At 37.3% G+C, this 143,518-nt stretch overlaps 14 protein-coding genes, 2 long non-coding RNA genes and 2 other non-coding genes across 22 annotated transcripts; 12 read left to right on the top strand and 6 right to left on the bottom strand.

The window, feature by feature from the left end:
• Positions 1–883: 883 nt before the first annotated feature.
• On the top strand, positions 884–2,941 carry LOC149619082 (uncharacterized). The gene is made up of 2 exons (XM_089854559.1): positions 884–1,831; positions 1,895–2,941. Exons 1-2 carry the CDS (start codon positions 884–886, stop codon positions 2,939–2,941), a joined length of 1,995 nt encoding a protein of 664 aa, XP_089710685.1.
• Positions 2,942–4,219: 1,278 nt separating this feature from the next.
• On the bottom strand, positions 4,220–9,444 carry LOC149619083 (uncharacterized). 3 transcript variants are annotated; one of them, XM_089854075.1, is made up of 3 exons: positions 8,729–9,444; positions 8,336–8,403; positions 4,220–8,248 (listed from the first exon to the last, which is right to left on the bottom strand). In XM_089854075.1, the coding sequence occupies exon 3, from the start codon at positions 6,946–6,948 to the stop codon at positions 4,978–4,980; it is 1,971 nt and encodes a 656-aa protein (XP_089710201.1). In that variant the 5' UTR covers positions 6,949–8,248; positions 8,336–8,403; positions 8,729–9,444; the 3' UTR covers positions 4,220–4,977. The 3 variants fall into 3 exon arrangements, with proteins under 3 accessions (XP_089710201.1, XP_089710200.1, XP_089710199.1); XM_089854074.1 differs by having other exon boundaries at positions 8,336–8,472; XM_089854073.1 differs by having other exon boundaries at positions 8,336–9,444.
• A 4,473-nt stretch (positions 9,445–13,917) lies between these two features.
• LOC149619084 (uncharacterized) lies at positions 13,918–24,140 on the top strand. Its single transcript, XM_089854560.1, has 6 exons — positions 13,918–14,001; positions 14,147–14,235; positions 15,259–15,361; positions 21,639–21,771; positions 23,822–24,039; positions 24,096–24,140. The coding sequence occupies exons 1-6, from the start codon at positions 13,972–13,974 to the stop codon at positions 24,138–24,140; spliced, it is 618 nt and encodes a 205-aa protein (XP_089710686.1). The 5' UTR covers positions 13,918–13,971.
• Positions 24,141–24,231: 91 nt separating this feature from the next.
• On the bottom strand, positions 24,232–45,401 carry LOC149619085 (uncharacterized). Its single transcript, XR_016375401.1, has 3 exons — positions 45,038–45,401; positions 42,397–42,610; positions 24,232–24,797 (listed from the first exon to the last, which is right to left on the bottom strand). It is a non-coding gene; the product is annotated as an uncharacterized LOC149619085 (long non-coding RNA).
• On the top strand, positions 27,492–29,127 carry LOC149619086 (uncharacterized). Its single transcript, XM_089855602.1, has 2 exons — positions 27,492–27,872; positions 28,538–29,127. Coding segments are annotated over exons 1-2 (510 nt in total). The 5' UTR covers positions 27,492–27,870; the 3' UTR covers positions 29,046–29,127.
• On the top strand, positions 33,564–34,419 carry LOC149619087 (uncharacterized). The gene is made up of 2 exons (XR_016375514.1): positions 33,564–34,047; positions 34,134–34,419. It is a non-coding gene; the product is annotated as an uncharacterized LOC149619087 (long non-coding RNA).
• LOC149619088 (uncharacterized) lies at positions 34,570–39,730 on the bottom strand. Of its 2 annotated transcripts, XM_089855604.1 has the most exons (5): positions 38,681–39,719; positions 37,710–37,900; positions 35,830–37,526; positions 35,471–35,760; positions 34,570–35,383 (listed from the first exon to the last, which is right to left on the bottom strand). In XM_089855604.1, exons 1-5 carry the CDS (start codon positions 39,465–39,467, stop codon positions 34,920–34,922), a joined length of 3,429 nt encoding a protein of 1,142 aa, XP_089711730.1. In that variant the 5' UTR covers positions 39,468–39,719; the 3' UTR covers positions 34,570–34,919. The 2 variants fall into 2 exon arrangements, with proteins under 2 accessions (XP_089711730.1, XP_089711729.1); XM_089855603.1 differs by having other exon boundaries at positions 37,710–39,730.
• On the bottom strand, positions 39,955–41,667 carry LOC149619089 (uncharacterized). The gene is made up of 2 exons (XM_089855120.1): positions 41,280–41,667; positions 39,955–41,190 (listed from the first exon to the last, which is right to left on the bottom strand). Coding segments are annotated over exons 1-2 (681 nt in total). The 5' UTR covers positions 41,282–41,667; the 3' UTR covers positions 39,955–40,511.
• Positions 45,402–47,177: 1,776 nt separating the features above from the next.
• On the top strand, positions 47,178–51,355 carry LOC149619090 (uncharacterized). 2 transcript variants are annotated; one of them, XM_089854872.1, is made up of 3 exons: positions 47,178–47,516; positions 49,447–49,671; positions 49,746–51,355. In XM_089854872.1, exons 1-3 carry the CDS (start codon positions 47,272–47,274, stop codon positions 49,759–49,761), a joined length of 486 nt encoding a protein of 161 aa, XP_089710998.1. In that variant the 5' UTR covers positions 47,178–47,271; the 3' UTR covers positions 49,762–51,355. The 2 variants fall into 2 exon arrangements, with proteins under 2 accessions (XP_089710998.1, XP_089710997.1); XM_089854871.1 differs by having other exon boundaries at positions 49,447–51,355.
• Positions 51,356–54,291: 2,936 nt separating this feature from the next.
• Positions 54,292–58,701, top strand: LOC149619091 (uncharacterized). Its single transcript, XM_089854561.1, has one exon. It carries the CDS (start codon positions 54,292–54,294, stop codon positions 58,699–58,701), a length of 4,410 nt encoding a protein of 1,469 aa, XP_089710687.1.
• Positions 58,702–58,751: 50 nt separating this feature from the next.
• LOC149619092 (uncharacterized) lies at positions 58,752–59,522 on the top strand. The gene has a single exon (XM_089854562.1). The coding sequence runs from the start codon at positions 58,752–58,754 to the stop codon at positions 59,520–59,522; it is 771 nt and encodes a 256-aa protein (XP_089710688.1).
• A 2,260-nt stretch (positions 59,523–61,782) lies between these two features.
• Positions 61,783–67,434, bottom strand: LOC149619093 (Fanconi anemia group D2 protein-like). The gene is made up of 8 exons (XM_089854392.1): positions 67,311–67,434; positions 67,151–67,247; positions 66,837–66,895; positions 63,462–63,537; positions 63,282–63,398; positions 63,096–63,227; positions 62,792–63,030; positions 61,783–62,155 (listed from the first exon to the last, which is right to left on the bottom strand). The coding sequence occupies exons 2-8, from the start codon at positions 67,187–67,189 to the stop codon at positions 61,798–61,800; spliced, it is 1,020 nt and encodes a 339-aa protein (XP_089710518.1). The 5' UTR covers positions 67,190–67,247; positions 67,311–67,434; the 3' UTR covers positions 61,783–61,797.
• Positions 67,435–67,436: 2 nt separating this feature from the next.
• On the bottom strand, positions 67,437–68,789 carry LOC149619094 (Fanconi anemia group D2 protein homolog). The gene is made up of 5 exons (XM_089854563.1): positions 68,751–68,789; positions 68,590–68,684; positions 67,968–68,180; positions 67,667–67,895; positions 67,437–67,610 (listed from the first exon to the last, which is right to left on the bottom strand). The coding sequence occupies exons 1-5, from the start codon at positions 68,787–68,789 to the stop codon at positions 67,437–67,439; spliced, it is 750 nt and encodes a 249-aa protein (XP_089710689.1).
• A 5,089-nt stretch (positions 68,790–73,878) lies between these two features.
• On the top strand, positions 73,879–73,951 carry TRNAV-CAC (transfer RNA valine (anticodon CAC)). Its single transcript has one exon. It is a non-coding gene; the product is annotated as a tRNA-Val (tRNA).
• A 65-nt stretch (positions 73,952–74,016) lies between these two features.
• TRNAV-CAC (transfer RNA valine (anticodon CAC)) lies at positions 74,017–74,089 on the top strand. Its single transcript has one exon. It is a non-coding gene; the product is annotated as a tRNA-Val (tRNA).
• Positions 74,090–111,582: 37,493 nt separating this feature from the next.
• LOC149619097 (uncharacterized) lies at positions 111,583–113,720 on the top strand. The gene has a single exon (XM_089855170.1). The coding sequence runs from the start codon at positions 113,007–113,009 to the stop codon at positions 113,718–113,720; it is 714 nt and encodes a 237-aa protein (XP_089711296.1). The 5' UTR covers positions 111,583–113,006.
• A 10,535-nt stretch (positions 113,721–124,255) lies between these two features.
• On the top strand, positions 124,256–125,635 carry LOC149619098 (uncharacterized). The gene is made up of 3 exons (XM_089854564.1): positions 124,256–124,856; positions 124,911–125,237; positions 125,343–125,635. Exons 1-3 carry the CDS (start codon positions 124,256–124,258, stop codon positions 125,633–125,635), a joined length of 1,221 nt encoding a protein of 406 aa, XP_089710690.1.
• A 934-nt stretch (positions 125,636–126,569) lies between these two features.
• Positions 126,570–127,556, top strand: LOC149619099 (uncharacterized). Its single transcript, XM_089854565.1, has one exon. The coding sequence runs from the start codon at positions 126,570–126,572 to the stop codon at positions 127,554–127,556; it is 987 nt and encodes a 328-aa protein (XP_089710691.1).
• The last annotated feature ends 15,962 nt before the right edge of the window (positions 127,557–143,518 follow it).

Below are 143,518 nucleotides of genomic sequence, written 5' to 3' on the forward strand. Positions count from 1 at the left end.
TAACCGTACTTATGCTGTAATTCTAATATTCCGGCGAATCGAAGAACAGATAGTTTTTAGTGATAATCCCCTCGATGAGTTTACAACATAGACTTATGCCGATTCACACTTATCGCATCTTATAAATTTCTAACAAGGACTTATGCCCAGAAACATTTGAAAGAGAAAGTTTAGTTATAGTGATTACGCATTTTAGTGATTATCCCCTCGAATTACCTTTAGCAATGCTAAAATGATCAAACGCATAACGCTCATTTAACACTATGTTAGCTTTATCTAAACCCACATTTGAATTAACCGCCAAAACGTTCCAGTCAAACATAACATAGATGACGATAGCTACCGAACGAGAACGAAACACATAAATAAAAAGAAAATAAATATAAAAACCCCAAACATACAAATTCATAAGTATCCGACCCCACAGATAAAAATTCAAAAGTATCCGACCCCACAGATTAAGACGTACCCCACCCCACATCACCCCGACATTTTAGAGATAAAAATAAATAATAAAAAACTCGAGGTTTCTATCAAGTCTCTGTGGCTTAGTTGTAAAATGTTTGTCTTCTACGCCAGGGACCCGGGTTCGATTCCCGGGTCTGACCTGAAAAAATTTTAATTAAAATTAAATCTCTAACCAAGCCCAGATACCCCTATGGGTGGGTTGTGGTAATATAAAGTTCCTTTTAAGCTAAAATCTGACGATAACAAGCGACAACCCCGGCCACTACTACTACGGCTCGGGTCAAACTAAAGGCTCGTTTTCATAGAAGCTAGAAAATTCGAAAACGCTCACGCTTCACGAGCTTGAATACGCGCGGTAATGTATTTTTTTCGAACGTTTCCGCTTTCGCTCGATATTTTCACGCAACTCGCGCCTATGAAAACGAGCCTTAAGAGCCTATCGTATACTACGATATGGCTAAAAAACAAATTGTTTCACTATTTAAAAGAAGATGTTAATTATTTTATTAAATGTTCCGAATCTCGTACAACGTTATTCAACCTCCTATTAAGTCGGGAAGATGTGTGCAATTATTTGGAAAGACTTTTTGTTATGTTTAAAAAGCTGAAGTTTGAATGTAAGCCTGTTGAGCCAAAGGTTAAAAAGCGTCTTGTGATTAAAAACATTAAAGAAATACAAAAAGAACATGATGTGGAAGAGCAAGTTGAAGAGGAACTTGGTAGAGAACATAAAGAAGTTAAAGAAAAAGCGACAGTACGAACGAACAAGTGCATGGCAACGTTAACTGTTAAGTTTTTTGAAGAAGCTAAAACGCTTAAATCAGCTCTAATGCAAGAATTGAGTCAAATTAATATGATGGACATATTTCCTATATTGACATTAATCACATCAAAAGCATTCACTTTTTTTAAAGTAATTGAAAAACACCCGGGACGATTCAGTGAAAACTTAATGGAAGGAACATCACACTCGATAACACCTTACTATGAAATTGATGAGCCTCAATATATGTTGAATTGGGGGAATGAACCAGATATCGGCCTATATTTGTTGGGTGGTGGTACAATGGGGGAAATTTATGGTAGAACTCTGAGAAAGGGAAAGAAAAAATGGAAAAGATCTGCAAATATCAGTTCTAAACAAAAAATAGCTGATCACAAGCTATTAAAATGTGTAGTTTTTTTGAGGATGAATGAAGATGAAAAAGAAAGGGATTTGCCTTTAGAACTAAAAAACCGTGATAATGGGAAATTATGCTTTCCTAAGAAATTCTTTTTGCCGTTTATAAGGCAGCTAGTAAAGTCTGTCTGTAAATTCGCCAATCAAAATATGCTTTTAAAATATGGTACCAAAATGATTAAGGTAAGAGTAATTGTAACAAATTAATTTATTTATTTTACTAAGGATGTTTCTACCTTTTTATAGAAATGTGCCGATGAAACTTTCAAGTTCCTTCAAACAGAAGATCAAAGAAAATTATTTTTTGACGTTCTTCCAAAAACGACGTTCTTCAACGAATATGGCATAGAAAATTTCTATAACGAGTGGACGCGTAAAATGGTGCACGCCCGAATTCAAGAATTTTCTTCAAGTCATAAGAAGAGTGGTAAAGGAGGACACACGCTACGAGACCAGCTATATTCCCTAAAAAGTAAGAAAAACGACAAGATAAAGAAACAAGAAAATAAATCTGCGACTGAAGCTGAGAAATTGGCGAAAACAGCTAAAACAAAACTAGAAAGAAGAGCTCAAGCAACTTATCAAGAAGTACTAACTAATACCACGGGTGTTAATACTCAAAGAAGTGAAGTTGAAGTTGAAAAGAAACGAAAAAGAAAACAAGTTTTGAGAAAAGACAGTCCCTCCTCAGAAAAGTCCCTACTTAAGCCAAAGAAAGAATCAAAGATCAGAATTCAAAAAAGTACAGAAAGCAACGCAGTACTGACTTCCCCCGTATCAGTCAAAAGAGCCCTTAAGAAACGGCAAATATTTTCAAGTCAGAGATCTCAAAATCCTAATCACCAAAGCACTAGTGAAGTTCAAACATTTACCATGAAAAATCCAAAAATTATCACCAACAAGAATTTTACAGAAAACGAAAGCCATAATAGTCCAAGTATATCGCCTAATCTAGTGATTTGTGATAAAGAAAGTCATAACAATCCATGTGGATCTTCTACTAATGGTATTTGCGATACTCCAAGTGGCTGCTACACCAAAACTATTTGTGATAACAACCCAAGTGGGACTACTAATTTTTTTTGTGATAACATCCCAAGTGGGACTACTCAAGTATTTTGTGATAACATCCCAAGTGGGACTACTCAAGTATTTTGTGATAATAACCCAAGTGAGTTCTCCGCAATCATGAATAAATGTGACATTGTAGAACCTAGCATTGCTGATGATAGCAAAGTCAAAAGAAGTACCCGCAAAAGAAAAGCTAAACAATTCCTAGACTTTGTGTGTTAAACTATGTCATTAATTTTGTTCCTAATTTACAACATTGATTGAGAAAAATCTCTTATTTCAAAGTAATTGTTAAATTTTAATAACAAATGTTACAATTTCATAATTTTTTTTTTTTGATTAATAAAGTTGCTCTATTCTCTTAACAGCTAAAAAATTATTTTTAAGACTATTTTTCCAAATAAATTTAGAGATCACATTCTCTTACATAGAGCATTTGATCGCGGTAATTTTTATTCCCACGGTGGCTACCATGAACATTCCGACGAGTTAAAGTCGCTTTAAGTCCAGATACATAGTTCAAAGAAGTAATTTTACCTCCCGTCGCATATTTAATCTGGGAAAAAAGGCTTTCTATTGAGCTGCCATTTATTCGGTATCGTTCCTTTCAACCGAATTCCCAATGGACCGAAATCCCATTCGACCGAATATCCCGCAATGATTTTAGATTTCCAGCCCAATGGCTATATTCCCGATGAACCGAAATCCCAATCGTCCGAATATGCCCCTAAAAAATACATGAATATAACTTGAAACACTGTAGCCGTCAGCGGTTCGGTGGTGTAGTGGATACGATGTTGGACTGCGAAGCGATAGGTTGTTGGTTCGAATCTCCGAAAGGTATGTTAATAATATTAAAAGTAAATGTTTCGTGATACTAATTAAAACGCTCACTTTCATTCCTTTCAAGGCAAGAGATATATAGAATTAATAAACCAATTGTGCTTAAAATGTAGTACAGTCTTAATGGTAGTTCCATCAATGTCTTTAAATTTTAAATTAAAATTTTAATATTTTGGTTTCGGGTGGGTTAGGTTAGGTTAGGTTAGGTTAGGTTAGGTTAGGTTAAGTTAGGTTAGGTTAGGTTAGGTTAGGTTAAGTTAGGTTAACTTAGGTTAGGTTAGCTTAGGTTAGGTTAGCTTAGCTTAGGTTAGCTTAGCTTAGGTTAGGTTAGGTTAGTTTAGGTTAGGTTAGGTTTGGTTTGGTTTGGTTCCAATAATTCGTTGACACCTTTTCCAAATATGCTCCTTTTAATTAGCTACCACCTTTTCCAAAATATTCTCCCTTTAAATAGCTACCACCTTTTCCAAAACATTCTCCTATTAATTAGCTGCCACCTTTTCCAAAAGATTTTCCTATTAATTAGCTACCACATTTTCCAAAATATTCTCCTTTTAACTAGCTACCACCTTTTCCAAAATATTCTCCTTTTAATTAACTACCACCTTTTCCAAAACATTCTCCCTTTAAATAGCTACCACCTTTTTCAAAATATTCTCCTATTAATTAGCTGCAACCTTTTGCAAAACATTCTCTTACTAATTAGCTACCACATTTTCCAAAATATTCTCCTTTTAACTAGCTACCACCTTTTCCAAAATATTCTCCTTTTAATTAACTACCACCTTTTCCAAAACATTCTCCTATTAATTGGCTGCCACCTTTTCCAAAATATTCTCCTATTAATTAGCTGCAACCTTTTCCAAAACATTCTCCTACTAATTAGCTGCCACATTTTCCAAAATATTCTCCTTTTAATTAGCTACCACCTTTTTTAAAATATTCTCCTATTAATTAGCTGCCACCTTTTCTAAAAGATTTTCCTATTAATTAGCTGCCACCTTTTCCAAAATATTCTCCTATTAATTAGCTGCCACCTTTTCCAAAATATTCTCCAATTTATTATCTGACATCTTTTCCAAAATATTTCTATTATTGCTAATAAATTGTTCGTGGTAAGAGGCGGGCTTTTAATACTCATATAAATAATCTTTTTACCTCCAAACAAGGTTGGGTTGTGTTAGGTTAGGTTAGGTTACGTTTGGTTAGGTTAGGTTAGGTTAGGCTAGGGTAGGTGAGGTTCGCCGTAATTAAAACGTAGTTAAAATAAGTGCAGTAATACATTTTCAACTCCATTTATTTTAACAATAATAAGTTGTGAAATTAAAAATATATTTAATGCAAAACCACACAGTATGTTTTCTTCCAGTTCAATAGAATTTCGGTCCAATGGGACTATAATAAAATCGCACCTTTGGCTACGTTCGGTCGAATGAGACCCCAAAAAAAACCCCCTTCTGTCGAATGGGAATTCGGTTCAATGGGACCAAAGCATTTATTCTAACAGGTGATAAAAAATATCCAGGAAGACGTTCAAAAAAATCTTTCACCAAATTTTTAAATCCAAAAACAACCACTCTTAGTAAATCCCAAGTTTGCCAAGAAATAAATTTTTCTTGCCTGGGACTATTGAAATTATAAATTGGATCTTCATGCAAAATTTCTAAAATCCAGTCTTCAAAATATTTGTAGCCTTGAGATATGGATTCCATAACTGGGGAGTCAACACAGTCTACACGTTTTCCAGTCAAAAAACCGTCTTCAAAAAGCTGATTGCATGCCCGCAAGAATTTGTACGTTTCCATTGAGCTCTGCCTACTTTTTACTGTTCCTTTATCACCTATTGCGTGTTCAAACAATTCGCTTAAAACATCTTCCTGTTGCATAACTTTAGATGGCTCCACATTTAGCTTGGTCCAAGCGTCTCTTTCTAGGTAACTATCAATCAAACGACGAGCTCGTCGTAATTGTCCAGCTTTAGTTCGCTCCTTGTCTCTCTCTCTTACATTTTCTAATTGGCGCCACCCAAAGTGAATATTATTACGAGAAAAGTCTTTAGGCCCATCAGCTCTCGACGCAAACAACTGACCAATGACATTTTTCAACTTATGGGAAGGGCAAATAATCCAGTGAATTTTTCTAGGCTCCTCGGAAAATGGATTTTCAAAGCTTGGATCAATTTCGAAGTTATATTTTCCATCTTTGAGTTCAAATCCGAAGGCTCCATGAACACCCATCGTTAGCTTCATTAAAGCCAAGTTTTCACTGGCTCCATCGCATATGATAGCCATTGTCTTGAATCCGTAGATGTGAAACGCTTGTATGGTTTGATATAAACAAGTGACTAATGTTTTTTGTTGAAACGGGTACGCTGAAGTAAAATAGGGGCCTATTATGTCGTATCCGGAGGTTAAGTCACGGCACAAAAACTGAAGAACATACTGGGTAGGTGAAGGGGTTACTGGAGATACTGCTTTATATATATCAGTGAGGTCGCTGAAGTCGTCTTCATTCATTGCGAAACCCACAAACTCGTGACTTTTCGAGTTCCACATTACTTTGTTAATTACTTTCACTTCATCCATCACCAAAATACCTTCAGACATTGCTACTGGTTCACCCCTTTTCATTTTTTCGTCTTTGAAATGAGAATATTTCTCTTGTTCCTCGGCTAAAAAGTGTTCTTGAACTCCAGGTTTATGGTTTAGTTTTTTAGTTTTTTCTTTGAGAGTTGACTCACAAGGAAGACTCAAAATCTGAAAACCCCGCAAAGCCTTGTAAGCTGCCGGACTACGGCAATACACCGCAAGCGCAATTCTTAATGTAATGGCACTCCATTTCTTTTTTTTCCTTGTACTTAAAGAATTGGCCTGATCCAATATAAAGTTCTTCTGGTCCGACAGATGTTTCAAAGAAGAATCACGTTCCCATGATTCTTTTAAAAGGCGTTTAGTAAACCCATCCGTTGAATCTAGGGTCTTGTCCAAATCTTCTTTGAATTCCTGGTTTATTTTTTCAACAATCTGTGACATTTCTTGAGAATGTGTACCAGACAATTCTAATTGTCGAATTTTCAATTCCTTGTTGAGACTAGATATCTTTCGTTTCAGTTGAAATCTTCCTTTTCCAATTCTTGCAAGCCGATGTGCTTTGCTCGTAGGTGTTAAGAACTTAATGGGATAATTACTGCTAATTCTTTGCCGTTTGTACTTTCGAGTTGGAGTTTCACTGGCCTTCCGTTTTCGAGCCCCAAAAATCTGATTTGTAACTGTAGCACAAAATTGGCACTGCTTGCTTTTAGGGCGCTTGGGAATTGTTTTCAAGTAGTACTGGTAAAAAACTTGACACCTATTTGACTGGTATCTAATGAAAGGGTAATTGAAGGCCATTAAGCTTTTGGGTTTTGTAAAACTTTCATCGCGAACTTTCTCTTCGTTAACCCCAGGGCAAAATGCATGGCCTAATCGACCTGATATAGTGTCGAGTAAATTTTGTAATTTTTCAGTGTCTAATTCCTGGTTCTCCGATTTGAGGTCGAATTTCTGTACCGTTTTAAATAGGATATAAAGATAACATTGTCCTGCTTCTGAAATCACCAATTCCACTGGTTCTATTTTATTTTCCCGATTAATCAAAAATAAATAGGGGAAAGTGTCGGACTCTCTCCTTCGTCTGTGACATGCATTTGGAGGGGTGAATGCATACTCGCGAAATCTGTTTCATCCCCCTCGCCCATTCACCACGTACCTAAGACAATTTGTGATATTGCGCGTGAAGAAATAGTGCGGTTTTATTTTACATTAGCTGCTTTTGACATAGGCTAACCGTGGCCACTGCAGTTTATCGCCACAATTTAATTTGATGATGTACATGATTGTATTAATTTAGTTTGTTAATATAGATGTTATTTACCAATTCGGGGTAGGATCGCCAGCTGAAAAAGCCAGCTCCTAATCCCTTAGACTAAGCCAGGGTACCGAGAACGAAATGCTCTTGCCCCTAGCGAAGTCTCCTCCGTACGGGAGCTCTCCGCGTACCGTCGCGTTCACGGGTCGAACATCTCCGTCCGTCCAAGGCTTAGTTTCCTACGGCCTATTGTCATTGTATATTTTCCGCTTATCGTTAATAAAATTGTAAAATTAAAGTTAGAAACTCCGTCTCGGTACTAATTCCTACGTAACAATATTGATGTTATTTACTAATAGAAAAACGTTTTAGCTTATAATGACAACCCAGGGCCCAAGTTTAAACGAAATTCTAAAGGATTTTAACGATGAGTATTTTTGAATTAAATGATGATTCAAGAACATCTGGGGCATTTTTAATTTAATTTCGGCGTGCTAGCGATTTAAACAAACTTTAACCTCGTTCAAACGCGAAAAAATCACTAAAGAAAATAGAACAGAGCGCGCAGGTTGTGACTCTTCCTTGAGATACGCCTATGCCAAATTCTCCCGTTTGGTGGCGTACGAGCGTTATTTTCGGGAAGAATGACATCATCAACTACAAATCTGATTGGTTGATACCATTTCGCGCGCTCGAGCGTCTCGAAATGCATGTCAAGCTAAGGTAAAGGCAGGACAATTTGGAAGTCCGACACTTTCCCCTATTTATTTTTGGATTAATCAATCCAATTGCATCTTTTCTCGTGACTCTTAAACTTGGTTGGGACCGGTTGTCACATTTAACCTAAAATACCAATCATAAGAATTTGTAACATAACCAGAAAGACTTTAATTAGTGGCAAACCCCAAAAACAAAGAACAATTAACTTACTTCGTAGTTTAACTCTTCATGATAATTAAAATTGATGAGCTTGGAAATATCCAAAAGCAATGTCCCAACTAACAATGATCCTGTGTCAGTGGATACATCCTTGCAGATTTTTTTGTCAACATTAGTAGATTTGTCAGCTGTTGATGTAGGTTTCAGTTTAATATCCGATTTCTTTGGCGGTATAACCACGGGATTTACTAAAGTTAAGCACTGTGTTGAAACCGATTTAAAAATTGGCAAAGGCTTAGGTTTTTCTTCCACTTTCTCGTTATTTTTTGTTGGTTTTTTATCAATGTTGCAAGCTACAGCCTTATTTCTCATATTTTGTTTCATCAGTAAATAGAAATTACATTGAGTAGATGCATCTTTATCGCATTTTAAACTGTTAGTTACCGTAATTGGTCGTGAAGAAGTTTCTGCGTTTATATCAGCTGCCATTTTGCTTGTGTTTCTCTTATCAACCACCAGGTAGAGACCTCAATCTTACTCAGTTGAAAGGGGGTCGGAAAATGTTAACCCACCCAGTCTTTCCTCTCTCTCTTTCGTAAATGAAATGCTCCCACAGTAAGGTCTATGGCTCATTCGTAACTTCCCCTAATCCACCCCTGATAATAGTAGAAATTCTAGTACTTTTCCTAGACTTAAGAGCTAAACCGATGACGTTAAAAACACTATAGTAGCTACATTTTGACCACTCATGAGGCATAACTCAATTATCGAGTATGGTATTCCTGTTTAATCAAATTTTGATTATCCGCCATTCCGCAGTATTATTAGCAATCAATGCTATATTCATAGCAGGGTTCCATCTTGAGAGAACTTCATCACCTATAGGGAGGAAAGTTCTCACATGCAGAACTATACCTCTTTAAGCGAGGGTTGTTGCATATAAAGTCATTTAAACGGGTTTATAAACTTCTGAAAAAGGCAGAAAGTTTTCAATTCGTACAATTGCATAGGGTATTAAATTAGTTTTGGAGGCTATAATATTCAAGCAGTAGATATAGACGTTCTTGTTAAATTTAATAATCTCTTTTCACTAAGAGTTTTTCGAGCACCAGAAACGCGTTTAATCTAATTTGCACTACAGATTTTACAAAAAAAAATCCATTTAGTACTCTAATTTTTCTCAAATTAATGATAAAACATGTCACAAAAGCAAGTGCCCCACTTTGGCCAGTACTGTGAGGCCAGTACCTAACCTAGTCTCGTTTTTTAAGAGTATCGCGTAACACCTGTAAGAGTGTCGCCTAACACGTTTAGCATAGTTTTATGAAGGTACAACACCGCCAGATTACCAATTTCTTTGTTAATTTTATTTAAAGGATAAACTGTTTTCTTTCATGAATATCATCTTTAAAACAAGTTGGGAAAACCAAAATATTACCTCTCCGAGTGAAGAGGTCTACTACTACAAAGTTATTTACCTAGATATGGAATTATTTCTCTTTTTTGAAGTAAAAATTTACGAAATATTGAAGCAGTATTCCAAGCATAGCGAATATACCGTAAAGCAGACGACATTTTACATCCAATAAGGATAAATCTTGGACACATGGAAATCAGTTAATGGCAAAAAGAACAGGAAATGAAGTCTACGCTTCAGCTGTTTACCCTATATTCTGATAGCTACATTCACAACTGGTTAGCAGTGTAAACACTATCGTCTCGTCTCACCTCAACAATATTCTTAGTTTGCCAACATGAGTGTTAACGTTAAATAATACAAAAGCTAAATTGTAGCTAGACGCACTGATAGTCAATGCGCACCATAAAGAGAATAAAAACTCTGTAGCTTAGCCCTACTAATCTAATTGCCACCATGATCTTTTCTTCTATTATAAAATCTTAACCCGATTATTTAAGAGTGTATTTAACATTCGGCTCACTCTGAACCGTTGATGTCTCTTCATTTCAGACACGAAAATCAAAACCCAAAGTTTACTTCACCTCAGGCCTCAATTATTTACTCTATATTTCATAAGCTTATTGCAAGTAATACTAGATATACCCGCCGGAATCTAGATCTTAGCTTTCTTCATGAAATTACTAAACCAAGGATTATTCTATATACAGATGTAGTATAGCTTAAGTAATATATAAACAGCCATTTCAAATAATAATATTAAAAAGAATATTTGGAATATCAAAATGAAACAGAGCTTTAAAGCTACAAAAGCACTAAATGCATCATAATTACGAAAAATATTTCATCATATTCACTTTATATTAAGGATAAAGGGAATATTATGGTTCTGTAGGATTTCTTTACACATCAAAACAAAACGAACTTCTAACGCAGCGCACTGCGGCACTAGTGTAATAACGGACGGACACACACAGACAATAACATAGACTGCTTTTTAACTCTTTCCGTATTAATTTTGAATTGAGAAACAAGTTTATCTTAAATATTAAAATAAATATAATTAATATTTAATATTTTCTTCGTTAGTTATTCGCCTTATTGAACGTTACATCGTTTTAAAAAAGAACAATTAAACATTCTTGAGAGACTTGACTAATATTGGCGTTTGAAATGAAGCATACGCCGGTTGCTTCGCCTTAATCAAATAGGTAGTATATAAGGGTTTCGAATCGCAGTTATGGATAAGAACAGCGCAATTGCGTGAACCTTTGGTGGAAGCCCCACCTTAGGGAGGCCGGACGTTTCTCGTAACCCTGGTCGATCGCCGCGTATGTCTTAACCTTAAGGATGATGATGGAGTAGAAGCCAGGTGTGCAGACTGGTGTCCATGTGGGATGGACAAAAACAATGACCAGAAGATGGTAGTGTGTAGAAACCAGTGTGTACAGACTGGTGTCCATGTGGGATGGACAAAGACCAGAAGATGGTGTTGTGTAGAAGCCAGTGTGTACAGACTGGTGTCCAAGTGTAATGGACAAAGACCAGAAAATGGTGGTGTGTAGAAGCCAGTGTGTACAGACTGGAGTCCATGTGGCATGGAAAAAGATCCAAAATGATGGTGGACTATAGAAGCCAGTGGGTAAAGACTGGTGTCCATATGAGATGGACAAATGGCCAGAGGATGGTGCTGTTAGACAGGTAATGGATAATAGCTATGGTAAGTGGAATCCAAATTTCCGGGAACTGTAAATGCGGTCCGGAATTTGGGTAAACGTTTGCTCCGATTTGAAAACTGCGAACGCGGTCCCCTGGGGTGTAAGTCAATAACAACAGACAGACACACACACAGACACACAGACAGACAGACACACAGACAGACACACAGACAGACAGACACGTTGAAATTAGAACCTCTCCGTGACATACGTCACTCGGAGAGGTAAAAAGGTTTAACAAGTACGTTTTTCAATAATTTTTTACTGTTTGTATTGACTTTAATATTAAAACATTAATGAAAAATAAATGAAAGACCTTATTCAAGAAACCAGCAGTATTATAATTTTTCATGTTCAATTTCGAACGGTGTTTTAATAGTGTTATTTTACACCGAATTTACACTTTAAATTGGCCTCTAAAAACTCAAGGTAATAAAACACTCTTATGGGTGTTTTTACGGTGTTTATACCGTTTAAACACATTTTTTAACACTTCCATTTCTTAGAGTGTAACCAAAATCTAACCCCGAAAAAAACCCCGACTACATTTTACATGTTAGGTACCGGGGTCGGGGTCGGAGGAAAAAGTCAGGGATCCCCGGTTTTCGGGGTCGGGGTCGGGGTCCCCGTACGAACACTAATAAAAACCTGTGTCAAGGGGAAAACCAAGTAATATTAGAGAGTTTAAGCATCCCCTAAACGCGTACGTGTAGCTACCTTCCACAGTGCATTAGACCAATGCATTGTCAAAGGTGGCTACACGTACGCGTATAGGGGATGCTTAAACTCTCTATTTTATGGATTATCTAATTCTAAGACGTTCGTGCACATTGAACTCTCCGAGAATTATTTCCCAATGATTTAAAAATCAAAATAAGTTTGAATTCCTTCAAATATTTGGGATAAGGTAGTCCGAAGAAATGCAAACTAATTTTGATTTATAAAATCAATGGGATATTTTTAAGATGTTTCACTATGCAGGTAGAATTAGTAGATGATTTCCCTCTTCACGCTTCACCCTGTAAGCTCATATAGAAAAACCTTTCACTTAGAAAACAAGGCGACCCAAGGGCTCGTAATAGTAGCCACATCGTACGAGTGAATAGCCCCTCTATACCTACCCTAATGAGTGGATAACCCCTCTATACCTTACCTAACCTACTGTGATTGTTCAATCCTTTACTCCTCAATTCGAACTAGGAAACGATAAAAATGTACTGCGCACACACGACAATTTAAACGAACGTCAACAACAACAAAAAATTATTAATTATAATAAGAAATTACTAAATAATTGTTAAAAGAAGTTAAAAAAATATTCCGCGATATCTTAGCACCAAAAAAATAAACGTCTCTTCGTTTTGAAGCTTTTACAAGAATGAAAGGAAAGGAATGCTGCCCCAAGCTAGTACCTTCTTTTAAAACTCTTCTCGATTTATGGAGAAACGACGTAACTTCTAGTAATAAACACCACCTTTCCAAATATAACGTCGGTATATAGTTCCTTTTGCTTTTTAAAAATCCCCCTCGATTTCTTTGAATTTTGAAATCGGGGGGTGAGATGAAAAGCGTGAAACCCTTATTGTTGACGGGTGACAGGAATTTTAAAGGGAGTATTAAACCTTCCATTTAAATTAAGCCAATACTAAATTCCTCTCTCTCTCTCTCTCTCTCTCTCTCTCTCTCTCTCTCTCTCTCTCTCTCTCTCTCTCTCTCTAGCTTTAAATATATGGAGCAAACGTAAACCACATTTCACAAAGCTTAACCTTACCTGTACAATTAAATGTATGCTTGCACTTACTATTATAATCCCCATCCTTTTAAAATACACGAACGAAAAATATCACCTCACCACAATTCTCTCACATTCACTCTCCCTTCAATGTCGAACGAAACGTTTTATACTGCCAAAGCAATAAAATAACCATTTCTTCGGTTAGCTCTGACTAACTATTTCTTTGGGTAACTCTGACCACATTCCAAATCGCGAAAAACTACTACGACCACCACACCCACAGGCTCGCGGGACAAGCTAATAGCCTCATCGTATATATACGATGTGGCTAAAAAACCCATATCAGCTAAAAAATAGTGTTAAGTAAAGCCCAAAGGTGTTTATCCGCACCATTGAAACTGTTTTATATTAAAAACACTATTTCCGCATAAAAACATTTCAATAAGAGCCAATTGAGGGCTACCGCTCTCTTAGAATAGCGACTTTTCGGTCAACAGATAATCTTAGCAAACATCTCCATTACAGAAACTCGAAATCATCTTATAGTCCATCACAGATAGGCTAAAAGAATAAAAATTTGAGCGTAAAGATGAAAATCGGCACTCGGGTAATTTTTGAGTCAAAAACGTTCTTAAAATACCCTTCACCTCAAGCTTTTATTTCATCCCCTTGCTTGGTAAAACTTCGGATCCGTATTGAATTAGATTAATGTAAAATCAAATATTGATTTACTTGTAATACTTGACATTTTTTTATAGAAACACAGAGAACTGAATTTTGTGCTAAAGAATCGGCTGTTTTAAAATTATATCGAAAAATGACGGGATTACGAATAGGACACACAGGGGTATGAATTGTTTCCTAACTCTTGTTTGTTAATGTACACTTTATATTGTTGGCTAACTAGGCTATATTTCTATTTGATAGCCTTCATACTCAATAATCATTCATATTACATTCACTCCTTATTAATTTTCCATTTTTTTAATTAGGTTCCATTTTACTTAACGGAGAGCGATTACAAATTTCAAGGACACGCTGGTGATATAGTATCTCGGGTGATCACTTCACTAAATATAACGTACGTACAGTTTTTAAAATATACCTTTGATATTCGTGGTCATGGCTTTTAGAGCCAGTGTAAAACTTTAATAGTGAATTTCTTCGAAGATGTTGTTGTAAAAAAGATTTCATGTTGAACAGTTCGATTTACACTCCCTTTTTTGAAATATTCGTCTAATCAATCCTCATATACTTCCCTGGTTACTGAAAAACAAATCATTTGTAGATAGGCCTAAAGCCTGAATTTTTTTATTATTATTAACCCTTATAAGTTTATCGTCTACCTGCCAATTTCGGATTAAATTTTTATAGAAACTAGGTCTGAGTGAGTACCCGATACCCGAAAATTACGGCTTAGGACAATCGGGTATTGTTGGAATTCGTAGGGGCGTACCTCGGAGGCTAGGAGGTTGCCTCTAAAACACACATATTTAGCGACCGTGTTTTGCGCCATATTGATATCCTATATTTTTTCTTCAAAAATAAAAATATTTTGACCCGATAAGGGTTTTGCTACCAAAAAACCACCCCGATTACTGATAGTTTCGCTAGGCCTAATTATTCAAGTATATACCAGTCAAAAATCCGAAATTTGGAGTTCATAGAGGGTTCTCCAAGATTATGCCGAATGGATAAATGTTAATATTAGCAAACACAACCAATAGTCGAAATGTAATCAGTTCGACCTGCCTGTGCATCGAATACGCAGAGTAATCAGTCTCTCGCGGATTGAAAAATCTCTAAATTGTGGAAGAATAACCTTATACTTTTAGAAACAGTTCATCAGACACTGTTTCTCGCGCTATTTTGAAGTGTACAGTCAAATGGTGTTTCTGATTATAGTTGTCTAACTATGGTTCTGTTGTGTGCTGAGGTTCGAATTTTAGCTGCACAAGTATATTCTTGAAATATCAACTATAGATATATGATTATGTTAGTACAAAATAATCATCATATACAGAAGTGAAGTTTTAAGTTAGTTTCAACCCGTCTGGTTTCTCAGTATGTACTGACATTATAATAGGAACGCTAATGGTTTCAGGCTGTCTGAAAGCACCTTCATAAGAACTGAGGAGGATCTGGATTTCGGCGCGGTTACAGGAAAAAACCAAGGAACAGGACTAATTGGAATTCTTGTTCAAAATGTAACGTATTAAATAAAAATGTCTGGATATACAGAACCGGCGCGGAATTACAAAAACCAATCAATACCGTTCGAAACGTTATTTTTTTTTGTTTAAAATCCGTGACATGACCATCTGTCAACTTGGCCATGATGATGTATTGTCATTTGACCGACAACTATGGTCTTGTACGTTGTTTCAAACTAAATGCATATATGACTTAAAAATCCTATGTTATTTACCAAAGTGAAATTCATTTAAGATAATACAATATTTTGAGAAAGCATGATCAAACCATGATGACAATTTCAAAACCAGTTCATTCCAATATATATTGTAAGTAGCGGTGGTGCCTAATGTAGTGAAACTATTTCCGGAACTTAATACTGCAAAAATGTTCAAGGTCTCCGTGAAAAAAATATTACATGATTCATTTAAAAACGGAATAGTTTTTTAGACAAAACCAATGCATGATAAAGTGGATAAAAACTAAGACCTTTGAACGCATTTGGACAGGAATGGAGATACGGCGCGTTGTTCCTTCTGGGCATCGCCTCAATAGCGCCATGCAGCTGTCAATATTAAAAATTTTCGACTCAAACCAAAGCCATAACATGATCTATGAGTCGTATAGTTTCGGGACTCTCTCGCTAGGAGCAGCAACAGGCGATTCCAATAGAAGAACGGGGGTTTTAGCTTATCAGTACATCGGCGTATAACGGTCTTAGATAAAACAGTTCCAAAAAAATTCAGCTCAAAATAGATGATTTTCCAAACTAATCGTTCACTTTCAAGCTTGGTAGTGGTACGTCCTAGATTGATTACAGGAAAAGCCCGACTCAGTTCTGAACAAGCTGGCATTAAAACGACACTGGTGCAGAATTTACTCAAGCAATTTAAATATGTAGTCGATTCGTACAAGTAAGCCTTAGAGGCTTGTTTAGCAGTCTTACAAATAAGTTCCAGAGGATTTAGAAATATGGGATTTAATCTTTATGTATGTGTAAAACAAAACAAACAAGATGGTCCCGGCGCAACATAACATTTTTGCACACCTAATATATAGGATATTTGTCCAGTGAGGCAGTGACCCCTATAGGTGTCTCAAAGTTATTTTACTTCCGTCCCTGATTAGAAGATAACCGATATAATAACTCACAGCAGTAAAGGTTGAAAAGGGGTGGAAATAAGCCAAATACTTCCAACCTACAGAAAATTCCCGAGAACGGAAATAAGCAAAAGACTTCCAAGGTATCCAGGAACAATATTCTCTTAAAGTTTAAATAGCTTGGACCCCAAATCCAAATCTAAACATAAGGGCTGGTTACATATTCTCTTACTTTTCTAATCCAAATCGACATTTGAATTTCATGCCAAATGTACGTCACTTACTTATTGCGTAATTTATTTCAACATAAATTACACTAAATCAATATCTTAATTATCTACGATAAATTAATTAGCTTATATATTTAAAATTTGAATTTAACTCAATTCAAAACTAAGCTTTTCCTATAGGTTTTGAACCGTTTAATTGAAATTATTAGTGATGGTCAATTGGCCGATTTCAAAAACTATTTTTTTTTAAATCAATGAAACTAAAATATCAATATCAAACATTTATCTACTGGAAAAGATATCAAGCTATTTATTTTAAATTTCTCATGTTAAGTTTTAAAAGGAGATGCATTTCATTATTTTCTGACACAAAAATTGGCAGCTTCTTTGCTTAATTCCCGAAGTGGCTCAGTAAACGTGGGGTAAAGACTTCATACAGTATCGCTTTAATTTTAAATAAATTTTTGAAAATGTTAAATTTCATATTGAGACTGGCATTCTGCACTCAATATTGCAGTAAACGTAAACAAATTGAAAAACTCGTGACGGTACTGTAACTATGAAATATTAAAGACCTACTGAAATATTTCATTTCTGAAAGATAATAGAAAAAAATATTTTGAAAGAGGGGTCAAATTCTTGGTGGAAGAAACAAAATGTGAGCAAAATATTTAGGAAAGGTGTCGTTTATTGCTTAAAGTAACGATATGTAAGCAACAATATTTTGGGAAAAGGTGTCAAACTATCTTATTTTTGCTAACATATCGTTACTTAAACCAATAATTTGACACCTTTTCCAAAATACTTTTTCTTACATTTCGTTTGGAAAAGGTGTCAAATGTTTGGTTTAAATAACGATATGTAAGTAAAAATAAGTTAGGTTAGGTTGACACCTTTTCCAAAATATTGTTGCATGCATATCGTTACTTAAAGCAATAAATGACACCTTAATTATTGCTTATATTTTGTTACTTCACCCAAGAGTTTGACCCCTTTTTCAAAATATCTTTTCAATTGAAGTAGGTCCTTAATATTTCACAGTTATACTACCGTCGCGAGTCCTTCAATTAGTTGACGTCCCCACTACTTAATTGCAATATTGATTGCAGACTGCCTTTAGTCTCAATAGTGATAAGTACACGAAATTTAAAATGTTCAAAAAATTTTCAAAAATACTTGCGACGTGCTAGGAATTTTTAAGTATTTTTTATGAACTCCCCGTGATCTTATTAGTGAGAAACAATTGTTAGTTGATGGTATATGACAAAGTGAAATCCTACCGTACAGGTTATATTTGGTGAATTTCCTGGATTTCATTGCAAATATGGTTTCCATCATTTGTACTGTATATCGAGCTTGAAATAGGGGATTCACCATCATGGCTCAATCCTTTTTCAGGTTTAGGTGGAAAGAATCTGGTCAAGACTAATTGGGTTTTACAACTATTAAGACTAATGTCTAAAATTGACGGCTATCCACGCAGCTATTCAATTTGACCGCAATATCCAGCCGCACGATATTTATTCACCAGCTTTTAAATGAAACTACCTTGGCTCAACTGGCCACAGCTCCAGTTTTAAAAAAAATGCTTCTTTCTCAGCCTGATATAGCTGCTTTTCACACATGTATGATTCATACCATTCACACAAGGAAGAAAAGCTGCCTGGAGGTCAAAGAGCAGATTTATTTGTGCCCTCCTCCCACCATGTAAATAGTCCCAGGAGTTCACAATAACCCCCCTTCGGGGGGGGGGAAGTATGAAACTGGCCATAGAGCTAATGGTAAAAATCGCGAACAACAAGATTCTGTCGTTGCGCATAGAATGGATTAGCCTGTTTATGGACATACAACCTTACAGTATATCGTAGTGGTATCTATGCTCCTTGGTTTTCGTTCCAAAACTTCCGTTGGCTGGGACCTCCGTCGAAAAGAAAAATGGCGATATGGTGGACGTAGAAACACGTTGCAATTCTTATATTAAAGATACTGGGAATAAATTTGTCCAAACCGTTTTAATTTAACAACGGAATTCTCACTCACACATATCACAACAAAACATAATTGACGATCGTTTAAATGTTTTGTAGAAAACTAGAAACCCCGACTAAAAGCCAACTTCTTAGCCAAGGCTTAATTTACACCGTTCCGACAGAAGCAAACGTGAGCCATTTTCGCTCCAAAATCACAAGATAAAAATAGTGCTAAACCGGAAGTGTGTAAGTTAATGCGCGTGGGCGCTAGAAAATGGGATAACTATTTCTTTGGGAGTTAAGCGGTGTATGAATCCGCTGAGCTTTACGGCGAAACTTTGTTGTTACGGGCTTTTTAACCAGTTTCGTACTTCGGGTTATTATGAACTCCTGATAGCCCATTCTAAGCATCTACAGCAGAATAGCAATTATTTTTAAAAAAATTCCAAGACGTCACATCAGTCACATCACAATTAACATTGTATCGCAGAAATTAGTTGTTCTGTCTTCTACCAAAAGAATATTTAGAGCCAACTATTCCATATTGTTTCCCCCATGAATTTTATAGGGAGGGCCAAACCAACTGCAGAGTGGGCCGGGCCCACCTGGACTCCCCTCTGGTGACGGCCATGTGCATTGTACTCTTGTGTTTATTTTTTGTTTTGTCGTTAAAAGGCTAAAGGTTTTTTTTCACGTGAGAGATGTGTCATAAGTACTATCCTATATCCAAGGCACTATGATTTTTGCGACATGCTAAGGATAAAAATTATGATGAATCTCTAAAATGATGTTTTTTTGTAAAGGAATCGGAATTGGCAACTTTTCCCGTTGCTCTAGACGAAAGTTACCATGAATACGTGGATTACGTTGCAATCTCTTGGCCAGGAAATTTCAAAATAATATCGTGTCAGTGTGAAATTTTAACTAGTCACGTGTTCGACACAATCTTTATCTTTGCCATAGAGGTAAGATTCTCCTACATTCTTCGGGCAAACTTGTTTGGGGATTGGATGCCAGCAAAGAGTCGGTAACCGCAACCCGGAGGTCTACGCTAGTGGGGTAGAAAGCTGAAATAAAATGTTAAAGAACTTAAAGGGATGTACAATCCGTTATGTATGGGCGTGTCTATAAGACTCAAGAAGTATATTTTTTAGTAGTAGTGTTACTATTTCCTGGAGTAGTGATTAGGCTGTCGTCTGCTTGAACGTCTGTTTCTACGGTAGATGATGCACTGATAATGCTACGAACTTCACGCATGCTCAGTAGAGCTATATTTGATGGAAGATAAGTTTGATATAGGCCCCGCCCATACATAACGGATTGTACATCCCTTTAAAGAAACTTTTTATAAGAACAAAAACATCGACGGGGTAACCATTTGCGTTTTCAAAGTACACCATACTAAATATTACTCGGTACTGCGAATATATTATGAAATTCTTGGTACTACAAATAATACACGGTACTACGAATATACTTCCAGATATGACACGGTAATTCCTCATACTACATATACTTCTAAATATTACGCCATATTTCCAAATATTAGGTGATACTTCCAAATAACACACTTTATGGAATATTCTCCCAACTTTAAATATTACACTATACTACGAATATACTTTTCAACCAATTCTTTCCATTATTACTAGGGATGAACCGGTACCGATACCATATCGGTATCGGCACTAAACCGATACTCGTTTAAAATGCGTTATATGGCGCTGCATGACATTTTTAGGTCTTTTAGTAACGTAATGATGGTGATAATATCTCATTGCTATGATTTTTAATCGTGATGAGTTCTCATTTATATAAAAAGTACCTGAATTCAGTTTATCTAACAACTAATAAGCGAAAATCTTTCTTAGTACGCGCCTACTACTCAAGAGATGAACCTATACCATATCGGTATCGGTTGAAGTATCGGGTTTTGGATCATAGTGAGTAAATATCGGTATCGATCGGTATCGGTTCATGTTTGTACCGGTATCGATCGGTATCGGTTCATGTTTGTACCGGTATCGATCGGTATCGGGTTAAGCCTGGTATAGGCCATCTCTAATTATTGCACCAGCTCTGAATGTACTCAAAAACGTAATTCAACGCGTTATAGTTCTCTAGATAATTCTGAACCACGCGTTTTATTACAATTTACTTTAAAAGTTCAAATAACTGATGCCATATTCATTACACTTAATAGTTGCAATATTTCTATATTATAGCACTTCTATCTAGCGTACGTACTATCTTGTAAAACCTTTTTATGGTATTGTAGAATAACAGTTGCTAGCTTTTTTTGGGTTTCTTAGAAAAACTGATGGTTCGTCGATCGTGTTTTCATTGAAATGTTGGCTTTTCTTCTAGGGCTCTCATGGGCTCATAATTAAAATCATAAGTTTATAACTTATCTACGATAATTTATAAACTTATGTTATAGCCAAGTTATAATTAAGAGTTATGTGAGTTGAATCGCCATTTAATAAAACCTAGTTATCAACTATCATTCATCTGATCGGAGCCTCCGAAATGAACTAGGCCCATACACGTCAAATTTTATGTGGGGATATATCCAGTTTGATAAAGAAAATATTTTCACCATATATGTGTACGAGATGGCGCTTATATTACCGTTATGACTGGGGTTTTCCTTAAATTATCGTTGATATTTTAGGGGTCAGTCATAAAATATTTATGACAGAGAAAAGTTTCATCCTAAAATTAAGCTCTCTCTAAAGGTTTTGTACAATTGCAATGAGACATACTATGTATGGAACCTTTGTGAAAAATATTGAATAAAAACAAACACTTCCATAACCAAATAATTGAAGAAATATTCCTCCGCGCAACGAATAAATAATACGAACCGTTACCAACCTTCTGGAAATTTTTATGAAAAAAACTGACCAAATGTGCAACTGGTATCCTGTTGTTATTTGGATTCAAAATATTTTTTACCATTAAATATAACTCTCATTCTCTAATTTTAGGTTTGGCTTGGCATCATATTCTCTTTACTGCTATTTCCTCTGGTTATTAGTGTACTACGAAATATTCATCCTCGTCCCAAGAAATCTTCATACTCTACATTCTACGAGTCTTTTTCCGTTCTGATGAGTCAAGGTAATACTTTTTGCAGCACTGATTACTACATTATTATAAAATGTAATTGTGTGCCTATGAAGGATATTTTTAGTACTGAAATATCAGTTTTGACTAATGGTTGAAATCCAGGCAGACGGTGTAACAACTAGGATGACTGTTTAACAACTAGGATGACTGTTTATAATGAGAAACTAATCTTTCTTATAAAAGTACATAAGCGAAGGTTCTTGCTGGCGTTGCCCGTGTATAGGCACATAAAAACTTGTTAAAACATTATCTTGTCAGAAGGTTTTGTTTACTTTTGGGGGTCACCATCATCCAAGATGAACGAAGATTGCAAGCGAATATACTATTAACCACTATGCTAATAACAGGTGGTGGCGTAGCGGTTATCGCTTTCGCCTCGCAGCAAGAGGATCCAGTGTTCGATCCCGGACTGTGGCACCGGGTGAGAATCTGGGAACAAATCCTTCTGCGTAGAGTTTGCAAGTTCTCTCCCCACTTGTTAAAAGGAGTTTTCCTACGCGGTCTAACCCGGTTTCTCCTTTACATCAAAACTTGCAGAGGTTAACGGTAATCGTTAGTATAGGGCGCTGTAGGTTAGCTGTGGCATAAGGGCTAGCCACCACCCCTCTATGCATTGTAAAGGGACCCACCTGTAAATAAGCCACAGGCTTAGTGTGGAAATCCCTTCGTAGACAAAGCTTAGATTATTATTAACATTGAAACCGGAAGTATTGGATAAAGCCGGGAAAATGTACAGAACTTATACCTGTCGGGATGCTTCGGTTTCTATAAATATGACTGCATATTTGATACCTAAAACATAACGCGTATCTTTTAAACCAGTCAAATCGGTTGAAATGAACGGAACAAGCCTACTTATTCATTTAGTGACGCCATGTTTCAAGATGATAGCTAACAAGAAATACCTTTCATAATCACTAACTACTATGACCATCTCCAAACTGAGTGGTTTCAGTTGGAAAGAAAAAAATTATCTTAATTTTTTTATAAAACAAAAATGAAGTTTGCTATAAGAGTGGTTTCAGTTTCCGAAAAATAACGACATATTTTCGTGAAACTCGTTCTTCGATAAAAAATAGGTGCTGAATTAATTTTCTAGCCATTTTCGTTCACGAAGCAAAGTTACATAAACGTTTTGCCGGGACTGTGGTGCACTTAAGTACGCCAAGCTTCTGGACGATAATGTTTGAGAGAATACGACTCTATTCGGATGTCGCGCCGACATTCCCGTGTCCACCAGCGGTGACTTTACCCCCACACATTTTCCGTCACCACCCAAGTAAACCTCATTCCTTTGGTGATTATTCAAATCACTCCGCATCCAAAATAATCACATCCAGGCCAAGGCATCTCGCGCTCTTCGACTTGAAACCTTACAATAAGAAATAAGTACGTTGTAGCCATGGGGGCATGTTTAAACCAAAATCATAAATAATTACTAAAACTTAAAGATACAGGTAAGATACAGGTTGAATCGAAGAGAAGTTATTTGGGAAAGAATATTTCTGGCCGTTTTTTCTAAAAAAAAAAATATTTCTGTGAGATTCAGCAAGATTCCTGAAAATTTTACGAGTGCAAGTCAGTTGTTGGGAGAGGAGCAGGTTGTTGGAAAACGTTTCTTGTACGTAGAAAAGTGGTTATGAAGAAGCTCGCAATCAAGGGTTATGACATGATTTTAATTTAGAAATATTTGCGTGCTTTAACAACCGTGTCTTGAGATATTAAACTTAATCTCACGTGCTTTGTCAGCTAGAACAATATTTCGTACAACTTTGGTTGAAATTTTAAGTTCCGTGTACTAAATGCACACTGCCATGTCTCAACACGCCCTTATAATAAAAAAATCCACGTTTATGTTATTGGGTGAAGCATAAGTGTGTAAATTGTGCATTTTATGCGTGTTCCCGTCAAAACAACTGGAAAGACAATATCTGCTTCGAAAATCAATATAATTTCGACCAATCAACGTTCTTATCCTGAATGCCCATTAAATAATGGGTAATTAATAACGATAACTAATATAAAATAATTAATTTCACAGGTACAAGTGTTGTGTTCAATACTGCATTCGAGAATATTCTTTTCACGTTTTGGGCCATTGCTTGTTTCTACATAAGTGAATCGTGCAAAGGAATCTTGCTGTCAAAAATATCCATTCCTGAAAAGCCACTCTATATAGAGAGGGTTGAAGACATTTTTGCCCACGAGAAAGCTTTAGTCCAGATTGTTAAAAGAATCGGTCAAGATAAGGTTTTTAAAGTAAGTGCACATTTTATACTAAAATTATAGTGCTGTTTTTCTAAATTTATCTTAAGGGAACAATTGGAGATTGGAAATATTTACATTTTCAAGCATTGTAAAATTCATAATTCATTAGGGTGTTACCAAAGATATAAGATGTGGCCACTTAGACCAAACACTACATTTTATGTAATTTAACATTATAGCCAAAAAAATGAAACTTTAACGGAGAGCCAAATGTCAGGGAAAAAGTTTAGAAATTGAAGTTTTATAAAATAGTGATGCCATTTCCTATCTTTTCGTCTTGTTTGATATCGCCTTCTTGGAATGTCTCTAGGACATTGGGAGCGGCACCGAACATTTGGTAATCGGAGGCAAGTGGCTGGATTATCCATGAATCCTGGAACATTCTTCATACATATCTCATGATTCAGATTCCCATACAAGTACGCGTTCTTTACATCCATGTGGCAATCTAGCCAACCAAAGGTAACGACGTAAACGGTGAGAAACAATCGAATTAGAGATAAACTGATGACTGGCGAGAAAGTCTGGTCATAGTCGATTCCCTCCACCTGGTTAAACCCTCTGCTTTAACTAATCTTGCTTTATAACGAATTATTGAAGGCATAAACCCATCCACAGCGGATGATCTTCTTGTTGGAAAGAAATGATGACTTCCTCCATGACTTGTCGATCCCGTAATGTAGCCATTTCGTCTTCCATTGCTGCTTGCCACCGGTCTTTCTGGGGTGATGTTATTGCGTCGTTCTACACTGTTAAAAAAAAAGGTATTTTGAAGGCACTATAAATTACCTCCGGGACTTTTTTAGTACCCATGAACGTATTCTATTAGTTGTCTCACAGTGCGGGTATTAAATGATTTCGAAAAAGGTTTTTTGGGAAAATAAGGTATGTAATGAAACCTTTTAGAGTTTCAGCGCTTCTAGCGGTATTTTATCGTACCCTGGATGTAGAAAAGGACTTAACAGATCCCTTTAGAGGGATTTTTTAGCTCCGGCCTGCTGATTATTTCTAACAGTACTAGAGTAAAGTAAAATACATGATATAATGCTTCTAGCCCAAATTCTCTAACACTGCTCACTTCACCATTAGCACTAGTAATGACAGCGCAGAAGGAATCTCTGTTGGAATATTATATATAAGCATAAAGAAAAGTTTCGGTTAGGTTTATTTTTATGTTTTCCACTTAATAGGGTAGTGGTTTTCTACCCGATATTTAAATTTCAATCGCAATCATCCTAGCTAGTGGTTTTTCTTAAATATTTAAATAGATATAATTAATATTAATTATTTTCTTCTACAGTTATGTACATAAGCATACGTTACATCATTTAAATGTGGTACAATTATGATATAAGGTATACATAATTAATATAAAAGTTTGAATCCGAGCGTACGCCTTGAGTCCCCATTCAGAAAATATCCATGAATATGTGACCCTCAATTACTATTATAATGTAACAGTGACACACCTTCCTTAACAAGGGGTAAGCAAAACTTGGGGAAATCTATAGCGGTTGATCCCTTGCTTACTTTTATGACCCTGCAAGCCTACAGCACAGACACTAAAAGGCGAGATGGATGGCAAAATTTTACACTCGTACTGCGAGCCTACAGCGTAAAAGACGAGATGGAAGGCAAAATTTACCCTCGCGTCTTTCCGTCTCAGTAACATCGAAGTTGTCTATTGCTTACCTTGTCTGAGAATGATTCAAGCCCGTGGTAATTAAGGAAAAGCTTACCGGTTTCAAATGTGCCGCCAATATTTGATGGCGCGAAAATATAATTTAGACCTGTTCGTGGGTTTTACTTGACACCTAATTCGGTAGCTCAAAATACCTTTAAAAGTATATTTTCGAACCTTTTTGAGTATTAACAGGTACCCTTTTCGGTAATAAGGAGTACCTTTCAAAATTTTAAAGTATTATTCTGACCTTTGTTGCCTTGTTCGGGTTTAAATGATACCTATTTCGGTATCACAAAATACCTTGTAGTCCTCAAAAATACCTTGATAAAGAGGTATTTTAGAGTACCTTTACACAACGGTATTTTGTAGTACCTTTATAGGTACGTCTGGGGATGCATCGAAAAATACCTTTAAAGGTACTAGACAGTACGGTTATTTTTTACAGTGTAGGATCGAGGTATTAGTACTTCAGCACAATTTTCCATAGGCAATGCATAATTTTCCTCCTTTATATCTGATTTTTCATCACTTTTTTCTTGCCTGAGCTTGATTTACTTGGAACAACTTCCCTGATCCATCCATTGACCAACCCATTCGTAGATATTTTTCTCTTTTCCGTACATGCCTGGGGAACATCCTTTGTTCAATGTTCTCTTCTTTCTCCACCCCAGTATTGGTTGCGTGTCTGGGACCTCTGGGTTTATTACGGAATCTGGATTTGAGTGGTTCCACGAAAAAAAAAGCCTAATTAAAAATCTGATCTTCATCGACATTAGTTAGATTTTGAACTCCCATTATAGTTTCGTTGAGTTTTACATGTTTTGATTCCACAGCTTTTCGTTCCTTTTTTATCCAAACGCGATAGACTCTTGTATGAAACGCGTATCCAACTAAAACTCCCATTTGAGCAGGTTTGTCAAATTTGTTCCGTCTGTGTTGTTTCGGAGTATGTACGTATGCCAGACACACAATCTGTTTTAGATGTTTTAAGCTTGGTTTTCTGCCCATCCATAACACCAAAGGGACGCCATCGCTGAGTTTTGTCCGGTTCTTCAGGTATGCCGCTATACACTGTAAAAAATAACCGTACTGTCTAGTACCTTTAAAGGTATTTTTCGATGCATCCCCAGACGTACCTATAAAGGTACTACAAAATACCGTTGTGTAAAGGTACTCTAAAATACCTCTTTATCAAGGTATTTTTGAGGACTACAAGGTATTTTGTGATACCGAAATAGGTATCATTTAAACCCGAACAAGGCAACAAAGGTCAGAATAATACTTTAAAATTTTGAAAGGTACTCCTTATTACCGAAAAGGGTACCTGTTAATACTCAAAAAGGTTCGAAAATATACTTTTAAAGGTATTTTGAGCTACCGAATTAGGTGTCAAGTAAAACCCACGAACAGGTCTAAATTATATTTTCGCGCCATCAAATATTGGCGGCACATTTGAAACCGGTAAGCTTTTCCTTAATTACCACGGGCTTGAATCATTCTCAGACAAGGTAAGCAATAGACAACTTCGATGTTACTGAGACGGAAAGACGCGAGGGTAAATTTTGCCTTCCATCTCGTCTTTTACGCTGTAGGCTCGCAGTACGAGTGTAAAATTTTGCCATCCATCTCGCCTTTTAGTGTCTGTGCTGTAGGCTTGCAGGGTCATAAAAGTAAGCAAGGGATCAACCGCTATAGATTTCCCCAAGTTTTGCTTACCCCTTGTTAGTAGATAGAAAGTGTTGCTTTGGGGTCATGGCGTCAGCCAGTGCCAGATGGCACATGATCTGGCACCAATAAATATGGCGTCAATGGACGCCCACGGAATTTTTCTTCTTATGGCGCCAGTGAATCAAAAATTTTTCACCCAATCTTGTTGTGACGTCAGTGAAACGTACATGACGTGTCGTCCTATGGCGTCAGCCCATGGCGTCAATGTTAGGCTTAAGCGTCATATTCGACAACGTGGTAAATAACCTTTGTCATACACGTGGTTTAACTATAAGAACGTGATTGGTCTAAAAAGAGCGCCATGTTTACATGGTCAGAAAGTCACGTGACATTAAAGTATAAAAGACGAGGACGGTTTAAAGATAAGGCATTCTACATCCTTCCTTGAAGTACCGATCCAGATCCGAAAAATGTAAGTATAAATTTCTTTAAATATAAGTTTACGATAGTTAATTCCTCCCGCATTTATCGATATGGATTTAAGTATGCAACACCCCTTTACCGGACTAGTGGCTGGAGTCACCGGCTGTGGGAAAAGTGTTTTCGTAGGGGAATTAATTAAGCATAAGGACATATGTATTTCGCCCACCCCCGAAAGAATAATTTGGTGTTATACGGAGTATCAGTCGAATCTATACGGTGCTATACTATCCCATACTCCGAGTGTAGAATTTCACGAGGGTTTATTAGATGTTAGCACCCTAGATGCTAGTGTGAGGAACTTCGTTATATTAGACGACTTACTATGTGAAATAGCGAATAATAAGGACGTGACGAATCTTTTCATTAGGGGTTCGCACCATAGGAATACCTCAGTTTTAATTTTAATGCAGAATCTTTATTATCCCGGGAAGGAAATTCGTACCTTAAACTTAAATGCCCATTACTTGGTTATATTTAAAACACCACGTGATCAGTCGGCCATTATCCATCTTGCGAAACAAATTTCGCCGGGAAATAGTAAATACGTGGTAGACTCTTTTAGACAGGCGACTTTGGAACCTTACGGATATCTATTTGTAGACCTTAAGGCTAACACCCTAGATAACCACCGTCTAAGAACAGGTATACTTCCAGGTCAACAAGCAGCACTGTTCATACCGAAATGACGGCCATCCTTGAAGCGAATTTTTTCCGGATTAAGGGACGATGGGTAATCAAGGAGCTGACGATGTACGTGAAGGAGACCGACGTCCACGAAGTCTGGATCTTCCAATCCCCATGCAAGTTCTCAGAGTTATCCGTCAAGGATAAAAGGCAATGCAGGTGGCTCTCAAGGAACACTTGCGATCTGGCATTCGAGGAGGGAGACTACCCATACGAGACGACGCAGGAGGCCGCCGACTATATTCGAGCTAGAGCATCGTCATACGTGACGAAAGGAGCGGAGAAGGCCGAAACCCTATCAAGGTTCTTAGGGTGCGAAGTTATCAACGCCGAAGACTACGGTTGCCCGAGATTATCAAGTATCGAGTGCGATACCCCCAGGGCTTGCACTTTTCATAGGGACAGCAACAACTGTACCTTGGTGAAGGCGTCCAAACTAGCGGAATGGCTCCGTCAAAACGAGTCCACGATAATTTAAATTTTTTAAAATATATTGCAAATTGTAACTCATGTCAAAGAAATGCCGCAATTAAATTTGCCAATAAAGAAGCGATTAAATCTATTGTCGAGTGTTGTATAAATATCCTACGGGGCAATGTCCCTCTTTCAGTGGAGGAGAAGGAGCGGTTGAAGAAACATCGACACGTTATAAGAAAGGTTACGTCCAACATACTCCCTTCAAAGAAAAGGAAACTATTAATTCAAAACGGAGGTTTCATCCCTTTACTTCTCGGACCGTTACTATCTATCATTAGTTCAGTAGCAGGTGCGGCTATAAGTCGAGCTATAAAGTAAAAATGGCGCGAAAATGTTATTAATTTCCGAAGAAACGTATAATAGGTTAAATTCAAATAGCGGTTTAAAAGTCGACACTTCAATGGAGTTGGATAAGGAGGATAAGTTGAAATCCATCATAAACGATACTAAATTAAACGATACTGATAAACTATTAAGATATAACCACGTACTTTCGAGGGAAATTAGTAAAACGGTGAAAAGGGCGAAAGTAAAACCAGCAAAAAACCGGAATTGGGGTCCTGAAATCGTCTCTTCGGTTCCTTCCTATAGCGCAGCTGATTGTTTGAACTTGTACAAATGGATTGACCGTATATCAAAAATAAGATGGACACACGCCGGAGAGTTAATATATGAGAACCGTAAAATCATCGGTTCAAATATAATTGATTTATTAGCTTATACCGCGAAGAGTTCTAAAAAACAGTCGTCCGTCATTGGTGCCCCACAGTTTTACCAACTTTTGTATACGGTTAATGTACCAAGAACATTAATTAAAATTAGAAAAACAGACCCACCCCCGCCTGAAAAAAGTGAAGCGAAGAAAGAAAAAGTGGAGAAAGAAGAAGTGAAGGAGGATTATTATTTGCCCGCTCAGACTGGTGAGGGTTTCGGAAATTGGATAAACTTGTAGCACTTGTTTTAAATAAAATACGATTCATTTACATTCCACGTTTCATTCATTTTAAGTATTCCGATATGGAAGGTTGCGATAATCAGGTGGGTACTTTTGTGGTGTTAGCCAACCTAGTAGACACATTTTTTAAATCTCCTAAAATTTTAACTGTGGTTTTAGTAATTGCCATATTCCTAATTATAGAGGTTAGCGATTTTCTCTTCAGGCATTATCATAGTGTAACCAACTGCACCCTTAATGGATAGACTAAAAGAGATTTATTCTAATGTTTCTGACCCGGGTTCATATGGAAGTGTTCTCGGGCTATACCGAGCGGCTAAAGAGGCTGGGTTAAAGGTTACGGTAAAAGACGTGGAGACATTTTTAAAAACACAAGATACGTATACATTACACAGGAATGCTAGAAAAAACTTTAAGAGAAATAGGACAATAGTTTATGGGATCGATGAGCAGTGGCAGATTGATTTAGCTGATTTGAAGAACCTAACTCGTCACAATAAGGGGTTCAGATACCTCCTGTGCTGCATTGACGTTTTCAGTAAATACGCCTTTGTGGTGGCTACCAAGGACAAGAAAGGACCAACCATCCTTAGGGCTTTTAAGGCTATTCTCGAGTCCGGTCGCTCACCGAAGCGAGTGCAAAGTGACCACGGTAATGAGTTCATATGCAGGGATGTTCAGAGAGAGTTGAAAAGAAGGGGGATTGAGTTCTTTGCCCCGGATTCCGAACAGAAGGCTACGATAGTTGAAAGGTTCAACAGAACTCTAAAAAGTCGCATGTATCGGTATTTCACGGAAAACAATACCTATAAGTACATTGACGCTCTTAAAGACATGGTTCAAGCTTATAATAACAATTATCACCGATCCATAAAGTGTAAACCCGTTGAAGTCACACCCGAAACATCGAGACGGGTATGGGAAAACCTTTACGGCGATATAGACTTCTCCCCACCATTAAAGTATCCTTACGATATTGGTGACGTAGTCCGGATAAGCAAACATAAGAATATTTTCGAGAAGGGTTACTTGCCCACGTGGTCGGAAGAACTTTTCAAAGTGGTGGGGAGATTACCTCGTAGTCCACCGGTGTATAGGATCCAGGATTTGAATTCGGAACCGATTACTGGTATTTTTTACAAGGAACAATTACAGAAAGTGGGTAAAGACCTAAATTCTAGCGTGTTTAAAATAGAAAAGATATTGAGGAAACGTCGCAGACCCGACGGGACGCTAGAGAAGCTAGTACGTTGGAAAGGATACTCTCCGTCTTTTGACAGTTGGGTTCAGGAAATAGATATAGTATGAGCTTTTACATCACTTTACCTTCCGACTCGTCGATGAGGTATTTCCCCGACAATACGAGAAGTAAATTCCGGACGTACCTCCCCGAACCCGTAAAATTACAGGGATTTTACGAAGTAGGCTTAGCGGAAATTAGCTACCCGCACACTTGGGATAATTTGAGTAGGACATGCTCGCTTATACTCGTGAGTAATGGTAGAGTAGTATATTCTACAATCATAGAGTTACCCGCCGGATATTATGGTAATATCCAGGACCTTATCGAGCAACTTAACTACGTCGAGGATGACGTGGCGGGCGTTATTACGCGTGAACCTTCAATTCCCGCCCAGCTCAAGTATTCCTTTAGTTACATAAAGCGCATACGAAGAGTACAACTTTCTCTCAAAGAGGATTATTTGTTAACTATACCGGGGGAGTTAGCTGTTATTCTCGGATTTTCGAAAGATTCCACGGAATCAACGACTTTTTCCCAGTCTACCATAGCCACGTACCCCTTTGACCTCGACGCGGGACTTCATTCACTCTTTGTTTATAGCGACGTGGTCGAGTCTAGACCCGTGGGAGATGTGCACATACCTCTACTAAGAATCGTTAGCGTGCAGGGTAATGACGGAGAAACGGTAGACAAAGATTTCCCTAGACCGCACTACCTCCCCCTCGCCTGCAATACTTTCCAGTCAATTGAAATTAACATAATGAGTGAGCTTGGTACCCCCATAGATTTCGTGAGAGGAAGAGTTCACGTTACTCTACACTTTAGACCCCGTAGAATGTGGTCACCATTATAAATTAGAAGGTAAAACAGGTCCTCGTGTCATTTACACTTGAAGATTTAGATGAAGAACGTCGTCAAATCGAATATGTCCTTTAACCAATCGGACTACGATCAACACTTTCTAAACCAGATCGGACATGGTGGAAAATTTGATTATTATAAACACTTTCATTCCCAAATTGGTAATTCTTTAGCGGTATACAGGGGACTTCCGGTGCAACACGGGTACGGATTGGGAAACTTCATTTCATCGGCCTTTCGCCGGGCAATACCTCTACTCAAACGGGGTGCCAGTTACCTCGGTAAAAAGTTTTTGAACACAGGTGCGAAGGTCGTGACAGACGTAGCTAGCGGGATTCCCTTAAAAGCATCTGTAAAATCTCATGGAAAAGCCGCGGCTAAAGACGTCGCCCTTAGTGCGGCGGAAGAAATTCGAAAAATGACGGGGAATGGTAATAAAAGGAAACGCAGGTCTAGATCACTCGTCAGTTCAGCCTCGGCAAGAAAGAGGAAAGCAACGTCCTTTAATCATCCAGATATTTTTACCTGAAAAATATAATGACACATGTCCATCCCGGTTCGCATGGGTCAATCAGTAGCGAAGTCGAACTTTTCGACGTACCTCTTACCAATACCAGTATTCTGAGTGGAGAATGGGTGGAATACAGCCCCATCTCTAACATTAACGAAAATTCGACAATCACGTTTACCGTGGCTGGTAGTTCCGACGCGTATTTGGACTTGTCCAAGACTTTACTACATCTCCAAGTCAGGATTGTCAACCCGGCCGATGGAAAAACAATCCCAGCAGCTGCTGATAAAGTTGGACCGGTAAATAATTTCCTGCATAGTCTTTTCAGCGAAGTACACCTTTCAGCTCAAGAGAGATCGGTCACACCATCGCCGCAAAACTACCCTTACAAGGCCATGTTTCAAACGGCGGTGACATTCGGAGGACCCGCCAAAACTAGTTTTCTTACTAGTTCCATGTTTTACAAAGACACGGCCGGAAAATTTGACGTTTTGGACGATAACGAAGGGTTTAAAACACGAGCGGCCTTTGCTAGAAAAGGAACAATAGATATGGTAGGAACTGTACACTTGGATCTTTGTCAACAACCTCGATACTTCCCAAATTTAACGGATCTCAAATTCAAGTTTGTTAAAAGTCCAAACGAATTTTGCGTGCATGCAGACGGTGCAGTTAAATGGAAAGTGGTTTACGAGTTAGCATCCCTGTACGTTCGTAAAGTAAAATTACCATCGGAAGTGTTAATCGCCCACGCTAAATGTTTGGAACTGGCAACCATGAAATACCCGATTATTCGCACGGAATGTAACTCATTCTCAATTAACAGTGGTACAAAAATATGTGTTAGAGATAATTTATTCATGGGTCAACTACCCAAAAAAGTTCTTTTCGCTCTTGTAGATCAAAATGCATATTTGGGTGATTACGGAAAGTCACCATTCAATTTTCAACCTTATGATTTAAATCATATCGCCTTGTACCTTGACGGAGCTAGCGTTCCACATAAACCTCTTACCCCAAACTTTTCTGGTGGTCAATATATGAGATCTTATACTAATCTTTTTACTCAAACCTCTCAATGGTTATTGGACGAGGGAAACTACATTTCACGGGAGGAATTCCCCAATGGGAATTGCATATTTGCTTTTGATTTAAGTGCCGACCTCAGTAGTTCAACTTCTCAATTTCAATTGATAAGGAATGGTAACTTGCGATTGGAATTAAAATTCGCCAAGGACTTGCCCAAGACTATCACAGTTTTATATTACTCTGAGTTTCAGAATTTGGTTGAGATTGATAAGAATAGAACTGTCATATACGATTACAACTAAAAGATTATGAACACTACACAATTAACTAAAATTATGCAAAGGGATAAATTCACCAAAGATCTGTTTCGAGGTGTTTTTGCAGCTGACCTGCTACCCGAGAAAGTAAAGTTTTTCCCTTCACTGTATATTGTAAATACTGGCTCTTCAGAAACTGAAGGTCAGCATTGGACTGTTATTTACTTTTCTAGTAACAAAAATACCGAGTTCTTCGATAGTTTCGGAAACCCGCCGGACATGTTTCAATTCAACGATTTTGTAGAAAGAAACAGCGTTACCGTAACTTTTAATTCTAAACAACTTCAAGGAAATTCCAGTCAGACATGTGGCGGATTTTGCGTATATTTTTCTCTGCATAGATGTAGAGGTATTAAAATGTATGATATTTGCTTAAAATTTGTAAAAGATAAGAATTTGAACGATAAAATGATATCGGAATTTATGTATAAGAGATTTTTAATAAAGTTTTTTGATTGAATTTATGTGTTTTTCTTTAAATCGCGCGCGAACTTATTCCTACACGCGGGAAATTCAAACACGCGCACGCGGCTGGCCCACGCGGTCGAGCCCCTCCCCTTAACCTGAAAAAAATGTTTGCCTAAGTTGTATGAAATAAGAGGGAGAAAATTTGTATTTAAAAAATTTTATTTTGAATGAGAAACCGTAGAATCACGGAGTAAAACTCATTCGAGAAAAAAACAACTTAAAACTATACAATTAAACATTGAAAATATATACATTAAATTAAACTTATAAACTATACATTAAACTATGAAATTTAAAAGGAAAAGGGTTGGGCGTGGACCGATTCGGCCACTTCGCACCAAAAGGGTATGGGAGAGGAAATTGGGCGTGGACCGATTCGGCCACTGCGCACCAAAAGGGTATGGGAGGAGGGCGTGGACCGGTTCGGCCACTTCGCCCCCAGGAGGGAATGGGAGGGGATAGGGTTACAGAAAGTAATTATACACTTGGAATTATTCCTTAATTTTAAAATGACCATGAGCGTATGTAGACACCCCATCGATGATGAATCTCTTATCATCGCAGGGGTTAAGAGCGAGTTTCTTCTGAGTGATGGAAAATAGTTCGTGTTTAACACTGACTATCCTCTTCATCTCCTCAGTCGTGAGTTTACGTTGAAGCAGGCATTCCTTGTATTGAGCGTGACGTATCTTCTTTTTGACTACGCGACGACAGATTCCCTTCGCCGTCTTCTTTTCACCTTTTGCCGACAGGATGCTGTACATTTTCGGTCGCAAGCCGCAGAACTCTTGAATCTGGACGCTGTTGAGTTCGTCCTTGAACTTTCCGAGGGCCTTCTTGTTTTCCTCGCTGAAGAGAGGATGTTCCTTGGGGTAAGCGGAAAAGTCGAACATCTCCTTCATCTGGGCAAAGTCCCGGGGCAAATCGTCGGTGAAAATCTGATAGGTCAGGCTGTCTGCAATTATACGTAAAACATTTAATTAGTTAAAATTGAAAGTAGAAAAAAGGATTTAAATCTAGTAAACGTTTTTAAAAATCATACCTGTGTCGGTAAAAAGAAGTTTGAGGTCGTCGCCATATTTTGCCTTCATAGTGTTGTAATGGAAGTCGTACATGACCAACTTTGAGAGGTCCAAGATGGCGAAACCGGTGTAAATGGGTCGGTCCAACTTGAGGGATTTCTTCAGACGATGGATCCCGACCAGCTCGTTCCTGAAGATGGTGAACCTCTGGAATGTCGGTGAACTGGCCTTCTTGATTGCCATCTCCCGGGTCTGGACAAGATCAAAGTTGATCCTGTTGCGGAGGTTTTCCATCGTCTTCCCGAAAACACTGTTAATAGATGAAAATTTTGATTAATTTACGTGTGAAATAATAACTTAGCGTAGCGTAGATGCGTACCTATTGTTGGCCAACTTGAAAAAATCCTTCTCAAAGTCGTTCACTGCCTGCTTCCTCTTCTCCGTGTTGAACTCGATAAATGGTTTTAACCACGCACCCTGCTCGAATGTGAGTATTCGATGGATTTTCCCCAATTTCATCCCCTTAGCGATGTAAAACTTGAGGTTCCGGTAGTGGAGAACATATTTTTCCCTATTGTAGAGCGAGGGAACTAACTTTGGGAGGCTATCCTGTACGTTAATTTTCAGTTTGTTCAACTGTTCAATCGAATACGGTGAAAGCTCATCCGCGTTAATAACTCTACGTTCGGGTGCTAAGGGTAGACAGTTATGTTCTTCGTGCAAACTTTCCGGGTACTCAAGATCAACCTCCAAGATAAAACCCTGGGGATCATCGTCTGGGTGATTCAAGATAATTTCACGGGTGAAATCTTGACATGGTTGAATCCATCGAAATCCTCTCATCGGCAGGTGGTGACACATTACGGTGCCGTAAAGGTTATTACAGTCTAGGTAGGTAATGTAAGAGCTACGTTCTGCCGGGTTGAATGTTTCGGGGAGATCCTTATTATTGGCTATGGCTAGTCTATGCGTAATTAGAGAAACACCCCCTCTTATACCCTTCTCAATAAAGAGATGCATATCTGGATCCTGGAGTAGTTCCAATTTCACTTGGGTCATGTGAAGTGCGCTTTGCCAAGCGAAACCAGGACCTGTATATGCATGCGCGCAATCTAACTTGTAATATTCTAGACACATAGCCCTGAAACTTTCAAAAACATCCGCTAGGAGCAGAACGTCGGTCTTAACGTATAAATCATGGTACTCACCGAGGTTAGTGAGTTGGAATTTTTCCCAAACCTTTTGAGCTTGAGAATAATCTTCCTCACTAACCTCTTCGTCAGTTAAGGAATTGAAGAAGGCATCTTTGGGTGGCAACTCGGTCTCGTCGAATTTAGTCTCGCAGTCGAAGTAGTCATAGGGGTAAACCTGCTTCCTCAGCAGATGCGGAACTTCGTCAGCGCTGAAGGCAGAGTTTAAACACTTGAACTTATCGGCTCCTCCTCGAGCCAAATTCGATACGAGTGTCTCTAGCGATGCCGGCATGAACCTAATTGAGTCTAAGAATCGTAAATTACCCAGAGAAAACGAAATGTACGTTTCGGAATTCGTGGGGATACACGTAATCTTGTGATCTTTGACCAATCCAATTTTGTCCATGATAAGATGTGCATCGTAACGGGATAAGTTATGCATGAAGACCGGAACGAAATTCCGGGTCCTCAGTTTCAAGTTGCACGAATTATGGGCAGCTCCCCTGTAGGTTCCGTTAGTGTGGTCGTGGTCACGAACTTTACAGTCAGTTACAGTGAAAGGCTCGTTACATAAGTAACAAGATTGGGCCGAGGCGAATTGCGCCTTTTCTAAGTTTGATAAAATCATGGGGGCGTTATCTTTAATCTTACGCTGAATAATCGCGTCTTCACGCAAAAGGTTTTCTAAAAACTTTTCCGTGGCATCTATCCCTCGATAAGTAACTGGTTTTGAGACTGTACCGTCGTGACTAACAATGACATAACTAAACCCACAGGAGATATGCTGCGAAGTTTTCGTGGTTGAGGAGAGGTCGACATCGGGATCGCATCGGTGAACTTTACGGAGAATAGACTCGAAATCGGCATAGATAACGTATTTAACCTGTGAGAAATAGAAATAAAACTATATTAGATAAAATGTAAACAAAACATTCTCTCTCTCTCCCATGCATCTTATCGTCTGCTTTATTTATCTTGCTATGGGCGCCGTCTGTCGTTAGTCTCAGTAAACTATTTTGGCGCGCTATTCAAAATACCCTGATAAATAACAAAAGTTTTAGTTTACCTTCTGTTGCCACGCGACGTTTTTGAATTCCAGAATAGGTTCCTTTACCGGCATCTCGATCTTCTGGGGTCCGTGTATACTACACTCCTTGATGTGTTTCCTGTAGTTTTCCTCCGAGTTTACACCGGAGAATCGATGCAGGCAATAACGACAATAATGGTCCATGTTTGTGTGTGCGGTGAATGACTTTGCTAGAAGTCGACTCATGCTTCGGATTAAGCAGAAATGCTTCTTCTCACCCTCGGTTAATAGCAATAAATCTACTTGACGCGGTTCCTCAACTCTGTTGGAACTCACGTAAAGGGGGAAGACCTCTTTCTCGTATCCGAAAACATTAATCGAAAGGTTATTCACCCGTTCGAAATTCTCAAATTTACCGGTATTTACTTCCACGGGGAACGTAATACCGGCCATATCCAATTCATTACTATACTCTAGGTACTTTTCTACACGATTGGGGTTGTTCCCATGGTTAACAGGGTGTAAATGTGCCAAAATTGACCATAAGAAACACTTATTGTCTGTATTTCGCACATTTAATAGGGCCCTCTTAGCTATAAGATTTTTAGGGGTTTCAAAGTACGTACCCCCGTGAAGCGGGAGGTACGCTATGATATTAATTTGCAGGAAGAGAATTTTATCTAGAACCCACCCGCTACCTTGCGCTTCGTACTCCTCCATTAAACGTTTCAGAGTCGTAATACTAAAATCTATCTGTCCGGGGATAACGTCGGGGTTCAAAATAGCAAGGTTTCGGGTTCTGTGATAAATTAAATTTTCTACTTCCTCGTCAGTGTCGGCTAACTGACGGGTGTAGCGAGCCCTGACAGTTAAATACCACTTAATCCCCCTATCCCTAGCCAGTTTATTGCGCAAGTAATTTTCAATCGCTACCCTATGTCTACCCACGTACAGCTCTACGTCTGTCTCAGTCGCTACGGGTGTGAAACGTGCACAAAAAATAGCCCTACCGAGTACTTCCAGTTCCTCTAGCTCGTCGTGAAGAGGAACTTCCGGTGACGCAACGATGGGTTCCTCCTCCTGCTCTTGGCCACCACCACCCTCCTGCTGATCCATAAAGCGATGGATGTCGCGGTTCTCCTGGCTGGAAAGGGCTGGGAAGTCATCCTCCTGGTCCATGAACTCGTTCAGGGCACGATTTCCATCGTCGGACAGCTCATCCAGATTTTCGCAAACGGCGGGAGGAGGAGTTCCCGGTAGAGATCCATTGATGACACCCTCTTCTCGGTCCATGAACTCGCTCAAGGCACGATTCCCATCGTCGGACAGTTCATCTAGATTTTCAGGAGAAAGGTCCGACGACACCCTACGAGTGACGCCGGAAAGGGGGCCGAAAACAGGGGAAGGAATAGGGGTGGACGTGGACCGTTTCGGCCGCTTCGTCTCAGGAGTGGATGGGTCGGACGTGGACCGTTTCGGCCTCTGCGTCCCAGGAGGGATAAAGGTAGAGGTTGAGGGACCCGAGAATGGGATAACAGGAGGAACAAAGGTAGAGGTTGATGGACCCAAGAATGGGACAAAGGTAGAAGTTGATGGACCCGCATTGTTCATGAGGGGGTGTGGAACCTTAAAGTTAGAGTGTCGGGCAGCCGCGTGTAACTTTAAATTCGCAAGTCTGGTATAAACGGCGGGACATTGCGAGCATGGGTATTTAACACCCTCGTGTTTCTCCCTTTTATGTCTCAAAAGTTCCCTGTTCCCTTGGTATGAACACTCACAAATATTACACTTAAACATTCTCAATGAATGATAAGGACAATCTCAGAAAAATCGCAAGTACTTGTAAAAAATCGCAAGTACTTGTAAAAATCGCAAGTAATTTCGGTACTAGCCCGTAAATATTTTCTTACCCTCTGCAAAATAACTTCCAACGGCAAATGTTACCAAGTATTGAAAAATACTATAAAGCAACTAAGGAGCAGGCTGGAACTCGTCTGAAGTCAGGAACAAAAGTGACTGAGTTTGGACACGTGCCGGGCTTTTATACTATTGGCGTCGTGCATTTAATCTTTGCCCGAACTATCATATGGGTTTTTCCATTGGCGTCAAGTCGAAAATTCGCGCCATGTTTCGAAATTAACGCCAAGTTTCAATCTAGTTTGTTTATTTACAAGTTTCCTAGCATAAACAAACATTGCAACCCCAACTATCACCCCATGTTGACACTAACCGCTTTCATACAAGCGCTTATCATGATTTCTAATTATTGACATAGACCGTTTATTTACCATCCGAGTTTTTCTATTCACGTTCATCGACCTCGTTATTTACATTTCTTATCCTTGGAAATGTGAAATAGGCCCGAAAACCGCGCCATGTTTCGAAACTCACGCCAAGTTTCAATCTAGTTTGTTTATTTACAAGTATCCTGGCATAAACAAACATTGCAACCTCAACTATCATCCCATGTCGACACTCGGTGCCAGAGTTTCCTACAAGCGCTTATCATGATTTCTAATTATTGACATAGACCGTTTATTTACCATCCGAGTTTCTCTATTCACGTTCATCGACCTCGTTATTTACATTACCTATCCATGAAAATAGGCCTATCAATAAAGAGAAATTGATTTAAGTTGAAATAATTTCTAAAGTTTATATTTAGAAGTATTAAATTCAGATATTAAGTTGAAATAACTCCTAAAATTTGGAATATACCTATATATTTAGTTATATAGTATTAAATTTGAATGTAAATAACTCCTAAAATTTGAAGTAGGCTTATATTTAGGTAAATGAAAAAGTATTAAATTTGAATATTTATTATTTAAATTCAATGTATTACAAGAATTTTTTAGAGTTACATACACTTAGAGAAACCATTTGCTTACAGAATTGAAAACTTAAGAAAGTGGAATTATTAAAAATATTAACTATCATCTCGATATTTAAATTAGACACGGCATTAGAATAATGTTCATCTACACGTTCGCTCCATTCCATCATTATGCAGTCATGCTGTAATTGTGAAGGATGGTCGATAATGCAGCCGTTGCACGAATTCTTTATTCCCTCAGTTAGTTGTTGTATTACTATTCCCTTAATCGCACTCTCCACACGTTTCGCTTCGGTAATGAATGTCGTCACCTGAATGTGTTTTTCCAATAACTTCCCCCATAGGAATGGTCCTATGGCAAATCCATTCTTAGTCGGGTATTGGATTCCGTAGTTCGCTCCTTGTCCCTGGATCACTTGGCGGATATTTAACATCTTCCTATCCTGATAAGTTACAAGTTGAATTCGCTTGTCCATCGATCCCTCGAAAAAGCATGTGGTGGGTTGAGCGTCGTCCTTCTCGAAAAATCTGTTTATGGAGTCCTTCATCCTGTAAAGTTGCATATATTCCTCCTCGCTTAATACGATCCCAGTTGAGCCATCGGTCATTCCTAGTCTAATCCTACAGTCCGCCGTTACGCTGATTGATTTAGTTGAAGAAATCTCGAACACGTTGGAGTTGTCCCTAAATATTCGCATTAAATATGGTAATCGCATTAAATGTGATGCGGGCCAAGATTATAACACTAAAATTTTATGAGAAATTATACTTACATTTTTCGGGTCTGGATCGGTACTTCAAGGAAGGAATGCCTTATCTTTAAACCGTCCTCGTCTTTTATACTTTAATGTCACGAGACCTTCTGACCATGTAAACATGGCGCACTTTTTAGACCAATCACGATCTTATAGTTAAACCACGTGTATGACAAGGGTTATTTACCACGTTGTCGAATATGACGCTTAAGCCTAACATTGACGCCATGGGCTGACGCCATAGGACGACACGTCATGTACGCCGCAACAATATTGGGGGAAAAATGTTTGATTCACTGGCGCTATAAGAAGAAAAATTCCGTGGGCGTCCATTGACGCCATATTTATTGGTGCCAGATCATGTGCCATCTGGCACTGGCTGACGCCATGACCCCAAAGCAACACTTTCTATCTACTCTTGTTAAGGAAGGTGTGTCACTGTTACATTATAATAGTAATTGAGGGTCACATATTCATGGATATTTTCTGAATGGGGACTCAAGGCGTACGCTCGGATTCAAACTTTTATATTAATTATGTATACCTTATATCATAATTGTACCACATTTAAATGATGTAACGTATGCTTATGTACATAACTGTAGAAGAAAATAATTAATATTAATTATATCTATTTAAATATTTAAGAAAAACCACTAGCTAGGATGATTGCGATTGAAATTTAAATATCGGGTAGAAAACCACTACCCTATTAAGTGGAAAACATAAAAATAAACCTAACCGAAACTTTTCTTTATGCTTATATATAATATTCCAACAGAGATTCCTTCTGCGCTGTCATTACTAGTGCTAATGGTGAAGTGAGCAGTGTTAGAGAATTTGGGCTAGAAGCATTATATCATGTATTTTACTTTACTCTAGTACTGTTAGAAATAATCAGCAGGCCGGAGCTAAAAAATCCCTCTAAAGGGATCTGTTAAGTCCTTTTCTACATCCAGGGTACGATAAAATACCGCTAGAAGCGCTGAAACTCTAAAAGGTTTCATTACATACCTTATTTTCCCAAAAAACCTTTTTCGAAATCATTTAATACCCGCACTGTGAGACAACTAATAGAATACGTTCATGGGTACTAAAAAAGTCCCGGAGGTAATTTATAGTGCCTTCAAAATACCTTTTTTTTTAACAGTGTAGTGACCAATTCAGCCCAAAGATAGGTTGAAAGTTTCGCTTCGACGATGAAAGTGCGTACCAAATCCAGCAATGTCCGATATTTCTGACACGCCATTCATTGCAGGCGAATAGGCGTTACTAATTTACTGTTTGATTCCAAGGCGTTCACTGGTCTCCTTAAATTCCTTGGCGCAATATTCCATGCCGTTATCACACTGTAAAAAATAAGCGTGCTTTTGGCATTCAAAAATGATAGTGACCGTTCAATTTTGAACAAGCCTCTATTGACGCGTTCACATTTAACCAGAGACATTCAATTTTGAACAAGGAGTGTTTTAGGCGTTCAAAACCAACCATGAGCATTTATTTTTGAACAAACCACCGTCATATCGATCAAAACCTAACTCTAGTATTCATTTTTGAACAGCTTAGATGAATACTTATCCCATTCAATTCTGAATAATCGCCTTGCGCTAATGAAGCGTTCAGATATGTTCGTTTTGGCGTTCTAATATGATTGTATTAGTATTAGTATTAAAACAAGAGTGTTTTAGGTGTTCAAATAAGAATTTTTTGGCTTTCAAACGAGATTGCTTTTGACGTTGAAATAAGAACGTTTTTGACTTTCAAATGAGATTGTTTTTGACTTTCAAATGAGATTGTTTTTGACTTTCAAATGAGATTGTTTTTGACGTTCAAACGAGATTGTTTTTGACGTTCAAACGAGTTTGATATGGGCGTTCACACGAGAGCGTTATTGACATTGAAATGAAAGTGGTTTTGGCTTTAAAACAGCACTCTAAGAAAAAAAGCGTTTAATGGGCATTCAAACGTGAGCGCAATTGTTCTATCGCTAAAGGTGTACAAAACAAAATTAATTCTGCCCTAAAATTACCCGATTCCGCTGCAGTAAATATCTACTACAAACAAAACTTTCATTAAAAATACAAAAACATCTCAATAATTTACTATAACTTGCTTATTTACCGTGAACTAAATATATACTTGTCTGTATAAATATCATTATACAATAATATCAAAGGAAATGTTACGGATTATTGCGTATTTCACCTTTCCCTTATATTTACATAGGCCTTCAAATTGTTTCTTAATGTAATTTATTGCAGAGCTGTGCTAATTAGCTGACAACTAATTGAATTAGAATTAGCAATTAGGGAAATATTTATGAACTAATTAATTAGTAAATTAGCAATTAGAGAAATATTTATGAACTAATTAATTAGCAAATTAGCAATTAGACATAGAAACTAATTCAATTCAATTAGAAATTAGACATTTATTTATCAAACTAATTAATTAGAATTACTATTTTCTAATTAAGGTAAAAAAGAAACCATAAGTAAACATAAAAGTTTAGAAGTGCTCATGGGTTTAGTACTTTGGTGATGTTTTAATGCCATTAAAAAACGGGTACGGAAGCCATGAATTATTCTCGAAAAATGAGACAAGCCTCGAGCCTTCCGTCATTTTAAAATTTTTCTCATTTCTTCATTTTCTTGCCACAGTTCCTATAATGGACTCCTGAGTAGTAAATACATGCGCACTGCTATTAATTCGAGTAGGTAAAACAGTCGAAATTTCGAAATGGGGCAGTTGCGAACTACGAAATTTTCTACTAGTACTAGTATTCTCTCATATTTGAGGAGCTGAAAAATTTAGAGTAGCACTAAGGTTTCCTCATCGATATAATAAGTCTTTTTCATATTCAAATAGATGAATCAAGAGTTAATTCCTCGATTTTTTACATTAAATTGGCGTAAAAGATTAATTGAAAATCCAATTGGCTAATTAGTTAATCCTAAATCTAATTAAATTTTAATTAGATAATTACCTTTCCGATTCATACTAATTAATTAGAATTACTTCTCAATTAGCACAAGGTAATTAAAATTCAATTACCATTTTCAATTAGTAAATGTTGCTAATTAATTAGAAATTCAATTAGCTAACTAATTAATTAGCACAGCTCTGATTTATTGCAACAACGCTATAATCGGAATGAACTTGATAATGAACACTTTCCTTAAGTGCTGACTCTGTTCATATAACTGAATTGTTATTAAACACATCGATTATAGTTTATGTGTTTCAAATTCACAAGACGTCAGATGATGCACAAGCTTTAAACACATAAGATTTCTTCCTTATCAGTGCGTATATTTAATATATAGTGTGCCCTACCATAAGGCATTAAGCGATGAAATTTGAAATCAAATTTTTCCATTCAAAACTCAACGTCAAATTTCAATGCTTCATCAAACGCTTTATCACCATGTATCATTAAATAGTGAACTGCTCAATTTTCAACGTAAGCAATTGAATATGAACGCTTGATCAAACTCTCCGATGTTGCTCAATAATGAATGCATAAAGATACAATATTAAATGTTTAATTTTCCAATGATATTTGAGCGGTTTCGTGCTTAAATTTACACGATATACTAACCTCTTACGCAACGTTCAAATATGAATGCGTGAGCGGTTAATTTTGAACAATAGTGTTCTGTTCAAATTTGAACGTTAAAGCGTACCACCACAGTGTCGGGACTAGGCACGCCTAAGCATTCAAAGATGAACCTTACTTTTTTACAGTGCAGATCGTGTGGATTTGATTTTCTTACCCGTCTGTCGTTCCACTATGGCCTTGAACTTTTCAAAACAAGAAAATACATCGCTCTTCTTGGCTATAGTGTACACAGTGATGTAGTGACTAAAGTCATTAATTAAGGTTACAAAATACTTCGCTCCACCTAGGGACATGACCGGTGACGGTCCTCACACGTCTGTATGGATCAGTTGCATAACTTAGGTGCTTTAGATGCCAGTTGTTGATTGATGAGGCTGTTTGGTACTCTTGCCATGCTCGCAACGCACACAAGGTTCTTCATTTCCCGTGAGTGACCCCATTTCTTCCAGCATCTTGGTTTTTCCATAGATACTTCATGTCGTTGGCAATGATGTGACCCAATCTTCGGTGCCATAGATTAATTCTCTCAACACCACGATCTGATTGTGTAAATGATCTCACCTGTGCTTCTCGTTCTTCACTTTGGACATCATTTGCTGGACAAGGCCGTAAACCGTATAAAAACTATCCTTCAGGGGAGTTTCAAACAGAAAAGTTCCATCAGTATCGAATACTCGGAAATTCGAATTCTGCAACATTCCTTGAAAGCCCGCTTTGCCAATTAACCTTGCGGACAAAAGACTATGGCGCATATCTGGGGTATATATATAACATCCTTAAGTAGGAGTACTACATTCATCATCTTGATAGTGACATTGGCAGAACCCTTAGCCTTCGTTTCCCCTTCTCCGAATCCCACATCAACCTCATATGTGGTAAACGTTACAAACCAGTCCTTTTGGTTACGAAAATGGTGGGTTGCTGCTTAGTCAACAACCCGTTTACGCATGCGACTGCAAGACAGAAGTCCGTTAAATTAGCCTAGGAAGTAACCAAAATGGGGCTCTCTTGTGCAGCAGTACTGGAGAAGCGCGACGCATTCGCCAAATCGCAATTACTTTTTTCACGACCTTCGGTTTAGGTGCGAATATTACGCCAAAATTTTCCCTGTTGGGAGAGAGCCAGATATTGGCTGAGGAAGTGACGCCCCGCTCGCGTGAAGAAAAATTTCCAAAAAGGAACTCGAGAATTCAATTAGGCTTAGGAAGGGGGGGAAACGAATACCCATCCGTGGAGGTTAAAGCCTAAAAAGAGTTCTTTCCCCACCAGAGACGGACGCTATTGTAATTGTTTGCTTCCTTGGCTAATGTAACGGGCTTCTGTCTAAACTGAGATAGTCCTTAGAAAAACTTTCATTACTAGATCTTTATTTATTACAGAGCTGTGCTAATTAATTAGTTAGCTAATTGAATTTCTAATTAATTAGCAACATTTACTAATTGAAAATGGTAATTGAATTTTAATTACCTTGTGCTAATTGAGAAGTAATTCTAATTAATTAGTATGAATCGGAAAGGTAATTATCTAATTAAAATTTAATTAGATTTAGGATTAACTAATTAGCCAATTGGATTTTCAATTAATCTTTTACGCCAATTTAATGTAAAAAATCGAGGAATTAACTCTTGATTCATCTATTTGAATATGAAAAAGACCTATTATATCGATGAGGAAACCTTAGTGCTACTCTAAATTTTTCAGCTCCTCAAATATGAGAGAATACTAGTACTAGTAGAAAATTTCGTAGTTCGCAACTGCCCCATTTCGAAATTTCGACTGTTTTACCTACTCGAATTAATAGCAGTGCGCATGTATTTACTACTCAGGAGTCCATTATAGGAACTGTGGCAAGAAAATGAAGAAATGAGAAAAATTTTAAAATGACGGAAGGCTCGAGGCTTGTCTCATTTTTCGAGAATAATTCATGGCTTCCGTACCCGTTTTTTAATGGCATTAAAACATCACCAAAGTACTAAACCCATGAGCACTTTTATGCTTACTTATGGTTTCTTTTTTACCTTAATTAGATAATAGTAATTCTAATTAATTAGTTTGATAAATAAATGTCTAATTTCTAATTGAATTGAATTAGTTTCTATGTCTAATTGCTAATTTGCTAATTAATTAGTTCATAAATATTTCTCTAATTGCTAATTTACTAATTAATTAGTTCATAAATATTTCCCTAATTGCTAATTCTAATTCAATTAGTTGTCAGCTAATTAGCACAGCTCTGATTTATTAAAATGATCTAATTAAAACTTCTTTTTTTCTATCATTTGGTAATTTATTAATTGTCCCCCAAAAGCGCTCCTCCTTTCGTATAAAACTGACCACTTTAAATTCTTTAAGGAGTCACCCAGCTCTGTGCTTCAAAATGTTTGGAAAATGTCCATAAAAACTGGTGGCTACAATGAAGAAGATGATATATTAGCAATACTGGAAAAAATTATTTCTACTAAATCCGTTTCGTTTATACAAGAAATTATATTTTTGGGTCTGGTGGATTTGCTCAACATTTGTGAAAGCCCAACTTACATTCATGTTAGCAAGGAGTCGGCTTATACTGAATATTTATTTTGGGCGATAAAAAGAGGGGTTTCGGAGAACATCAGATCCAAGTATCTTGACATGTAAGTACTATTTATTAAAAGCATAGCGCGGCTCCAGTGGATCCCTACAAGGGGACTTTCCGCTTGAACTCCGGGTTTGGCTTGGCAAAGGCTAGTGGGCGGGATTTATACATGCACTTATAAATCCCGCCCACAAATGCCTCTAGCTTCGCCAAGTCAAAACTGGAGTTCGTAAGGAAAGTCAACTTGTAGGGGATCCACTGGAGCCGCGCTATGCTTTAAAGTCAACGATGTTTTGCTTTTAATCTACTTAGTGATTATGAAAATCGTGAACAACTTTTCTTGCACATAAGTACGGTGATGTTAAGACCTACCTCTTAATCGAGCCAAAATTACTCGTACCAAGAGAAAATAGAAGTGATTACAATACATAGATCAAAATTTAACTTTATCAGTTTATCACTGATATCTACCTCATTTGAGGATCTCCAGTTTTTTACCCCGCTAAAACTAAGTAGGTAATCAGCAGGCTAGAAGTTACATATGTTTTTGGATAGTCGCTCTCTATAATGGGATTCTACAATAGTGAGCCGCTCGTCGTTCGCCGCGTCTAAGCCCGTAATCCACTTTGCAGAAACTATTTTTCTCTCTCCAAAAGCTGTGAGGAGCCTATCCTTAGAGGTGGAGTCACGACGATAGAGCAGTAGAAATCTAACCCCTAAACAAGACGCAGCAGGCGGAGCCAGAAGTATTATATTCTCTTCCATTTTTATTTCTCGTACTTCCACTCTTTAAGCATAACCTAACTGCTTTTATTGGCTATTCTCCTCGTTCCTTTATGCTGCGATCAGCATACAAATCTATGTAAAAAAAAGCAAAAATATCATTTTTCTTTCATACTAATTATCTGCAACATAATATCTTAACATCTACGAGATATGATTATTACATGCGTGTCCCTTGAATTAACGGTTTGAGAGCCCCAAGTTTGTGTAGTGTAATGATAAAATGTCTCAGGAAGGGTCCCTTTGCCCGCAGGCAGCCTCTAGAAGGTCTTAAATTTCAACTTAAAATTAAACAAAACGTTTTTAAATATAGTTCTATTTGTGATAAACCAATTATTTTGGTTATCTTGGAGAAAAGAGAACCATATGTTTATATAATCAAAAATTGAAGAAAACGTTAATTTTTAAGCAAATATATAAGATTTTATTTAACGTCCAATTTTTTTTTACGGACACCCTATTGTGTACAAGCCAGGGAGATTATTTTCAGTGGAATTCGGGCTTGTGATAGCAATGTGGGGATTTCTCGATTCTGAAACGAGGCTGAGTTAATTATTTTTCCATATCTCAGAAGCTAATATTTCTAGCAGGAGCGCGAAACCTCGAGATAAAAATTGCTTGTTTACTTTTTAAGCTTTCTTGATATCTTCTAGGGTAAGATGAAATATTCTGAATTTTTGTTCTTCAACTTTGAAACCGAATTGTAAAGTTGTAGAGAACAGTGTGATAATAGCTTTTTTTCGACACCAAGTAAGTCAAGTGATTGTCGTGATATCTAAATAAAAAATTTTAATTTGGAATATTATAGCCAAAACAAGCTTCTTATGGCTTTGATAAACTGTATATCATGTTACGTGCTTCAGTGTTTGTTATCGTCAATTTCAATGTTTGAAATTTAATGGATCATTAAAAGTGATATCTTGGTGATATTATACATCATACGCACAAAAACTAGCGTAAATTTTAATGTACTTGAAATATAGAATTGCAACAAAACATCATAATACGTTCTTAGATGAAATAGCAGATGTGATGATTTTACCATAAAAGAATTGTTTGGATCTTAATTGGATCCGGGTTTCTTCTCATCCAATACTATATAGTCATAAAAAAGTTGTTTTAGATTTAATCCCCGAGTAAAGTAAAGTCTAACACCATATATCATCAGAATTATTAAACTGTTATATTTTTTATTTTAATTCCAGTGTCCTTCGTTATTTTGAGTCTAATGCTATGTCTCATATAACCGACATTAACACACTCCCTGCATTAACGTGTCTCCTACGCAAAAAGGCCATTAATGATGAAGTTGAGCTAATGGTTCTAAATTGGAAAAGCCTGATTGTGCCACTCTGTTGTCTCGTGTGTGGTCTCTTTCTATCGATTTTGGCTTTGATTCGTTCTCACTCAACACAGAAGAAGAAGAAGAGGTTTAACAAAAACCGTCAAGCTTCATCATTTCGTAGGTTTCTTTAATTGGAATATGTCTCAAACTTTCGTGCAGAATTCGTCACTGTTAAGCCAGTGGACCTTGCTTGGACTATACAAAAACTGACTGAATGGTTCCTAGAACTGCCTTTAACAAACTGAAACGAATCCATTGAGCTCCTGCATTTCTTTATGCGGACTTGATTCATGGTGCGCCTTCATGAACGCTGTATTAGATGATATATATATATATTATAAACATAAAAAAATGCACTATTACCGTTGAGGAATCTAACAGGGTCTTTGTACATTATCAGATAGGTTTTCATAGTGCAGAGTCTCGTTTGAAACAATGTCCAATACTAAGACTCAAATACTTTTTTAGACTATGAAAAAGGGGGTCTGGGATTTTACTGGATAAATGCTCCATTTATTCGTTGCCTACGTTAATCAAGGCCTGTGCGCGGCGCCGATTTTTATTTTTCGTTCGGCAATTTAAGTTGCAAAATTCTCTCACCTGAGGCGCTATTAGCTGGACTTAAATAATTTGAAATTTTAATTTTCTCGCGCTTGGAATTTGAAATGTTCATTTTCGCGCACTTGGAATTTTAAATACTCATTTTCGCGCTCGTTTCAGTCCAGCTATCAATGAAATCTCGCGGTAAAATAGGGAGAAAATAAGAAGTCTCGTTTCTTAAAAGTCGCCTCATTCGAAACTTGATAAACGTAGGCAACGATTTAGGTAATTGGTTTATTCCGATCCTAACGATTATATCGCTAGACGGAGAGAAGAAGGGTTGTAAGCGATTTCAATATTCTTTTCCAAAATATTTCTTCTTTAAGTCGTGAATGCCCAACGATTTTCATTATTTTATTTTGTATTTAAACTACAAATTAAAAGTAATTTTTTAAAAGTAAGTCTGCCACATGTATACGTTAACTGAAATTTCTGCTGTTTGGATAACAAATGTGTTGGGCAATATATACTTACAAAAGCAACATATTTATACCTTTCACATGATTCGCTGATAAGCGGAGACTTTTTTAAAGGTTGTTGCTTTTACCTTCTAGAAATGGTAAGATTTTAGTCGTATTGTTGTCATATTTCTGCTTAAATAAACATAATCAATGAAAACGATAACCTTGTCAAACCTGAAAAAGTTTCATTTAACATTCACGTGTTCCTCCCAACTCAAATTCTTGTAATTAGGAAAAATTTTGGAAATGCTATTTTCGGTAAATTCTCTACTTTTGGATCTAACGTAAGAAGATCAATATATAACTAAAATAATATAATCGACAAGCTTAGTGGCTCCCAGCCCATCCCTATTTGAATCAAAATTTAGGGTCATCTAACGTAATTGTGCTTGTAGAGGTACACGCACATGGGATAGCAACTCATTTTTTTCCTAATGTACAAAATTCCTCTATCGGTTTTAAAAATTATTCTTCAGTAAAGGTGTAATGCCAATTTTAATTTTTTAGGGAAATTATTGGTTTTAATTAGAAGTACTGAATAACATAGAATATTTTTTTATCAAGGCTTATATATTTGTTTGTCAAGGTTTATTTATTTGTTAACCTAGCATATATATTTTTAATCAAGGTTTATATATTTGTTTAACAAGGATTATATATTTGTTTATCAAGGATTACATATTTGTTTACAGTAGCGTACCCTTTTACCCCCCCCCCTAAAATTTTACTAGGGCGCCTAAATAGATCAGAAAGGGCGCCAAGTTTATAATCAAAGGGCGCCAAGTTTATAATCAAAGGGCGCCAAAATGATACTGAATTAAAAAGAGGTGAATAGACCATTTCGGTATTATAGGCGCAGCGCCGTTTTCCGTTGTAGAGCACAAGCCCGTCTTTGGTAAGGCATAAAAAGGTAGAGCTTAATCAGCTTATCAAAGACAGCTTCGCAAATTTGGGGCGCTGAAGACCGTTCGTGCCTGCGCAGAGATGAATACCGAAATGATCTATTGTGAAAATAAAGCGGACACTGAGAAAACCTTTTTAAAGGCAATGGCAGCAAGAAAGTATGCAGGACGAAACTTAAGTCTTTTGCATCTTAATCGTCTGCTTCTTGTAGTGCCTGCCACTTACGCTTCAGCACCCAGAGATCCTATAATTCGAATAAAATCCTATATTTTAGAATTTATCCTAAAATTTCACAAATCGTTCTTTAAAGTCCTATATTTTTGGGATTTTGAAGTAATTATTTATAATCCCAGTTGCATGACGTTTTAAACGTAGAATTAGCGAGATCTCATTTGGTCACATAAAAAAATGGCGGAGCTCGCTTCGCTGGCTCAGGAGACTTTTCCCTTCAATGTTTCCATAATTGAATTTAAATAATTTTTAAAGTATATCAATTACTTTGCATTCTGAGCTGCGTTCCAATTGAACTTTGCCTAAAACCTTTCATCTAAAATGTCTAAGTTCACAGATTAAGCTCAATTAGAGCACAGACTTTTAAATTATCTTTAATTATAAAAAGAATTTTGAAAATTAGTTTTCCCTGGAAAACATCTTTTCCTACCTGTCCCTTTTATATAGCTTGATTTGGTAATTTTCAGTCACTTTTAAGTCTCTTTTTGCTTATTGTTTTTTTTTAATCATTAGTCACTTTTAAAAGTAAATCTGAATGTGTCTTCTATGTGAGCCCTTGAGTATTTGATTAGATCAAGATGTGATATAACGCACTTAAAGGAATCTTACATTCTCATTAAATAAAATTATCCGCACTATGGGTCTTATCATTTAAGAGTCCTATATAACCCTTTAGTTTTATGAATGAGGTAGTATAAAATCCGATATTTTGAGAAGGAAATCCTATTTTTCGTATTAAAAAATTCTCTAAAAGAGTTGGTGCCCTGAATTACGGGAAAAAATTACTCAAAAAGAATAAACCATTTAGTGATTATCTAAACATATCCAGAGAGGATTGATAAAAATTTCTTGTGCCGAACATTATCCACATCCAACAACTATCGGCCACCAGTTTTTGGAAAATCATAGTAATTCACCATTTCACATTTCACTGTAACCGGAGCCTCCGAGATGCTGTAACTAAAGTACCTTAATTGATAAATGTATTTTTCGACATTTTTCTTTTCTTGGGGGGGGGGGCACCCAAATCCAAATTTAGATTGTACCCCCCTAAATTCGAAACGTTCCTACGCGCCTGTTTGTTTATCAAGGATTGTATATTTGTTTATCAAGGATTATATATTTGTTTATCAAGGATTATATATTTGTTTATCAAGGATTATATATTTGTTTATCAAGGATTATATATTTGTTTACCAAGGATTGTATATTTGTTTATCAAGGAATATATATAATTTTATTCTAAAATCTTAAATACTATAAAATTTAAAAAGCTCATATCTTCAATAATTATAAATCTCAAAATTGGATCTCCAATGGATTCTACTGAAATATCATATTTATGTACACATCATTAGGATAAATTATGTAATCACTAAACTTTGAGCAGTGTATTATGAATCGTATGGAAATTTAGCACAAATTAACGTTATAAGCCCTAGTATATCTGCAGTAAATAATTAATTTATTTCTACATTAATGAAATATGCAACTTATTAAATGTTAAGCCTAAGTCGAAATTACCTTGTACTCCTCATATGAGATCGCACGAGATTAAAGGTAGAAGGCGTAATTTGAAATATTTTAATATAGTCTAATCTAAAAACATTAGTACGACGGCAACGCATTTGTAAAAAAAATATTTATATATACTGGAATTAAAAGGTTTATTGGAATTATTGTGCACATGTAAAAATACTATATTAATACAAGCTTCTTTGTAATATTTGTGAAAAAATAACAATAGATCTTTAATGGAATTTTTGTAAAAATGTTACAATAATATAAAAATTAAAGCTTAAATGAGATATAAAAAATAGTATTACAATAATGAAATCTTTATTGGCTATTTTCGAACACGCAATAGTAGAAGTCTTATTGCTGTATTTCTGAAAGCATCTAATAATAAAGGTATTTTTGGTATATACAGATTGGTCTCGTTAGTGTTGCGAATATCTTCTATGTGATATTATTATTTAAAACTGTAATTTGGCCACGTTTATATACACGTTGCAGGGCTTGTCGCAACTTGACGTCACGAACTCTAAAAAACTAGATACTATCTTTTTGTAACCTTTTTATAACTTGTATATAACAAACGGTGTAAAACGGCGAAGTGCAGAGTTGCTTGAGCAGTTAACGGATAGAGTTCTTTGATTGTAAATTAATCTCGATTTTATAACGCGCAGTATGAAAAATGGACTGTTAGTTTAATTTTTAATGATCTCAATAAAACTCTGTTATTACTGAAGTTGAGTTTGGTTTGGTTTTCGCGTGTAAGGCTTATTAGTTCGCTACATTTTGGTGCCGAAACCCGGGAGTGAGAACTTTGAGAACGAGAAATTAGTGGACTAGTAATACGAGAGTTCATGAGCCGCCGAATCTGAGGAATTCATCGGAAGAACTATTATACTTGAGGATCTTACATGCCTAACCTACCTATGGAGACCATTAAAAAATCAAGAAAAGTTATTCGCCAGCGAACGACAGTACCATTGAATAAGATCGAGATGTGTCTGCGAGATGAGAATCCGGACCGAGAAGCCTTGGGAGAATTACTGGAGCAATTAAAAGGCAAGAACATCAGTCTTAACCAGCTAAATACACAAATACAGTCGATGACGGACGAGACAGACATCGAAGCCGAGGTGGATTCAGCGGAAGACTATGCCGAGAAGATCATTGTTTGGACGGCACGAGCAACAAAGGCCATAACCGCTGCAGTGGTAGAAAGACCATCAGAAGTCATCCTGCACGAGACTCGCACCCAAGAGAGAAATAGCAACAGGTCGGCAACCGTAAAATTACCAAGATTAACCATTCCTAAGTACAATGGAGATCTAGCCGAGTGGCAGAATTTCTGGGGTCAATTCGAGGCTTCAATTCACGAGAATCCTACGCTAGCGGCGGTGGATAAATTCACCTATCTTAAATCCTTCCTTGAGGGCCCAGCGTTGTCAGCAATAGGAGGATATACTTTATCAGAAGAAAATTACGAAGCCGTGATAGAGAAGTTGACCGACCGTTTTGGCAAAAGGTCGGATGCAATTAACACACACATGGTGAAGCTTTTACATCTTCAGCCGGTTAAAAGAGCGTCGGATGTAACATCGTTAAGACATCTTTATGACACCTGCGAAATTCAAGTGAAGAGTCTAGAGGCTTTGGGAACGTCCGTAAAAACGTATGGCACCTTTCTCTATCCTATCTTAACGCAAGTTTTGCCGCATGAGATTCTACTGGAGTACAATAGGCGGTATGACGATGAAGAGCAGAGCGGGCGAACATTGCTAGAGTATCTTAAGCGGGAAGTGGAAAGCAGAGAACGAGCCACATCTCTTCGTAAAGACGAGGACGAGAAATATACAGCATTCAATAGCCGATGGACTAGCAACAGTGCCAAGAACGAGTCCAGCCATTCCAAACATTACCGTAATCTTAGGAACAAGCCTTCTACAACAGCAGTACTCAAAACAGCATTGAGCAAGTCCTGCATGTACTGTGGTGATTCACAACATCCTACGAGAGAATGTCGAGCATTATCGATAGACCAGAAGACGGAACTCATCAAGAGCCAAAATCGATGTTTCGTTTGTCTAGCCCAAGGTCACATGGCGCGTCGCTGTCCATCAGGAGTCAGATGTGGACATTGTCAAAGGAAACACCATGAGTCAATTTGCCGTAAACAGTTCGAAGATCAATCTGAGCCTAAAAGTATCAGTTCAGAGTCGGAAGACAGCTCGCAACCAGAGAAACGTACCATGGCGATGAGTACCATTATGCCACAATGTGAGAGAGACTTATCCCAACGACTACTACTTCAGACAGTGGTCGCATACGCAGAGGGTGAAAACTCCAGAGTACCGGTCAGATGCCTGTTCGATGGAGCCAGCGAAGGAACGTTTATTCAAGGGAATTTGCGACGCCGTCTAAACCTTCCAGACGTAAAGGAGGAAGTTGTCGATGTTTTCCCATTCGGGAAAGAGAAACCTGAACGAGTTACCAGAAAAAGGGTAAAACTGACATTGAGAAGTACTACGAATCCTGAGGCGTTTGCGGATATTGAAGCCTTAGAAGTACCAGTAATTAGCGGAGCGATGGTCACGGTACCTGGAAATGGAATTCGGAGGTACATGGAAGACAGAAATCTACCCCTGAGCGACATAACCGAGGTCAATGGGATACCAGTTTCACAAGAGGTCCTGGTATTGATCGGAGTCGATTACTTTTGGGCGTTAAATACCGGAGAGAATAAGCGCATGGACGGATCTTTGGTAGCGGTGAAAAGCATCTTTGGCTGGTCGGTTCATGGGGCACAAAGTACGTCGTTATCTGTTAATTCTATCCAAGTCATGAAAGTCAGCGTTCAAGAGACCGAGATAGCAGCATCATTAAAAGCCTTTTGGGAGATTGAGTCTCTTGGAATAACAGAGGAATCCGTATCATCGAAGTCTGAAGACGAAGTATTGGTTAACCACGAGAAGACTCTCACCTTCGGCGCCGGAAGATATACAGTTCGACTACCATGGAAGAACAGTCAAGATAAAATTGGCAGCAATATGGCCCTATCCAAAAGGAGGCTCGAAGGCTTAGTCAAGAAGCTAAAACAAGATCCTGTCCTCTATATGAGATATCAAGGCGCTGTATCCGAGATGTTGGACCAAGGCTTCGCAGAATACGTTCCTGAGCAAAACATAGACCAAAAGGAAGGGCTACACTACTTGCCTCATTTCCCTGTCATCCGAGATGACAAGTCCACCACGAAATTGAGAATAGTCCACGACGCCTCGGCACATGAGAAGGGATTCCCTTCGCTCAACTCTTGCCTGCATGTTGGGCCCAGCCTGGTTCCAGACTTACTAACCATTCTGATCCAGTTTAGACAGTACCGAATAGCCCTGATGAGTGATGTCGAGAAAGCCTTCCTCCAGATATATCTCGACCCTGTTGACAGAGATTATGTCCGTTTCCTATGGATAAAGACTATGCCCAAGTCAGATGAGCCTTTGGAAATCATCCACTTACGAATGACTAGGGTTCTATTTGGGGTCGCCTCCAGTCCGTTCCTATTAGCAGCCACTATAAGATGTCATTTCAAGAAATATGAGTACCAGTATCCTGAAATCAGCGACATGTTGGCGAAACGACTCTACGTCGACGATTTAGTCACGGGGGGAGAGACCGTTGACGAGGCCAAGGAAGTATATCGCGTGTCAAAGGAGATATTCAGTCACGCTGGCATGAATCTGAGGAAATGGGTGACCAACTGCCGAGAACTAACCGATTTATGGAGTGAAGATAGTACACCCGTAAAACTACTGGGGAAGGTATCAAGCTCTAACCTGCTCAAAGTCCTTGGCATGTCCTGGGATCATGAAGAAGACCTACTTACATTCGACATATCCTCATTGCTCGACCTACTGAAAGACAAAGAAGATACAAAGCGAGGTGTCCTGAAGGCAGCGGCGAGAGTTTTCGACCCTATTGGTCTGCTATCACCATTCTTGATCAGAGTAAAATGCCTTTTCCAGACGTTATGGGTGAAGGGAGTCGGATGGGACGAAAAATTACCAGTGGAGGTGCAAGAGACATGGGATGATTGGATCATGGAGCTGAGATTGGTCGACAGGGTTAAAGTACCGAGATGGTATTACGCTGGTTTCAACGCCAAGGTCGTATATCAAGAATTCCATCTTTTCTGCGACGCTAGCGAATTAGCTTATGGAGCTGTCCTGTATTTACGCCACGAGACTGAAGATGGAGACATTGGAGTATCATTGGTCTCTTTGAAAACTAGAGTTGCACCCATAAAGGCCCTTACCATTCCAAGATTAGAACTCATGGCAGCTGTTATAGGAGCCCGACTTCTAAACCACACGATGCAAGTCTTCGAAGGCACTGTATCCAGCTATAGTTGTTGGACAGATTCGGAAATAGTTTTGCATTGGATTCGAGGTCTATCCAAGCAATGGAAACCGTTCGTCACCAATCGAGTCGCATCTATCCAGCAACATACCGAGCCAAGTCGATGGTCACATGTAGCCGGCAAGCTTAATCCAGCCGATATTGCATCAAGAGGTTGTCATATCCGGAACTTAGCAGAAAACTCCCTTTGGTGGAAGGGACCACCATGGCTGACGGAACAGAAAGATTTATGGCCCAGTTCCTCGAAAGCAGCTACATGTCCTGACGAAGAAATCATGCTGGACGAACGAAGGAAGATCGTTACGCTCTTCTGCAATTTGAATCCTGAACCCCTCTTGGATGTCAAAAGATACAGTCGAATAAATCGAATCTACAGAATTACCGCTTGGATTCAACGTTTCATTCAAAATCTAAAGACCAACGAATCTTCAAGACAGAGAGGTCCTTTGTCCGCTACAGAGCTCCTAAGCGCCAAACACTATTGGATATGTGAGATCCAGCGCCAAGCATACGCAGAAGAGTACCAAAGCTTATCTGAGAAGAAACCATTATCCAAGACCTCGAAGTTACTTCAGTTTCAACCGTTCCTTGAGGATAAAGTCATAAGAGTTGGGGGACGTCTTCAGTTAGCCACCATAAGTTATGGGCTCAAGCACCCGTACCTGTTACCGGCCGATCATTACTTAACAGAGTTAATAGCAAGGAATTCGCATGAGATGGTCAAGCACGGTGGGCTCGATAGCACCCTTGTCCAGTTACGAGACGAATTCTGGATTCCAAAAGGACGACAGATTGTAAAGAAAATCGTCCATCATTGCGGGAGATGCAGAAGATTCCGAACCAAGCCAGGAGCCCAAGTACCAGCTCCTTTACCAGCTGATCGAATAACAGAGTCTCCTCCGTTTGCTACCACCGGCGTCGATTTTGCCGGACCATTGTTTATAAGAGGCGAGGAAGGAGAGAACAAAGCATACATCGCGCTCCTTGTGGAGTGACTCGAGCCATACACCTGGAAGCAGTGACTGACTTAAGCACCGAAAAGTTCATGTTGTCTTTTCGCCGATTCATTTCTCGAAGAGGACTCGTATCTACGGTTTATTCAGACAACGCTCGGACCTTCAAAAGAGCTGAGAAGGACTTAAAGGATCTCTACAACAAAATCACGGAAGATCAGTTCCAGGACTTCCTGGGCCAAAGAAACATCCACTGGAAACATATCGTGGAGCGAGCAGCATGGTGGGGTGGATTTTGGGAGAGGCTCGTAAGATCGGTGAAAGATTGTCTGAAGAAAACACTGGGGCGTAGTTATTTGACGTATGAGGAGCTGAACACCAGTTTGATCGAGATTGAAGCCATCATTAATTCCAGGCCCCTCACATACAACTTTACTGACATAGGCGAACCCTCTCCTTTGTCTCCTTCCCAATTTCTTATCGGAAGACGCCTAACAAGTATCCCGAGTCAAGATTTCTCGCAAGTACCATCATCAGTCGGACGAAACCAGCTGACTAAAAGGCTACGCTACAGACAAATGCTGCTGGACCAGTTTTGGAATCGATGGAGTAAAAGCTACCTGCTGGAATTGAAGACCGCACATGCTAGTAAACCAGTACATGGAGTTCGCGAATTCAAAGAAGGGGATGTGGTCCTTCTTGCTGAGCCAAAACTACCGAGACAGAGCTGGCGTATGGGCCGGATACAGCAACTTTTCCCCGGGCGCGATGGCTTGATCCGAGCGGTGGCAATCAAACTTCCTGGAGGGACAATTTTACGACGAGCTATACAGATGTTGCACCATTTAGAAGTTTCACAATGATGAACTGTGTCCATCGGGGGGAGGATGTCGCAACTTGACGTCACGAACTCTAAAAAACTAGATACTATCTTTTTGTAACTTTTTTATAACTTGTATATAACAAACGGTGTAAAACGGCGAAGTGCAGAGTTGCTTGAGCAGTTAACGGATAGAGTTCTTTGATTGTAAATTAATCTCGATTTTATAACGCGCAGTATGAAAAATGGACTGTTAGTTTAATTTTTAATGATCTCAATAAAACTCTGTTATTACTGAAGTTGAGTTTGGTTTGGTTTTCGCGTGTAAGGCTTATTAGTTCGCTACAGGGCTGCAAAAGGGATGGAAAAATAGAAATCCAGCTGCCAATTTAATGTAATTTGACCGCATTTATACACATGTTACAGGTCTGCAAAAGTGATGGAACGGTATAAATCCAGGTATCCAGCTGCCAAACTGTAACATGACCACATTTATAGACCACGGACGACGAATTATAGAGGACAGTGCAAAAATTTTCTACCTCGAGCAAAAATCAGCTCGAGGGAGGGGTAGGCAAGGAAAAGGGGAAAAACTGTCATCGTACAAGGTCGTTGTTTTTCAAAATATGTAATATTTTCAATAAATACAGTTTTTAACTAAAATTGCGATTACACAGTAAAGTACACTTGGTAGATACACAAGGGTCAGTAGCGTCGCTAGGGTGTGAAAATGTGGGGGGGGGGGTTCTCAATCTGGGCAAACTATTTGAAAGTTATTATAAGAAATCAATAACTAAGGTTCATTGGAATATGTGTTGACCTTATAACCATAACTATCCTAAAATTTGTGTCAACGTAAAATTATTCGTATTTTGAACATATACAAACTTTTATTGATAAAGAGTACGGAACCGAATTGTGGACAAATAGTAGTCATTTTACCCCAAAAATAGACCTTATATATTTTTGGGCGCTCTTTAACGTGGTGTGCTCTCCCACACACTCCCATTGGTAGAATTTCCGCCATATTGCAAAATGGCGGAAAAATCAAGAAAATTAGGCTTCAATTGTAGTATACCTTCAAAGTTCAAACACATAATTCATCTCTTAAGATATTTTGCCCTACAACTAACCAGAAGTTCAAAATCTGACGCTGAAGATTAGCCTCATATAATATTCTATTTTTAGAATACATTTCCAAAATAAAACAAATAGTTCCCATTACTGGCAAATTTTTTTCTTTTATGACCGGAGTTATAATGTATAGTACGGGAGAGGGTAAAACAGCCTTTGTACCATCATAACCATAAAACTAAATATTTTAATATATACCATTGTTCGCCGACACTTGTCAATACTGCTAAAGTTGAGTTAAAGCGTGTGAAACAAAGCTGACATAACCAAGTGTATACTTTAAATGAAGATTATAGAATTGAACTAGTAGAAATAGAATTTGAATTAGCTTCTCTTCTACCAAGTGCGGCAGCAAAGCAGGATTCATATAGAGTTTATCACCAAGTTCAAACGTGGCTTGGAAGCAGCCTTAATGCTATAGAATGGGGTTGGAGGCAGGTAGGATCTGAACTCAGACCAATCGTTACCACTCTATAACATGCTCCAGATGAGCTTCTGCAGATTATCTCTTGTAAATGCAAGTAAGTCTGTGACTTGAAATGTGAATGCCGTAAAACTGGTCCAGTCTGTTCTTCAATTTGTAGACACCGCAAGGGAGTATCTTGTTCAAATGAACAAAGAGATTTTGATGCTCAACCTCAAGAAGATGACTATGATGATTTTCAACAAATATTATTATTATATTATTATTTTGTCGCGTTAATATTTAAAGACACGCCCTCCAGAATTCCGTTATATGATTCACAGAAATATTTTCAGGGGAAATATCCGTGGATTGATTGGTTTAAAATTTTGACACGACCGAAAATTTTTGTTGCCTTCAATTTAAATTTGAACGCGTTGATTTGAGTTGCCTGAAAACATTGAGCACCTACGCTCTGAATATAATCTTGCTACTTCCATAATAAGTAGAAAATGTTTATTAGGAATTGTAAATAGTGAATTAGACTAAAATAACTCGATAATTTCAACAAGAAAAGGCCATTATTATTTTCCTTATACTGTCAAAAAAGGGAGCGTGGGGGACCAATCTCGGCCAACTCACAGTGTCACCCAAATTAAACGAGGCTTCCCAGAGGGGGCTCAGCCCCCTCTGATTTTTCCCCGTGGGGGCTCGGGCCCCCACTGCCCCCACATGATCGGCGCCCCTGGGTACCGGGTACTCGCACAGGCCTAGTCAATAATTACTTATTTAGAGTTGGGAAGGTTTCCACTCTGGCGTTCTTGTCATCCAAATTCGTTAACTCTTTAATTGGATTATTAATTAGAAAATCTAGGCACTTGAGAACATCTCGGCTAAAAGTCAAGTATGCTTCGAGAATTTTCTCAATTTTGGCGTTAACTTTGGGTTGTTTAACATCGAGGTCGGTTGTCGATTTCCAATGATTTTGTAAAAACATCTCGGCCATATCTGATACCTTGGTTTTAAGGTCTTCATCGAAACTATGCTTTGTGACTGTCTCCAGTAAATCGAGAAGCGCTACAGCGCTGTCGAGACTCGGTAAATTGCACTCAAATTTCGATAAATAACTAAAACAGGCCCTTGAAACCGCAATAATTAAGCTTGTACATTAGTTACGATGCATTTGTTAAGCAAGTAGTCCACTAAGCCTTGCGAAACCGTATCGTTAACGTAACGTCACGTATCCAAATACGAACAGAACGCCATCTGATAACGTTTCTTAAACCATGGATTAACTAACGCTAGGGATTGTTCACTAACCGTGTTTCCCATGTAACACTGTCGCCAACTACATATTCCGAATTATTCCTTGATTCCCCTCTTCATTCCCCCAACTTTTTGGACCAAAACGGATGTAGATATAGCGCCATATCTAGGCAAAATAAATCGTTTTTGCGGATTTTAAAGATGGCGGCGCCCAATTTTAGCCGGGATTTCAATTTTTGACGTCATAGGACACGTGATATTTGGTCCAATTTTCTTATAACTTCCTGTTAGGGATAGAAGCTGCGGCTAGGGGGCGTTTAGAACATGTATACTTTATCTTTTAGGGGGAACGAACAATCCCTAGCGTTAGTTAATCCATGCTTAAGCGATCCTTTCGGACTTAGGTAATGGGCGCCCTCTTTCGGATGATTTACGAACTTAAAACGGTAACGATACGGTTTCGCAAGGCTAAGTGGACTACTTGCTTAACAAGGCTTTCGTTTACTTACTTGGTTTTTTGAAGGGAAGAGGCGTTAGGGTTAGGATTAATAGTTAATCTGGATCCAATTTTAAACATGGCTTCTTGGAGCAATTCCATATTATCAACATCACAAAACCCATCCCACAATAAAATGGTCTTTAAAATATTGAAAAGGTAAATCATGCAGCGGGAGATGGTTATCGTTTCTTCCGAATCGAGACCAGTGTCGCCATCTTCAACAGAAACATTGTTCTTTTCCTTCAACAACTTGACAAGGATATAATGGGAAATTAAAATAAATTAATCAATTTAAGCGTAATGTCGGTGCGCACCTCAAAATAGCTGTTACAATTCTCCAAAAGGCTACAAAACGCCGTCAACATATTAACCATACAAGTGGCGACATCTACTGCCGAATAAAGCTCCAGGTTTGAAAAACCACTATCTCTACACGAGTTAACAGTCTAAAAATCGCCTAAATTAAATTAGTAACTAATTGAGATTGTTACTAACCATACCTTCAGCGCTGATAATCGCTTGGTAGCGTTTTGGGGCAAAATATGTTTAAGTTTCTTGTATAAATCATCCAAAAGAAATTCCAATTGCGCCGCTTCGAGTTTGCAATCTTTTTCGTCCTATAGATGAGTTTATTTAAGTGGCCGTAATTTTGGCAGTAACGTTTTTAAAGATACGTCTACCTCAACGACGTCGGTATCGAGTGACGGTATTTTTAGATTGCATTCGAGTAAAACAAACGTAGTTAAATCTAATTCCCTTTAAAGTAAATTGCACCACACTTAAGTTAAAGAAAAGGGCGGCTCTGTTGGTGCCCTTAAAGATGGCTTTTCTACAACACAGTGGCTAAACTTGGTAAAGGCTAGTTAAGCCAAAGGCAGGAACCAATGGGACCTAGTACATTAGGTCTGATTGGCTAATGCCTTTGGTAAGGTAAAATTCGTGTCCAGAAGATTAGCCAGCATGCTAGGGGTGATAATGAAGCCGCCTGTTGCTTTAGAGGTTAGGTTCGGACAGCGCCGTCACCAGCTAAAAATTTTAGGTTGGGCCACGGGAGGGCCAATGAAAATGGACTTTATTTGCATGCGCGGCGAGAGCTTTTACCCCATTTTCCATAAAAATTGAGAATTCGGTGGTAAATTACCACGGTAATTACCTTTTCGTAATTTACCGAGAAAATTGAAAATTAAGTTACGCAGGTAAATTACCATGGTAATTTACCGATTTAGATTCTAGTTTCTCTGTTAAACCCCTGTGAAAGTGTGACTACAGAGTCCAGATGGTAGATTTTTCACTTTAAGATACCCCATCAACAAACACTGGTTTCTGACTAATTAGCATGGGGAGTTCATAAAAAATACTGAGACAATTCTTAGCGTGTGGCAAGTATTTTTAATAAATTTTTGAAAATTTTAAATTTCATGTACTAACCACTATTGAGACTAAAGGCATACTGCACTCAATATTGCAATAAAAGTAACAAATTGAAGGACTCGCGACGGTAGCATAACCATGAAATATTGAAGACTTACTGAAACAATTCATTTCTGAAAGACAATAGAAAAAAATATTTTAAAAGACGGATCAAATTCTTGGTGGAAGAAACAAAATGCAATCATTAATGTTTTGGAAAGGTGCCATTTATTGCTTAAAGTAACGATATGTAAGTAATATTTTGGAAAAGGTGTCAACCTAACCTATTTTTGCTTACGTATCGTTTGGAAAAGATGTCAAATTATTGGTTTAAGTAACGATATGTAATCAGAAATAAGTTAGGTTAGGTTGACACCTTTTTAAAAAAATTGTTGCTTACATATCGTTGCTCAAAGCAATAAATGACACCTTTCCTAAATATTATTGCTCACATTTTGTTACTTCACCGAAAAATTTGGCCCCTTTTTCAAAATATCTTTTCTATTGTTTAAGTAGGTCTTTTATATTTCATAGTTATATTACCGTTGCCAGTCCTTCAATTTGTTAAGTCCCGCCTACTTTTATTGCAATCTTGGGTGCAGAATGCCTTTAGTCTCATGAATTTTCAAATTTTCAATTTTTTTTACAAAAATACGTGCACGTGCTGGGAATTTTTTCAGTATTTTTTATGAACTCCCCGTGATCTAATTAGTCAGAAACAATATTTAGTTTATGGGGTATCGCAAAGTGAAGTCCTACCGTACAGGCTACTTTGTGAATTTCCGTGATTTCATTACAAAAGGGTTTGTACAAAATTTTTGGAATAAAATTCCCAGACTTTTCAAGGTTTTCCCTGACTAAAGTCCACAAATTTCCCTGACCATTTGCAATAACTTACATGGCGTATATATATGAAAACAAATCTAAATTCATTCGAATAATTTTTGCACGAGTTGTTATTGTTATAAAAATAAGCCAACTATTTCTTTAAATCTAACTTCATCTAAGTAAATCAATCATAACCGGAGCGAGCGACGCGAGCTCCGCGAATTTGGTCATATCTCACATAATACTTTTTCTGGTCACCCTTATACTCTTTTCCAGACTTTCAATTTCCATCCAATATATTTTTCCCTGACACTTCCCTGACTTTTAAGGTCCATTTTCAATTTCCCTGACTTTTAACTGAACTTTTAGGCACATTTTAAATTTCCCTGACATATCCCGGATTTCCAGGTCGTGTTCGAACCCTGTTTACCATCATTTGTACTGCATATCGAGCTTGAAATACGGGACTCACCATCATGACCATGGCTCATAGGTTTAGGCGAAAAGAATCTTGTCAAGACTAAGGCCCATGAGGGATAATAGCTCCTTTCTGTTTAGATCTTAAAGCGGGTTTCGGTTTTAAATGGGTTTTACAACTGATGTCTAAAATAGACGGCTATACACGCAACTATTCAATTTGACCGCACTGTCCAGCCGCACAATATTTACTCGCTGCCACGATTCACTAACAGCTGCATCCGCCGAATTTCGGATTCGGAACATTTCTTTCTCGAAGGGATGATAACGACGATAATACGATTCTGATTTGTACACTAAGAGATTTGTTTAAAAACTACCTCCAATTTGTCTGTTTTGATATTTTAACCTTTCAAAGTGCATATGGATCAGATAAGCACATATTGTCAAGAAAATATAATTTGTTTAAATTTGACCATTAAATATAAAAGCCTGATTTTGAAGGTTAAAGATTGTAAGTGACCAGCTTTTAAATACCATGGCTCTACTGGCCACAGCTCCAGTTTAAAAAAATTGCTTATTTCTCAGCCTGATATAGCTGCTTTTCACACATGGAGGATTCATACCATTCACACAAGGAATAAAAGTTGCCTGGAGGACAAAAGGCAGGTTTTTTGTGCCCTCCTCCTTCCAGGTAATAGTTCATTCTCCTAGTGAAAATGGTAATTTGGTACGAATCTTCTAAGCTTCTATAGTAGAATTGCAATAACTTTTAAAAATTCCAAGACGTCACATCAGTCACATCAAATTTAACATTTTATTGTAGAAATTAGTTGTTCTGTCTTCTACCAAAAGTATATTTAGGGCCAGCTATTCAAATATTTTTCCCCCACGAATTTCACAGGGAGGGCCCAACCATTTGCAGAGTGGGCCGGGCCCACCTGGACCCCCCTCTGGTGACGGCCCTGGGTTCGGACAACATAACATATGCCATAAATGAACCCCCATTTTTCTAAAAATGGAAGGGAAAATATTACAAAAAAAAAATTTTATTTAGAAGTAATTAGTTAATTATAAATCTTTTATTTAAAAGTAATTACAAATTATTTGGTCTTAATAGCGCCGCGACTACTGCATTGAGATGTTTAGAGGTGCCTGCAAGCCAGAACTAGCAAGGAATTGATTTAACCAATCCAGTAGGGGTAAGGAGTTGTCTAGCAGAGGCCACTAAACATGGCGAGGCAGTGGTCAGCATTTTTAAGACTAATTAAATGCTAATTATTTTGTAGTGAAAGATTATTTTTTTTAATATTTTCCATTATATATTTAGAAAAAGGCCCTTATAAGTTATAATGTGTAGAACCGGGATCTTCCGCTTTAATATGTAATAAGTTTCTTACCGAAAAAATGGTCTGTAAATCGCTAAGTCTACTTCCCCATTTGTTAGTAATTGTTTATCCTAGAATGAAAATTATTATTTTGCAATTTTAAAGCAATGTGACTTTCCTTATGAACTCCAGTTTTGGCTTGGCGAAGGCATTTGTGGGCGGGATTCATAAATGCACGCATAAATCCCACCCACGAGCCTTCGAAAAGTTAAACGCGAAGTTCAGGAGGAAAGTCAACTTTTAGGGGATCCACTGGACCCGCTCTTTGCTTTAAAGGCAGTATAAATCCTAAAATTTCAATCAGAAAAAATTTCCAAAGGTTTTACCGGTGCATAAGCGGGTGTTGCTATTGCTGTCGGCGCCATAGTACCGCTTGGGGTTGAGATTGAGTCTTCGTCATCGTCTAGGGCTCTCTTACGCCCTCTAGAAATTTATTAAGAAAAAATAGTACAATCCCTAGATGGCAACCGGAAACAAGTTACGTACAGTTTGCCTTTCTTGGTCTTAGCCGCGGCTGGTTTTTTAGGGACGGCGGGAACAGGGTCAGCTGTGTTAGAAAAAGCCTTCTCACCGTTCAAATCAAAATTAGCTCTTGGTGGTTTAAATTTCGGATTATCTGTTATTTAATTCAATTACAGTATTTACACGCGCTTGAAATAGTTTATCACGTGACTCACGAGCTAAAAATAATTTAAGTTTCTCTTGAAGTTCGATAATATTTCGGATTCTTCGAATGACGTTTGCTCGATTCTCATCGTTCTTAACTGGCGCAAACGCGTTAATCACCTTTAAATATATAAATTAATGCGTGCGGAATTCGATTACAATAATTAGTGGCGTACTTCTCGAAACCAATTAAGGCAATGGAATGTAGCTGTGCATAATAAATTTTTCTTTTCACTCGAAAGGCACTTGTAATCGGTTTCGTCTTTTACAAAGGTGTTTGGTAATGTAACGCCACAAACTAAAAGCGCGTCTATCTCTTCCAAACTCCCGTTATCTCTAAAATGTACGCACATACGCAATAGACGAAAAAGTGACGCCAGTGTCAACGCGGATGATTGAAGTTTGCTGTACAAAGAAGTTAATTTATAAATGGCAATTCCACTATTAAAAATAGGGTTCAAATTTTGAGGTTTTTACGATAATTTTTCGCCTAGACTCGCTTGAACTTCGCCTCTGTTTAACATTTCATCTTTTATGGTTAACGCAGCGAGATTTACGACAATGCTTTCCTCGTTCAATTCCTCCAGAGCGTAGAATGTGTCAATCTCCGTACCATGACTATTTTTTGGTACAAAACATGAAGTATATTGTACACGTAATACCTTACTTAAGGTTGGATTCTTGTACAGTCTGTCTCAAAAAGACTGGAAGCAAGAACGGATTCAAGTTAATAAGAAAATTTCGCAAGAGATATTCTGTCCCCATCCTAGCATATAGTTTCCCAACAATTCATCCCGGGAAATACAGTGAGTTCCTAAAATATTTGTGTGAAACACCAATGCCTACCATAGGTGAGGCAAAAGAAGAGCCCTTTACCAGCAGGTTGTGCTGTATGCTATTGAACACGTGACATATTAGCAGACGAATTTTCTCTACAAACCTTGCGAGATTGGTACCAGAGTAACCAGAGGCTAAAGCTACTGCCCTATGTTCTTATTAGCTAGAATCCGTTCTTGCTGGTGGTAATGTAGTATCGTGGGTTCTAGTGGTTTGAGTTGAAAGTATTCTATAACATTTTGCCCTAAGGGCCACAGTTTACAAATTACGATTTAATGAAAGGGTCATCCATAAAACACTCCAATCATAACTTGAAAACGGTGGTATGGAAAGGACTCTAAGAAGTTCTGTTACGGTCTTAATAAAATTAAGAAAAACTGTCTCTGTAGACAAAGACGCGAAAAGTAAAAGAAAAGTAATTGCCTGAGTAACAGATATTGAAGTTTTCAGTTTTAAAGGCATGATTATAAAATATCAATTATTAAAAAAAATTGTCTTACTATTTTCGCCAAAATTCCACTAAAAACTATTTCATTATGAAATAAGTGAATCATTTTAAAAAATAGTGTTCGCAGTTTGAAAATCGGAGCAAAGCAAACGTGTTCTCAATTTCCGGAAATTTCGAAAATTTTATTACACTTACAGGCTATTACTCCATTGCCTGTCTAACATCAACAGCCTCTGGTCTATGCCTATCCCACCTGGACACCAGTCTGTACACACTGGCTGCTAATCACCACCCTCTTATGGTCTTTGTCCATCCTACATGGACACCAGTCTGTACACACTGGCTTCTAATCACCACCGTCATCTGCTCTATGCCCATCCCACATGGACACCAGTCTGTACTTACTGGCTTATAACACCACCATTTTCTGGTCTTTGTTTTGTCCATCCCACATGGACACCAGTCTGTACACCTGGCTTCTAATCACCACCGTCATCTACTCTATGTCCATCCCACATGGACACCAGTCTGTACTTACTGGCTTCTAACACCACCATCTTCTGGTCTTTGTTTTTGTCCATCCCACATGGACACCAGTCTGTACACCTGGCTTCTACTCCATCATCATTCTTATGGTTAAGACATACGCGGCGATCGGCCAGGGTTACGAGAAACGTCTGCCCTCCCAATGGTGGGGCTTCCACCAAAGGTTCACGCAATTGCGCTGTTCTTATCTATAACTGCGATTCGAAACCCTTATATACTACCTATTTGAATAAGGCGAAGCAACCGGCGTATGCTTCATTTCAAACGCCAATATTAGTCAAGTCTCTCAAGAATGTTTAATTGTTCTTTATCAAAACGATGTAACGCTCAATAAGGCGAACAACTAACGAAGAAAATAATTAATATTAATTATATTTATTTTAATATTTAAGATAATCTTGTTTCTCAACTCAAAATTAATACGGAAAGAGTTAAAAAGCAGTCTATGCTTTTGTCTGTGTGTGTCCGTCCATTGTTACACTAGTGCGTCGCGTTAGCAGTTAGCCTTGTGTTGATGTGTTAAGAAATCATACAGAACCTTAATATTCCCTTTTTCCACAATATAAAGTGAATATGTGGAAGTATTTTTCGTAATTATGATGCATTTAGTACTTTTGTAGCTTTAAAGCTCTGTTTCATTTTGATTTTCCAAAGATTTTTTTTAATATTGTTATTTGAAATGGCTGTTTACATATTACTTAAGCTATACTACATCTGTATATAGAATAATCCTTGGTTTAGTGATTTCATGAAGAAAATTAAGACTGAGACTCCGGCGGGCATATCAAGTATTATCCGCAATAGGCTTAGTGAAACAAAGAGTAAATAATTGAGGCCTGAGGTGAAGTAAACTTTGGGCTTTGATTTTCGTGTCTGAAATGAAGACACATCAACGGTTCAGAGTGAGCCGAAAGTTAAATACACTCTAAAATAATCAGGTTAAGATTTTATAATAGAAGAAAAGATCACGGTGGCAATTAGAAAAGTAAAAGGGCTAATGATTAACGGGTAGTAGCTACAGACTTTATATTCTCTTTATGGTGCGCATTGACTATTAGTGCGTCTAGCTACAATATAGCTTTGGTGTTATTTAACGTTAACATTCATGTTGGCAAGCTAAGAATATTGTTGAGGTGAGACGAGACGATAGTGTTTACACTGCAAACCAGTTGTGAATGTACCTATCAGAATATACGGTAAAGAGCTGAAGCGTAGACTTCATTTCCTGTTATTTCCCCATTGACTGATATCCATATGTCCAAGATTTATCCTTATTGGATGTAAAATGTCGTCTGCTTTAATGTATATTCGCTATGCTTGGAATACTGCTTCAATATTTCGTAAATATTTACTTCAAAAAGAGAAATAATTCCATATCTAGGTAAATAAGTTTGTAGTAGTAGTCCTCTAGACTCGGAGAGGTAATATTTTGGTTTTCCCAACTTGTAGATTATCTTAAAGGGAAGGTGAAATGAAAAATAAAGTGATTTTTTATCGATACTTCTACTAAATAAGACCATTCTGCATAGTGAAACATTCCGGAAATACCTCCGAATCATTTTAAAATTCAAACTAGGGGGTATTTAGTCCGTATACCATAAAAATGCGTATTTAGAGGAAATTAAGGGAGAGATATAATCCACATGACTTGGATAAGTAATATTTCGTTTTCTCAACTTGTTTTCCATATTTTCCACAAAAACTACCATTTCGTTTTCACTCAAGAATCAAGATAAAAATTTACTAGCTTTTTTTCTCCTTGAAATTCTCAGGTAACCCCATTTTTTGGACGATTCCCAATCCGATTTGAAGAAAATATTTGATATATCAAGGACACACTAAATTTCAAAGTTTTGTTAAAACCTCCACTGTTTTCAAACTTGATTATCCTATTCAATTCTCTGAGGTTGGTGTTTTAAATTTTAGTCAGGATTACGTTTTCAAAAACAGACTTAGGGGAAAAACTCTCAAAAATGAAGCAAAATGAATTCTAAACCTAAAGAAAATGGGGAAAGTCAAACAAACCCGAAAAAACGGCTAAAACTTTAACTGGATGTTTCTGGGGATTTTATTACCTTTAATAAATTTAAACCTATATTTTATTTTGAAAAACATATATTTTACATCCTCACACGCTAACACAACCAGATCCCATCATGTAAAACAGTTATTGACCCTATCTTCCAAGGAGCATCATATTTTCACAAGACAAGTGACATTGGCCTCAGACATTGTAGGCCTATGCCTTATGAACGTAACGGACGATGCAATTCGAGCTCTCGCCCAAACACAGGCAGATTTAGCTACGTTATTTTAAATAATAGATTTTTTGACCTACACTTATCGAGTAGAGCAAGTGAATCAGTGATTGCCTGCGTACTCTACGCGAAATAATTTTTTTGATGCATAACGACTTTAAAAGAATTTAATGTGTCCTATGGTCCTATAGAAAGGTTCGTTAACCTAAGGAAACGCGATTTAACTTTTATTTAAAAAACAACCAATCCTAAATCTATGAAAACCAAGTTTATTAAATAAAAAACATCTTGATTATGAGACAATTATTTTTTCTCTCGGTCCATCACCAGAATTTAACGAACTACATTATCGCTTTCTTCATCAGTACGCTAGAAACCGCAGAGTAAGTAGACCTAGGCGTAACTCTCGTGACTGTCCGCCACTCAAAACGGGGTAGAAAAATGGGGAAATAAGAGATCTACAAACTTTCGCTTGTTTTATCGAGAATTTTTGATTTAATATATACTTTTGGTAATATAAGTTTTAAAAATAATACGCCACAACTTTGACCTTAAATGTGCCAGATTTAAGTAGTTAACTTGAAAAACTTGGCGTGTACTTACGATTAGCAAGACAACTTTCATAATGTTCAGGCTTAGTTTTAAAGGCGACGAAAAACTAGCTAGCGCGTAGTAGAAGAGAAACACGCACAACCTACAGTAATTTGCTCTCGACTCTCGCGTGTTGAAAAAAAGCTGTATTTAGATTCTTACTATTTACATTAGTTTTTTGAAACGATGGTTCTTTGTTCGTATTGTTAGTAATATCCAACTATTAACTTTATTACATTACTGTTAATGTTCTCGTAAATTGCACTCACACTATTTTTTTAGAAACTTTATTCGGTTTACTTTGCACTAAAAGCCCAGAATCATAAAAATTGATCGAAACACAGTAGCTATATTTATAATATTACTAGTTTAATAAAATATTCAAGGCCCGAGTTTTTAGGCCTAAATCATTTATTTCTGATAAAATTGCTAAAATAATAATTTTTATTCTCAAATATAAATGGTCGAAGTTAACAAATCCTGGGTACAGACATTACCCTAGTAAGATTCCTCTTTGTATAAGCAATGCTTTTGGACTATCAGCTATAGAGAGGACTGCAAAGGCATTGGGAGAACTTCAACTCCTTTGAAATCCAAGAACTACATAATTTTTGGTCGTAGTTGAGTTGAGTAAATAGGCCTAAACAATTTGGCTTTGGGAAGAATATCCGTGAATTGCAAGGGAGGAGGGACTTTATACATTTTTACAGAAGGGAATAAGAGAGAAGGGAGACATTAGAGCCTGCTTTGGTAACGAGAGTCCGACCAAACTCCAGAAAACCGCGAAAACTTTGCGCAAGTACACAGCTTTTAACCAATTTACTGCAAAAATAGTTCTTTAAGTTCTCCGCGGTATCGGCCCATTTGTCTGCTAGATTTTCATTCTCCAAAGGCTTAGGGCTGTCGATGTTTCCATGGACTGTTTCACGATTGTCCGATAGTCTTCCACTGGGCCCCGGTGAGACGAATGATCCCATCGCTAAATTAAATTATGACGATGTATTAAATAGCACTATAACCAATATTTTTAATAAAACAAATCCAATAGGCAGAAACCGCACAAACGGCGGGATTTGAAATTATATGTCAGATAAAATTAGTCGATTGGGAATTTGGTCGAATGGGACTCGATCCAATGGGAGGATACCCTTTATCGTTGACAGATATTTGAAGAAATTAAGAAAAGGACAAATTATAGAAATCTTCAGTTTCGTGTGAAGGAACGGCACACTATGTATTTTCCACTTCTATACTAACTCGTAAAATTTTTTATAAAGAAAAGTGGAGTACCTATTTATAATTTATGCCGACTTTACAAAAGTTAATGACGAAACCATATGTGTGCTGGCAGCTGTGTTTTTATCGAAATTGTCTATAAAGCTCAATTATTCTACAGGGCCGGTAGGCCCTTGTAGATAAGACTTGATACCGTTTTGTAACGTTAAAGTAATATTCACCCGCTTTTGCTAATTTCCTATGGAGATTAACATGGGTTTTTCGTGATTTTTCCCCACCGATAACTTAAAAACTACAGCAAAGATACTTTTCGGAATTATCTTAAATTAACAATTAAGTATTCAGGGTGTGTTATCAGCCAGTTTGATCAAAACAAGTATGTTAATTTTAGTTAATTACAGAAGTACGGCTTTGACCATAGTGATTGGACATAATAATTAGCTATATCTCTTGGAAAACTCAGTGTTATTACGTATCTGTAGTGTGGTGGTTATCACGTCCGCTTCACACGCGGAAGGTCTCAGGTTCGAGCCCTGGTAGATACATGTATTGACCATCGTGATTGGACATAAGAATTAGCTAGATCTCTTGGAAAACTCAGTGCTACAACGTATCTATGGTGCAGTGGTTATCACGTCCGCTTCACACGCGGAAGGTCCCAGGTTCAAGCGCTGGTAGATACATGTTTTGACCATCGTGATTGGGCGCTTGAATTAGCTAGATCTCTTGGAAAACTCAGTATTACCACGTATCTATGGTGTAATGGTTATCACGTCCGCTTCACACACGGAAAGTCCCAGGTTCTAGCCCAGGTAGATACAAGTTTTAACCATCGTGATTGGACATAATAATTAGTTAGATCTCTTGGAAAACTTAGACTTACCACGTGTCTGTGGTTTAGTGGTTATAATAAATTTTTAACAATTATTTCACTTCACTTGGTTTAATAATGTGACATAGGTAGCATACTTTTTCCCTACTTTTAAAACCATTAAACTAAGTAATATTAGAAGTTCAACAGATTGTCAAAAAAAAGATGCTAAAAGCCACTGTAAATGGTGCTTAAATGCCTAATATTTCCTTAATACTTCCAAATAATATTAGTAAATGGCGTGAATTGATCATAGAAATGGGGTTAAAGTACACCCTAAATGATGTCTTTTTTGGCACTGGAAAAAACAGCATATATGGTGTTTGAATGCACCATTATATTTTAGAGTGCAAATGTATGACGGTAAAGCAAACATAATTATTCAAAATTTAATTACATTAAGACTGAAGTGACAGATATTATATAAAAACGTCTTGGTTTGGACCAAGGCCGAAAAAACAAACGATATGTGTGAGGTTTATCAATTGACTGAAGTTCAGATATTGAATTTTTTTTTCTAGTTTTTTTTATTTACTCAATCCTTAATCAATATTTAATTCAATCAACTGATTTTACTGTTAATCGATCTAGTCCCTCTAAATTAATTGAAAAAATTACATATCTACGCTTTTTCAAGAACAATTAATTTCATGATAAAATGTTTTCGGAAAATGTAATTGTTCTTGAAAAAGCGTAGATATGTAATTTTTTCAATTAATTTAGAGGGACTAGATCGATTAACAGTAAAATCAGTTGATTGAATTAAATATTGATTAAGGATTGAGTGGATAAAAATAACTAGAAAAAATTTTCAATATCTGAACTTCAGTCAATTGATAAACCTCACACATATCGTTTGTTTTTTCGGCCTTGGTCCAAACCAAGACGTTTTTATATAATACGTAAATGGCACGAACTCATTTAACGCGTGAGAACGTTGAATGTTAAATACGCTTCAGTGCCTTGATTGAAATACTCTATATTTCTCAGGCAGTATATGGGTTCTTGGATATATTACGGGCACATTTTCTGTTTACGTCCTTTTACGAACACATAAACACGAGAAAGGGTTCCTATGTTTATTGATTTATGTCGCAATGTTTCTCACGTATACAGGTGATTAAGGTATACGGTTTCCATGTAATCGATTCTACTGTTTTTCCTGTTCTGCCTCTTCGCTTTCAAGCTCAAAAGAATGGTAAAGTTCATTTGACAAAACAGAGAATTTTGAGGTGCGTTAATCTTTAATGTATCAACCTTTGATAATGCTTTAACTTCCACCAACTTCAATTATCACTAAATTTTTTAATAAATTGCACTCATATCTGCTACCTAAGCATTGGAGTGCATAATTTATTATATCTGACGGCCTTTTATTTCATCTTTAAAGAACACCAACTTATAAGTCGGTGATTCTATGAGAGTGGTAGCTCCTTTAGACAAGACTTGACACTGTCTTTAATCTATAAGGGTGGTGTATTGATTGGATATATTTTTTTCGTATTATGTTTAATCTTTTCAAAAAAATCCATTGAACTAAAATCCGAGCCCTTAATTCGTGGTTGAAATTTCAAAGAGATCCTTGCAATAGTTTTTCTCATAAAAAGTAAAGTTACTAAGCGTGGTTTTCATATGTATAAAATAATTAAGTGCTTTTGGGTAAAAAAGGAAAATTTTACCTTAGGAATAACATGGGAGATGTTTACCGTGATATATATCAGGTCCTTAAAAAGAATTAATGAGCCACTTCAACCTTTAAAGATCAACTAGATAATATCTGAAAAAATGTGCTTTTTATTTCCGGTTATCACATTGGCTGATTGACCTTTGTTTGAGAAGCATAATTTTTGGTAGAAAATGTTAGCGCTCGTCTTGACTCGGAGAGGTTTAATTTGGTTTCCCAACTTGTTATTTTACTTGTTAATTACTCGGGTCATATTAACTATGAAATGCGTAGCGTTTCAACTTCAGATGCAATCTTCATTACTCGTTCTATATAAATTTTGACTAGTTTTCTTCCGATGCGAGAGGTTCTTCTTAAATAAATTGAATTGATATTATTTTAATTGTCAGTACTTTACCGTAATTACAGATAAGTCGATTTAATAAACTTTATTCCTAAAATAATTTTAAACAGAGCTATTCCTAACGTTCAACTTCTTGAAAACACTCTTTTCAGATTCTTTTTAAATTTACGGTATATAAGGCGATTAATTCACAGTAAAGGACAAGAAAAAGCGCAATTGCGTGAAATGCCCTGCCATTGCGAGGCTAAACGTTTCTAGTAATCGTATACCTAAGCCGATGATAAAGTTGATGTCAATGATGCAGATTGGTGTCTATGTGGTATACAGGAAAGACTAGCGCGTGGTGTTGTTGTTCGAAGCAAATCAATACAGATGGTGGTATAGATTATATCAGAAGTGGTATGAGACTAGAAGTGAAGGGCTCTAGCATTGGTAATAGATCCTGGCACTAGTGAACAAATTTGAGGATTTTATGCCGCTTCCCACGCGCTAAAACTAGAGAGAGAAAAATTGGTCGAGTTCCAAAAACATTTCCTACCCCCTTCCCCTCAACCTAAAGCCGCAGAACACGGACCCGGCTCCTTGAATCTAGTTCGGCCGTCTACCACCGCGAGCGTCCCACGTTTTGGAGGGAAAATTCTGAAACCGCCACTAGAGGGCCAACCGTTTGTGTTTTATCAAGTCTTTTCACTAATGCCGAGTGAAGAATTTGGTTAGCTCAATACTTCTAGTATCATACCACTTCTGATTATATGTATTGGGTGAAAGAATTGGCGGTCAGCCAGCTGATGATGGTGCAATGGCTAGATAATGAGTGGCGTTAGGTAAGATAGATGACGCAATGAAGTACAATTTTCCGAATTTCTGTGAACTTATAACGTGGTCCGGCAATTGAGAACACGTTTGCTCCGATTTTTCCAACTGCGAACGCGGTGACAGACACATACACAGAAACGTCCGTTTTTATACCTCTCCGTGACGTTATCGTCACTCGGAGAGGTAAGAATACTAGGAAAGAATAAAGTTGGGAAACCCAAATAAACCTCACCGATTCCAAACGAGGGCAATCTACGCAATCAAGAGGTTTTTCTTAAATAATTTAATAAATATAATTGAATATTAATTATTATAATCGTCAGTAATTTACCTGGATCTCAGTTAAGTCGTTTTGAGAACCGTTTTTCCTAAAATAATTTTAAACATATGTATTGTTAACGTTTGATTTCTATCGTACACCTTTTTCATAATTTTTGTTAATTTAGGGTATATAAAGCGATTGATTCACATTAAGTTAAAAGAAAAACCTCAGTTCCGTGAATCTTTTGTGGAAGCCCTACCATTGGGAGGCTTGTCGTTTCTCGTAACCCTACACGAACTTGGAGAGGTAGAAGTAGCTTTTTTACGGAACTGTTTTCTCTTTGAAAAATGGATAAAATATGATAAGGTTGGTCGATCTCCTGTAAAGAGTTTAATTTAGAAACTCTACGCTACTGTTCACTGAACAACCATTTCACATAAAACTTTTTTATATGCATCGCTAGTCTTTCAATTTAATAATCATGGAAACTTACGGGTGAAAACTTATAGTCTGTCAAACGAAAGAAGAAATGTATTGGTTCTATTGGGATTAAGCCTATCTGTTTATAGCAGACTATATTACAGACGACTATTGACAAAACAAAACAAGTTGATAAAGTACTATGGGGTCGATGGTGGCGACATCAATTTGGACAAATTTCTCAGGGCTCTTCTTTCGTTTGACGGACTATAGTTAATCAACAATACCTTTACAGAAAGAACTCTCATATTGTCTTGAGGTTAATGTTTCGTAAAATGTGATCCCTTTAATACCATCTAAAACAAAACTATTTGAAGAAAATCCGGAAGAGAATACTCCTCATTGACAAACATCACTGACTACAGATATTCCATAATAGTTTCAAGAAACGTGTGAGTTCTTTGATCCGTATTTTAAATCCATGTCACTTTACTGTCCATTTAAACATTGCTTGCCCTGTTCAAGTCGAATTTCTATAATGAAAAATGCAATACAGAATCAGAAACGAGTGGATGAAAAATATCAATATTATTATCAATTCTAAAAAAATGGAGAAATATCTTCTAAACTGACAGGGAAGATTCTAGGCTGTTTTAAAAGAAGTCGTTTTCTCCCATAACTACAGTAGAAATTGCAAATTTTCACCATAATACACAAAAGAAAGGCATTCTTCCCTAGCTGTTACCGTATTTTGCTGAAAAATTATTTTTCTCCTACCTCTATTGAGCTCGCTGATTGGTCAATCCAAATGAAATTTAAGCCAATGGTGGTTAAGACCCGTTTTAACTTAAGGGTTGTGATTGTGTGATGGTATGAGCGGATAAAATTTAGGCCTACTTTAATCGTACTTTATCTAGCTCATGAACCTTACCAAAACCAATTATTTTTCCCGATGTTTTTGGGTCTTTGTGGAATGTGGTGTTTTAACATGGCATTGGAAAGCTATTTATTAGGCCTATAGTATTAAAACGTAAATTTATGTGTGATAAGTTGAAGTGTAATTAAATTTTATATAAAATTACCAACTTTTATACTACCATGCATCAGTCGCTAGTAATACTGGTCAGCGCATAGTAATTGGGTCTCAGAAGCGTGTTCGACATGATCATATAACGACCTTTCTCAGGGCCGTCACCAGAGGGGGGTCCAGGTGGGCCCGGCCCACTCTGCAAATGGTTGGGCCCTCCCTGTGAAATTCGTGGGGGAAAAATATTTGAATAGCTGGCCCTAAATATACTTTTGGTAGAAGACAGAACAACTAATTTCTACAATAAAATGTTAAATTTGATGTGACTGATGTGACGTCTTGGAATTTTTAAAAGTTATTGCAATTCTACTATAGAAGCTTAGAAGATTCGTACCAAATTACCATTTTCACTAGGAGAATGAACTATTACCTGGAAGGAGGAGGGCACAAAAAACCTGCCTTTTGTCCTCCAGGCAACTTTTATTCCTTGTGTGAATGGTATGAATCCTCCATGTGTGAAAAGCAGCTATATCAGGCTGAGAAATAAGCAATTTTTTTAAACTGGAGCTGTGGCCAGTAGAGCCATGGTATTTAAAAGCTGGTCACTTACAATCTTTAACCTTCAAAATCAGGCTTTTATATTTAATGGTCAAATTTAAACAAATTATATTTTCTTGACAATATGTGCTTATCTGATCCATATGCACTTTGAAAGGTTAAAATATCAAAACAGACAAATTGGAGGTAGTTTTTAAACAAATCTCTTAGTGTACAAATCAGAATCGTATTATCGTCGTTATCATCCCTTCGAGAAAGAAATGTTCCGAATCCGAAATTCGGCGGATGCAGCTGTTAGTGAATCGTGGCAGCGAGTAAATATTGTGCGGCTGGACAGTGCGGTCAAATTGAATAGTTGCGTGTATAGCCGTCTATTTTAGACATCAGTTGTAAAACCCATTTAAAACCGAAACCCGCTTTAAGATCTAAACAGAAAGGAGCTATTATCCCTCATGGGCCTTAGTCTTGACAAGATTCTTTTCGCCTAAACCTATGAGCCATGGTCATGATGGTGAGTCCCGTATTTCAAGCTCGATATGCAGTACAAATGATGGTAAACAGGGTTCGAACACGACCTGGAAATCCGGGATATGTCAGGGAAATTTAAAATGTGCCTAAAAGTTCAGTTAAAAGTCAGGGAAATTGAAAATGGACCTTAAAAGTCAGGGAAGTGTCAGGGAAAAATATATTGGATGGAAATTGAAAGTCTGGAAAAGAGTATAAGGGTGACCAGAAAAAGTATTATGTGAGATATGACCAAATTCGCGGAGCTCGCGTCGCTCGCTCCGGTTATGATTGATTTACTTAGATGAAGTTAGATTTAAAGAAATAGTTGGCTTATTTTTATAACAATAACAACTCGTGCAAAAATTATTCGAATGAATTTAGATTTGTTTTCATATATATACGCCATGTAAGTTATTGCAAATGGTCAGGGAAATTTGTGGACTTTAGTCAGGGAAAACCTTGAAAAGTCTGGGAATTTTATTCCAAAAATTTTGTACAAACCCTTTTGTAATGAAATCACGGAAATTCACAAAGTAGCCTGTACGGTAGGACTTCACTTTGCGATACCCCATAAACTAAATATTGTTTCTGACTAATTAGATCACGGGGAGTTCATAAAAAATACTGAAAAAATTCCCAGCACGTGCACGTATTTTTGTAAAAAAAATTGAAAATTTGAAAATTCATGAGACTAAAGGCATTCTGCACCCAAGATTGCAATAAAAGTAGGCGGGACTTAACAAATTGAAGGACTGGCAACGGTAATATAACTATGAAATATAAAAGACCTACTTAAACAATAGAAAAGATATTTTGAAAAAGGGGCCAAATTTTTCGGTGAAGTAACAAAATGTGAGCAATAATATTTAGGAAAGGTGTCATTTATTGCTTTGAGCAACGATATGTAAGCAACAATTTTTTTAAAAAGGTGTCAACCTAACCTAACTTATTTCTGATTACATATCGTTACTTAAACCAATAATTTGACATCTTTTCCAAACGATACGTAAGCAAAAATAGGTTAGGTTGACACCTTTTCCAAAATATTACTTACATATCGTTACTTTAAGCAATAAATGGCACCTTTCCAAAACATTAATGATTGCATTTTGTTTCTTCCACCAAGAATTTGATCCGTCTTTTAAAATATTTTTTTCTATTGTCTTTCAGAAATGAATTGTTTCAGTAAGTCTTCAATATTTCATGGTTATGCTACCGTCGCGAGTCCTTCAATTTGTTACTTTTATTGCAATATTGAGTGCAGTATGCCTTTAGTCTCAATAGTGGTTAGTACATGAAATTTAAAATTTTCAAAAATTTATTAAAAATACTTGCCACACGCTAAGAATTGTCTCAGTATTTTTTATGAACTCCCCATGCTAATTAGTCAGAAACCAGTGTTTGTTGATGGGGTATCTTAAAGTGAAAAATCTACCATCTGGACTCTGTAGTCACACTTTCACAGGGGTTTAACAGAGAAACTAGAATCTAAATCGGTAAATTACCATGGTAATTTACCTGCGTAACTTAATTTTCAATTTTCTCGGTAAATTACGAAAAGGTAATTACCGTGGTAATTTACCACCGAATTCTCAATTTTTATGGAAAATGGGGTAAAAGCTCTCGCCGCGCATGCAAATAAAGTCCATTTTCATTGGCCCTCCCGTGGCCCAACCTAAAATTTTTAGCTGGTGACGGCGCTGACCTTTCTACTTTAAATCTTAACTTTACCTATGTTAGGGTCTAGCGTTTCTACTTAAGTAAAGGTACTTCGGCTCATAGCTAGTCTAACTGTCCTTATAAAGGTTATATGCCCGGGCGACTCACTTAACGTTCACTATTGGGGTTATGCGATAAATAATAACAGAAGGGAATAAGAGAGAAGGGAGACATTAGAGCCTGCTTTGGTAACGAGAGTCCGACCAACCTCAAGAAAACCGCGAAAACTTTGCGCAAGTACACAGCTTTTAACCAATTTACTGCAAATATAGTTCTTTAAGTTCTCCGCGGTATCAGGCGGCCTATTTGTCTTAGGGCTGTCGATGTTTTGTTCTTGTGTAATTATAACCTCAAGTATGTATTTTATTGAAACAAATTTTTATTTTTTAATATTAATTCAGAATAATTAGTTTTCATCTATTTATTACCTACAAATTATCTGATTTTGGTATGTTCTGAATTCCCGTGTATCTAAATTAATTGCACAGCTTGATTTCGTTTATCAACATGAAATTCGGCCATTTTTATCTCCTTCAACGTAAAGTTGTAAACAAAACTACTTTTTATTCGTCAACCGAGACGTCACCTTCTTATGTGACGTACAGCTAAGGCAGAAGTTAGACAGCCAATCAGTGAAGGGTAGTTGATTTGAGGTTAGTAAGACTGTTGTTACGAGTGTAAAGCATTATGGAGATATAAAGTGTGTCCCTTCTCCCTTATTCCCTTCTGATAATAATTATGGTCAAAGTTGTCTAGGGGATTGTTTTAAATAATAGGAATAATAATGTTAGCGAAACGTATTTGGAGTTTGCCAATAAAATATTTAATTAACACTAATAAAAAATAATAATAGCATGCACACTGAATAGGACTCGTAATTTAAAAATAGCATGCACAACAATAATCAGGCCTGTTTACTAAATACGATACCGTACCTCAAGGGTTTTAACTAACAATTATAAAAATATAATTCACCACATAAGGGTGTTAACATAGCTTTGATCTTGTTAACCACAAAAGGGTTTAGAGTTCTAAACAAATGTCTCATAAGGACTTTTAATAAATGTTTTTGTACGTTACACGTTTTGAAGCGGGAACATCCTCATCTCCACGGTGCGGTGATCCAGAGATCGGTACGCGGCGCAAGGCCTAACGATTAACGCGCGGCGCGGATGAACTAGGGCAAAGGCCCAACCAATTTAATGTTCATGGAAAGGTTGCCTTTGTCTCCAAGTATACCGTAATTGATTTAAAGTTTAGCGGTTACGCGTACTTAGACGGGCGCCGTTCCTCATACGTCGGTCAGGACTCAGGAGCATTAGTGGCAAGGGTTCGGAAATCAGGCGACGTCTCCGGCATAAGCGTCGTATGTGGTGGAGAGTGACAAAGAATTAATGCTCATTGTTCACTATGAGCATATATAGGTTTTTGGTGGTCAAGGGTTTCCTCCATCAAACCAATCATCGTCGATCTTCCTGTGGTAAAGGTCTCTTAGACCACTCCCTGCTTGAGTTCAGTTTTATTTTTATGACGTTCTTGTTTGTTTGCAGGTGTTTGAAACGCGGGAAGAGGTCAGAGTTTTTATTCATGGTCCAAGTAGAAACTTGTTTCTCTCGCCCACGTAACAATAATATACTACGTCACTAATAATGCACTAAAACTATCCTAAACTACACAATAATACATTTGAAAATCACGTTTGGCAAACTCCATTCTTTAGGTAAAGGGTTAAAAATATATGTACAAGAAAAGGGACTCTCACAAACCCCCAGAGAGAATTGTAAGCCTAGAAACCATGGCCATTGGTATTCTATTCCCCATTGAACCGTGGTTCGCGACCAGCGCTGACCCCAACTCAAGGAGAATTATTGAATATTGAACATCAAAACTTGCAGAGGTTAACGGTAATAGTTTGTATAGGGCGCTGTAGGTTAGCTGTGGCATAGGGGCTAGCCACCACTCCTCTATGCAATGTAAAGGGACCCACCTGTAAACAAGCCACTGGCTTAGTGTGGAAATCCATTCATAGACAAAGCCTAGATTATTATTATTATTATTAAAGGGAATATAACTAATTTTAAAGTGAAGATAACTAATTATAAAGGGGAGAATACTTTTTATTAAATTTGGCGTTACAATCAAAATTCAAAATGAAACTTTTACTATCCTCTCAAGGCTCTTATTGAAAATTATAGGTGAGCCACTGACAACATTAGTGCTTCAAACCGAACACGAATATCTGATTTGTGAACCGAACAGATCAAATATGTATGCTTCACTTCAGTTCTCGGTTAAACAGTTCAGTGTCATTTTCTGTTCAGATCAGATGCCTTTTCTCAGAAACACATTCAAATCACATCGCATTTGTGATAAAAACGATGTTGAAGACATTTGAAACAGACATCTGTGGCATCGGACGTATAGTTTCGAATTAAAATCACTTAGGAATGTATTCTAAACGCTTATACTAAAAAAAACATCCAGGCAAATTGTTTATTTGTTTGGCATTGGATGTCGAGGGAAACAATTGAGAATATTTTCCAAAACTTGGTACGAGGTAAGCATTGTACCTAGAATCAGTCGATAATTTGTAATTAATTGAGAGGGGGAGGACATTTTATTTGAAGGACAAGGATTTCGACCGAAGCTTTCGGCGACCGATGTCCATTGTATTAGTAAGTAAAGAAATGTAGGAATATAAAATAGGTTTCCGTGCGGTAAACCTAGCCAATATTTCCGAGTATGCGGGATATTTGTTAGTCACGTTCATAGTGTGCAGGTTAATGTTTATAATGGATCACATTTTTTAGTAGGAATCGATTTCAACGTTCCACCCATACTTTCAGTGTTTATGGTTAATAACTGTAATGGAACTAGAACTAAGAAAGAATTCAAATTAAAACTTGGGAAAAGGTTTCCTACGGTCCTTTTTCCCGCTTTCAAGAATGTTTCTGTTAGCTTTGTTTTTAATATGAATAAAAGATTATCACGCAGTCCGAATTGCAAACCAAGTGCTACTTAGTTACTTCAGTTCAAACCTAGTACTCTACGGTTATGAGGTCGTATATGTTCACCAAATAACTATTTATTTATAGGCTTCGTGAAATCGTTCAATAGAATGATCGTTAGAGTTAACGCGCAAACGTTTCTTGTTCAATAATGCTCTCATAGCTGCTGTAAGATTGTCTTTTTAATTTGAAGAAAAACCGCAAGCACATAGTAAGAGAAATATTCATAGATTAGGAAATAGAAACTAACGAGAGTTCTTCAAATCATCAAGAAACAAGTGGGTATTTTGTTCCGTAACGAGAGTTCTTCAAATCATCAAGAAACGAGTGGGTATTTTGTTCCGTAACGAGAGTTCTTCAAATCATCAAGAAACGAGTGGGTATTTTGTTCCGTATTTGAATCTATTTCGCAATACCTTCCATGTACGTATTACCAGCCTATTTGATATGCATTATTATAATGAAAATACCGTGATAGTAAGAAATAGCCTAAAACGTATGATATTTTTAATAGAGTTTCACAGAAAAGCGAAGGTGTTTGTTTAAACGATAAATTAAGGTTTGCACTGTTAAAAATAATTTAACTATTTGACACCTTTAGAGGTGTTTCCTAATGTATCCCCAGTAGCACCCCTATTGGTGTTGAAAAGCACCTTTCCAAAGGATGTCAATGCGCACCTTTGAAAATGGTGCGAAATAATACCTTCACTGAAGGTGCTTTTAAAATCCTATTAGGTGTTAAAAATCACTTTGAATAGAGGTGTATATTAATACCAGAAAAAGTGTTTATAAAATTTTTAAAAACGGTGTCTTTTGAGACTAATTTGGTGTTTTTAAATTCAATGGACGTTGGTGCTTTTTTATTCCTGTTAGGTGTTAAACATCAATCTTAGTAGAGGTGTATAATTATACCAGAAAGGTGTTTTATGAAATAAATTTTTTGAAAAACATGAGTTACCATAGATTTGCCTTCCAAAAAAGGTGCTCGAAATCTGCTGCTCAAATCCAGTAGATTAAGAGTAAATGTTTTTTCTACTGCAAGCCTTACAACCGTGTAAGAAGGGACACGCGTGCGAAATGGTTATATTCACGGTTTGTAAAAACAAAAAACCAGTTGGAAAGCCAAAATAAAACTCTCCGAGTTGAGATAAGGACTAACATTTTCAATCAAAAATTATACTTCTTAAACATAGGTCAATCAGCCAATGGGAAAACCGGCAATAAGAAGCACGAATTAAGCGATATATTTCCTGCAGCATAAGGTTTCCCACAGTTCAGTTCAGTTCAAACAGTTCAGTTTTCGGTTCAGTTCAGTTATTTCTCGGTTTCAGTTTAGGGACTGATTTAATTGCTTCAGTTCAGTTTCAGTTTGCACTTCTCCAAACTGATCAGTTTTCAGTTCGGTTCGGTTTATTTCTTAAACTGAACTGAAGAGATAGTTAAATACTCTTTCGATCTATCGCGAGAAACGATATCAATACGTTCACGCAAACATTAGTAGAACAATAGAAAACTGGCATCGTTTAGTATTGCATATGATATTTTGGGGGATGTGCCGCGTAAAGTTACCTTATTAGAGTCGCATAGAGTTAAATTATTAGTGTCGCGTATTTTTCATCATTTATGTCGCGTATATTTAATTATGCATAGAAATAAGCTATTAATTTAAGTCCCGTGATTAGCTGGGACCCTCTGCCGAGAGACACAGGCTAAAAGACTACCAGTAATTAGTAACTAAAAAGGGTATCATAATTCGTTAATTAGTCAAAGTTAAATTGTTCAATGTTAATAATTAGTAGTTAGTGAAATAAACATGACTCTTAAGGTAAGGCACTTCACGATTCCAAAATACTTAGTAGTAGTAGAAAATGTTAGCGGTTATAGTTACAATCTTAGTATTTTGGACCTCTGACATCGTTTTTTTTCTTCTTGATAATCTAAGAAGCGATTTTCGGTTCAGTTCCATTATAACTGAAAACTGAGCTCATCAGTTCGGTTTCCTGGCTTAACCGAACTGATAATTTCAGTTCAGTTTCAGTCCGAAACCGATTTGAACCGAACTGTGGGACACATTTGTAAAGGTTAAAGTGTCTAAATATTTACTCTATATCCTCAATAATTCTATGAGAGCGGTAGCTCTCTTAGATAAGACTTCATACTGCTCTTAATGTATAAGGAGGGTTTTTTGTTTGCATGTAACTTTTTTTGTATTGTATTAACTGTTTTGAAAAAAATCCACAGAACTACAATTCTGGCCCTGAATATGTGGTTAAAATTTCAAAGAGATCCAATAATTAGTTCATTTTATAAAAAATAAAGTTGCTAAGGGTGGTTTCATTTCCATAAAATTATTCAGCCCTTTTGACGAAAAACTGGAAATTTCCCTTAGAAATAACATGGGATTTTTTTCGCAAACAGCCATTTTGTCCAGGCACTTATAGACATAACTATACATTTGTTAGGATTGAAAACGGTTTTAAATGAAAGGTGCAACATTTTACTTGGCGCTAAGCGATATTCATTAACTATAATTAAGTCTAAGTGTGTTTAATTTAAAATTTTTAAAACCATTCCAATCTGCGATGGATTAGAGTCAGTTTATGATAATAGCACGGTTGAACCAATTTTCGTAGTGGTTAAAAAACAAGAGAACCTTAGCTTGTGTTAGCTAACAAGTTAAGTTGGAAAAAGACCCCACACATATATATTAAGTTAACAAGATTACGACTGGAAATTAAGCTAGATTACAGACGACTGGTAATTAAGCTAGATTACCGACGACTGGTAATTCAGCTAGATTACCGACGACTGGTAATTAAGCTAGATTACCGACGACTGGTAATTAAGCTAGATTACCGACGACTGGTAATTAAGCTACATTACCTACGACTGGTAATTAAGCTAGATCAGCGACGACTGGTAATTAAGCTAGATTACCGACGACTGGTAATTAAGCTAGATTACCGACGACTGTAATTAAGCTAGATTACCGACGACTGTAATTAAGCTAGATTACCGATGGCTGGTAATTTAGCCGGATTACCGACGGCTGGTAATTTAGCCGGATTACCGACGGCTAGAAATTAAGCTAGATTACCGACGGCTGGTAATTAAGCTAGATTACCGACGGCTGGTAATTAAGCTTGATTACCGACGACTGGTAATTAAGCTAGATTACCGACGACTGGTAATTAAGCTAGATTACCGACGACTGGTAATTAAGCTAGATTACCGACGACTGGTAATTAAGCTACATTACCTACGACTGGTAAGTAAGCTAGATCAGCGACGACTGGTATTTAAGCTAGATCAGCGACGACTGGTAATTAAGCTAGATCAGCGACGACTGGTAATTAAGCTAGATTACCGACGACTGAAAGTTAAGCTTGATTACCGACGACTGGTAATTAAGCTAGGTTACCGACGACTGGTAATTAAGCTAGATTACCGACGACTGGTAATTAAGCTAGATTACGGACGACTGTAATTAAGCTAGATTACCGACGACTGTAATTAAGCTAGATTACCGATGGCTGGTAATTTAGCCGGATTACCGACGGCTGGTAATTTAGCCGGATTACCGACGGCTGGAAATTAAGCTAGATTACCGACGGCTGGTAATTAAGCTAGATTACCGACGGCTGGTAATTAAGCTAGATTACCGACGGCTGGTAATTAAGCTAGATTACCGACGGCTGGTAATTAAGCTAGATTACCGACGACTGGTAACTAAGCTAGATTACCGACGACTGGTAATTAAGCTAGATTACCGACGACTGGTAATTAAGCTAGATTACTGACGACTGGTAATTAAGCCAGATTACCGACGACTGGTAATTAAGCCGGATTACCGACGACTGGTAATTAAGCCGGATTACCGACGACTGGTAATTAAGCTAGATTACCGACGGCAGGTAATTAAGTTAGATTACCGACTGCAGGTAATTAAGCTAGATTACCGACGGTAGGTAATTAAGCTAGATTACCGACGGCAGGTAATTAAGCCGGATTAACGACGGCTGGTAATAAAGCTTTTTCACTCCAGTGTTTTCTAAATAATTTTAGTTAATATGAAGACTGAAGTAACAGATATTAATAAAAACTGTCATTGTAGACAAAGACCAGAAAGTGTAAAAGATAAGTTTAGAAAATTAACTGCCTGAAGAAACAGATATTCAAATTTTCACTTTTGAAGACATGATTATAAAACATCAATTATTTTAAAAAATTCTTATCTTACTTTTTTTCACCAAAATTTCATTTTCCTAAAATATTTCTCAACATTATTTACCCATGTATTTTTTTCAAGAAAAAATGGCACCTAGAAGAATTTAAGGGATACTACCTTGATACTAGGTTTTACTTTCGACTAACATTTTCTATTAGGATATCCAAATACTTGGATATATGAAATGATTTCTCTTGAAGAGTTTAATTTTTTTATTTTAAAATTGGAAATATTGCGAAGCGGAAAGTAACATAGGCCTTTTCATTGTGATTTAGTTATTTGTGTCGAAAAGATCTGTAGATTGATCGTGATCTTTGAGAGCTATACAGCACGTTTATATTTAATACTTCGAAAACATTACAATTGAAGAATACGTTTTGTTAAGTTTTCATACGGTTTTATTTTCTCAGCTCTCAACGATTTTCTGTCCATTTTATACTCTTTATAGGGCCGAATTCTCTACCTAATTGTAAATTTTTGATAGAAAATAAAATGTAACACGTACTATTTTTAAAATGATGCGCATGTTTCTTGTTAAAATATTGTTCTGAAGTAATTTTGGTGAAAAAAGTAAGATAAGAATTTTTTAAAATAATTGATGTTTTATAATCATGTCTTCAAAAGTGAAAATTTGAATATCTGTTTCTTCAGGCAGTTAATTTTCTAAACTTATCTTTTACACTTTCCGGTCTTTGTCTACAATGATAGTTTTTATTAATTCTATTTAAGGACCTAATAGATATCATTCAATTGTTTATTTAATTTTCGGCTCACTCTGAACCGTTAAGACCTCCTCAAAGAGCAAGAAGACACGAATCGACGCCAATTTTGGTTTATCCCTAAGGTGTCTTAATTTCCAATCCAAACAACACTTTCTAAAATATTAAGTATTTACATCCATTTTAACTAGGCAAGTTTCATTTCACGTTTACACTATATATAAACGTAGTATAGCTGAATTAAAAGGTAAACACCGTATTTCAAAAAGTAATATCAAAAGACGTTCTTGGAATATTGAAATGAAACAGAGCTTTATAGCTACACAACTACTAAAAGAATCGTAATGCCGAAACATACTTAACATTATATAAAAAAGACTTGGTTTGCCCAAGCCTTAAAAACAAAACGATAAGAGTTTTTCCAGTTGTCTGAAGCGCAGATATTATTTTTTTTCAATTGAATTTTAAAGACAATCCGTATTTTACTACTCTTTAGAATTTAATTCAATCACCTGATTTTACTGCTAATGGATTAGTTTCCTATAAATTAATTGAAATAAAAAATTACTTATCTCAGATTTTTCAACAACAATTCCATTTTCCTGAAACATTTTATCATGAAATTTTTTCTTTTCAATGGAGAACGTACTTTAATTTTCAAATAATTCTCTCATTAATAATGTATTTTATGCGGTCTTTTAGAATACAAAAGGAGGATGTTATCACCTTTCTAAAATTTGAAAAACGGGTTCATTTCTTCTTTAAGCACAGTCACAATTATTGAACTGTGTATAACAGTGCTTGTGGGAAAGATTTTAAAAGTGTTGGTTGAGTTGCTATTTAGTTGACAACATTATGAAAACTTGATGTGTTTAAAACCTTTTGAAAGGAAAATTCTCGGAAATTAAACAAGAAAGTGTCAATTTGATTAAATTTACACGATATCCCTCAAAATAATAAATGCATGATAAAATATTTCAGGAAAATGGAATTGTTGTTGAAAAATCAGAGATAAGTAATTTTTTATTTCAATTAATTTATAGGAAACTAATCCATTAGCAGTAAAATCAGGTGATTGAATTAAATTCTAAAGAGTAGTAAAATACGGATTGTCTTTAAAATTCAATTGAAAAAAAATAATATCTGCGCTTCAGACAACTGGAAAAACTCTTATCGTTTTGTTTTTAAGGCTTGGGCAAACCAAGTCTTTTTTATATAATATCTGTTCCTTCAGCCTTAATTTGTATTAATCTATTATAAAAATAATAATATGCTTGTCAAACTTTATTAATTCGATGTTCCAGTAAGATGTTCGTGAGCATATTGGCTCACTCCAAGTGCCTCTCATTATTTTATGGGAAAGATTAAAATTTTAAATCATTTAGCAGGGGAGTGGTAAATTAATTCACAATTGGTAGGCGGGTTGTAAATTAATTCACCATAGATAGGCGGGTGGTAACTTGTTTCATATAAAAAGGCGGTTGGTGACTCAATTAAGTTTAGTTGACCATTTTGTTTAGATTTTAAAAAAAAGTTATGTCTAAACCACGCGCCAGCACGCGACTATTTCATTGAAAGTTTGTTGTTTAAGAATTTTCCTTTATATATACTAAGATTCTTCATCAAAATAGACAACGAACTTTCCAAGACTCGAACCTGCAATGTTTTGCCTCGAATGCAAACGCGTTATCCATTACGCCACAAGCCCGTACTTCGTAACAAAAAAATTATCCAAACATTGTATTTATAGGATTATTTCATTTATGTTGAATAAAAGATCTGTGAAAATAAACACAGAGCTTGCCAGGACTCGAACCGGCAATCTTCAGCTCTATAGGCAGACGCGTTATCCTATGCGCCACAAACCCGATGGAGGCTAACAAAATGCTATGATATCAGTGTAATATATGTAACAGTTTTACCATGATTTATAAATTAATTAAAATAAAATACTTAGAATTAATTGTTCTTAACCAAACTTCAGAAGTTCAACATTCAATAGTTGCTTGATAATTCAAAAGTGTTCCGAACCTTAACTTCGCAGTAGTTTCTGAGTTATTCGATGGAGTGGACCACCAAAAATCCCATGCTTTTTCTATGGGACGCTAAGCCTAAAATCTGTGAATTATTTCTTTAACATTACGGGAGGGTGTGGGTTCTTATCTAGAAGGGCCTAGAACCGGCCCTCTAGAATTTTTTCATTTATTATTCTGCAAAAAGAAAATTTTACGGTTTTGTAAGAGATCTTTTCACCCTACTAGCTTTATATTAACTTCGATATGCGTATAGTGTTTCTATTCAGATGCTATAACTATACAAAACCAATGTATGTCGTTTGTGAACTAAACGCATTTCGTTCAATTATTTGAATTTCCAATACAAAAAGATTCAAAACGAAGCTTGCCGAATTAACCGAGACGAGAGAGAGAATCATAAAAGTAGCCGGACCCTAGCCGCGAAACCGATAACCGAAACGCTGTGCAATAACACGGTTGCCATGCTATACATTTTTAAAAACCACAAAATTGTGAGAAGTTGCTTGTCCACTTAAGAAAAATATACTTAGTCTTTGTCAACTGTTACTTCCTTTAAAGGGAGGGTGAAGTAGAAAATCAAGTGATTTTTTATCGATTCTTCTACTAATTATAAGACCAATCTAAATAGTGAAACATTCAGGAAATACTTTTTTTAAAATTCAAATTAGGTTCAGATTTTAAGGATAATTATAAAGAAGGACCTCCGACCAATCGCGTAACGCCCTGACTTTTTATTAACAAAATTAACGTTCCGTGTCTAATGAAATTTATTAGGAGATTTGATAAAATTTGCACGCGACGTGACAATCGTGGCGTGAGACATGGAGCGTGCCACGAGAATTTTGTTAATAAAAAGGCAAGGCGTTACGCGATTGGTCGGAGGTCCTTCTTTAAAATTATCCTTAAAATCTGAACCTAATTTGAATTTTAAAATCATTCGGAAGTATTTCCTGAATGTTTCACTATGCAGAGTTCGCACACTGGTCTTATAATTAGTAGAAGAATTGATAAAAAATCACTTGATTTTCTACTTCACCCTCCCTTTAATGGAACGGAGTATTCCCGTATTTTGTGCTTAGCATCTAGCGCGTTGCGCCCTCCTCCCACTGTCTCGCCCGAAACTTGTGAGACTTGAGTAGTATTTTTTCCAACCTCAAATTGTAGGGTGGGACCGCTGGTCTATAAAAAGCCCGACCCGATCTGCCCTATTATTTTGAAGATAAGAAAAAGACCAATAGAAAGTGAACCCGACCCGATCCGGCCCAATTTTAAATTAAGGACATGACAACCCTACCCGACTCGACCCGGAAAAATTTCAAATTAATTATTCCCAACCCAACTCGTCTCTAAAGCCCTGCCATTGGGTGGCTAGACGTTCCTCGTAACCCTAGCCGATCGAGCGAGCGTAGATCTTAACCCAACGATGTTAATGGAGAGGACGCCAATGTAGCAGATTGGCCTCTATGTGGTATAGACAGAAGACCAGTATATGATGGTGTTGTTATGATTGGCGTGTATGTGGTATATACCATTCGAAAGACAAGTGCATGGTGAGAGTAGATCGCGTAATGAAGTACAATTTTCCAAATTTCTGTGAACTGCGAACGCGGTCCGGAAATTGCGAACATGTTTGCTCCGATTTCCAACTGTGAGCGCGGTGACAGACAGACACACCGACAGTCCAGTGTAATACCCCTCCGTGACGTTATCTTAACTCGGAGAGATAAAAACCTGTGTCAAGGGAAAAACCAAGTAATATTTTATGGATTCATCTAATTCTAAGACGTTCGTGCATATTGAACTCTCCGAGAATTATTTCCCAATGATTTAAAAATCAAAATAAGTTTGAATTCCTTCAAATATTTTGTATTAGGTAGTCGGAAGAAATACAAATGTAATTTTGATTTATTAAATCAATGGGATATTTTTAGGATGTTTCACTATGCAGGTAGAATTAGTATATGATTTCCCTCTTCACCCTTCATCCTCTAAGCTCTTATCGAAAAGCCTTTCACTTAGAAAAAACGCCATATCAGCTAAAAAATAATGTTGAGTAAAGCCCAAAGGTGTTTATCCGTACCATTGAAACTGTTTTATATTAAAAACACTATTTCCGCATAAAAACATTTCAATAAGGGCCAATTGAGGGCTACCGCTCTCTTAGAATAGCGACTTTTCGGTCAACAGATAATCTTAGCAAACATCTCCATTACAGAAACTCGAAATCATCTTATAGTGCATCACAGATAGGCTAAAAGAATAGAAATTTGAGCGTAAAGATGAAAATCGGCACTCGGGTAATTTTTGAGTCAAAAAAGTTCACCTCAAGCTTTTATTTCATCACCTTGCTTGGTAAAACTTCGGCTCCGTATTGAAATTGTTTAATGTAAAATCAAATATTGATTTACTTGTAATACTTGACATTTTTTTTATAGAAACACGGAGAACTGAATTTTGTGCTGAAGAATCAGCAGTTTTAAAATTATATCGAAAAATGACGGGATTACGAATAGGACACACAGGGGTATGAATTTTTTCCTAACTCTTGTTTGTTAATGTACACTTTATATTGTTGGCTAACTAGGCTATATTTCCATTTGATAGCCTTCATACTCAATAATCATTCATATTACATTCGCTCCTTATTAATTTTTCCTTTTTTTAATTAGGTTCCATTTTACTTAACGGAGAGCGATTACAAATTTCAAGGACACGCTGGTGATATAGTATCTCGGGTGATCACTTCACTAAATATAACGTACGTACAGTTTTTAAATTATAACTTAGATATTCGAAGTCATGGCTTTTAGAGCCAGTGTAAAACTTTAATAGTGAATTTCTTCGAAGATGTATAGACCTTTGTTGTAAAAAATGATTTCATGTTCAACAGTTTTATTTACACTTCCTTTTTTGAAATATTCGTCTAATCAATCCTCATATACTTCCCTGGTTACTGAAAAACAAATCATTTGTAGATAAAGCCTGGATTTTTATTATTATTAACCCTTATAAGTTTATCGTCTATCTGCCAATTTCGGATTAAATTTGTATAGAAACTAGGCCTGAGTGAGTACCCGATACCCGAAAATTACGGCTTAGGACAATCGGGTATTGTTGGAATTCGTAGGGGGCGGACCTCGTAGGTTGCCTTTAAATCAACAGTGTTTTTCACCGTATTGATATACTATTTTTTTTTCTTCAAAAATTTAACATTTTGACCAGATAGGAGTGTTTCGCTACCCGAAAAGCACCCGAATACTGGTAGTTTTGCAAGGCCTAATTATTGAAGTATACCAGTCAAAAATCCGAAATTTTTCAAGCAGCCGTACTCGAACCGAGAGTAAAAAATCACTACCAGCACAGGCCTACCAAAAAACTACTTTATACATATGAGAAATATATATTTTCACTGATTAGTTGGAGTACATGGAGGGTTCTCCAAGATTATGCCGAATGGATAAATTTTAATATTAGCGAACACAACCAATAGTCGAAATGTAATCAGTTTGAGCTGCCTGTGCATCGAATACGCTAAGTAATCAGTCTCTCGCGGATTGAAAAATCTCTAAATTGTTGAAGAATAATCTTATATTTTGAGAAACAGTGCATCAGACACTGTACTATATTGAAGTATAAAGTCAAATGGAGTTTCTGATTATAGTTATCTAACTATGGTTCTGTTGTGTGCTGATGTTCGAATTTTAGCTATACAAGTATAATCTTGAAATATCAACTATAGATATATGATTATGTTAGTACAAAATAATTATCATATACAGAAGTGAAGTTATTTTCAACCCTTCTGGTTGCTCAGTATGTACTGATATTAAAATAGGAACGCTAATGGTTTCAGGCTATCTGAAAGCACCTTCATAAGAACTGAGGAGGATCTGGATTTCGGCGCGGTTACAGGAAAAAACCAAGGAACAGGACTAATTGGAATTCTTGTTCAAAATGTAAGGTATTAAATTAAAATGTCTGGATATAAAGAACCGGCGCGTAATTACAAAACCTATCAATACCGTTCGAAAGGTTATTTTTCTTTGTTTAAAATCCGTGACATGTCCATTAGTCAACTTGGCCTTGATGATAAATTGTCATTCGACCGACATCTATGGTCTTGAACGTTGTTTCAAACTAAACGCAAATAACTTTTAAATCTTATGTTATTTACCAATGTGAAATTCATTTAAGATAATACAATATTTTGAGAAAGCATGATCAAGCCATGATAACAATTTCAAAACCTGTTTATTCCAATATATATATTGTAAGTAGCGGTGGTGCCTAATGTAGTGAAACTATTTCCGGAACTTAATACTGCAAAAATGTTCAAGGTCTCCGTGAAAATATATTACATGATTCAGTTCAAAACGGAATAGTTTTTTAGACAAAACCAATGCATGATAAAGTGGATAAAAACTAAGACCTTTGAACGCATTTGGACAGGAATGGAGATACGGCGCGTTGTTCCTTCGGGGCATCGCCTCAATAGCGCCATGCTGCTGTCAATATTCAAATTTTTCGACTCAAACCAAAGCCATAACATGAGCTATGAGTCGTATAGTTTCGGGACTCTCTCGCTAGGAGCAGCAACAGGCGCTTCCAATAGAAGAACGAGGGTTTTAGCTTATCAGTACATCGGCGTATAACGGTCTTAGATAAAATTCCAACAATCTTCAGCTCAAAATAGATGATTTTCCAAACTAATCGTTCACTTTCAAGCTTGGTAGTGCTGGTACGTCCTAGATTTATTACAGGAAAAGCCCGACTCAGTTCTGAACAAGCTGGCATTAAAACGACACTGGTTCAGAATTTACTCAAGCAATTTATTTATGTAGTCGATTCGTACAAGTAAACTTTAGAGGCTTGTTTAGCAGTCTTACAAATAAGTTCCAGAGGATTTAGAAATATGGGATTTAATCTTTATGTATGTGTAAAACAAAACAAACAAGATGGTCCCGGCGCAACATAACATTTTTGCACACCTAATATATAGGATATTTGTCCAGTGAGGCAGTGACCCCTATAGGTGTCTCAAAGTTATTTTACTTCCGTCCCTGCTTAGAAGATAACCGACATAATAACTCACAGCAGAAAAGGTTGAAAAGGGGTGGAAATAAGCCAAATACTTCCAACCTACTGAAAATTCCCGAGAGCGGAAATAAGCAAAAGACTTCCAAGTATCCAGGAACACAATTTTCTTAAAATTTAAATAGCTAGGACCCCAAATCCAAATCTAAACATTAGGGCTGGTTACATATTCTTTTACTTTTCTAATCCAAATCGACATTTGAATTTCCTGCCAAATATTAACCCATTCCAAATGTACGTTGCGAAATTTATTTCAACATAAATTACGCTAAATCAATATCTAAATTATCTACGATAAATTAATTAGCTTATATAATTAAAATTTGAATTTAACTCAATTCAAAACTAAGCTTTTCCGAAAGGTTTTGAACCGTTTAATTGAAATTATTAGTGATGGTCAATTGGCCGATTTCAATAGCAATTTTTTTTTAAATCAATGAAACTAAAATATCAATATCAAACATTTATCTACTGGAAAAGATATCAAGCTATTATTTATTTTAAATTTCTCATGTTAAGTTTTAAAAGAAGATGCATTTCATTATTTTCTGACACAAAAATTGGCAGCTTCTTTGCTTAACTCCCGAAGTGGCTCAGTAAACGTGGGGCAAAGACTTCGCTTTAATTTTAAAAATATTTTTGAAAATGTTAAATTTCATATTGAGACTGGCATTCTGCACTCAATATTGCAGTAAACGTAGAGGGGGGACTTAAAAAATTGAAAAACTCGTGACGGTACTATAAGTATGAAATATTTAAGACCTACTGAAATATTTCATTTATGAAAGATAAGAGAAAAAAGTATTTTGAAAGAGGGGTCAAATTCTTGGTGGAAGAAACAAAATGTGAGCAAAATATTTAGGAAAGGTGTCGTTTATTGCTTTAAGTAACGATATGTAAGCAACAATATTTTGGGAAAAGGTGTCAAACTAACTTATTTTTGCTAACATATCGTTACTTAAACCAATAATTTGACACTTTTTCCAAAATCCTTTTTCTTACATTTCGTTTGGAAAAGGTGTCAAATGTTTGGTTTAAATAACGATATGTAAGTAAAAATAAGTTAGGTTAGGTTGACACCTTTTCCAAAATATTGTTGCATGCATATCGTTACTTAAAGCATTAAATGACACCTTAATTATTGCTTATATTTTGTTACTTCACCCAAGAGTTTGACCCCTTTTTCAAAATATCTTTTCTATTGAAGTAGGTCCTTAATATTTCAAAGTTATACTACCGTCGCGAGTCCTTCAATTAGTTGAAGTCCCCACTACTTATATTGCAATATTGATTGGAGACCGCCTTTAGTCTCAATAGTGATAAGTACACGAAATTTAAAATGTTCAAAACATTTTCAAAAATACTTGCGACGTGCTAGGAATTTTTTAAGTATTTTTTATGAACTCCCCGTGATCTTATTAGTGAGAAACAATTGTTAGATGATGGGGTATGACAAAGTGAAATCCTACCGTACAGGTTATATTTGGTGAATTTCCTGGATTTCATTACAAATATGGTTACCATCATTTGTACTGTATATCGAGCTTGAAATAGGGGATTCATCATCATGGCTCAATCCTTTTTCGGGTTTAGGTGGAAATAATCTGGTCAAGACTAATTGGGTTTTACAACTATTTAGACTAATGTCTAAAATTGACGGCTATCCACGCAACTATTCAATTTGACAGAAATATCCAGCCGCACGATATTTACTCACCAGCTTTTAAAAAAAACTACCTTGGCTCAACTGGGCACAGCTCCAGTTTTAAAAAAATTGCTTCTTTCTCAGCCTGATATAGCTGCTTTTCACACATGGATGATTCATACCATACACACAAGGAAGAAAAGCTGCCTGGAGGTCAAAAAGCAGATTTATTTGTGCCCTCCTCCCTCCATGTAAATAGCCCATTCTACTATTAAAATAGTATTTTCAATTTTGGTATGAAAATTCCAAGACGTCACATCAGTCACATCACATTTAACATTTTATCGCAGAAATTAGTTGTTCTGTCTTCTACCAAAAGAATATTTAGAGCCAACTATTCCATATTGTTTCCCCCATGAATTTTATTGGGAGGGCCAAACCAACTGCAGAGTGGGCCGGGCCCACCTGGACTCCCCTCTGGTGACGGCCATGTGCATTGTACTCTTATGTTTATTTTTTGTTTTGTCGTTAAAAGGCTAAAAGTTTTTTTCACACGAGAGATGTGTCATAAGTACTATCCTATATCCAAAGGCACAATGATTTTTGCGACATATAAAATGCTAAGGATAAAAATTATGATGAATCTCTAAAATGATGTTTTTTGTAAAGGAATCGGAATTGGCAACTTTTCCCGTTGCTCTAGACGAAAGTTACCATGAATACGTGGATTACGTTGCAATCTCTTGGCCAGGAAATTTCAAAATAATATCGTGTCAGTGTGAAATTTTAACCAGTCACGTGTTCGACACAATCTTTATCTTTGCCATAGAGGTAAGATTCACCTAAATTCTTCGGGAAAACTTGTTTGGGGATTGGATGTCAGCAAAGAGTCGGTAACCTCAACCCGGAGGTCTGCGCTAGTGGGGTAGAAAGCTGAAATAAAATGTTAAAGAACTTAAAGAAACTTATTTATAAGAACAAAAACATCGACGGGGTAACCATTAGCGTTTTAAACGTACACCATACTAAATATTACTCGGTACTACGAATATATTATGAAATTCTTGGTACTAAAAATAATACACGGTACTACGAATATATTACGAAATTCTTGGTACTACAAATAATACACGGTACTACGAATATACTTCCAGATATTACACGGTAATTCCTCGTACTACATATACTTCTAAATATTACGCCATATTTCCAAATATTAGGGGATACTTCGAAATAACACACTTTATGGAATATTCTCCCAACTTTAAATATTACACTATACTACGAATATACTTTTCAACCAATTCTTTCCATTATTAGTCTAGGGATGAACCGGTAACGATACCATATCGGTATCGGCACTAAACCGATACTCGTTTAAAATGCGTTATATGGCGCTGCATGATATTTTTAGGTCTTTTGGTAACGTAATGATGGTGATAATATCTCATTGCTATGATTTTTAATCTCATTTTTATAAAAGTACCTGAATTCAGTTTATCTAACAACTAATAAGCGAAAATCTTTCTTAGTACGCGCCTACTACTCAAGGGATGAACCGATACCATATCGGTATCGGTTGAAGTATCGGGTTTTGGATCATAGTGAGTAAATATCGGTATCGATCGGTATCGGTTCATGTTTGTACCGGTATCGATCGGTATCGGGTTAAGCCTGGTATCGGCAGGAGCAGATGACAAAGGAGTCTCGGACGCTAGCTTCAACAATATAGAGGGCAATGGGACCCGCGTACGTCACAGCTGTAGCGGTATCGTTTGCCATAGAGGCGCTATCAGACATTATAGCAGACGATGCTTTTGGTGGATTATATCTGGCACCAAAGTCTGTTGGGAATTTTTTTTTTTGTAATAACGGACTAACGGTGGCTACTGAGGTTCGTCTTACCCGATCGCGACATAAATATACACAATATAATTACTTTATTCAAACATCTGTAATCGTTGGTATTACGATAAAAGATAAGAGTACATTTTGTGACCTTAAAGGTAGGAATTAATTGACTGCTACAAGAGGTTGGAAACGAAATCACTGTCTCTTACTTTTTGGGTTTTAAAAGATCGTGAGTGATTTCTTTTCCCAACCTCTTGTAGCTATCATTTAATTCAAGAAGAAATTTAGAAAAATTTGGCACTGAAACACATTTTAGTTTTTTAGTAGTGTACATACGTTATTCGCTGGGCTTTTCATTATCAATTATAGTCTAAAAAAAAAGATTAAAAAGCCGTTGAAATCCATTTTTTAACTCTAATACTCGTTAAGCCTGGGCTAATTATAAGCAGACGATACGTATTTTTAAAGAGAGGCTCCAGACGCGATTTCCCAGATCTCCTTTCGAGACTTTGCAGCCACGCTATTGGTTGGAAAATAAAGCTCAAATTTCCTACGAGAGGTGGCACTGGAGTAATGATTTTGGTTAATAACCGTGACGTTCGCGGATCCCATTGCCCTCTACATTATGGAAGATAGCGTCCGAGACTCCTTTGTCATCTGCTCCTGGTATCGGCCATCTCTAATTATTACACCAGCTCTGAATGTACTCAAAAACGTAATTCAACGCGTTATAGTTCTCTAGATTATTCTGAACCACACGTTTTATTTCAATTTACTTTAAAAGTTCAAATAACTGATGCCATATTCATTACACTTAATAGTTGCAATATTTCTATATTATAGCACTTCTATCTAGCGTACGTACTATCTTGTAAAACCTTTTTTATGGTATTGCAGAATAATAGTTGCTAGCTTTTTTGGGTGTCTTAGAAAAACTGATGGTTCGTCGATCGTGTTTTCATTGAAATGTTGGCTTTTCTTCTAGGGCGCTTATGGGCTCATAATTAAAATCGTAAGTTTATAACTTATCTACGATAATTTATAAACTTATGTTATAGCCAAGTTATAATTAAGAGTTATGTGAGTTGAATCGCCATTTAATAAAACCTAGTTATCAACTATGAATCATCTGATTAACTTTAAAAACCAACCTATTAACCTTTACTTGATGAGGTTTAGATTAGAGCTTGCCTAAGATCTGATCACAAAATCGGTACAATGTGAATCTATGCAAAGGACAGTATAGATTCTCGATGAACTCATGGGTGCAAAGATACTTTTTATCATTTATAAATCTTATTAGTCTTAAAATGAATTAAGTGATCCAGCCTCGTCACAAATGTTCTCAATGGATATGGAATGGGCCAGTGCTTTTTCGTTCTTCTGTAGCGTATGTTTCTGATGGTGATTGATTTCCATCATCTAATGGTCCATTCATCAAAAATGTTGCATGCACTGTATAGAAATTATCTTGTAATAAAGAGCCTCAAAGTCATAGGTTCAATGTGGAAAATATACGACCTATTTTGCGTTTATCCTGTAACATTTATAGCCAGCTTGATTCAATAAACGTTCGATATCAAGTTTCGTCCCATTCTTGGGGTATGAAGTATGTCCTTGAGACGAAATATGTTTCGTTTGGCATCGTTCAGTCGCAACCAGACGTCGCCTCCGCCTTCGACTTGGGATTTGTCTTCCTCAACTGTTGCTTCTGTTTGTAACGGGGTAAAAAATTTTAAACCAATTTCGCTGGTTACAAAAGTGTGGTGTTGCTCCAGAATCCATGATCCAATATTTCGTAGGTGTAGTTGTACAGTGAGACGAGACAAAGAACGCTCCATTTTCGTATTTCTTGCTACTATCCTGGTGACTCTCCCTTGATTGCGATGGACGACGACAATCTGCAGCTCTGCGTCCTGCACGCTGGCAATTGTAACATGTTCCGTTAAAAGTGGCTTTCGGTTTAGCTGATCTCTCTTCCACTGGAAATTTGCTGCAAATGCGTTATTCATTTCTTCAAAGCATGCTTCTTTATTGACACGTCTTCCATGTTCATTGATGAGTATTTCCTTTATTGGTTCTGGTTTGAATTTATCTTTATCCAGTTGATATAGTTGAGCCACCAAGGAATCGTAGGAACTTAGTAATGTTGCGATCATTTTGTACGCCATCCAAAGTTTTTCCAGCATCTTCCCACTCTATTGCAAGTTCAAATAGTCTGCCAAGGAAATCCGGTATACTTTCTCCCTCACTGTATTTTAACGCATGAAATTCTATTAGTAATCGTAAAATACGAGATCTTGATTTAGGCTCAAAATGTTTCCGTAGTGCTTTCCTGACCTTTGATGTGACTAATTCCAGCAAACCCAATACGATAGTTGAGAAAGCCATTGATTCAAGGAGTTTATAAAGGCGCTGTTCCTCAGCCGTTGCTGTTTCCGTTGGAGGCACTTCCAATTCGGTGATAAGCTCCCATAATACTCGCTCTCGTAGCATTAATTCCATTTCCATCTTCCATATTCGATAACTATTGGCATTTAATTGTTTTAGGTCAAATCGAAGTCCAGGACCCGTAATTACGGTATTAATTGAGGCCTTGGCCCTCGCGATTAAGATTTGTATTAATTAAAGTTAAAATTCCATGGGCCAACCACGCTCTGCTACCAATTGTTACGTGAATTAATTAAACAATTCATATCTTACTGCGTTTAAGTTAGTTTAGATTATTAAGTTAAATAAAGCACAATCGAGGGAAAAGTGAGAAGCCCCCTAATTTAAGTGTTATGACAAAGTTCATTTCAGTTCAGTTCATACTAATTTAAGTTACAGCTAACGCAGATCCTGTATTTCAGATTAAAAACATTCCTTTTCCCATAAGGTCTCACTCATTAAAAAACTATTGTGTAGGCTAGCTTACACTTGAAACTAAGCTCTCTTACACATGGTTTCCGCAAGCAGTATTTTACTTTCAGTTCAATTGCTTGTAAATGAAATCGAACCGAGCAGTAAGCAGGGATTTGCTAACTGCTGGCACAAATGTAGATCAATTTTCTGCAAAATAAAATGGTAATAAAGAGTAAATTTAGACGTGGCAGCTCTCTCTAAAGGTTTTGTACAATTACAATGAGACATACTTTGTATGGAACCTATGTGAAAAATATTGAATGAAAACAAACTCTTCCATGACCAAATAATTGAAGAAATATTCCTCCGCGCAACGAATAAATAATAAGAACCGTCACCAACCTTCTGGAAATGTTTATGAAAAAACTGACCAAATGTGCAACTGGTATCCTGTTGTTATTTGGATTCGAAATATTTTTTACCATTAAATATAACTCTCATTCTCTAATTTTAGGTTTGGCTTGGCATCATATTCTCTTTATTGCTATTTCCTCTGGTTATTAGTGTACTACGAAATATTCATCCTCGTCCCAAGAAATCTTCATACTCTACATTCTACGAGTCTTTTTCCGTTCTGATGAGTCAAGGTAATACTTTTTGCAGCACTAATTATTACATTATTATAAAATGTAATTATGTCCCTATGAAGGATATTTTTATTACTGAAATATCAGTTTTAACTAATGGTTGAAATCCAGGCACACGGTGTAACAACTGGGATAACTGTTTATAACGAGAAACTTATCTTTCTTATAAAAGTACATAAGCGAAGGTTCTTGCTGGCGTTGGCCGTGTATAGTTACATAAAAACGGGTTAAAACATTATCTAGTCAGAAGGTTTTGTTTACTTTTGGGGGTCACCATCATCCAAGATGAACGAAGATTGCAAGCGAATATACTATTAACCCCTATGCTAATTAACATTGAAAATGGAAGTATGGTCAAAGCCGGGAAAATGTACAGAACCAGAAGGGAATAAGAGAGAAGGGACACACATTATATCTCCATAATGCTTTACACTCGTAACAACAGTCTTACTAACCTCAAATCAACTACCCTTCACTGATTGGCTATCTAACTTCTGCCTTAGCTGTGACGTCACATAAGAAGGTGACGTCTCGGTTGACGAATAAAAAGTAGTTTTGTTTACAATTTTACATTGAAGGAGATAAAAATGGCCAAATTTCATATTGATAAACGAAATCAAGCTGCGCAATTAATTTAGATACACGGGTATTGAAAACATACCAAAATCAGATAATTTGAAGGTAATAAATAGACGAAAACTAATTATTTTGAATTAATATTAAAAAATACAAATTGGTTTCAATAAAATACATACTTGAGGATATAATTACACAAGGACGAAACATCGACAGCCCTAAACCTTTGGAGAATGAAAATCTAGCAGACAAATGGGCCGATACCGCGGAGAACTTAAAGAACTATTTTTGCAGTAAATTGGTTAAAAGCTGTGTACTTGCGCAAAGTTTTCGGGGTTTTCTTGACGTTGGTCGGACTCTCGTTACCAAAGCAGGCTCTAATGTCTCCCTTCTCTCTTATTCCCTTCTGACAGAACTTATACATGTCGGGATCTATGACCATCTCCAAACTGAGTGGTTTCAGTTGGAAAGAAAAATTTAATCTTAATTTTTTATAAAACAAAAATGAAGTTTGCTGTAAGAGTGCAGGTTTCAGTTTCCGAAAAATAATGACATATTTTCGTGAAAATCGTTTTTTGATAAAAAAATAGGTGCTGAATTAATTTTCATTCACGAAGCTAAGTTACATAAACGTTTTGCCGGGAGTGTGGTGCACTTAAGTACGCCAAGCTTCTGGACGATAATGTTTGAGAGAATACGACTCTATTCGGATGTCGCGCCGACATCACCGTGTCCACCAGCGGTGACTTTACCCCCACACATTTTCCGTCACCACCCATGTGAACCTCATTCCTTTCGTGATTATTCAAATCACTCCGCATCCTACATAATCACATCTTGGCCAAGGCATCTCGCCCTCTTCGACTTGAAACCTTACAATAAGAAATAAGTACGTTGTAGCCATGGGAGCATATTTAAACCAAAATCATAAATAATTACTAAAAGTTAAAGATACAGGTTGAATCGAAGAGAAGTTATTTGCGAAAATATATTTCTGGCCGTTTTTTTCAAAAGGGGCTGCAGATTAAATAAAATATTTCTGTGAGATTCAGCAAGCTGTATTTTAAAAGCTTCGTGAAAATTTTACGAGTGCAAGTCAGTTGTTCCCGTCAAAGAGTATAAAAACAACTGGAAAGACAATAACTAAGGTTTCCCACAGTTCGGTTCAAATCGGTTTTGGACTAAAACTGAAACTGAACTGAAACTTTTCAGTTAAGATTTTCAAGAACTAAAACTGAACTGAAATTATCAGTTCGGTTCAGCCAGGAAACCGAACTGATCCGTTCAGTTTTCAGTTATAACTGAACTGAACCGAAAACCCCTTCAGAGCAGTCTGGGAAATAAGAATATTTTTTAAACTAGTCCTTGGGACCAGTGACCCCTTAGCGTCCAAAATAATAAACTGGGGTACGTTCAGTAGCCCTCTTTCATGACAGCGCTTACTAAGTGATGTCAGATTTTCCCTACTGTACTCTTTTTCGTGTTTCCGGTTTTGACGTCATGATGCTCAGCACTTGCCCATCAAAAAAAACCATCTATTTGATATGGTTTTTTTGATGGCGTGACCTAGCGCTTGACTGTTGAACACTTGACAGACGAAAAGTTTGAGCGGGATTTAAAAATTAAGTTTCAATTAAATCCCAATCATGATATTCCTATAGTAATTGTATTAGTTTTCTTTACAAAACTGCTTCTACCATTCAAATAGACATAATTTTCTTAAACAATTTGAGCTCGTTAATAATTGAAAAGAGCCATTTGCGCTTCGTAACGTTTTGAGGGCCAGTAAGACGTTTCCCGTACTCCATTTTCGAAAACAGGGCTAACTTCAATATGTCCATTTTCCGTTCAACAACCTTTTACGTCACTGTGACGTTTCGGGCCCATCAACCAGACATCAAGAAAACAGCGAGTTCCTTGAGATTTTCGTTACTGAACGTATTCGTGGTCTCCGGACTGGTCCCAGCCTTTATTCTCCTATTAATTTGAAATAAATAAACTGGTCCAGAGGAGCAGTAACCCGCACTTCTTGAATTTAAAAACTAGTCCAAGCAATTAATAAACTGGCTTTGGACCAGAGGAAGTGTGCTATTTCCCAGACTGCTTCAGAGATTATTAAGAAGAAAAATACTGTGTCAGAGGGCTAAAATACCCAGATTGTAACTATTAACCGCTAACATTTTCTATTACTACTACTAAGTATTTTGGAATCGTGAAGTGCCATACCTTAAGAGTCATGTTTATTACACTAACTACTAATTATTAACATTGAACAATTTAACTTCGACTATTTAACTAATTATGATACCCTTTTAAGTTACTAATATTGGTATTCTTTTAGCCTGTGTCTCTCTGCAGAGGGTCCCAGCTAATCACGGGACTTAAATTAATAGCTTATTTCTATGCATAATTAAATATACACGACATAAATGATGAAATATACGCGACACTAATAAGGTAACTTTACGCGACACATCCCCCAAAATATCATACAGCATGCAATACTAAACGATGCCAGTTTTCTATTGTTCTACTAATGTTTGCGGGAATGTATTGATATAGTTTCTTGCCATAGATCGAAAGAGGACTTAACTATTTCTTCAGTTCAGTTTTTATCAGTTCAGTTTAAGAAATAAGCCGAACCGAACTGAAAACTGATCAGTTTGGAGTAGGACCGTGCAGACTATTCGTTACTATTTGGTCGGACCAAATAATTTGGTCAAAATTGACGTTTACTATTCGCACCGACGAATCGAATAATGATTTTCAAAATTCTAGAATACCAAATAATGAGCTTCGAAAAACCGACTATTCTATAGCGGATAAAACAATTTGAAAGTGAATGTTTTTAACAGTCTATTGACCAAATTATTTGGTATTCGCAACCAGTTTTTGAATTTTTCTGTTGATTTTGTGAATTTGAGGGCGCTGTCATAGAGATAGAAACATAAATGTTATGCTCCTATCCCTATGGGCGCTGTGATAATGTCCGTGACCGCTGGACCGTGGCCTAATAGATGACGCGACTGGGAAGACACACCCTTAAAATTCTGACGTGGCTACTGTTAATTATTACCCGCGTTCACCGAGTCGCGTGATCTAGGAGGCTATAGCTGGAATCAGCCACTCAGTCTTTAGAAGTTCATAGACAAGGATAAATCATTAAAGGTTTTAACTTAAAGGTTACTGGTTATTATCAACTTCTCGCTGCGGAGCTAACTATATTGAACTTCCTAATAATATGTCACTATAGTATACCTATTAAAAAATATAGTATCATGGAAGAGGTCATACATTGCAAAGCGAGTAGGGATATATTGACAACTAACCTAATTTTGATTAAAATAAAACCTTTGATTCGTTCAAAAATGAGTTTTCAGCTGTTCAAAAGTACCTTTCCGTGTCCCATTATTTATAAATTTGAAATTTGGTAGAATAGTTTTATAGAAATTTAAATTTGGTCGAATTTTTGAACTTCACACTATTTGGTCGAATTTTTGAAATTCACACTATTTGGTCAAATTATTTGGTCATTTTCCTATTCCGAGCCGAGAGATGGCTCCCAAAAACACTCCTATTGGGAATTCGACGAATACCTTAAGAAGTACTATTCGCAAAGCCCTAGTTTGGAGATGTGCAAACTGAAACTGAACTGAAGCAATCAAATCAGTTTAGTCAATAAACTGAAACCGAAAATAACTGAACTGAACCGAAAACTGAACTGTTTGAACTCCAACTGTGGGAAACCTTAACAATAACTGCTTCGAAAATCAATATAATTTCGACCAAACAACGTTTTTATCCTGAATGCCCATTATTTTATGAATAATGGATAATTAATAACGATAACTAATATAAAATAATTAATTCACAGGTACAAGTGTTGTGTACAATACTGCATTCGAGAATATTCTTTTCACGTTTTGGGCCATTGCTTGTTTCTACATAAGTGAATCGTGCAAAGGAATCTTGCTGTCAAAAATATCCATTCCTGAAAAGCCACTCTATATAGAAAGAGTTGAAGACATTTTTTCCCATGAAAAAGCTTTAGTCCAGATTGTTAAAAGAATCGGCCAAGATAAGGTTTTTAAAGTAAGTGCACATTTTATACAAAAATTATAGGTTTTTTTTCTAAATTTATCTTAAGGGAACAATTGGAGATTGGAAATATTTACATTTTCAAGCATTGTAAAATTCATAATTCATTAGGGTTATATCAGAGATATAATATGTGGCTACTTAGGCCAAACAATACATTATATGTAATTTAACATTATAGCAAAAAAAAATATGTAATTTTAACGGAGAGCCAAATGTCTTGGAAAAAGTTTAGAAAATAGAAATTGAAGTTTTATAAAATGGTGATGCCATTTCCTATCTTTCGTCTTGATTGGTATCGCCTTCTTGGAGTGTCTCTAGGACATTGGGAATGGCACCGAACATTTGGTAATCGGAGGCAAGTGGCTGGATTATCCATGAGTCCTGGAACATTCTTCATACATATCTCATGATTCAGATTCCCATACAAGTACGTGTTCTTTACATCCATGTGGGAATCTAGCCAACCAAAGGTAACGACGTAAACGGTGAGAAACAATCGTATTAGAGATAAACTGATGACTGGCGAGAAAGTCTGGTCATAGTCGATTCCCTCCACCTAGTTAAACCCTCTGGCAACCAATATTGCTTTATAACGAATTATTCAAGGCATAAACCCATCCAGAGCCGATGATCTTCTTGTTGGAAAGGAATGATGACCTCCTTCATGACTTGTCGTTCCCGTAATGTAGCCATTTCGTCTTCCATTGCTGCTTCCCACCGGTCATTATGGGGTGATGTTATTGCGTCGTTGTAGGACCGAGGTATTAGTACTTCAGCACAATTTGCCATAGGCAATGCATAAATTTCCTCCCTTTTATCTGATTTTTCATCATCGAGTTCTCCGTCTTCATCCGGTGCATTAACATTAAGATTCTTTCTTGAAAAATCACAAATTTCTATGTCGTCCTGAAGTTTATGTTTTTTGATAAATTCTATCATCTCTGTTATTGATCGAATTCTGGACCCATAAGCTTTTTGTCGATAATAGATGTTTACTTTTTTTCTTGTCTGAGCTTGATTAACTTGGAACAACTTCCCTGATCCATCCATTGACCAACCCATTCGTAGATGTTTTTCTCTTTTCCGTACATGCCTGGGGAACATCCTTTGTTCAATGTTCTCTTCTTTCTCCACCCCAGTATTGGTTGCGTGTCTGGGACCTCAGGGTTTATTACGGAATCTGGATTTGAGTGGTTCCACGAAAAAAAAAGCCTAATTAAAAATCTGATCTTCATCGACATTAGTTAGATTTTGAACTCCCATTATAGTTTCGTTGAGTTTTACATGTTTTGATTCCACAGCTTTTCGTTCCTTTTTTATCCAAACGCGATAGACTCTTGTATGAAACGCGTATCCAACTAAAACTCCCATTTGAGCAGGTTTGTCAAATTTGTTCCGTCTGTGTTGTTTCGGAGTATGTACGTATGCCAGACACCCAATCTGTTTTAGATGTTTTACGCTTGGTTTTCTGCCCATCCATAACTCCAAAGGGACGCCATCGCTGTGTTTTGTCCGGTTCTTCAGGTATGCCGCTGTAGTGACCAATTCAGCCCAAAGATAGGTTGAAAGTTTCACTTCGACGATGAAAGTGCGTACCAAATCCAGCAATGTTCGATCCACTCTTTCTGACACGCCATACATTGCAGGCGAATAGGCGTTAGTAATTTACGGTTTGATTCCAAGGCGTTCACAGGTCTCCTTAAATTCCTTGGCGAAATACTCCATGCCGTTATCAGATCGTGTGGCTTTGATTTTCTTACCCGTCCGTCTGTCGTTCCACTATGGCCTTGAACTTTTCTAAACAAGAAAATACATCGCTCTTCTTGGCAAAGGCGTACACAGTGATGTAGCGACTTAAGTCATCAATAAAGGTAACAAAATACTTCGCTTCGCCGGTGACGGTCCCCGCATGTCTGTATGGATCAGTTGTAAAACTTCGGTGCTTTAGATGCCAGTTGTTCATTGATGAGATTGATGAGGCTGTTTGGTACTCTTGCCAATCTCGCATCGCACACAAGGTTCTTGATTTCCCGTGAGTAACCCCATTCCTTCCAGCATCTTGGTCTTTCCATAGAAACTTCATGTCGTTGGCATTGATGTGACTCAATCTCCGGTGCCATAGATTAATTCCCTCAATACCATGATCTGATTGTGTAAATGATCTCACCTGTGCTTCTCTTTCTTCAGTTTGGACATCATTTGCTGTACAAGGCCGTAAACCGTATAAAAACGATCCTTCAAGGGAGTTTCAAACAGAAAAGTTCCATCAATATCGAATACTCGGAAATTCGAATTCTGCAATATTCCTTTAAATCCCGCTGTGTCAATTAACCTTGCGGACAAAATATTATGGCGCATATCTTAGGTATATATAGCATCAATAAGTAGGAGCACTACATTCTTCATCTTGATACTGACATTGCAAGAACCTTAAGCCTTCGTTTCCCCTTCTCCGAATCTCACATCAACCTCATATTTGGTAAACGTTACAAACCAGTCCTTTAGGTTACGAAAATGGTGGGTTGCTGCTTATTCAACAACCCATTTATCGGTCTTGGTCTCTGTTACGCATACGACTGCAAGACAGGCTCAAACCTTATCCTCTATTTTACTTGGCTTCTTTGAGACTTTCTGCTTGATCCTTTTACTGCTGGCCCCTCTTTGAGCTGGACAATCTACCGCCTTATGACCTCTCTTCCCACACTCATAACATTCCCCTTTGAACACTCTATGGGATTTTTCAATAGTTGATTGCTTTCCCTTTGGTCCCATATGAACCTGTATGGCCAGGACATGTTGCTTGTTCTTCAGTAACAATTCTTCGGACATTGCTGCTAACAATGTATCCATAATGTGTGTAGGGGTAAAGTCCTTGTCGGGCAAGAGGTATAGGTGTTCGGCTAACGTTTGATAAGATTTCCGCAAAGCTCGAATTAATCGATAGACCACACAAATATCTGATAATATTTCCCCATCTTACAGTTGCTTAACAAGGTTTGTTATTCTCCCAAAATAGTTAGACATGGAGTCACATTCTTGATACGATATTGTGAAAAATTCCTCCATAAGCCCACCTTTCCTGCCCGTGATTTAGGTTTGAAGGTTATCATACATTTTTCCAAATACCAACAGCAGTATCCTCTCCACCAATGATTTCCCGAACATCCTCACTGAGGCTTAGTACTATTATTGAAAATGCCATTTCCTCATATTAAGCAATGGCTTCTTCGCCGCCCTCTGGTTTCGTTGCCTATCCATTGATAATTTTCCAAACGTTATTCCCCTTAATACCATCTCTACTTCGTATTTCCAATTTCGGAAGCTATAATGAGTTAGGACTCTAGCCTGTACTTTATGAACCATGTCAGCAATGCGGCATCGGTCATTGTTTCCCTCTTGACAATATCAAACAATAAACTTTATACTTATCGTTGACTTGTTCTATCCTATACTTGCGATCAATTAATGACTTCTCCCAGCGTAATTGATGAACATTAAGAACCACACTCTGCTACCATGTTGATGTTTAGTGTAGAAAAAATAAACCGACGAAAAATTAATAACTTTTTATTAGTTAAATACATTAATAGAGTTAAAGTAACATTCCGACTCGAGAAGTAAGACCGAAAAAGAGCACGACAAAAATTACAATGAAAAGATCAAATTATATTATTCGCATTTCGAATCAAACGGTTCAAACCCCTGGTGAGTATAGTTCTCACTGAAGGCTTGTCAGGGCCCGTTACTTATTAGGTCAAAGATCTATTATAGCATTGGTTTTTTAACAATGTTGATTCCTTACGATATGTCTTACCTGTATTTTGCACACGTACCTGAAACCAATTAACTCTTTCTTATTTATTGTTTGCTTAAGTTTCCTGAAAGTATCGAAACAATTGGTTTTAGCCAGAAGTCCGTTAAATTAGCCTAGGAAGTAACCAAAAGGGGGCTGGCACTCTTTTGCAGCAGTACTGAAGAAGCGCGATGCATTCGCCAAATCGCGATTAATTTTCTCAGACCTTCGGTTTAGGTGCAACTATTACGCCAAAAATTGCCATATTGGGAGAGAACCATATATTGGCTGAAGAAGCGACTCCCCGCTCATGTGAAGAGAAAATTCCAAAAATGGAACTCAATTAGGCTTAGGAAAGGGAGGAAAACAAATCCCCATCCGTGGAGGTTAAAGTCTAAAAAGAGTTCTTTCCCCACCAGAGACGGACGCTATTGTAATTGTTTGCTTCCTTGACTGATTTAACGGACTTCTGTTTAAACAGATTAGTACCCGATAGTCCTTAGGAAAACTTTCGTTACTGTTATATATAGACTTAGGATATAGACTTATGATTGAAACGGAGTAATGTTTTAGATTTATGTAAATAAAGCTTAAGATAAAAAACTTGTAAATAGATAAGAGAAATGTATATAAGAAAAACACAATTGAGACAAGGCGTCTCTCGCACGCTAGGAAATGTAATGACAAGTCGCTTAAATAAAAATTGCCGCTAATTCTTAAACTTAGTCGATGTCTGCATTCAAACATATAACATGGTGATAGAGGTTCACGAACACCGCCTACCGAGATAGTTCGCGTACCGAAGTAGCTCCGACCCCATTGCACAAGACCCTCAACTCCGCCGCTCCACAATGACGACAACATCATTTAAAGGGCCGGAACCTTTCAACCCGGGGAACAATAATCCAGCAGCGCTATGGTCCGAGTACCGCGACGGCTTCAAAATTTACGCCATGGCTGCCAAACTCTCCACCGAAACGGCCGAGATCCAAATCGCCACATTTCTCCACATCATCGGACCAGCAGCAAGACGCATCTATAACACCTTCACTATCCCGGTTCCAGAAGATCAGAATCTGACACTAGACATGGTATACGCTGCCTTTGACAAGTACTACGAGCCTTACAAGAACTTGATTGCCTTCCGCTACACATTATTCACCACGTACCAGGGACCGCACCAACCCTTCGACGAGTACATAACCTACTTGAAGACCAAAGCCCGCAACTGCGACTTTGGTACCTTACATGCATCACTTCTCGAAGTTCTCGCCACACAAATTGCATGCGGAATCCGGAAGGAGACATTACGGAAAGACCTTCTCGCCATACGGAACCTCACTCTAGACACAGCTATTGCCAAATGCCAAGCAGATGAAGCATCAACTAACCACGCTAATGCCATCTCGGCACCTATGGACAAGGCAGAACCGACTCCAGTAACACTGGACTCATTGCGCCGCAGAGAGAAACGACCAAATTCCACAAGGGGTCAACGCTTTGTCACTCAACAAGCCAACAGAGCACAACAGCGCCAGCCCATGACGCCGTCTCACCACTTTTAAATCGCAGGACGCAGCAACCTAATCCTTATTCGCAAATCCGACGGGGTCAAGACGCATGCCGCAACTGCGGAACCATCCACACGCCACAAGGGTACTGCCCCGCACGCAATGATACCTGCCACGGATGTTCACGAAAAGGGCACTGGATCTCGTGTTGCCGCTCCACCCAAACACACGAACTTTCAATGCACCCAGCCGTCTACATTGACAACCCTCATGGACAGTACCAAAATCAATACCTGACAAACGGAGACGACGACACAGAAAGCGACTGGCAATCATTCCACTGCACTGCACTTAGCCTCTACTGCCACGACATGAAGTCTCCGCTAGCGCCAGCGGAAGAATGGCTGGAAACCATCTACTTTGCCAACTTTCCCGTCACGATGAAGCTCGATACTGGATCACAAGTAAACATAATTCATCAAGGAATTTATGACAAACTACCAGTAAAGCCACAACTATACAAGCCACCATTCACGGTACGAGCATATTCAGGACACCAAATCGAGATCATTGGCATTATATATATCGTTTGCGCATCATTCGCTGCCTCCACGCTACAGTGTTTTTACGTGACACCGCAAAGGACTATACCTATATTGGGCGCACAAGCATCAGTCGAGATGGGGCTCATTATCCGCATTACAAAACCCGGAATCGTAAAGAATAGTCATATAATACGAAAACGAACAGCGAAGCGACTCCCAACAAATCGGTACACAACAACAAGATCACGACACCACCGATGCGCAGCCAATATACTTCAGCGGAAAATCGAACGGATGATGCATATACAGGACCACCATGGCACTTGACCTCATCCAGACATCTACAATTACCGACTCAAGTACGTAAACAATCACCAAAACCAGAAGACGTAGACAGGATGACGCCAGCCGAGATAGTTCAGATGTACCAAGATGTCTTCGACCACATTGGAAACTTACCAGGGAAATACACAATTCGGCTTAAACCAAATGTAACCCCTACTATTTCGGCGCCAAGACAGATACCACAAGCACTACAGGCAGGCGTACGTAAAGAACTAAGACGACTCCAAGACTTAGGAATCATAACCCCAGTTTCCGAGCCGACTGATTGGGTCCACCCGATGGTAGCGGTAGCCAAAGAGAACGGCGGAACAAGAATCTGTCTGGATCCAAGAAACCTTAACGCTGCGATTAAAAAGGAACCATTCCCAACGCCAACAGCGCAAGAAATATTCTCAAACCTACATGACGCAGAGATATTTACAGTCTTCGACTCACAGAGCGCATTTTGGCAGGTAGAGCTGGATGAAGAGAGCTCCCTACTTTGCACATTTGCAACACCGTACGGACGGTTCCGATTTCTTCGCCTGGCTATGGGGATCGTCACTTCTTCTTCAGTATTCCAAAGGGCGATGAGTACAATATATCCGCATAACGAATTCCCACACACATATATATCAACGGACGACTTCCTCTTGGCAACAACAAAAGGGAACCAAAATCGAGCGATTGTAGCGGTGCTAGAACGAGCTCGCCAGACAGGATTGACGTTCAGTTCGGACAAAATGCAGCTGGCGGTTGAAAAATAACTTACTTGGGAATGACCATCACACCCCGCGGCCTGGAAATAGCTCCATCAAAAGTGCAAGCAATAAAAGACATCCCAGCACCTAGGGAACGTACGGCTCTCCAAAGATTCTTGGGGATGGTAAACTTCGTCGCAAGATTACTCCCTCAGCATTCAACGGAAGCCGCACCATTACGGGCGCTGCTCAAAAAGGGTACGACCTTCATATGGGACGCCAATGCAGACCGCACATTCACACCTTAAAACGACTAATAACCACGGCTCCAGTCCTTGCCCTCTTCAACCCGAGAATACCTAGTACCATTTCAGTCGACAGTAGCGGGATTGGAGTCGGCGCCGTACTGATGCAATCCAACCGACCAGTCAAATATGCCTCTACATCATTCACGACCACGCAACAAAATTATGCTCCGATTGAGCGGGAACTTCTAGGCATCGTCCACGCGTGTGAGCGTTTTCAATACTACATAGCCGGGACTTCCTTCACGATTGAAACAGACCATCGACCCCTGGTAAACGTCGTATGAAAGCCATTCCACCTGCTCTCACCCAGATTACAACGACTGGTATTAAGATTAACTCGATATGATGCTCACATAACTTATGTACCAGGATCCGAATTATACGTTGCCGACACCTTATCACGGGCTCCCCGAACTGAGAGAGAGATCGATACATCGGACCTGGAAGGCACCAGCATCGTACTACACGCAACAAAAACGCTACCGGATGAGAAAATAAAACTATATCGCAAAGCCACACAAGAGGATGACACGTGCCAAACGCTTCTCCAATACATAAAAAACGGATGGCCGACATCAATCAAGAAACTAAACCCGCCAATAAAACCGTTCTGGGGTATCCAAGAGGAACTTCACGTCAGAGACAACTTAATATACCGCGGTGAACAACTATACGTTCCAACGGTCTTGAGAAGAGAAGTCCTCCGACAGATTCACGTCGCGCACCAAGGAATCACAGCGTGTATAGCGAGAACAAAACTACACGTATATTGGCCCCAAATGACCGAAGAGATCACGACCTACGTACGGCAATGTCCAACATGCCAGCAACGCGCGAGAGCAAATACACAACTTCCGTTACATCCACCCGAAATTAATCAACGCCCATGGGAAATCGTGGCGACAGACTTATTCCACGTAGGAAATAAAACCATAATCCTTCTAGTCGACTACTTTTCGAAATTCGTGGAAGCGCAAGAATTAAACTCGACAAATGCAGAGGCCGTGATACAATTCATGCTACCCCACTTTGCACGACATGGAACTCCTCAGAGATTGATTTCCGACAACGGACCGCCGTATAACTCAAGCGCCTTCAGAGAATTCCTGCTAAAATGGGGAGTGCAGCACGTAACATCGAGCCCGTACCACCCTCAGTCGAATGGCATGGCTGAACGCACCGTACAAACACTAAAAAATCTTCTTATAAAGGCCCAACAGGACGGAGAAAACCTGCATCGGATACTTATGGAGTACCGTGCCACCCCGGTCGCACAACTACCCTCGCCAGCCGAAATGTTAATGGGCAGACGAATTCGCACTCCACACAGCACATCGTCTGGCCCTCTACACCCGCAGTTCCCGACAGATCACATAAGAGGAACACTACAGGGCAGACAAGAGACTATGACACACAATCAAAGTAGCAAAAAGATGCCGGACCCGATCATTTTTAAGAAGGGCACACGAATTTACCATCAGATCGGCCCAAGACAATGGGGCAAGGCAACTATCGAAACAGTAGCACAAGCACCCCATTCATACAACCTGCTGACAGAGGAAGGGAAACGGATACGACGGACGCGGCACCAATTAAAAACGAATCATGAACTCGAACCAGAGAGGAGACAGTTGGGAATAAGAGAGAGACAACCCTTACCAAACACGCCATACTCAAGGGACGCAGGCCAGCCGACAACAACTACAACACGTCATAGCACGACTACAGTTACCTCAACTGGGAATGGAACAAACAACAACAACCAGACTCAACAGGTAGAGCCAATACAGATGTCCAACTCCACGGGAAACGCACCAGGCCGGGCATGTGAACCAGAGAGAACAAGAGCTCAGCCTACTTCTAGCGAAATAAGGCCATCCGCAAAACCAAGCACCATTCCACCATTCAACCCAAGAGACTACATTTCGGTGCAAAAGACGAGGACAAGAGACAATATAAAGCCACCAGTACGCTACCCAAATGAGTATTAATTTCAACGGCAAGCCGTAGCTATTCCTACGGCGGAAAGGAAAGATGTTATATATATACTTAGGATATAGACTTATGATTGAAACGGAGTAATGTTTTAGATTTATGTAAATAAAGCTTAAGATAAAAAACTTGTAAATAGATAAGAGAAATGTATATAAGAAAAACACAATTGAGACAAGGCGTCTCTCGCACGCTAGGAAATGTAATGACAAGTCGCTTAAATAAAATTTGACGCTAAATCTTAAACTTAGTCGATGTCTGCATTCAAACATATAACAGTTACTAGATCTTTATTTATCAAAAAGATCTAATTTAAACTTTTTTCTAACATTTGGTAATGGATTAATTATCCCCCCAAAAGCGCTCCTCCTTTCATATAAAACTGTCGACTTTAAATTCTTTAAGGAGTCACCCAGCTCTGTGCTTCAAAATATTTGGAAAATGTCCATAAAAACTGGTGGCTACAATGAAGAAGATGATATATTAGCAATACTGGAAAAAATTATTTCTACTAAATCCGTTTCGTTTATACAAGAAATTATATTTTTGGGTCTGGTGGATTTGCTCAACATTTGTGAAAGCCCGACTTACATTCACGTTAGCAAGGAGTCGGCTTATACTGAATATTTATTTTGGGTGATAAAAAGAGGGGTTTCGGAGAACATCAGATCCAAGTATCTTGACATGTAAGTACTTTTTATTAAAAGCATAGCGCGGCTCCAGTGGATTCCTACAAGGGGACTTTCCTCTTGAACTCCGGGTTTGGCTTGGCAAAGACTAGTGGGCGGGATTTACACATGCACATATAAATCCCGCCCACAAATGCCTCTAGCTTCGCCAAGCCAAAACTGGAGTTCGTAAGGAAAGTCTACTTGTAGGGGATCCACTGGAGCGCCGCGCTATGCTTTAAAGTCAACGATGTTTTTCTTTTAATCTACTTAGTGATTATGAAAATCGGGAACAATTTTTCTTGCAGATAAGTACGGTCATGTTAAGACCTACCTCTTAATCGAGCTAAAATTACTCGTACCAAGAGAAAATAGAAGTGATTACAATACATAGATCAAAATTTAACTTTATCACTGATATCTACCTCATTTGAGGATCTCCAGTTTTTTACTCCCCTAAAACTAAGTAGCTAATCAGCAGGCTATAGGTTAGGGAAGCCTTCACTTGAGCAGTTCCCTTATGAGCAGATTTCATAATAGCGGTCCTCATAACAACAGTTCTCTAAATAGCGGTTCCCGAAATGGCAGTTTACCCATTACAGCAATTACCGATACAGCGGTTCTCGTAAACGCGGCGTACCGTTAGAGCAGTTCTCTAAAGAGCGGAAAAACAGATATGCGAAAAACCATAGTTGTTTATTATGGTGTAAGCTTGCCCAGCTGGGTTATATGAATTCAAAAAGAACTAGGTCAGATATGGATAATTTGGTTAGGTTAAAGTTGATTATTTCAACTAAATAGTATTAGGTCAGGTCAGGTTAGGTTAGGTTTTGTTTCGTTTGGTTAGACTTAGGTTAGTAATATTTTGGAAATGGTGTAACAATGTTACGCCTTTTCCAAAAAAAATTAATGCTCACAATTATCTACTTCCGAAATAAAATAACCTATCTCGAATTATAATATGCCTTTTCCAAAAAATTACTATTTACAATTATCTTCTTCCGAAATAAAATAACCCTTCTCGAATTATAATATGCCTTTTCCAAAAAATAACTGTTAACAATTATCTACTTCCAAATAAAAAAACTTTTCTCGAATTATAATATGCCTTTTCCAAAATATTACTGTTTTCAATTATCTACTTCCGAAATAAAATAACCTTTCTCGGATTTTAATATGCCTTTTTCAAATCATTGTAAACTGATAACAGCCTGAAGAATAGTACAATATTTAAATGTACTTTTAAAAAAAATCATAAACACGATCCGTTAGTAGGTCACATTACTGATTAAATGATCACAGAAAACGGTAGTTTTTGAAACCAACGAATACAACTGTATTGTTAAGAAATGCTCAAAACTCAGCACAAACGCTGCTATTTCCCAAAACAGCAGCCGCTATTTCTAAAACAGCAGTTTTGAAAAACTCCGCTGTTTTTTTGGAATCGCGGTTGCTATTTCGAGAACTGCTCTACAGGGAACTGCTCATATGAGGTACACCCATAGGTTACATATTATGTTTTTGGATAGTCGCTCTCCATAATGGGATTCTGCAATAGTGAGCCGTTCGTCGTTCGCCGCGTCTAAGCCCGTAATCTACATTTTTATTTTGTCGTCATCTATGATGGGACAAAATATTACGGACATCCATTTATGATACATAAAACGGAAAATTAGCTCCGCCTTCGTCGTCGCATTTTTTCGTCGTCAGCTCCGCCTTCGTCGTCGTCTCGCCTTCGCTCTCTTTAAACTACTCCAGAGCAATGAGATAGAATATATATATGAAACCTAGAGTCACAACGTGAGATCTCGAGATCGACGTTTCGCAATACACCTTTTATCGAGCATGAATCTTTATCAAATACGGGTGGCGCCACCCTAAGAACTTTTTTATTAACGTCTGCTGCTATAATCTGTGTAACAAGCTGTCAAGATAGTTTTTAAACGTGTTAAATAAAATAAGCATACGCGAGTATTTGAATTGTAACTCTATCTCTCTCATAGAGATCTATCTCATTGCTCCAGAGTCGCATTGTAGCCGTAACAGGCTGAGAAATAAGGATTTTTTTTGCTGAGCGCGTGATCGAGTTGGCTTCGTTTGATTTTTGCACATAACGACTTCTAAAGCCTTCCGTTAACGGTAATCAAACTTAATTTTCAGTGATTTAAACTATTTTTCGTGTTATCGCCGTCTTTTGGTTTTACCTACTGGCAGCGTTTTGCCATAGGTCTTGGAAAAGCTCTTATTGTTTGTTCCTCGGGACTCATGACGGGGCTTTTCTATAACTGTGTTTGAGACCTTACTTAAAATACCTCCACTCTCATGTTTTCGCTGTTATTCTTTGAATTTCGGTAATTAAACGTGCGGACTCGACATTTTTTGTTGCTCACTGCATTCCGCTAACGGTGTTTAATTTTTTAATTCGGTTTCATCGTTATTTTTAATTCGGTTTCATCGTTATTTGGCTCATTTTCGCCGAAAGTGACGCTGTAACGCCGACGGGGATATTGCCTAGTCCTTGTCTCAGACCGTCCTAAAAAGTTTAAAATTCATTATGCCGTCTGCTAAACACTATGATCTCATTTAAATTGTGCGGAAACGTGTTTTAAACTAATATGGGTCATTCCAAGGACACGTGTCTTTTGTGTGACCTCTTTATGTTCGGCTCCCTGTCATTGTAGCCGTAACAGGCTGAGAAATAAGGATTTTTTGGGGTTTGTTGTATCTCGGCTTTTGTTGAGGAGATATTCTTTATACGATTTCAATATTAATTAGCAATGTTACTGTAAGGCATTAATTATACAGTGCCTAAATATAGTTTTTGTAATAATTATCCTTTGCTATTATATCAATATGGAGTTCATTATACATTGCTAAAATACATTAGAAAGCGCGACAAAATTGTAAGGGTTTCCTTGGAACTCTTGTTCTCTCTCCAAAAGCTGTGAGGAGCCTATCCTTAGAGGTGGAGTCACGACGATAGAGCAGTAGAAATCTAACCCCTAAACTAGACGCAGAAGGCGGAGCCAGAAGTATTATATTCTCTTCCATTTTTATTTCTCGTACTTCCACTCTTTAAGCATAACCTATCTGCTTTTATTGGCTATTCCTCGTTCCTTTATGCTGCGATCAGCATACAAATCTATGTAAAAAAATGCAAAAATATCATTTTTCTTTCATATTAATTATCTGCAACATAATATCTTAACATCTACGAGATATGATTATTACGTGCGTGTCCCTTGAATTAACGGTTTGAGAGTCACAAGTTTGTATAGTGTAATGATAAAATCTCTCAGGAAGGGTCCCTTTGCCCGCAGGCAGCCTCTAGAAGGTCTTAAATTTCAACTTTAAATTAAACAAAACGTTTTTAAATATAGTTCTATTTGTGATAAACCAATTATTTTGGTTATCATGGAGAAAGGAGAACCATATGTTTATATAATCAAAAATTGAAGAAAACGTTCATTTTTAAGCAAATATATAAGATTTTATTTAACGTCCAATTTTTTTTACGAACACCCTATTGTGTACAAGCCAGGGAGATTATTTTCAGAGGAATTCGGGCTTGTGATAGCAACGTGGGGATTTCTCAATTCTGAAACGAGGCTGAGTTAATTATTTTTCCATATCTCAGAAGCAAATATTTCTAGCAGGAGCGCGAAACCTCGAGAAAAAATTGCTTGTTTACTTTTTAAGCTTTCTTGACATCTTCTAGGGTTAGATGAAATATTCTTAATTTTTGTTCTTCAACTTTGAAACCAAATTGCAAAGTTGTAGAGAGCAGTGTGATAGTAGCCTTTTTTCGACACCAAGTAAGTCAAGTGATTGTCGTGTTATCTAAATAAAAAATTTTAGTTTGGAATATTTTAGCCAAAACAAGCTTCTTATGGCTTTGATAAACTGTATATCATGTTACGTGCTTCAATGTTTGTTATCGTCAATTTCAATGTTTGAAATTTAATAGATCATTAAGTGATATTATACATCATACGCACAAAAACTAGCGTCAATTTTAATCCACTTTAAATATAGAGTTGCAACAAAAACATCATAATACGTTCTTAGTTGAAATAGCAGATGTGATGATTTTACCATAAAAGAATTGTTTGTATCTTGGCTCCGGGTTTCTTCTCATCCAATACTATATAGTCATAAAAAGGTTGTTTTAGATTTAATCCCCGAGTAAAGTTAAGTCTAACACCATATATTGTAGCGAAATATTAGACAAAAATTTAGACATAGCAAAATATATTTTTTAATTGTCGTGTTAAAGACTATATTATGTAAAAAATAAGAATGAGAATAAGGAATTTTTAAAAAAAAAGTAGACTATTGATAAGCATTTTCTTTTTTATTATAATTAACATTTTAGATCTAAGCGGGGAATGCTAATCAGTTGTACCGAATTTGTTAACCGAGACAGTCACTGTACTTACAGTAGCATTACAAATAAATTGTTGATTTTTCTGTTAATAGTGGTTTTTCCGCTTGTGTTGATTTCAATCCGCCAGACATAAATAGATTTCAGTTGTTAAACTTTCTAAGTGTTAGATTAGAAAAAATAACATGGTGCCGAAAACGCGGGATAGGATTAGAAATTAATTTAGAAATTAAACGGAAAAACGGAGCGAAAAAGTAGAAACGGTTAATAGAAGTTATTAAGCGTGTGTTTGAAAAACTTTGTGAACCCTCTACTAAATCTGAGACCAGAAGTTATTTGTATTTAGAAACTTTATAAATTCTCTACGAAACCTGTGACTGTACGAAGGAATTTCGTGAAATTCGCGTTCTGAGGCTCGAAAATTAAACTGTATATCCCAAACAATCCGAACTCAAATGGATCCGCATAAACGAAACGTCGGTAAAAGAGGCCACGCGAGAGGTTCGTTAACGCGTCTAGAAAATTAAATAAATCAAGCCTTGGGAGCCACGTCTTTAGCTGTAAACAACGCTATATTGACTAAATACGTTCTTCAGTTAGACAATATAGAATCGAACATTTGTGCTTTTAACGAGAAAGTGCAAGACGGACTGACTACGGACGCGGAATTGGAAAAGGACTTGATGGATTGTGAAACAATTCTAAATGAAATCATCGATTTAAAGTCAAGGTGCATCGACGCTCAACAGAACTTGCAAATGACAAACCCAGAGGTCATCAGCATCAAGTACAACACAGATAGTAAGCCAAGCACAATCTCCTGTACCTTTTAATAACGCGCAGACTGTAAATACGAAATTGCCGCGTATAACTATCGAGAAATTTTATGGAGTTGTAAGTAAATGGCAGGAATTTTGGACATCTTTTGAAAATACCTTCCACAATACCGAGTTACCCGATTCCGCTAAGCTTATCTATCTCAGAAGTTACCTAGGGGGTATTGCTTTATCTAGTGTTAGGGGTTTATCAATGACCTATCTTAACGCGGTGAACACTCTCCAAGAACGATTCGGTAGAGATGAAGATATAACACAAGCTCATATCGAAAATATACGAAATTTAGAACTTGTTAGAAAATCGTCAGACATTAGAAGTTTACGGAATTTCTTTGATGTTCTTTATGTTATTTTTATGGGATTAGAGACTCTTAATGTTAAAAATCAATATGGGGCTGTATTAATTCCAATAATTACGGATTTATTACCAGAAGATATAGTTCTTAGTTATTCCCAGAAAAGCCGGAAGGGGTTTTGTATTGATAAATTAATCGAGTTCCTAAAAGAAGAGGTCGAAAGTAGGGAACAAGCTAGTAAATTGAAAACAGGTTTTAGCATTCAAGATAAGAAACCCGAAAACTCATTAACTAGAAACCCCAAAATTAAACAAAGAATCCATTCCACATCTGCTTTCAAAACAACTGTATCAGAAAATACTTGTTCATTTTGTAACGAGCCACACAAAATGGAAAATTGTACCACTCTAAATGCGGATGAACGAAAGGAAGTCTATCACTTTGTTTTATATGTGCCCAGAAAAGACATACAGCAAGGTTTTGCAAGAAGAAAAGAGAAGTTTCCTGCAAATTTTTCCAAAAATGTCATTAGCACATGATATGTGATACTCAATACAAAGCTGTTTCCAGTCCAGACAACAAGAAAGAGGAAGACAGAACTATTCAAAATGAAGTTGCAACTCTGTCCACTATTCTCTCTAAGAATTCCTCATCAAAAATCTACCTCCGTACTGCCTGCGCAAAGATATATCATGATGGAAAAGAAGAAATCGTACGATGTTTGTTGGATGACGGAAGCCACCGTACATATGTATCATCTGATATATGCCAGAAGTTAAACCTGCCCATCATCGGAAGGGAATCGTTGAACTTGACAGTGTTTGGAGGAAGGAATAAAAGGATTGAGCGTCCAAAGGTACAATTGTCTCTAAGAAGCCTGTTTGACACTCGAAGCATAACCGTAGAAGCCATAGTATCAACAAAACTAAGCGGAAGTATCCCAGGAGTTCCGAGACAAGACTTAATGAAATTATCTGATGAAAGGGGATGGAAACTAGCCGATACGCCACCCCACGATGGACTCTCAAGTTCCGAGGAAATTGCATTGTTATTGGGAGCAGATTACTATTGGAAGGTATCTAGCGGCGTCACCGAAAGAATTAGTTCATCTCTCATGGCACATGACACCATCCATGGTTGGACAATTCATGGAAAGGATGAAGAATTGTAAGATGACGAGTCCTCAATAGGCTCTTACAATGTATGCGTTTTTCACGTGGACAAAAATGATGACCAATTGATGAATGAAAAAGCCATACAAAGGGATTTCGACTCTAAGATTTGCTACGACGGAAAGCGTTACACAGTTTGTCTCCCTTGGAAGGATGAAAGAAAACTTTCAAACAATAACTATCAACAAGCAAAAATTAGATTTCAAGGCCAATTAAGAAAATTCAGGAAGAATCCAGAGTTATTCAACAGATATGCTGAAGTCCTCGAAACATACTTGAAAAATGGAATAATCGAAGAGGTGAACATGGGAAGCGAATCTAAGACGACATTTTATTTGCCGCACAGTGAAGTAATTAATGAATAAAGAAGCTCCACGAATCTTAAAATCGTCTTCGACGGATCCTCCCATGCTTTAAATTCGCCGTCATTAAACGATTGCCTTAATTCAGGACCAGCACTCAACATGGACTTACTTGGTCTACTGATCAAATTTCGGAAGAATAAATATGGATTTACGGCCGATATTGAGAAGGCATTTTTGCAAGTGGGGTTATCGGAGAGCGATCGAGATGTAACTAGATTTCTTTGGATAAAGGATAGAACATTAGATCCAGATAAATTACAATATCAAGTTTACAGAATGACACGAGTTTTGTTTGGCCTAACATCAAGCCCATACTTACTGGCAGCTACAATTCGCTACCATATCGAAAAATTCAAGCATGAACAACCAGAAATTTAAAAATTGTTGCGAGATTTCCTGTTTTTCGATGATCTTGTGGGTGGAGCAAAAGACGAAAATAAAGTTTTTGATTTGTTCAATGGAGCGAAGACGATGTGGTCGAAAGCTGGAATGCCATTACGAAAGTTCCAATCGAACTCAACTTGGTTGAATAAAAGGTTGTCCGAAGATCCAAGTGAATACAAATCTGTCAAAGACACCGGCACGATATCGAATACGCTGCTAAAGGTTTTGGGAATCGCTTGGTGCCCGGAATCAGACATGTTATGTTTCGAAGTCTCCAAACTCCTGGACTTTCTCAGCAACAAGACAAATACAAAGCGTTTCATCTTCGGGTTCATTTCCCCTTTCACCGTCAGAATTAAATGTCTGTATCAAGAGCTATGGAAGAGGGGAACTGACTGGGATCAAGATATCGATTCCGATTTGGAAGAAATTTGGAACAAGTGGTGTCTGGAGTTACCACTCGTGTCCCAACTAGAAATTCGAAGGTTCTATGGTGAAAATAACGAACATTTACAGTTGCACTGCTTCACGGATGCAAGCGAAAAAGCTTATGGAGCAGCGGTTTACATTTGGTCTATGGGAGAAAACAATATTCCAACTGTCCTACTACTGGCATCAAAAAGTCGTGTCTCACCTCTGAAAAAGCTTAGGATTCCGAAATTGGAATTGATGGGAGCAGTCATTGGAGCCAGATTAATGAAAACCATCATAACCAATAAAGCCGTCTATACATTTCTGGAGTGACAACCAATCTGTTATTTCATGGATTCGAAGCAATGCCAGAGAGTGGAAACCCTTCATAGAAAATAGAGTGAGTGAAATTCAGGAGCTCACGGAACCCGAGCAATGGAGATATGTACCAAGTAAACAAAATCCAGCTGATTTCCTCACACGGGGTCAAACCGTATCTGAACTTCAATCAAATGAAATGTGGTGGACAGGACCAGATTTTTTGAAAGGACATAAATCAGGATGGCCAATTCAACCCGAAAGGTACACCAGAACGAGCGAAGCGGACACGGAGAAAAGACCAAAATATATGAATTCCATTGTCATATACACAAGCGAAGTTTCAAACGGAGGATTGGAACCCATTTTGAAACTAGAAGATTACAGCAACTTCTCAATAGTAATAAGGACGACCGCTTGGATTTTGCGAGTACATTTCAATTGTAAAAATCCAATCAACAAGAAAAAAGGTGAATTGACCACAGATGAGATTAATCTAAGCGAAAATTATTGGATCAAGTTCACACAACAAGAAGCATTCCCGCGAGAAATTAAAGCCCTCAAGGAGAAGCGAGAAATCCCACCTGGTTCAAAACTGTTAGAGTTGAAGCCATATTTAGATGAAGACAGATTATGCCGAATGGGAGGACGACTTGGTTTCGCAGACCTTAAGTTGGATGAAAGACATCCCATAATACTACCAGAAGAACACAGATTTACTCAATTCATCATCAAGAACTACCATGAAAAGGTTATGCACATGGGTGTAACTTCTACACTCGCGAGTCTAAGAGGACGATTTTGGATTCCGCGTGGACGACAAATTATCAAAAAACAATTAGCTAATTGTCTGCTTTGTAAAAGACTGAAGAAACTATCATATCATCCAGAGACCGCACCATTACCTCCAGAACGCGTTAACGCGAGTTCACCTTTTGAGACAACGGGAGTTGATTTTGCAGGCCCAGTATATATAAGGTGTTATAATGAGAAAGAAAGGAAGTACGTACCATCAAAAACAAAAAGTTATATCGTGCTATTCACCTGCGCTACAACTAGAGCCGTTCATCTCGAACTTGTGTCAAATTTAAGCACCGAAAATTTTATACTCGCGTTAAAACGGTTCGTGGGTAGTCGCGGTGTTAGCAGACTTTTTCTGTCGGACAATGCAAAAACCTTCCAATGAACTCAGAAGGAATTATCGAAATTATGGAGCACTGTTCTGACTCCGGAAACAAAACATTATTTTGGAAAGAATAAGATTGTTTAGAAATTTATAGTGATTATACTCCCTGGTGGGGAGGTATGTGGGAAAGAATGGTGCGAACGGTGAAAGATTGTTTAAAAAGGGTACTAGGCAGAGCGTTATTATCTTATGGAGAACTAGAAACTATTCTCATAGAAGTCGAATCCGTAGTGAATTCGCGGCCTATTACTTTAACTAGCAACGACAGTAATGAATCTTCGTCTCTTACACCTTCGCACTTTCTTATTGGAAAACGACTTGATACCCTTCCTCCGAGAAAATTTAAGATGAGTGAAATAGAATTACATAGGCCCGACTTGAGTAGAAGATGGAAACACCGCCAAGAACTTTTAAATAGGTTCTGGGTTAGATGGCGAAAGGAATACCTATTGGAATTAAGGACTGCCCAAAAAGTAAAGAGCATAAAATCAGGTTCCCCCTTAATCAACGAAAGCGGTGTAGTTTTAGTACGGGGTGATAAATTACCACGACACCTTTGGAAAGTGTGGCGTATCTTGGAACTCCACTCAGGACGAGTTGGAGTTAGTCGGTCAGCTACCATAAAAACGAATCAAAAAATAATTAAGCGTCCATTACAATTGCTATATCCTCTTGAAGTTTGAAATAAAATACTAAATTAATTGATTAAATTTTGTTAAAAAAAATGTGATTTCTTTGAACTCTCATTTTTGAGTGGAATGTAGCTAAATATTAAACAAAAATTTAGACATAGCAAAATATATTTTTAATTGTCGTGTTAAAGACTATATTATGTAAAAAACAAGTTGGGAAAACCAAAATATTACCTCTCCGAGTCAAGAGGTCTACTACTACAAAGTTATTTACCTAGATATGGAATTATTTCTCTTTTTTGAAGCAAAAATTTACGAAATATTGAAGCAGTATTCCAAGCATAGCGAATATACAGTAAAGCAGACGACATTTTACATCCAATAAGGATAAATCTTGGACACATGGAAATCAGTCAATGGCAAAAAGAACAGGAAATGAAGTCTACGCTTCAGCTGTTTACCCTATATTCTGATAGCTACATTCACAACTGGTTAGCAGTGTAAACACTATCGTCTCGTCTCACAACACCTCAAAAATATACTTAGCTTGCCAACATGAGTGTTAACGTTAAATAATACCAAAGCTAAGCACTGATAGTCAATGCGCACAATAAATAGAATAAAAACTATATAGCTTAGCCCTACTAATCTAATTGCCACCATGATATTTTCTTCTATTATAAAATCTTAACCTGATTATTTTAAAGTGTGTTTATCTTTCGGCTCACTCTGAACCGTTGATATCTCTTCATTTCAGACACGAAAATCAAAACCCAAAGATTACTTCACCTCAGGCCTCAATTATTTACTCTTTATTTTTATTGCGGGTAATAATAGATATGCCCTCCGGAGTCTAGATCTTAGCTTTCTTCATGAGATCACTAAACCAAGGATTATTCTATATACAGATGTAGTATAGCTTAAGTTATATATAAACAGCCATTTCAAATAAAAAATATTAAAAAAAATCTTTGGAATATCAAAATGAAACAGAGCTTTAAAGCTACAAAAGTACTAAATGCATCATAATTACGAAAAATATTTCCACATATTCACTTTATATTATGGATAAATGTTGGAAATTCTGATTAAATAATAATTCCGTGGCTTAAGTTAGTATAAATTAAGTTTATTTATATCATTAAGTTAATTTTGTTAATTCATGGCTAGCGCCCAACAATCTACTAAATCCAAATTAATCAACTCATACAGCCGACAAAATTCCATAAACTAAAGAACTACATGGACTATACATAATCGTATTTAATGACACCGGAGTGCGTTCAGTGCATATTTTCAAATTAACCATTCAACACTCCCCCTTAATTAGATAAATATGTATTTCTTTAACATAACTTTAGTTTAAGACAAAATTCTTGGAACTTTCTTTTCGGTAATATTTTTGTAAATAAATCGGCTAAATTATCGTTAGTATTTACATATCCAATATTAAACAATCTTTTCGTTAAACAATCACGAATATAATGAAATTTTATATCTATATGTTTTGATCTGTTATTTTCTATACAACTTTTCGAAAAATATATCGCGGAAAGGTTGTCACACTTGATAATTGGAAGATGCTCATCTCTCGCATTGCCAATGAGCTGTTCTATTTCCAATATGACACGATTGATCCACACAAGTTCTTTTGATGCTTCAGCCATGGCAACATATTCTGCCTCCATTGAGGAAAGCGCTACAACTGTTTGCTTAACTGATTTCCAGTATATGGGGTTCTCACTGATGTTGACCAATAACCCACTTGTCGACTTCCGGTCATCAACATCTGAGGCCCATGATGAGTCGGAGTATACCTCTAAATTGAGCTTGCTTGAAGTAATATATGTTAAGCTATACTCTGCGGTATCAAAGACATATTTCAATACATTTTCTAAATAATTTAGATGCTTCTTCCCAGGACTCGACGTAAACCGTGACAAGCTTGATACAATGAACGCTATATCAGGTCTTGTATGTTGGGATAGGTAATTCAATGATCCAATTAATCTTCGATACAATTGTTCTATCGAGTCTGTAGTTGTGTGATTATCTTTCCTTGTTAAGATGATGTCCGTTGGAAGTGGAACTAGCAACTTCTTACTCGCTTCTTCAATCTTGAATTCCCCCTTGAGTTTCTCTATGTAATTCGCTTGATGTATTCGTAGCGAACCATTTTGTAGGAACTCAAATTCCACACCAAGGAAATAATGTAAATTTCCGAGAACCGTAAGCTCATAATGGTTATTGAGCAGTCGCGTAACATCATTCTTCACGTCTAGTGTTTTGGCCAAAATAATAATATCATCAACATATACTATAATTAGTGCATCACATCCATAGGTGTATATACAATTACACGCTTTTAATCGCGTACATCCAAAATTGAGTAATGTAGCGTCTAATTCAGAGAACCATTGTCTGCCACTCTGTTTTAGCCCATATAAGGCTCTTTTTAACTTCCATACCCAATCGTCCTTCCCGGGTTCCACAAATCCAATGGGTTGCGTTACATAGATGTCTTCGTCCAACTTGCCATATAAATAGGCTCCTTTTACATCGACCTGTACATGTACCCATCTCAAGCATACCGCAAATATGAAAATGAATAATCGAACCAGTGTGAAGTTAACTACTGGAGCATAGGTATCGTAATAGTCTTGTCCCGCTTTCTGCGTAAATCCCCGAGCTACCAATCTTGCTCTATATCTGACAATCTCCCCAGATGCCTTACGCTTCACGTCAAAAACCCAGCGGCTTCCAATAATACTCCTATTATCTGGTCTCTCCACTAGTTCCCATACATTCCGTTCCTTTATAGTTGTTAGTTCTGTTTCCATAGCCCTTTTCCAATTCGCTTTTTCTTTACTGTTTGTAGCCTGTTCGTAGGTTGATGGAATTTCTATACAATGGGCTTCAATAACGTTTGGTGCAATTTCCACTGTCGGCTTAAAATTAAAATCTTCAGGACTATATACTTCTCCATTGTCTTGTAAGTATCTTCTCATTTCGTCCTGCGAGCGAATGCGTACTTTAGCCCCTTCGCTGTATTGATCATAATAATATACATCGATTCTTCCCTTCTCCGATCCCTTTTTCCGGGGTCTTTCTATTCTCTTCCAACGGGGCTTCACATTTTCCATATCTTTGGCCTGCTCTATCTTATCTTCTTCTGTTACGACTACGTCCAATTCGTCTGCTACTCCTTCGTCTTCCAGAATATTGGTTTGTTCAGGCCAGAGATCATTATATACCGGATCAAAAATGTTATCATCCGCTCCACTAATGTTGTCGATACCCAGTTTTGTTTCATCAAATTTAACATGTTTCGTCTCAAGAACTCTCTTCTCTGTTGGTAACCAGATCCGGTAGCCACGAGTGTTTACAGCATATCCGACAAGAACACCTGGTGTTGCACGTCTCTCTAGTTTATTTCGGTAAGGTATAGGCTTATATGCATATGCTAGACAACCATATCTCTTTAAATGTCGTACGGATGGTTTTCTGTCAGACCATCGTTCTTCTGGTACCTTGTTTTCCCCTTTCGAATGAGGTAGACGATTTGCCAAATACGCATATGCATGGAGAGCTTCACCCCACAAATTCTGAGGTAAATGAGCATCTTCTAGGAGTGTACGAACCCCTTCCATGATGGTTCTGTTATATCGCTCAGCAATGCCATTCATTTCCGGTGTATAAATGTTGGTTCTTTCTATCTGTATCCCATTTTTAATGCAATCGTCTTCAAAAATCTTAGAGCAATATTCCATGCCATTATCGGTTCGAAGTCGTTGTAGACGATTTCCCGTTTGTCGTTCTGCCCATGCTTTATAAATGGTGTAGTACTCAAATGCTTGACCTTTTGACGTCATTGTGTATACCATGGCCAGTCGAGAGAAATCATCAATAAATGATATGAAATATTTTGCTCCTGCTCGTGTTGTGACCGGTGATGGCCCCCACACATCGCTATGAACAAGCTCGAGAGGTTTCTTCGTAACAATGGAGCTTCTTTCTTTACAGACTGCCTTTGTCGCTTTCGATAGTCTGCACGAGGCACAGACACCCAAATCTCCTTTCAGCGTTGGCAACCCGTACACCATCTCCATCTGTGATAACTTTTTCATGCGATTAATACTGGGATGCCCAAGCCTTTGATGCCATATGCCCATTTCCTTTGACACGCTAACATGACATTGACGCTCCTCAACCATTTCAGCATAGGCATCTACCTCATACAGTTTATCATCTTTAAGCTTTGATACCATAAGCAATGGCCCTTCTGGTGTGTAAACTCGGATTTCACCGTTATTAATAACAGATCGAAAGCCTTTTTCATCAATCATGCGGGCGGATATTAAATTCCTCTTGTAGTATGGCATGTGGTAAACATTACGCAAGTATATTCTTCTTATTCCCGAGGGGCTATTAACCATTAAAGCCACGTCTCCTTTTCCCACCGCTTTAGCTTGTTTTTCTGCCGTATCAACTGTGGTAGATAGTTCTTGGTAATTAAACATCCATTCTTTCTTGGTACAAAAATGGTGGGTCGCTCCACAATCATAAATCCATACATCCGACTTTGCTACCGTAAGCATCGCTGATAAGAAGGATATATCTTTTCTTCCTCCTTGTGTCCTATCTCTTTTATTGCTATCATCCTGATTCCGGGCTGGCTTCCCTCTACAGTTTCGAGCAAAATGTCCAGGCTTGTTACAACGATAACACCTTTTCTGCCCTTGTTTATTGTGTACTGCATTGTTCTGAGTCTCTTTAATTGTAGATGAATATCCTGCTTGCGTCGTCACGACGTCATCACCTTCTAAATGCTTTAACCGGTCAGCCTCCGCTAATAATAAGGATTTCACTTTCTGAGACGTAAATGATGCTTTATCCAGTCCATAAGCAATATTAGCCGTAATCGCGTACTGTGGGGGTAACTTATAGATCATCTGATGAGCAATCTCATCATCAGGGACCGTCTTTCCAGCATTCTTCAAATGTTCAGCAACCGCTGTTACCCTTGCTATGTAACCAGCCATTGTTTCCGGGGGTGTATACCGTAGGCTAACAAATTCAGTACGTAATGCCCCTATCCTAGCCATGGTTTTCGGTTCATGAACGTCTTGCAAAGTTTGCCATGCTTCTTTAGCCGTTTTACAATGTGCAATAATATCCTTGTGTTCATTATCGAGGGCAAGAGTTATTTTCGACAACGCACGTTCACTTCTCGTCTCATACCTTTCAATCTCCTCCGATCTTGCCTCTGCACTAGGTTGAACCGCTGTCCCTTCGGCGAATTTCCACAAACCAAAATCCAGTAACGCCATTCGCATATCTGCCTTCCATCTTTTATAATTTCCATGGTTTAATTTCGGAAAAGAAAACGTTCCAGGTTCCGCTGCCGCCATAATCGCATTTAATAGTATCCCTAACTTAAGCCTTAGTCCATTACTGTTTACTTCTCGCAACCACGCTCTGCTACCATTTTTGTTGGAAATTCTGATTAAATAATAATTCCGTGGCTTAAGTTAGTATAAATTAAGTTTATTTATATCATTAAGTTAATTTTGTTAATTCATGGCTAGCGCCCAACAATCTACTAAATCCAAATTAATCAACTCATACAGCCGACAAAATTCCATAAACTAAAGAACTACATGGACTATACATAATCGTATTTAATGACACCGGAGTGCGTTCAGTGCATATTTTCAAATTAACCATTCAACAATAAAGGGAATATTATGGCTCTGTAGGATTTCTTTACACATCAAAACAAAACGAGCTTCTAACGCAGCGCACTAGTGTAACAACGTACAGACACACACAGACAAAAACATAGACTGCTTTTTAACTCTTTCCGTATTAATTTTGAATTGAGAAACAACATTATCTTAAATATTAAAATAAATATAATTAATTTTTAATATTTTCTTCGTTAGTTATTCGCCTTATTGAACGTTACATCGTTTTAAAAAAGAACAATTAAACATTCTTGAGAGACTTGACTTGCGTTTGAAATGAAGCATACGCCGGTTGCTTCGCCTTACTCAAATAGGCAGTATATAAGGGTGTCGAACTACAGTTAAAAGAAAGAACAACCGCAATTGCGAAAACCTTTGGTGGCTGATCCCACCTTAGGGAGGCTAGACGTTTCTCGTAACCCTAGCTGATCGCCGCGAATGTCTTAAACCAAACGATGACGATGGAGTAGAAGCCAGGTGTGCAGACTGGTGTCCATGTGGGATGGACAAAAACAGAGGCCAGAAGATGGTGGTGTAGAAGCCAGGTGTAAGACTGGTGTCCATGTGGGATGGACAAAAACAAAGACCAGAAGATGGTGGTGTAGAAGCCAAGTGTATAGACTGGTGTCCATGTGGGATGGACAAAGACAAAGACTAGAAGATGGTGGTGTAGAAGCCAGTATGTACGGACTTGTGTCCAAGTGGGATGGACAAAGACCAGAAGATGGTGGTGTAGAAGCCAGTATGTACGGACTTGTGTCCAAGTGGGATGGACAAAGACCAGAAGATGGTGGTGTAGAAGCCAGTATGTACAGACTGGTGTCCAAGTGGGATGGACGAAGACCAAATGATGGTGGTGATTAGAAGCCAGTAAGTACAGACTGGTGTCCGTGTGGGATGGATCAAGACCAGAAGATGGTGGTGTGAGAACTCAAGTAGAGGAGCCAATTCCGTGACTGTGAATGTAGTTCGGAAATGGCGAACACGTTTGCTCCGATTTGGAAACTGCGAAAGTGGTCACGTGGGTGTAACAACAGACACACACACAGACAGACACACACGATCGTTACAGAACCTCTCTGTGACATACGTCACTCGTACAGGTAATAAGAATGAGAATAAGGAATTTTTTAAAAAAAGTAGACTATTGATAAGCATTTTCTTTTTTATTATAATTAACATTTTAGATCTAAGCGGGGAATGCTTATCAGTTGTACCGAATTTGTTAACCGGGACAGTCACTGTACTTACAGTAGCATTACAAATGAATTGTTGATTTTTATCTGTTAATAATGGTTTTTCCGCTTGTGTTGATTTCAATCCGCCCGACATAAATAGATTTCAGTTGTTAAACTTTCTAAGTGTTACATTAGAAAAAATAACATATATCATTGAATTTTTAAACTGTTATAACATATATCATTGAATTTTTAAACTGTTATATTTTTTTTTAAATTCCAGTGTCCTTCGTTATTTTGAGTCTAACGCCATGTCTCATATAACCGACATTAACACACTCCCTGCATTAACGTGTCTCCTACGCAAAAAGGCCATTAATGATGAAGTTGAGCTAATGGTTCTAAATTGGAAGAGCCTGATTGTGCCGCTCTGTTGTCTCGTGTTTGGTCTCTTTCTATCGATTTTGGCTTTGATTCGTTCTCACTCAACACAGAAGAAGAAGAAGAGGTTTAACAAAAACCGTCAAGCTTCATCATTTCGTAGGTTTCTTTAATTGGAATATGTCTCAAACTTTCGTGCAGAATTCGTCACTGTTAAACCAGTGGACCTTGCTTGGACAATACAAAAAGTGACTGAATGGTTCCTAGAACTGTCCGCGAAAGTAAACATCAGGATGTCCTTATATGTTTTATTTGAGCAAATGAATTTGACAAGATCAATGATTATGAGGGACCGAAAAACGTATAAAACATAAAAAAATGCACTATTACCGTTGAGGAAGCTTACAGGGTCTTTGTACATTATCAGATAGGTCTTCATAGCGCAGAGTCTCGTTTGAAACAATGTCCAATACATTTTTAGACTATGAAAAAGGGGGTCTGGGATTTTACTGGACAAATGCTCCATTTATTCGTTGCCTACTTTAATCAAGGCCTGTGCGCGGCGCCGATTTTGATTTTTCGTTCGGCAAATTCTCTCACCTGAGGCGCTATTAGCTGGACTTAAATAATTTGAAATTTTAATTTTCTCGCGCTTGGAATTTGAAATGTTCATTTTTGCGCACTTGGAATTTTAAATACTGATTTTCGCGCACGTTTCAGTCCAGCTATTAATGATATCTCACGGTAAAATAGGGAGTTTCTTCAAAGTCGCCCCCTTCGAAACTTGATAAACGTAGGCAACGATTTAGGTAATTGGTTTATTCCGAGCCTAACGATTATATCGCTAGACGGAGAGAAGAAGGGATGAAAGCGATTTCAGTATTCTTTTCCAAGATATCTCTTCTTTAAGTCGTGAATGCCCAACTATTATCATTATTTTATTTTGTATTTAAACTACTAATCAAAAGTAATTTTTAAAAGTAAGTCTACCACATGTATTACATACGTTAAATGAAATTTCTGCTGTTTGGATAACAAAAGTGTTTTGCAATATATACTTACAAAAGCAACATATTTATACCTATCACATGATTCGCTGATAAGCGGATACATTTTTAAAGGTTGTTGCTGTCTAGATTTCGTTGGTGTGGCCTTCTTAAATTGGTAAGATTTTAGTCGCATTGTTGTCATATTTCTGCTTGAATGAATATAATCATTGAAAACGATAACCTTGTCAAACCTGAAAATGTTTCATTTAACATTCACGTGTTCCTCTTTTTTTTTTGTACCAACTCAAATTCTTGTAATTCGGAAAAATTTTGGAAATGCTGTTTTCGGTAGATTCTCTACTTTTGGATCAAACGTAAGAAGATCAAGATATAACTAAAATAAAATAATCGACAAGCTTAGTGGCTCTCAGCCCATCTCGTTTGAATCAAAATTTAGAGTCATCTGACGTAATTGTAAAAAAACCAAAATTTTACTCAAATCACGTGACCGCTTGTAGCGGTACACGCACATGGGATAGCAAATCATTTTTTCCTATTGTAGAATATTCATCAATCAATTTTAAAAAAGATTCTTCAGTAAAGGTGTAATGCTATTTTCATTTTTTAGGGAAATTTCTGGTTTTAATTAGAGGTATTACATGGAACATTTGTTTATCAAGGCATACATATTTGATTACCAAGGCTTATATATTGTTTATCAATGATTATTTATTTGTTTACCAAGGCTTATATATTGTTTCTCAAGGATTAATTATTTGTTTATCAAGGATTATTTATTTGTTAACCTACCATATATATTTGTTAATCAAGGATTGCATATTTGTTAATCAAGGATTGTATATTTGTTAATCAAGGATTGTTTATTTGTTAATCAAGGATTGTATATTTGTTAATCAAGGATTGTATATTTGTTAATCAAGGATTGTATATTTGTTAATCAAGGATTGTATATTTGTTAATCAAGGATTGTATATTTGTTAATCAAGGATTGTATATTTGTAAATCAAGGATTGTAAATTTGTTAATCAAGGTTTTTATATTTGTTAATCAAGGATTGTATATTTGTTAATCAAGGATTGTATATTTGTTAATCAAGGATTGTATATAATTTTCTTCTAAAATCTTAAATACTATAAAATTTAAAAAGTTCATATCTTCAATAATTATAAATCTCAAAATTGCATCTCCTATGTATTCTACTGAGCCATTATATTTATGTACATATCATTGGGATAAATTATGTAATCACTAAACTTTGAGCAGGGTATTATGAATCGTATGGAAATTCTGCACAAATTAACGGTATAAGCCCTAGAATATCTGTAGTAAATAATTAAAATAATTTATTTATACATTAATGAAATATAAAACTTATTAAATGTTAAGTCTAAGTCGAAATTACCATGTTCTCCTCATATGAGATCGCACGAGATCGCACGAGATTAAAGGTAGAAGGCGTAATTTGAAATATTTTTATATAGTCTAATCTTTAGGTCCATCCACACTACAGATATTTCGCACGTCTCGCACGCGTTGCCCGATCGCAAGCTTAGCGCGTTTCGCTCGCATCTCGTCCACACACACGAAGTTTATTTTCCATTGTAAGGACCAATAGGAAATGCCGGAACTTCGAAGTCTAGTTTGATACTATGCCTTTCTCAGCTTTATGTAATCTGTTGTGTACATCCTTAAATTCGGGACTAAATTATGAAAATCTCTCACGGTCAGCGAATACTTCCCAAAACCCATATTCTTCTTTTATTTTTTTTTTTTTTTCATTTAATTTCTACGATTTATTAAAAGTAGAGAAAATATCACGAGATTACTCATTTCTAAAAACTGCTAGCGGTGTGTTTCACAGATCGACGCCATCTTAAAAATATCACGTGATTCATTGCCTCTCCTGATTGGCTGCGTAGGCGCCTACGATGAGAGAATATTTGAAATTTCAAACAAATTTTCTTGGTGCTGCGTACAGATGGATCTCGCGTGCGAAGGAAATATTTTGTTTGTGTACGAGGCACGTAACTGGCGTGCGAAACTGAAAAATACCTCTAAAGTGGACGGACCTTTAAACTAAAAACAACAGTACGACGGCAATAGAGTAATGTCAGTTTTACGTATGCAAACGTCATACCCTTCTATCTCTTAGCTCAGTGTCATCCCCCTACCAGGCGCGTACAGTATCCCCTCTTACAAAAGCGCGCCTAGCCAACGCATTTGTATAAAAATATTTATATATACTAGTATTAAAGGGATGTACAATCCGTTATGCATGGGCGTGTCTATAAGACTCAAGAACTATATTTTTTAGTAGTAGTGTTACTATTTCCTGGAGTAGTGATTAGGCTGTCGTCTGCTTGAACGTCTGTTTCTACGGTAGATGCCCATTCCCAATGCACTGATAATGCTACGAACTTCACGCATGCTCAGTAGAGCTATATTTGATGGAAGATAAGTTTGATATAGGCCCCGCCCATACATAACGGATTGTACATCCCTTTAAAAGGTTGATTGGAATTACTGTGCACATGTAAAAATACTATAATAATACAAGTTTCTTTGTAATATTTGAGAAAAAAATAATTGATCTTTAATGGCATTTTTGTAAAAATGTTACAATAATATAAAAATGAAAGCTTAAATGAGATATAAAAAAAATAGTAATACAATAATGAAATCTTTATTGGCTATTTTCGAACACGCAATAGTAAAACTCTTATTGCTGTATTTCTGAAAGCATTTAATAAAGGTATTTTTGGTATATCCAGATTGGTCTTGTTAATGTTGCAAATATCTTCTATGTGATATTATTATTTAAAATTGTAATTTGGCCACGTTTGTACACACGTTGCAGGTCTGCAAAAAATATGGAAAAATAGAAATCCAGCTGCCAATTTAAAACTGTAACTTGACCACATTTATAGACCACGGACGACGAATTATAGCAAAAGCGGATTATGCTTCACACATAAAGTACGTAAGTCCCACTTTTCCATAGCTTTGGCCATGGATTTCATGACATTCCCGAAGTAAAAACTAAGCAGACGAAAAAAAACTTTTAACCAATCATAAGATCCTAACCGTAGATAACCTCTTTAATGCCAGACCAATCGGCGACGGCTATTACTATTTTCTTGCATGGGAAATGGGAATGACCTCGGCTCAACTTCGCCGTCAACATAACCGGGAATCTCGAAGGCAAATTTGTGGTATCGGTCGTTAGTCGTTATATTATATTCAACGTTTTAAAGCTCAAGTTTCGAAAATTTTTGAGTCATTTAATAAGTCTTCAACTAAATATTGTAAGATTTTTTTTAATTTCAACAGAAAAATAGCTCTGCGAATAATAGTAGACTCGAAAACTACACTAAGCCTTGGCTAGGTATCAGCGGTATCCCGATTCCCGAGCCGCCGGTGGCTGAGCTCGCCGTAGCCGCGGGAATAGAAACATTCCTAGTAAAAAACAGATACACGGCGTTTTAAGTAGTCCAAGCAAAAGCTACCCATATTGATAAGATCATCGTGCCTTACTCCAAAATAATCTTTCGTATTGTGAATAGTTTTAACTAAAGAATATTTCAGACACTCTACTCAATATATATAGTAATTTATGTACCCGGTAAATTGGTTCTTAAGGCGGAACGATGGCAAGGATCCGAAAAAGTCGCGTTACCGAATTTTGTTCCTCCGCGTAAGGGGAGAGCTTAGAAATAATAATTATTATTATAATTCGCTAGCCTTAAACAGTGCAAAATTTTCTACCTCGAGCAAAAATCAGCTCGAGGGAGGGGTATAGACATAGAAAAGGGGGAAAACTGTCATCGTACAAGGTCGTTGATACCACGTGATCCGGAAATTTCAAATTGGACTCCGAGTCTGTTTCGCCCTTGCGTCGCCGCGAAGATTCTTAAATGTAAGGCTCAATTTCAAATAGTTTTTTTGAAAGTTTTCTTCAGAAGCTATCATTATTGCAAACAGAAAGTTAAATACACTTTGAAATAATCAGGTTTAGATTTTATAATAGAATAAAGCATCATGGTGGAAATCAGATCAGTGAAAGGGCTGATCGTAATCGGGTTTTAGCTTCGCAGTTATCATACTTTTTATGGTGCGCATTCACTTTCAATGCGTGTAGCCACAAATAAGCTTTGGTGTTATCATGAATCTATTCATGGTGTTATGTAATGTTAACAGTCATGTTGGCAAACTAAGAAAATCGTTTGAGGTGAAACGAGAGACGGCATCGCTGTTGTGAATATGGCTTTGAACATAGAGGGTATACAGTTCAGGCGTAGACAATTGGGCCTTTACAAAACATAAAGGAAATATCTCTCCGAAATTTTAACTCTTCATTTTCTGTTTTTTCCCCCATTGTATGATTAGAATGTGTACTAGATATATCCTTATTGGATGTAAAATGTCGTCTGCTTTACAGTATATTCGCTATGCTTTGTATACTGCTTTAATATTTCATAAATTTTAACTTCAGTATTTTTTCATAAAAAAATATTTCCATAATTTTGTAAGTAGTCCTCCTCTCAGGGGCGTCGATCATAATTTTTCCCAGGGGGGGCTGGGGCCCAAGGCAACACCAGGGAGCTAAGCCTAAATTTTTCATTCCTTATAGGAAAATATGAAATATAGGATTTTGTAGTTGAAAAAGGGTGTTTTATGGGAAATATAGTACTAAAAATCCTCATATGTAAACCTATTTTAGTTCTAAACAATAAAATAATCAGATTTTACTTCGAAAAAAAACTTAATGACAATACTATGTGTAAAAATTCCAGAGCGAGCGAAGCGAGCTCCGCAATTTCGCTGTCTTTAAATTTTATCTCGATGAAACAGCTAAATTTTGACAAATTTGGCATTTAACTATACGAAAACTTTGACTATGTCAAGAGTATAGGATATAAGACTAAGTCAATAGTATGGGATATAAGACTAAGTCAAGAGCATAGGATATAAGACTAAGTCAAGAGCATAGGATATAAGACTAAGTCAAGAGCATAGGATATAAGACTAAGTCAAGAGTATAGGATATAAGACTAAGTCAAGAGTATAGGATATAAGACTAAGTCAAGAGTATAGGATATAAGACTAAGTCAAGAGTATAGGATATAAGACTAAGTCAAGAGTATAGGATATAAGACTAAGTCAAGAGTATAGGATATAAGACTAAGTCAAGAGTATATGATATAAGACTAAGTCAAGAGTATATGATATAAGACTAAGTCAAGAGTATATGATATAAGACTAAGTCAAGAGTATAGGATATAAGACTAAGTCAAGAGTATAGGATATAAGACTAAGTCAAGAGTATAGGATATAAGACTAAGTCAAGAGTATAGGATATAAGACTAAGTCAAGAGTATAGGATATAAGACTAAGTCAAGAGTATAGGATATAAATCTAAGTCAAGAGTATAGGATATAAGACTAAGTCAAGAGTATAGGATATAGGACTAAGTCAAGAGTATAGGATATAATAGGACCTTTCATGAAATTATAACATAATATGGGACAGGTTCAAATATATAGTATTTTATAGAAAATGTAGGACCGCTGCGCTCCCCGCAATATAAAAAGAGTCCGTTTGGTTCAACACAAGACTCCTGGAGAATTCGGTCGCTCCAACCTCCAATTTGCAGTCACTGATTGGCGTTTCTAAGCGATGCCAAGTGGTTGGTATTAAAAAATCCAGCCTGAAAACATTTGCGCACCTCCGTTCTGAATATAATCTTGCTACATCCATGTATAGTAGAAAATGTTTATGAGGAATTTAGGATATAAATACAGACCTAATCGTAAATAGTGAAATAGACTAAAATAACTCTATTATTTCAACAACAAAAGGACATTTATATTTTCCTTATAGGGTAAAAAGAGTGAGCGTGGGGGACCAGTCTCGGCCGACTCACAGTGGCACCCAAATTAAACGCAGCTTCCCAGATGGGGCTGAGCCCCCTCTCATTTTTCCCCGTGGGGGCTCAGGCCCCCACCGCCCCCACATGATCGACGCCCCTGCCTCCTCTTGACTTCGAGAGGTAAATTTTGGTTTTCCCAACTTGTTTCCCTCTAGTGTAGGCGCTATGGAAGCCGCATAAAATCCTCAAATTTGTTCACTAGTGCCAGGATCTAGTACCAACGCTAGAGCCCTTTATTTCGAGTCCCTTATCCTACTTCTGGTATAATTTAAAACTATATCTCACTAAAATATTTTTTTTTGCCAACAGCAACTGGTATTATGATACTTTCCGCAACGTTTTTCAGTTAGTTTCTAAATCATGATTTTTCTACTCTTCTTTGTTTTTCAAAATACAGTTTTTAACTAAAATTGCGTTTACACAGTAAAGTTCACTTGGTAGATACACAAGGGTCAGTAGCGTCGCTAGGGTGTGAAAATGAGGGGGGGGTCTCAATCTGGGCAAACTATTTGAAAGTTATTATAAGAAATCAATAACAAAATTTTTCATAATTGGTTCATTGAAATTTGTGTTGACCCTTGTAACTACCCTAAAATTTGTGTCAACGTGAAATTATTCGTATTTTAAACATTGCAAACTTTTATCGATAAAGAGTACGGAACCAAATTAAGGCAAATAGTAGTCATTTTTGCCCAAAAATAGAGGGAACACGGAACAAATTGAAACAAAGCTGAAAATTTCAGACCTTATAGATTTTTGGGTGCTCTTTAACGTGGTGTGGTCTCCCACACACTCCCATTGGTAGAATTTCCGCCATATTGCAAAATGGCGGACAAAATCTAGAAAATTAGGCTTCAAACACATAATTCATCTCTTAAGATATTTTGCCCTACAACTAACCAGAAGTTCATAATCTGACTCTGAAGATTAGCCTCATATAAAAAATGGGGTTTAAAGAATTTTATATTTTCTATTTTTAGAATACATTTCCAAAATAAAACAAATAGTTCCCATTACTGACAAATTTTGTTTCTTTTATGACCGGAACTATAATGTAGAGTACGGGAGAAGGTAAAATAGCCTTT

Source organism: Phalangium opilio, unplaced genomic scaffold, assembly GCF_054372755.1.
Source record: "Phalangium opilio isolate 3A_F unplaced genomic scaffold, DU_Popi_V2 ptg000209l_1, whole genome shotgun sequence".
NCBI classification, from domain to species: Eukaryota; Metazoa; Arthropoda; class Arachnida; order Opiliones; family Phalangiidae; genus Phalangium; species Phalangium opilio.

What these genes read in the sequence shown, in the direction of transcription:
- LOC149619091 (XM_089854561.1), top strand. Translation starts at nt 54,292, where the DNA reads ATGTGTCTGCGAGATGAGAATCCGGACCGAGAAGCCTTGGGAGAATTA.
- LOC149619082 (XM_089854559.1), top strand. Translation starts at nt 884, where the DNA reads ATGAAAACGAGCCTTAAGAGCCTATCGTATACTACGATATGGCTAAAA. An exon ending in ATGGTACCAAAATGATTAAG is followed by an intron (nt 1,832 to 1,894) that starts GTAAGAGTAATT and finishes ACCTTTTTATAG; the next exon opens with AAATGTGCCGATGAAACTTT.
- LOC149619084 (XM_089854560.1), top strand. Translation starts at nt 13,972, where the DNA reads ATGACGGGATTACGAATAGGACACACAGGG. An exon ending in TTGGAATTCTTGTTCAAAAT is followed by an intron (nt 15,362 to 21,638) that starts GTAACGTATTAA and finishes CTCTAATTTTAG; the next exon opens with GTTTGGCTTGGCATCATATT. An exon ending in TTCCGTTCTGATGAGTCAAG is followed by an intron (nt 21,772 to 23,821) that starts GTAATACTTTTT and finishes TTAATTTCACAG; the next exon opens with GTACAAGTGTTGTGTTCAAT.
- LOC149619092 (XM_089854562.1), top strand. Translation starts at nt 58,752, where the DNA reads ATGTTGTCTTTTCGCCGATTCATTTCTCGAAGAGGACTCGTATCTACG.
- LOC149619088 (XM_089855603.1), bottom strand. Translation starts at nt 39,467, where the DNA reads ATGTTTAAGTGTAATATTTGTGAGTGTTCATACCAAGGGAACAGGGAA. An exon ending in ACGTCGCGTGGCAACAGAAG is followed by an intron (nt 37,527 to 37,709) that starts GTAAACTAAAAC and finishes TATTTCTCACAG; the next exon opens with GTTAAATACGTTATCTATGC. An exon ending in ACTTCTTTTTACCGACACAG is followed by an intron (nt 35,384 to 35,470) that starts GTATGATTTTTA and finishes GTATAATTGCAG; the next exon opens with ACAGCCTGACCTATCAGATT.
- LOC149619099 (XM_089854565.1), top strand. Translation starts at nt 126,570, where the DNA reads ATGTGGTGGACAGGACCAGATTTTTTGAAAGGACATAAATCAGGATGG.
- LOC149619097 (XM_089855170.1), top strand. Translation starts at nt 113,007, where the DNA reads ATGACGACAACATCATTTAAAGGGCCGGAACCTTTCAACCCGGGGAAC.
- LOC149619093 (XM_089854392.1), bottom strand. Translation starts at nt 67,189, where the DNA reads ATGGCGCCGACAGCAATAGCAACACCCGCTTATGCACCG. An exon ending in AGCGATTATCAGCGCTGAAG is followed by an intron (nt 63,228 to 63,281) that starts GTATGGTTAGTA and finishes GGCGATTTTTAG; the next exon opens with ACTGTTAACTCGTGTAGAGA. An exon ending in TCTTCCCTTCAAAAAACCAA is followed by an intron (nt 62,156 to 62,791) that starts GTAAGTAAACGA and finishes TGCGGTTTCAAG; the next exon opens with GGCCTGTTTTAGTTATTTAT.
- LOC149619090 (XM_089854871.1), top strand. Translation starts at nt 47,272, where the DNA reads ATGTCCATAAAAACTGGTGGCTACAATGAAGAAGATGATATATTAGCA. An exon ending in AGATCCAAGTATCTTGACAT is followed by an intron (nt 47,517 to 49,446) that starts GTAAGTACTATT and finishes TTTTAATTCCAG; the next exon opens with TGTCCTTCGTTATTTTGAGT.
- LOC149619083 (XM_089854075.1), bottom strand. Translation starts at nt 6,948, where the DNA reads ATGGCCTTCAATTACCCTTTCATTAGATACCAGTCAAATAGGTGTCAA.
- LOC149619094 (XM_089854563.1), bottom strand. Translation starts at nt 68,789, where the DNA reads ATGCCTTTAAAACTGAAAACTTCAATATCTGTTACTCAG. An exon ending in CTTCAATATCTGTTACTCAG is followed by an intron (nt 68,685 to 68,750) that starts GCAATTACTTTT and finishes AATTTTATTAAG; the next exon opens with ACCGTAACAGAACTTCTTAG. An exon ending in CTTTCATTAAATCGTAATTT is followed by an intron (nt 68,181 to 68,589) that starts GTAAACTGTGGC and finishes TTTTTGAGACAG; the next exon opens with ACTGTACAAGAATCCAACCT.
- LOC149619098 (XM_089854564.1), top strand. Translation starts at nt 124,256, where the DNA reads ATGATATGTGATACTCAATACAAAGCTGTTTCCAGTCCAGACAACAAG. An exon ending in GGCACATGACACCATCCATG is followed by an intron (nt 124,857 to 124,910) that starts GTTGGACAATTC and finishes AGTCCTCAATAG; the next exon opens with GCTCTTACAATGTATGCGTT. An exon ending in GACATTTTATTTGCCGCACA is followed by an intron (nt 125,238 to 125,342) that starts GTGAAGTAATTA and finishes GCCTTAATTCAG; the next exon opens with GACCAGCACTCAACATGGAC.